Below are 143,143 nucleotides of genomic sequence, written 5' to 3' on the forward strand. Positions count from 1 at the left end.
GATAAATAGAAAGAAAGATAGATAGATAGGTCGATAAACAGATAGATGATAGATAGATAGATAGACAGGTAGGTAGATAGATAGACAGATAGACACACCGACAGATAGATAGATCGATAGACAGACAGATATATAGAGAGATAGATATATAGCCAGATAGATAGATAGATGTATGGACAGATAGATATATAGACAGACAGATAGGTCGATCGAAAGGTAGATAGACAGATAGATGGATATATAGAACGATCGACAGATAGATAGATATATAGATAGACTGATAGATAGAACGATTGAGAGACACATAGACAGATAGACAGATGGACATATAGAACGATTAACAGACAGACAGACAAATAAACGGTTGTGAATATATGGAAGTCATATATTTCAACTGCGGCTAAAGACGTGAATATGAAAGCGATCTTCGCTGTAGTGAACACTACTTAAGTAGTAGCGAAAAGAAGGCCTGAAAAAAATTCAGGCCTGTACGGAATTTGAACCCATGACCTCCGCGATACCGGTGCAGTGCTCTACCCACTGAGCTAACAAGCCAACTGAGAGCTGGTCACTGTGTTGTTTCCAAATAAACCCGTGAAGTGGTGAATAAACGGTTGTGAATATATGAAAGTCGTATATTTGAACTGCGGTTAATTGCTTGAATATGAAAGCGATCTTCGTAGTAATGAACACTACTTAAGTAGTAGTAAAAACAAAAAAAAAGGAGAAAAAAGAAAAAAGAGAACGAAGTGAGCAAAATATGGTCAAGTACAATTGAACCACGATAAATTGGAGCTGACATCAAAATATTTTGTATGCTTCGGGAACTTTGTATCCGAAAACATAAACTCTTGAAAAACCATCGACCTAAACGTTACCTAACTGTCTGTTTTTGAACCACCTTTTTTTGATAAAAAATTAAAAGACACCAAATGTGAATGGCATGACCGTCAAGTTTAAACGTTGTCTTTCAAGTCCTCCTTAAAAAGTACTATACGCTAGAAAGCCTTTTTCTGTGGCTTTTTTTAAAAGTAGTCAGCAACTTCAAGTCTCTATTTTTTACTTTTTCGATGATCTATTTTTGTTACATAAACGATTATGTAAAATATGACTTGATTAAAATGACTGGGACTTTAAAAGTGCCTATTAATTATGCGAGTCTGATGAGCGTTTACTTTTTGCATTTTAATTATATTTACCTTTAAAAGCCTTCCTTGGTTGTTTCGGACTCTATTGAAAGGTAGAGGAACACAAGAAAAAAAATCTCCCTAATTGCCTTCATATCCATTTTGGTTCCTAGAAGAAAGAGGAAAAAGACATCATAACTTATGCGCGATTGTGTAAAATGCACAAATAACACGTTTAATTATAACAGGTCATTTCATCATCTTTTATCTTTTAGGTCATTTAACTTAGTGATGGTTAAAATAAAATTGTTCTTCACTTTAAATTTCAACATAACACGTTAGGCCAAATTTTCGTCTATTTATTTTCAAAAAAGAACTGTATTTTCTTTTAATTCAGATTCAAATTCATGGTTAAACAGTCTTGCTTCTAAATGCAAGGCTAAACGGCTCGTTTTGATAATTGGGCACTCCTACCAGCGAGTCTCCTTGTCTACCAACGAGATAATTCAGGTCTAGGTTTAAAGGTAAATATATTTCTGCTATCTTCAGCTTTTCATATTAAAGCTCGATTTCGCAAATGCATCAGATTATGATTGACAAATATCAAGCTTCAAGTGGCTAGAGAATGACGAAAACGGTAAGAAAATTGTCGTAAATGTGCTTACAATTTGGCATCTACAATTACTTTTCGTTCCTTGCATTGTTTAAATATAATTACGGACATTTGTGTAGGGAAGGCCCTACTCTTCAAGTTCAATAATAAATACCGGCGTGACATAATTGTTACACAATTGTTATAATTTTTTTTTTTTGTAATTACACCAACAAAGGCCTAATAACACTAAACTTTTTATGAAGAAACCATTCTTAAAGTAACATTTTATTTTGAGACATACTGCTCCTTAAGACTTTTATCTTCCTTCATGATTTGGTTAGAGAATACGTCTTAAAATTAAAACGTTTAGTAGCTCGCTATTTTTCTGCATTTTAGATATTTATTGCTGAACTTTATACCATTATACTCCAACGTCGCGGCGAGGATTTGATTATCATTCCCATAGAGTATAAGCAAAAGCTATAACCCTTCCATGGTGAAAGTGCAGCACTGAAATTATATTATCTTGAGGCTTCCATCGTAATATATCAGCACTTATCCAAAAGAAAATTATTTTTGACAACTGTAACGAGAGCTTCGTGGGAGCCTCAGGAAAACAACTTAGGCATACTATCCTTCAATAAGGTCGTTGCTTTGGAAACTTCTTCAACAATCGCCGATGCATTAGTCTTTCTTGGAGGCAAGCTCATTTGCTTTCCGTTTGCCACATTAATAACCAATAGTGGAGTGATCATGCAACCATCAGCCAATAGAGAGCAACCTTCATTAATGTTTTTATAAAAAGTTGACGTACGTCTTATTTGAGGCATTTCCTCTTTGAGAAGTGCGAGCGTCTGCTAAGGTGAGTCTGAGAATAGCTTTCTAAATTGGACTTATTAAAAATACGTGAACTGTCTCCATGTGCATCTTTTGCAGGTTTAAATAAGGCGATAGCCGAGAGGATAACGAGTTCTGTCATAAAATTAATATAGGAACATGATGTCTTTGTTACCTACAGAAGTAACTTATTTTTGACACTTGTTAGAGGAGTGAACGTTCTGAAGTAAATCCGACTTAAGAACATGGACCTGCGTGGTGGGAGTGCCCAGTTATCAAGACGAACTGTTCGGCTTTGCATTTTGAAACAAGAGCATTTTGAGTACACATTCGAGTCTGAAATAATGGCAGACACATGGAATTTTTTCAGAAATAAATGTGTTATCTGGAAATTAAAAATAACCGAACGGGTTGTTGGCATTTTCACCTTTATGCATCACCTTTGTCTTTTTCTTCTTTTTTCCCAGAATCGAGATGGGTATGAAGGAAATTATTGTAATTCTTTGTCTTATGCTCCTCTCCCTCTCAATGGAGGCGATACAACCCGGGGAGGCTGACGAAGGTAAACATAATTACATTCTAAAACCAAACTCGCATGGTAGGCGCTTTTCAAGCCTCAATCACCTCAAAAATTTGTTTTTTACATTTCGTTTTACAAACAAATAAGTCATCGACAAATAAATGAGACTTGAAGTTATTGTCCGCATTAAAAAAAGAGGCCTTATGGGATAAAGTAATTTGTTAGAAGGACTTGAAAGAGAATGGTCTAGAGATGAAGTGGACTGAACTTGACAATTATCACTTTCCGCTTCTGCGGCTTTTAATTTGTTAATTAAGAAAGAAAACATGGCTCAAGCACGGGCTTAAAGAACATTTACGTCCATGCTCCCTCGAGACTGTATATGTTTTAGGATACAAGGGTCCGCAACCATATAACTAAAATATTTTGCAATCGGCTCCCATTTACTATAACTCAGTTGTATTTGACCTTTTTTTTTACCTCGTTTTTCTTTCTGCTCATAAAGGAAAAAAAAATTAGACTTTCAATATTTGCCATCGAGAAAAGGCTGCTAAGAAAACATCTTCCTTCCTAATTCATTCAAACACATATTTTACCTTTAGTGATATGTGGACGTAGCACCATAAGCTCGTTAATGCTCTTTTTCTTGAAACCACAGTTTATTTCTTCAATATTGCGAAGCCAGGGCTTTTGGAAAAATTGTTTTGAAGAGTGTTACATACACAAATTAAACACTGAATTTATGATCACCTCTGTGACATAGAAAGTAACCATAACAACAATTTTACAAAATATATTCTTAATTTTTTTTTTGCAAAAATATTCTTTATACGTTATTCTATATATTTCAATGCTGAATGTTATCCTAAGTTTATAGAAATACCTTTCTGTCTCTGAAAAAGTGACAATAACGATAATTAATAATAATATTCTTTATTTCTCTATACATTATTACGTATATTTCATTCCTGAATGTTATCTTGAGTCTATAGAGAGAGCCCTTTATTAATGTATGACCATTAGCCTTAACAAAATATTATTTTAAAATTATTCTATGGGTGTTTTTTGTGTGTGAGTTGGCTGTAACCAGTCTCGTATCCAATAAGCACGAATGGAATAATTGCTTTATTGACTATAACAGTTTTTGGTAATGTTGTGGGAGCTTACTAAATTTTTCTTAACTCTCTATTTTTTTTGAAAAAAAGAAATTAATTCAGAATAACTTGAGTCACATGACATTCGCAACGGTCTACGACCGAAGCTGAATGAAAACTTAATGTTTAACAATTTTCACAATACTTACGAGACAAGCTTTCGAGTGTGAATTGTGCAATTTATTTAAGTATTTGTTTAACTGAAACGGATAAAAAGAGGGAACGAAGACAGCTTTCGTTTTAATTTTAAAGCAAAATTTGCGAGTTGCCCTAAAATTCTGAAGGCACCTGGGTTTTCTAACTATTGTGGCAATGTTATACTTTTTCTGGACCATAACATGCCAATGTCAAGTGAAGATTCAATAGTGCTATATCGTACTTTGTGGCTTTTTCCTTTGTCATCGAGGTGAAAATTGACTAGGATTTGTTTTACTTTCTTTTCAATGCACGGGAGAAATTTTTACTTACATCCAAAAATAAGTTCAGCTTAACAACACTTGGCTGAGTCATTCGGTGTACGAGCTGATAACTGGAGTTGAGCATACCCAATCAGAACACACTTTAATAGCAAATGATATTCATAACATTCCATCTAATTCAAAACCAAGCTTCGTTATTTTTGTGAACAACTTTCCTAATTTAGTCCTCCCTTATTCTTGGCATGAAGCAATACACGCAATTAAAACTTCTCATGAAAGTTACTCTGCTATTCACGGTCAAACAGGCCTCTACTTTTAAAGTTTCAATACCAACAGTCGCATGATTTTTTTGCTCACTTCTTTTTAATCCAAGCAATGGTAGCGACCAAATTTGTTTGGTCATGTCATCAGAGAACATCACAACCTTAAATAGCTCGGCTATTCCTTTTCTTTGCAGAGGAACTGCAAACAATGTTAACAACTACCAGCGTAAACGATTCAGACGATGAAAACAATGTGGAGGAAGAGATGGAGACAATCTTGGGTAAAATCCAAACCCAGATTGAGAAGAAAAAGTTTGGAAAGAGGCAAAAAAAGAAGGTTTTAAAACTTCTCGATAAATTGTCGGCCATCGCTGACAATTGCGGGGGTAAGTAATTGCCAGATATTATGATATCTTGTAAATGCCACACTGACCACAAAAAATGGAACTTAAAATGAAGATAAACCCTAGGAACGAAAATAAGAACGAAAAGAACACTACCGCAGCAAAGTGAGCCTCCTTATGAGTTATTTTACGGCGATGAGTCAGAAGCCATTTGTCTCTTCCTGCGGGAGCACTCTGTTGATTGATAATTTGAATAAGCAATAACGTTTTCTAAAGCATTTGCGCAAGCTATGAAAACCATATGCTACTGATAAAGTAGACATTTTTAGGCGTGAAGGATCCCAGTTTTGCCTCTTTTCCTTATTTGCAGATGTCCAGTCCGAAGTGAAAGAAGATATCAAACGTATCAAAGAGTTGCTTCAGTTAAAGAAGTTCGGAAAAAACAAAGAAGCCAGGGCAGAGGTTTTGGAGACGCTTAAGAATTTATACACAAAAGCTGGCATGTGCGGTGGTAGGTCGATCAGTTTTAATTTTCCATGCCTTACTAAATCAGCAGAAGTGCTAGTTCTACGGATTATTCCATGAAAAAGCTGTATCTTAACAAACAAATTACTTGACATATTTCAGTCGTGCAAGGCGGTTACAGCACTTGGTCTAGCTGGGGAGGATGCAGTGCTACATGCGGTGGAGGAACCCAGAAGCGCACAAGAACCTGCACAAACCCACCACCATCGAACGGTGGAAAGACATGCCTGGAGCAAGGCCTGGGGCCGTCAGAAGAAGAACAGGAATGCAACACGGAGAACTGTCGTAAGGAGTGTTATAATAAGAGCCCAGTCTTAAAGACGAGCTTTACATTACCTTTTTTGTAGAAAGTCATCATTCTATCCTAATTTAATCTAGAATTAGGACTTATAAACGTGAATGCAGCCTCTTCATAAGAGCCTGGTAAACGGCTGATAAGTAATTTCAGCTTAATTAGGGAGCGAGGATTCCATTTCCTTTTGTTGTAAGTGAAAAGAAATACAGGCTACTTCAACGTTAGCGAGCGCAACGAGTAAATAAAAATAGTGCAAGCGAACTAACCAAGTAGTGATTTGCTTATTTTATACCTGTTGAGGTTTAGAACAAAATATGATTATGTGATTATGAATCAGGTCTAGCGAATCCAACTCACCACACCAACATGCAAAATGGACACCTCGATAAATAATTTTTCAAATGATACGAAAATAGCACGAAATGGAAATTCAATTTGGAAGCTGTTGTAAGTTCAGATAATGATTAGTTTAATTTTGCAATGCCTGTTTTCTGAACTCGAATCGCCCATTGAAATACGAATCGAAATGCTTTTTAATCAGAGTCAGAATTTAGAGATTTAGGTTTTTTTTTAAAGTTGCTCTTCGGATACTACGAAATAATTGGCTATGTGATGAAAATTTTTATTATCAGACAATTGTTTGATATCTGTCGCTGGGATGTTGTTGTATGTCAAAGTTTGAATCATAGTTTTACGACAAAACATTTTCTCAGTAAAGCGACGTTCTATTCAGTTCTCTTTCTGGTATTTTCATTTCCATGCTTTTGTATCAAGTCCTCTACCGAAGTTATCACTGCAAACCTTGAATTTTTCAGAGAAGAAGCAAAAGAGCAAGCCATAGCTTATCTTTTGATGTATGAGCCGTCAGTGAAGGTGCTAAAAGTCAAATGACTAGCGAAAAATTTCGTCCGCGGCCTGCGATTGGTCAAAATATTTATTTTTCACTTGAAAAAAATACCTTCCAAATAGTTAGAGTTCGCGCAGTTTATTACAAATCACTTTTATTCGAAAAATTTCCTCGGAGCAAATCTCTGTATGTATATGTAATAATATGCAATCCTTTACATTTCATCCGATAACAAAAATAATGCAATCATATGGGAATATTTATGCTCAGTCGGATGTCAGAACTGTCTCGGAAGTCTCGGAGGCGAAAACCGAGAACCCCGCAATGTGTTCTGGCCCGTCATCCCATATGAACACATCGAAACTTTTTATAAAGAAAGGAATGATCAGAGAAGTCTTAAAATTATTTCTACTTGTTTTTAGCCGTAAATGGTGGATATAGCACTTGGTCCAATTGGGGACAGTGCACTGCCACCTGCGGCGGAGGAACTCAGAAGCGGACAAGAACCTGCACAAACCCGCCACCATCCAACGGTGGAAAGACTTGCCTGGAGCTAAACCTAGGACCAGCAGAAGAGGAGCAGGAATGCAACACTCAGAACTGCGGTAAGGAGTGTTCGTATAAATATGGGGTACTTTATGTATAACAATATAAGTATGTGGTTCAATGTAAATGTAAAAATTAGCTCCAAGATGAACTCAATTTTGTTTTTCACCTCCCATGAAACTCTGAATTTAGTCAAGATGAATCAGAGGACTACTTTTGTTAAGAGGGGCTAATTGTATTCCTTATACGAGTTTCTTAACATGAGTTAATCCATAAAGTACAGCGTTAAGCCGTGTAAGACTTCATCATTATAGACCTTATCAGTAAGAAGCCCGGAAAAAGAGTATATCTGAACTGACTCATTTGCATAAGGACAGTTAGTATTTTTACTAACTTTTTTTTTTTTTAAACCCATTATATTTGCAAGATTAGCCGACTTGGGTAGTGATCATTTTAATTAGCCTTGTATTTCATATCATTTCACCTTAATCAATCTTACATAAATATATATTTTCCATTTTCTTAGATATCTCCCATACGGGCCTTATTTTTGCGAAGGAAAAATAATTTTGATTCATTCGAAAGAAATATATCAATATACCTGATATTTGTAAAACATTTTAAACGCTCAAGCAACATTTCACCTTACTCAAAGTCAATTACGAATCTGAGGGATGGGTCAAACTAAATAGAAATGGTAACAGGTTTTATGACACTTTGGCCTCAATAGGAGAAATTTAGAGGCTATTTTCTCTTCAGAAAACATCTTTTTTTTGCTGCTGCTGTCTGACTTTTCTCAGAATAGTCATTTCTGCAGGATCAAATGACTCTTCAGACTTAATTTCCGTTCGTGTATTTTTAATTGCGCTGTTTTATTGCAGCCTGTCCTTCCGGTTGGTCTACAAATGGAGTATCATGTTTTTACATCGACCCAAGCCGAACCCCAGACAGGTCCACTGCTCAGCAGAAATGCCTTAGCATGGGAGCAAACTTACCCACCATTAAATCCGCTGGGGAGAGAGACTTCATTTTCAACCTGTTAAAAAACAACCCAGGGATATCTAACGAGGGAGTGTGGCTGGGGCTTAATCGAAGAGGCTCTAGCTTTTACTGGATTGACAATAGCTATGCTGGTTATCAGGTGTGGGGTCACGGAGAGCCGAACAACTTTGGAGGGCACGAAAATTGTGCCCAAATGTATAAAGGCGGGGGGAATGCAGGAAAGTGGAATGATAATCCATGCAGCGGCTATGGAGCAGCTCCCTCTATTCTTTGTCAAAAACCCGTGGCACACTGATGAGAGAGCTGATTTTCTTTTACCAACCGTAGAAATCAAAAAGTAATAGTATACATTTGCAACTGATTGGTTGTTGGGAATTGACTGCCAACTAATGCTTGTATAATTACTATATTAATTCAATACAAAAGCTAAATTAAAGCTGAAATAGTTTACCGATGGTTTTAGACATCATTCTGTGGAAATAAAGTAAATGAATACTTTTGAAGGAGGTAAAAGTAATCTAGCTTGTTCTTGGGCTTTCTGGCCGGTGGGGAAGATACTAACTGGGTACTTCAACCATTCTACCCGCAGTTGCTCGTTGGGGATCGACAAAGCTTGGAAATGTGAATTATGCTTGGAACAATGATTAAAAAGTTCAACTATGGGTGGAAAACCGATACACACTCTGGGAAGAAATTGGTTTTTATCATTACCTGCCGACCACGGAAGGTCTAACCTGACCGCAACGTTCCACCATTCCAGATACTTAATCAGTAATATACCTTTCTCACTATCCATGAAAAAGCTTTGTTTAAAAAAAATCCCTTTCTTCCAGTAAAGAGTGGATAGCTTCCATGATAAGGTGATAAGGTCGAATTCAAATGCAAAAATTACCTCCACTGTGGCTCAATACCCTTGTCCTTGTCCCTGTCCTTGTCCTCATCCTTATCCCTGTCCTTGTCTTTGTCCCGGTCCCTGTCCTCTTCCTTATCCTTGTCATTATCATTATCCTTGTCCTTGACCTTGTCCTTGTCCTTTTTCCTTTGCCCTGTCCCTGTCCCTGTCCCTGTCCCTGTCCCTGTCCCTGTCCCTGTCCCTGTCCCTGTCCCTGTTCTTGTCCCTGTCCTTGTCATTGCCATTGTCATTTTCCTTGTCATTGCCATTGTCGTTTTCCTTGTCCTTGTTCTTCTCCTTGTCCTTGCCCTTCTCCTTGTTTCTTTTCCTTGTCTTTGTCGTGGTTCTTACCCTTCTCCTTGCCCCTGTCATTGTCCTTTTTATTGACCTTGTCTTTGTTCTTTTCATTATCCTTGTCATTTTCCTTGTCCTTGTCCTTGTCCTTGTCCTTTTCCTTGTCCTTATCCTTGTTTTTGTCCTTGTCTTTGTTCTTGTTTTTGTCCTGTTCCTTGTTCTTGTTCTAATCCTTGTCCTTGTTCTTGCCCTTTTCCTTGTTTTTGTCCTTGCCCATGTTCTTGTCCTTGTAATAGTTCTGGTCCTTGTCCTTATTCTTGTTATTCTCCTTGTTCTTGTCCTTTTTACTTGTCGTTGTTAATGTTATTGTCCTTGTGCCTTTCCTTGCCCTTGTCCTTGTTATGGTCCTTGTTCTTGTCCCTGTCCTTTTCATTGTCCTTGTGCTTTTCCTTGGCCATGTCCTTTTCATGGTCATTGGCATGGTCTTTGCCCTTGTCATTGTCCTTGTTCTTTTTATTGTCATGCTCCTTGTCATTGGCCTCGTCTTTGTCTCTGCCATTTTCCTTGTCCTTGACCTTGTCCTTTTCTTAGTCTTTTTTCTTATCCTTGTTTTTTTCCTTTTCCTTGTCCTTGTCCTTGTCATTGTCCTTTTCCCTGTCCTTCTCGTTGTCCTTGTTCTTGTTCATGTCCTTGTCATTGTCATTGCCATTATTCTTGTCCTTGTCATTGTCATTATCCTGTTCCTTGTCCTTTTCCTTGTCCTTGACCTTTCCTTTGTATTTTTCCTTTTCCTAGTCCTTGTCTTTGTCCTTGTTCTTGTCCTTTTCCTCGTCCTCGTCCTCGCCTTCGTCGTCCTTCTCGTCCTTGTTCTCGTCCTCGTCCTCGTCCTCGTCCTCGTCCTCGTCCTCTTCCTCGTCCTCGTTCTCGTCCTTGTCCTCGTCCTCTTCCTCGTCCTCGTCCTCGTCCTCTTCCTCGTCTTCGTCCTTGTCTTCGTCCTCTTCCTCTTCCTCTTCCCTTTCCTCTTCCTCTTCCCCTTCCTCTTCCTCTTCCCCTTCCTCTACCTCTACCTCTTCCTCTTCCTCTTCCTCTTCCTCTTCCTCTTCCTCCTCCTCTTCCTCTTCCTCTTCCTCCTCCTCTTCCTCTTCCTCTTCCTCTTCATTTGACGGTTCATTCGTAAACAACAATTTTTGAAAAAACTGATTAATTAAACCAAATTAGTTTCTTTTTTCAATCAAATTCAGGAGTCAAGTAATAATATAGGAATAATTTATCCTATGTTGTAAAAATTTGCCAGACTGAACCAAATTAGTTTCTTTTCTTTCAAAAAAAACAATTAGGTTTCATTTGATTGTTCAGTCATTGAAATATGGTTGATTTCTTTTAAGAAAGGAAATTATTTTTTTTGATGAAATAGCTGCATTTGTTTTTGAAATAAAAATGCCAACAACTGTTATAAAGTGCAAAATGAAAACTAATGGAAGTAAAAACCCCATATGTAAGTTTTGAAGAAATTAATGTCATCATTCCTTCTTCAGAAGAAAATGATTATATGTACCCTCTTTGTATAATATTTACCGTAGTTCATTAGTTATTTTATCTTCAACACAAAAGGCCTCTTGAACATGTCGCCAGGGCAGCACTGTGCACTACTTTTTGAGGCCATATGTAAAATTTATACGTTACGCTTTCCACTTGTTACTTCTGTCACCTAGGTGAAACTCAATAGATATCAGAGAAACATTGAAAAAGGGAAAGAAATCTTCATTGTGTTGTTGTAAAACAGGTGGAACATTTCAATATTATTCTATCCGGACACAAAATTGTTGGTCATAAAATGGAGGTGATTGAAATTAATTAACAGTGGGAATTGAATGTATGATTTTCACTCAATCAAATTCAGGAGTCAAGTAATGATATGAAAATGATTCATACTATGCTGTAAAAATTTGCCAGATTGACGAGGACTCCGTTGATCCAAAGATGAAACATCAGCCTCGATAACTTCGGAAATTGAGGAATTGTAATTCTGATTACAGTCTGTAAGTACTCGTAATATCAAGATATCTTTTTCCTTTTGTATACCACACTTTAGACGTTTAAACAGCATGAAATCCCTTAGAACCTGAAAACGGCACCATCAACATTTCTCCGGCACGAATTCACCAGCATATTCCTCTTTCTAGATATATTGCTGATAAATGGTGAGGAGCCACGAAGAGCTTCCCACCAAGACATATTCGTGGGAGATGTTTTTACCTGAAGCTTGAAATTGCTTTGCTGTATGAATGCACGGAATATTAGATTGTCCATCATTCTTTAACAGGCTTTTTTCTTTCCAAAGTGAGAACTGGTTGTACCTCTCTTTGAGACACTTTCCTCAAAAGCTAAACGGGTGAATAACCTATTATTTTGAAAAAGGTCCATCTCTAATGAAAGAAATATGCCATGCCTTTGCAGCAGGGTCCCTGTCGCAACACGAATTTTATTAATTTCCATCGTTCGGTCGGTATAAAAGGCTGTGGAGTCCTTAGAGAATTACACAATTAAGACTTGATTTTAATCGAGAATGTTCTAGTTCTCTGAAGTTAGTTTTATTGTTTGTCTTGATTTTGAATCACATTTGGGAAATATGCCAATATTTCATGACGAATGTTCTGAATCAACTCACGTAAGGATAACAAGTCACTCTCACTCACTGTTCGGCTTACGATGATGAAGTATCGATATTCATTTGGAAGATTTACCGCATCATTTTTAGTGCAACTTGGTTTAGAGAAGAACGACTGCATTTTTCAAACTAACAAAATGGTACGAGCCCGTGTGGCAATTCGTAGTCTAAAAAATTAGGCGCTTCCTCCCACGAGTTATTATGTGATCACTTATTAACAATATAATCTATGAAAGAAGGAAAGAAAGAAAATCAAAACAGGTGAGGTTTTAAAGCATGCGCTTTAATTTTGCATATAAAGCTTATTCCAATGATTGATTGAAAGAAGTCACAATATTTTTCCAATATAAACTTTTGCAAGACCATCATTAAAAAGTGATTCAAGAGTAAACTTGGGCGTAAAGGGATACATTTCTACAGAAACTGTGGTGCTGCGTCGGTGGAAGAGTATAACAGGGTAATTTAGTATTATCCACTGAGTTGATAACGTAAATTGGCCACCGTAAAGAGTTTCAAAGCCGACGTCTCGAGCGTCAGCCTTTCGCTCTGACGAAGGGCCAACGCTCGAAACGGCAGCTAAACTCTTAAAGGCAGCCAATTTACATTATCATTTCAGTTTATAATGCTTAATTAACCTGTAAACTTGGGAGGCCTGCTTGTAATCTACCCTCATGCTACAAATTTGCATCCGTTTCACATGAGAAATACTTTCATTTCTAGCCAATCAGAACTTTGAACAGCTTCAATACGCACTGAAGAATTGCTCGAATGAAGTAATTGGAATTTTTTACTGATATAATCATCAACTGATTCTGAAAAGAATACTTTGGTAGAAATTGTTTGTCTCTTCTAAATAACCCTGTTACTGGACTCGGCTCTTTCTGTTGTACTACTTTTCCTTTTTAAATCATGGCTTTGGCAGGGACAACATAAATGCAAAGTAGGAGACAAGCACTCCGACAATCTGGAACAAGAAATATGTCATTAGCAAAGAGAAAAACGAAATGGCTCGTAATTAGAACAGAATACCAAAAAATGTTATGGAATTAAATGCATCATCTGTAGTTAAAAATCTTCTTTAACTGTTCTGTTCAGTGAGAAGAGTAAAAGGACCGTCAAGTAAGATAGCAGAGAACTTACTGTTAGAGACATTGATTTGTTGATCACCGCCAGTCCACCAATAGAAAGACCCTTTGATTCACCTTGCAGTTCCAGCATAAACATCACCAACTAAAATATAAGTCCAGAAAGTTTGTCCCTTGAAAGATTCCGGTCTTACTTATCTAATTTACTTACTTTATTATTTCTTATATTTGGCTGGGATAGATCACACCTATAATGAACAGGTCGGTTATGAAACTACAGGCAAACAGAGGCGTACAGAGAGACACAGAGAAAGCTGAGCGGAGATCCATCGACATCGTATTTATATGTGAAAGCATTGGGGAAAAGTTATTGTAGGCGTAAATCACCTTTACTCCCTCGTCTTTTGATACTGGAAATGCATCTAGATCCTTTTGAAAGCCGTGAATCTGGAGTGATTGGATAAACAAATAGGTAAAGAAAGAAGAGAAACAATTAAAAGATTATAGAGCTGAATTCAGTCTTAAGGCAAGATATAGGATAAGCATTAATAAGAAATTTTGGTCAATTTTTGGTGAAGCTAAATAACATATTTACGCAAACTTTAGAAATAATATTAATAGGGCTACTAGCTACCACTCTATCTTCACTATGGCTAAAATCTCCTAAAGAAATTTCTTTTACCTGTTCATTGACCTTTGACCCAAATACTATGATGATTGCCAGGGAACACGCAGCAAACAGCAGAAAAAAGAGGGTACTGATAAGGGAGATATATTTATCTCCAGGAGGTAAGTTGACCACTTGATAAAAGTTGAAGCAAATTAGAGGAAGATACACAGAAACCATCACAAACACAGGAAGGCGAAGCATTTTGTCCACAAAGCTAACCACCTCACAAAGCTTCTGATGCTCCATCTTAAAAGCTATTAGATCCAAAGTAATTGGATGTAGGGGCGATATTCTTTGGTGTAAGTCTTCAAACAATGCTTCCAGAATCCAGCAAGTTATGCAGTAAAAAAGAACTGGCAGTAACCACGCTCCACAGCCAACAATGAGGAAAACGACGGAGACTATTTCAAATCCAAACCACTGACTCCAGGGCTTACCGTGAGCCATGTTTATTCCCAGCAGAAGGTATACCATCAAGGTTCCAGCCGTGGAGTAAAAGAAGACGAATCCAAACACAATGATGCCTCTGATTGACTTGGTTTTTACCTTTTCTAAACTGGCAGTGGTCTTAATAGGACATAACTTCATGAGGAAATAGCCAAATCTGGACTTTCTTGTGTCGGTGAAGGGAACACAAAGTACAAGTAGACAAAGTGTTGCGTTGAGTGCTATTAATAAGCACCATAAGCCTAACAAGATGAAAGTGTACATATCATCTCCACAAGAAATAGCAACAAAGGCCATCACAACATTGAACCAGAACCCAACAACCATAACACAACAATTAATACTCGCAAGAATGCTTGGTTGTCTGTAATAACTAGAGGTATGAGCCAAACGTTTCAAACTTGTATCTCCAAGATACAAGCCGAACAGCCTCATAAGTTTTAACACCGGACTGTATATTTCATCGATAACTTTCAGCAGTGGTTTGCTGAAATCTTTTGGGTCTTCACTTGGATCCTCCGCCAAAACATCGGCAGGTTGTATTGAATGCGGGGCAATCATGTCGTCGAACGCAACGACAAATTAAAGCTGCTATGAGGTTTCCTCTGAAAGTCACGCTTCCGAGCTGCTTTGACACAATTTAAACCTAACTTCTATGCTGATTCACATCTGTCACCTAATTATTCTTATTAAGTTTTGCAGGCTTTGGAAAAATTAATAGCTTCATTTGAATGCATTTGCGTTTTTACACTGTTGGAGATCGTTATGGATTCCTTTGATTGGTGAACTTTTTACTGGCGTTCAAGTGCAAATTTATTAAAACATTCATTTAAAACAAATAATGACATGTGAATAATGATTTTTTTGTCAAGCAAACTCAATTGTTGACGAAAATAGAGATAAGAGTGATAAGAGAATAAGAACAATTAAACGACGCTCGTGTTTATTTTCGGTTCCAAAACTATGTCATATGAACACAACGGGGTTTCTTAAATTGCAAATTACACTTTATATTTATTCAATTGAGCTGTTAATTTGGTTACAAAACTGAGAATTAATCTTATCAAAGTATTTTGATCAAATGACTGCTGTTAATCAAGTTTTTAAAAAGAACAAACAAAATTGGGAAATGCATGAAAAGTCTTATTCAAGGAAGCGTTAGCTCTGCGGTAAATGTTTATGCGTCGATTCCTACATACTAAATGACCACGCATTTTTTATTTCTGAACATTATTAAACTTTTCTTTAAAATAATAACAGTGACGATAAAGATCATAAAAGTAATGATGAAAATAACTTTAAAAAAAACGGGGACGAAGACGAAGACGAGGACGAGGATAAGGACAAGGACGAGGACAAGGACAGGAAAAAGGACAAGGAAAAGGTCAACGACAAGGACAAGGTCGGGAACAAGGATAGAGACAAGGACAAGGACAAGGACAAGGACAAGGACAAGGACAAGGACAAGGACAAGGAAAAGAACAAGGACAGGGACAAGAATAAGGACAATAACAAGGACAAGACCAAGGTCAAGGAAAAGGACAAGGGCAAGGACAACAACACGAATGAAGACCAGGAAAGGACAAAAACGAGGACAAGGACAAGAGCAAGGACATGGACAACAACACGGATGAGAACAAGGACAAGGACAACAACACGAATGAGGAGAAGGAAAGGACAAGGACAAGAAGGACGAGGACAAGGACAAGGGCAAAAACACGGATGAGGACAAGGACAAGGACAAGTACAAGTACATGTACAAGTACAAGTACAAGTACAAGGACAAGGACAAGGACAAGGACAAGGACAAGGACAAGGACAAGGACAAGGACAAGGACAAAGACAAGTACAAGGACAAGTACAAGGACAAGAACATGGACAAAGACAAGGACAAGGACAAGTACAAGGACAAGGACAAGAACAGGGACAAAGACAAGGACAAGGACAAGGACAAGGACATGGACAAGGACAAGGACAAGGACAAGGACAAGGACAAGGACAAGGACAAGGACAAGGACAAGAACCTGGACAAGTACAAGGACGAGGACAATGACAAGAGCAAGGACAAGGACAAGGACAAGGACAAGAACAAGAACAAGGACAAGAACAAGGACAAGAAAAAGGAGGGAGACAAAGTCAAGGACAAGGAGAAAGACAGGGATAAGAAAAAGGAAAAACAGAAGCAGAAGCACAAGGATATGGACAAGGACAAGAACAGGGACAAAGACAAGGACAAGGACAGGTACAAGGACAAGGACAAGAACAAGGAAAAAGACAAAGACAAGGACAAGGACAAGTACAAGGACAAAGACAAGGACAAGGACAAGGACAAGGACAAGGACAAGGACAAGAACAAGGACAAGGACAAGGATAAGTACAAGTACAAGGACAAGGACAAGAACAGGGACAAAGACAAGGACAAGGACAGGTACAAGGACAAGGACAAGAACAAGGAAAAAGACAAAGACAAGGACAAGGACAAGGACAAGGACAAAGACAAGGACAAGGACAAGGACAAGGACAAGGACAAGAACAAGGACAAGGACAAGGATAAGTACAAGTACAAGGACAAGGACAAGAACAGGGACAAAGACAAGGACAAGGACAAGGACAAGAACAGGGACAAAGACAAGGACAAGGACAAAGACAAAGACAAGGACAAGGACAAGGACAAGGACAAAGACAAGTACAAGGACAAAGACAAGGACAAGGACAAGGACAAGGACAAGGATAGGGACAAGGACAAGGATAAGGACAAGGACATGGACAAGGACAAGGACAAGGACAAGGACAAGAACAGGGACAAAGACAAGGACAAGGACAAAGACAAGGACAAGGACAAGAACAAAGACAAGGACAAGGACAAAGACAAGGACAAGGACAAGGACAAGGACAAGGACAAGGACATGGACAAGGACAAAGACAAGGACAAGGACAGGGACAGGGACAGGGATAGGGACAAGGGCAAGGACGAGGACAATGACAAGAGCAAGGACAAGGACAAGGACAAGAACAAGAACAATGACAAGAACAAGAACAAGGACAAGAAAAAGGAGGGAGACAAAGTCAAAGACAAGGAGACGGAGAAAGAGAAGTTAAAGGACATGGAGAAGAACAAAGAGACGGACAAGGTCAAGGTCCAGGAGCAGGATGTGGACAAGGAAAAGGAAAAGGAAAAGGACAAGGAGAAAGACAGGGATAAGAAAAAGGAAAAACAGAAGCAGAAGCACAAGGATATAGACAAGGACAAGAACAGGGACAAAGACAAGGACAAGGACAAGTACAAGGACAAGGACAAGGACAAGAACAGGGACAAAGACAAGGACAAGGACAAGGACAAGGACAAGGACAAGGACAAGGACAAGGACATGGACAAGGACAAGGACAAGGACAAGTACAAGGACAAGGACAAGGACAAGTACAAGGACAAGGACAAGGACAAGGACAAGAGCCTGGACAAGCACAAGGATAAGAACAGGGACAAAGACAAGGACAGGGACAAGTACAAGTACAAGGACAAGGACAAGGACAAGGACAAGGACATGAACCTGGACAAGTACAAGGACAAGTACAAGGACAAGAACAGGGACAAAGACAAGGACAAGGATAAGGACAAGTACAAGTACAAGTACAAGTACAAGGACAAGGACAAGGACAAGGACAATAACAAGAACAGGAACCTGGACAAGTACAAGGACAAGTACAAGGACAAGAACAGGGACAAAGACAAGGACAAGGACAAGTACAAGTACAAGTACAAGTACAAGGACAAGGACAAGGACAAGGACAAGAACAAGAACAGGAACCTGGACAAGTACAAGGACAAGTACAAGGACAAGTACAGGGACAAGTACAAGGACAAGTACAAGGACAAGGAAAAGGAAAAAGACTGGGACAAGGACAAGTACAAGTACAAGTACAAGGACAAGGACAAGTACAAGTACAAGTACAAGTACAAGGACTTGGACAAAGACAAGGACAAGGACAAGGACAAGGACAAGGACAAGGACAAGGACAAGGACAAGGACAAGGACAAGGACAAGGACAAGGACAAGGACAAAGACAGGAACCTGGACAAGTACAAGGACAAGTACAAGTACAAGTACAAGTACAAGTACAAGTACAAGGACAAGTACAAGGACAAGGACAAGGACAAGGACAAAGACAAGGACAAGGACAGGGACGGGGACAAGGACAAGGAAAGGGACGGGGACAAGGACAAGGACAAGAACAAGGACAAGGACAAGGACAAGGACAAGGACAAGGACAAGGACAAGGACAGGGACAGGGACAGGGACAGGGATAGGGACAAGGGCAAGGACGAGGACAATGACAAGAGCAAGGACAAGGACAAGGACAAGGACAAGGACAAGGACAAGGACAAGGACAAGAACAAGAACAATGACAAGAAAAAGGAGGGAGACAAAGTCAAAGACAAGGAGACGGAGAAAGAGAAGTTTAAGGACATGGAGAAGAACAAAGAGACGGACAAGGTCAAGGTCCAGGATCAGGATGTGGACAAGGAAAAGGAAAAGGAAAAGGACAAGGAGAAGGACAGGGATAAGAAAAAGGAAAAACAGAAGCAGAAGCACAAGGATATAGACAAGGACAAGAACAGGGACAAAGACAAGGACAAGGACAAGTACAAGGACAAGGACAAGAACAGGGACAAAGACAAGGACAAGGACAAGGACAAGGACAAGGACATGGACAAGGACAAGGACAAGTACAAGGACAAGGACAAGGACAAGGACAAGGACAAGAACCTGGACAAGCACAAGGACAAGAACAGGGACAAAGACAAGGACAGGGACAAGTACAAGTACAAGGACAAGGACAAGGACAAAGACAAGGACAAGGACATGAACCTGGACAAGTACAAGGACAAGTACAAGGACAAGAACAGGGACAAAGACAAGGACAAGGACAAGTACAAGTACAAGTACAAGTACAAGTACAAGTACAAGTACAAGGACAAGGACAAGGACAAGGACAAGGACAAGAACAGGAACCTGGACAAGTACAAGGACAAGTACAAGGACAAGTACAGGGAAAGGAAAAGTACAGTACAAGGAAAAGGAAAAAGACTGGGACAAGGACAAGTACAAGGACAAGTACAAGGACAAGGACAAGGACAAGGACAAGGACAAGGACAAGGACAAGGACAAGGACAAGGACAAGGACAAGGACAAGGACAAGGACAAGGACAAGGACAAGGACAAGGACAAGGACAAAGACAGGAACCTGGACAAGTACAAGTACAAGTACAAGGACAAGTACAAGGACAAGGACAAGGACAAAGACAAGGACAAGGACAAGGACAAGGACAAAGACAGGAACCTGGACAAGTACAAGTACAAGTACAAGGACAAGTACAAGGACAAGGACAAGGACAAAGACAAGGACAAGGACAAGGACAAGGACAAGGACAAGGACAAGGACAAGGACAAGGACAAGGACAAAGACAGGAACCTGGACAAGTACAAGTACAAGTACAAGTACAAGTACAAGTACAAGTACAAGTACAAGTACAAGTGCAAGTACACGTACAAGTACAAGTACAAGTACAAGTACAAGGACAAGTACAAGGACAAGGACAAGGACAAGGACAAGGACAAGGACAAGGACAAGGAAAAGGACAAGGACAAGGACAAGGACAAGGACAAAGACAGGAACCTGGACAAGTACAAGTACAAGTACAAGGACAAGTACAAGGACAAGGACAAGGACAAGGACAAAGACAAGGACAAGGACAAGGACAAGGACAAAGACAGGAACCTGGACAAGTACAAGTACAAGTACAAGTAGAAGTACAAGTACAAGTACAAGTGCAAGTACACGTACAAGTACAAGTACAAGTACAAGGACAAGTACAAGGACAAGGACAAGGACAAGGACAAGGACAAGGACAAGGACAGGAACCTGGACAAGTACAAGGACAAGTACAAGGACAAGTACAAGAAATAGGAAAAGGAAAAAGACTGGGACAAGTACAAGGACAAGGACAAGTACAAGTACAAGTACAAAGACAAGGACAAGGACAGGGACAGGGACAGGGACAGGGACAGGGACAGGGACAAGACAAGGACAAGGACAGGGATAGGGACAGGGACAGGGACAGGGACAGGGACAGGGACAGGGATAGGGACAGGGACAGGGAAAAGGACAAGGACAGGGATAGGGACAGGGACAGTGACAAGGACAAGGACAAGGACAAGGACAGGGACAGGTACAGGTACAGGGATAGGGACAAGGACGAGGACGAGGACAATGACAAGGGCAAGGGCAAGGACAAGGACAGGGACAAAGACAAGGACAAGGACAAGGACAAGGACAAGGACAAGGACAAGGACAAGGACAAGGACAAGGACAAGGACAAGGACAAGGACATGGACAAGGACAAGGACAAGTACAAGTACAAGGACAAGTACAAGGACAAGTACAAGGACAAGTACAAGGACAAGTACAAGGACAAGTACAAGGACAAGTACAAGGACAAGTACAAGGACAAGGACAGGAACCTGGACAAGCACAAGGACAAGTACAAGGAAAAGAACAGGGACAAAGACAAGGACAAGGACAAGTACAAGGACAAGGACAAGGACAAGGACAAGGACAAGGACAAGAGAAAGGAAAAGGAAAAGGACAGGGACAAGGACAAGTACAAGGACAAGGACAGGAACCTGGACAAGGACAGGAACCTGGACAAGTACAAGAACAAGTACATGGACAAGAACAGGGACAAAGACAAGGACAAGGACAAATTCAAGTACAAGTACAAGTACAAGGACAAGGACAAGGACAAGGACAAGGACAAGGACAAGGACAAGGACAAGGACAAGGACAAGGACAAGGACAAGGACAAGGACAAGGACAAGGACAAGGACACGGACACGGACAAGGACAAGGACATGGACAAGGACTTGGACAAGGGAAAGGAAAAGGAAAAGGAAAAGGACAGGAACAGGGACTGGGACAAGGACAAGTACAAGGACAAGAACAGGAACAAGGACAAGAACAAGGACAAGGACAAGTACAAGTACAAAGACAAGGACAAGGACAAGGACAAGGACAAGGACAGGGACAGGGACAAGACAAGGACAAGGACAAGGACAAGGAAAAAGACAAGGACAAGGACATGGACAAGGGAAAGGAAAAGGAAAAGGAAAAGGAAAAGGAAAAGGACAGGGACAAGGACAAGTACAAGGACAAGGACATGAACCTGGACAAGTACAAGGACAAGTACATGGACAAGAACAGGGACAAAGACAAGGACAAGGATCAATTCAAGTACAAGTACAAGGACAAGGACAAGGACAAGGACACGGACAAGGACAAGGACATGGACAAGGACATGGACAAGGGAAAGGGAAAGGAAAAGGAAAAGGAAAAGGACAGGAACAGGGACTGGGACAAGGACAAGTACAAGGACAAGAACAGGGACAAGGACAAGGACAAGGACAAGAACAAGAACAAGGACAAGGACAAGGACAGGGACAGGGACAAGACAAGGACAAGGACAGGGATAGGGACATGGACAGGGACAGGGAAAAGGACAAGGACAGGGATAGGGACAGGGACAGGGACAGTGACAAGGACAAGGACAAGGAGAAGGACAGGGACAGGGACAGGGACAGGGACAGGGATAGGGATAGGGACAAGGACGAGGACGAGGACAATGACAAGGGCAAGGGCAAGGACAAGGACAAGAACAAGGACAAGAAAAAGGAGGGGGACAAAGTCAAAGACAAGACAACAGGAACAAGAACAAGGACAAGGACAGGGACAGGGACAGGGACAGGGACACGAACAAGGACAAGGACAAGGACAAGGACAAGGACAAGGACATGGACAAGGGAAAGGAAAAGGACAAGGACAAGGATAAGTACAAGTACAAGGACAAGAACAAGGACAAGGACAAGAACAAGAACAGGGACAAGGACAAGGACAAGTACAAGGACAAGGACAAGGACAAGGACAAGGACAAGGACAAGGACAAGGACAAAGACAAGGACAAGGACAAGGACAAGGACAAGGACAAAGACAAGGACAAATACAAGGACAAGGACAAGGACAAGGACAAGGACAAGGATAAGTACAAGTACAAGGACAAGAACAAGGACAAGGACAGGGACGGGGACAAGGACAAGGACAAGGACAAGGACAAGGACAAGGACAAGGACAAGGACAAGGACAAGGACAAGGAAAGGAACATGGACAAGGACAGGGACAGGGACAGGGACAGGGACAGGGACAGGGACAGGGACAGGGACAGGGACAGTGACAGGGACAAGGACAAGGACAAGGACAAGGACAAGTACAAAGACAAGGACAAGGAGGGGGACAGGGACAAGACAAGGAAAAGGACAGGGACAGGGACAGGGACAGGGAAAAGGACAAGGACAGGGACAGGGATAGGGATAGGGACAGGGACAAGGACATGGACAAGGACAAGGACAAGGACAAGGACAAGGACAAGGACAAGGACAAGGACAAGGACAAGGACAAGGACAAGGACAAGGACATGGACAAGGACAAGGACAAGGACAGGGACAGGGACAGGGACAGGGACAGGGACAAGGGCAAGGACGAGGACAATGACAAGAGCAAGGACAAGGACAAGGACAAGAACAAGAACAAGGACAAGAACAAGAACAAGGACAAGAAAAAGGAGGGAGACAAAGTCAAAGACAATTAGACGGAGAAAGAGAAGTTTAAGGACATGGAGAAGAACAAAGAGATGGACAAGGTCAAGGACCAGGAGCAGGATGTGGACAAGGAAAAGGAAAAGGAAAAGGACAAGGAGAAATACAGGGATAAGAAAAAAGAAAAACAGAAGCAGAAGCACAAGGATATGGAAAAGGACAAGGACAAGGACAAGGACAAGGGCAAGGACGAGGACGAGGACGAGGACTAGGACGAGGACGAGGACGAGGACTAGGACGAGGACAAGGTGGAGATCGAGGGCGAGGGCGAGGACAAGGACTAGGAGAAGAACAGCGATTTAGAGATCGAACAAAATCTTGGATTATCACTGATTTATTTTATTACTTGCAGCAATCATTCCTAAAATTGTCACCACTATTCTCGAGAAAGGCGTCAATAGAATTTTCATCGCAGGGATCACTGAAGATGTCATTGAAGGTTTGCTTTTCGATGTCTACAAGACAAAAGGTTATAAATTAAGATCAAATGTAACTCCAATCACTCCGACAAAATAAGTAGCGATCTCTGTAAGAGCGGTCCAGGCAATTTCACGATGAAAAGCATTTTTGCCTTAAACTTTGACCATTGAACTATCTTTGGTAGTAAGTAAATAAAGCCACATTAATTTCTTTATTAAAAAATTTTGACAGCTCTCAATAATCAAAGCTGCAAAAGGCCCTTTTTTGACCTCTTGCGACATCGAAAATTTCAAGTTGCAAGCTCGCTCCTCTTAACACAGTGCATGCAGCAAGAATTGTTTGTTTTCCTTAATTTTGTGATATCTAAGGAATTTTAAAAGGATTTCAATTTTGGTACGTGTTTATTCAGAGCTTCGCCATAATTTATTTAAAAACACCCGTTAGACAGCTTTCTGGAATTGGTCAAAAGTACTTGGGTGACATTTCTCAAGTCCAGACTGGAAAATGAAAAAATCCGGTTGACTTTTTCTGATAAGATGATCAAAAGCATAGAAATGTAAAAACATATTGTAATTATTGATTTCCTTTGCCGTAGTGACTTCAAACTTTTGGTTATTTTGCTAACGTGACAGCAGAATTATGCAAACTAGTCTGTTGAGCAAATTCCGACCGTTCTATATTGGTGGCTTCATAAATCCTAGATTTTAACCATTTTTAAAAGAAAAGATCATAAGGTAGAGCTTTTAGAACACACTGATTGACACTGATTGATACTCTAAACATTTTAAACGGTTAAAATCTGGCAAATGATTCTGTCTCGTATCTAATATCATATTGATCAGCGTTCGGTCAACGTTTTAGTGAGAAAGTCTTTTTGAAGAATTGGTTTATGTTTTTTCATATTTGAGTTTAGAGAACTTAAGCTATTCAAGCCTGAATGAACATTTCAGAACCAAACTACCAGATTTTGTTCAGCATGACCGACGATAACAGTATTAGACTCAACAAGCAGTTCCTCCTTTTCGGCGAAGTGCGTTACGCGAGTCGAAAAATTCACGGAAGAAAAAGTTAATGTTAGTGCCTCACTTCAAGAGCTTTGTTTTTTATTGTTTTTCTGACTCGCGAGACGGATTTCACCGAAAAGGAGGGACTGCTCGTAATCTATAACGGCACAACCTGAAATTCACTTTGACCAGTGACTTAGTCACATAATTCAATTGTGTACTTCTCCCACCTGAATGGTGGTAGCAATAACGTCATTGTTTGCTCGCAATTCTACCCTAGTTCTTCCACGCTAGCAGCCTGTTTGCACTTAATGGGAGCAGAGAAATACAGGACTTAAGATCAGCGAGAAGGAATGTCCAAGATCCAGTGCAAGTTTTCACTGCATGCATTGACAGCATCGCCGACACCTTTTGCAGCTTTGATCATTGAGAACTCTCGAAGTTTTTTCTTAACGCATTTCTAAAAACCAATGAAGTTTTATTTACTTACTACCAAAGATAGTGTAATGGGTAAAGTTTGAGGCAAAACTTTTTTCCTATGCGAAATGCCCTCGGCCGCCCTTTTATAGAGATCGCCACTGAACTGTATTAAGTTAAACCTAACAAGATATCGAATGTGGCTTCCATTCCAATTTATGACAAGGAGGCAGTGGACAGTTTATTCTAGCTTGAATGTTGTCAAAATAAGCTTACATCTGTAAGCGTAAATGATAATGGTAGAGTAAAAAAATAAAATAGATAGAAACGTTAACTAAGTAAAAATATCTTCAAATTATCAAAAATTGTCAAATACAAAGTGACCCGGAATTGTCCAAGTAACAGATTACAGTTATTCTTTGCTTCATTAGTCAGACATCTTTAATTTTCTGTACAGCTTTGCCATGACAATAACCCTCTCAAGCCCAACTAGGTGACTATTCAAGCAGGCATTTCTTCCATACTGGTTGATGCACCCAGTTTTGCTGAAGAGCTTCAGAAAATCACTGAAAAATATCTTATCTAATCTATTGTGTCCAAAATGTCACCAAAGCCACGAAGAAGCCTTGAGCAGGATTACCTTTCCCCAAACTTAAAAGCCAATCAATGCACCCTTATTTAAATGAAAGGGAAGAGATTTCTTGGAAAGAAAAGAGAGGAAATTACGAGGCGTTGTAAATTTTGGTATAGCAACTCAACGGCGATTTATTTAATCACCCAGAGGGAGTGGCTTTCAATAAATATTCAATGAAGAATGAAATGAAAAATAACCGATGAACGCTTCAACACCATAATTCGATAAAATAAACCTGAATTTATGCATTTTCAAACTATTTTTTACCGATCTAGCCCTAGTATTGGGGTGAACTTAAACTCCTAACCGATGTATCAACTATTCGCTCAGTGTGATAAAAATCATTGCCGTTGAGGCTACTATACAACGACTTGTAACTTAATATATTTTCTCTCCACGAAATCTCATCTTTGAGGCTGGATTGCTTGAAGACTTGGGGAAGGAAAGTTATGCTTCAGGGCTTCTTCAAAGATTTGGTGACAACTTGGACATCTTAGTGTAGAAAAGCTATTTTCAGAGATTTTCTTGGAAGCTCTTAAGCAAAATTAGGTTCATCAACCAGTGGAAAAGAAATGCCAGCTTGAATAGTCACCTAATTGGATTTGAGAGGGTTATTATTATGGCAAAGTTGTATAGAAAATTAAAGATGTCTGATCCTACCAAGACTAATGAAGCACAGAATAACGGTAATTTGTTACCTGGGTAACACTCGATCATTCAGTATGAGACAATTTTTGATAATTTTTAGATATTTTTACTTAGTTAACGTTTCTATCTATTTTATTTTTCGACTCTACCATAATCACTTACGCTTAGAGTTTTAACTCTCGACCATAAGTTCACATGAAACGTTTAACGAAAGTTGATAACGTCAAAAATTCATCTCGTTCCAGCCAATGCTTATCATTCTATGAATTTAACTAATGACTCTTATCGTCAGACTTCACCTGCGCGAGCCAATTAAAACTCAGCCCATTGGCTTGAATCAAACACGCGGTTCGGGAAGTGATCTTATCAAAACAGTTTATTTAAGCGTCAGCCTTTCTCACGCCCAGCTAAGATAGAAAACTAGCTGTCCGACGACAAATTGGTGTTTGGAGCTTGTAAAAAAACTTTGCATAAGGTGGGTCCATAACCTGAGCTTGTCCATAATCCATGTGCGCGTGTGTATTATGTCGGTTGATACATCGGTTAGGAGTTTAAGTTCACCTCAATACTCTGTCTTGATATTTTCTTTTATTCCTCTTTTAACAGATTTTAGTGAACGACGCACTGACGCCGTTTGATTGCGTGCGAATCTTTTCCCATGCTGCTTGCTTCGCCTTCTTCGTCACTGGCGACGAAAATGGCGCCAAAACTATCATTATGTGTTCCCTCGCGATCTGAGCCAAGAGCAGCTTCTGCTATTTGGATAACTTGCTCAATGATTCTTTCAAAAATAAAAGTGAGAAATGAAGCAAAGCCGCAGATATTGAAAGGACAACAGCGATTTTTAATTGCATATGTAAAAAATAGACTTAAATTCAAACGGACAGTAAAAGAGGCTCTCAATTGGGTTAACCATTAACTGTAAAATGGCAAAACAAAAATTAGCCGTCAGGGGGAAGAATTGACAAATTTTAACAGTCATAAAACGCTGAAATAAAACGTGAAAATTATTTCTTTTAAAATTAACAGAAATAAATCAACCGTTTGCCGTAAAATCCTATGATCACCCTATTGAGATCCCTCTCTGAAGTCCACGATTGTAATTTACACATGTATACTGACTCGAGATACACGCGTAAATTCTAGTGTGGAATATTGTTTTACTAAATCCTTGCATTTACAAGTCCGGGTTTACCCATGTAAATGACTCATGTACAAACTACAAGAGTATTTTCTTCATCAAATTGACTGGATTTACCATGAAAAGCGTCGATTGCGTGAACACTCTATGCATTTATCGTCAACTTTTCATATTCTTTGCCTAAATACCCTTTCATCGTTTCTATCGCTCTCTAGCAAACGCGATAATAAAATTTTAGTGAAACAGTCGCATCTGTATCAATGAAAGTGTACTAAAGTTGTGGTAAAATAATCTGCTCTCTTTATTTGCTTCCAATTTGTTAATTGGTAGGTGATTCAAGATGTTGTTCCATTACGGGTTCCTCGTTTTGCCATTTTTCTACATGATGGTCGCTGAACCGCACCGCAGCACAACGGGAGAAAACGACTTGAATCAAGAGGAGCGGACGAAAATAGAGAAAAGACTTGAAGGCTTGATGACCACTGTACAGGACGAAGCAGAACAAAAAGATTCCGTTGAAGAGGCACCATTGCCTGACACAGATGATAACGCTCTTCAAGAGCATGGTTTTGTTGAAGCAAGTTTTCTAGATGGAGGTGCACAAAGCAAAACATTAATAAGGCAGAATACCAAAATACTTAGGGGGCGCCGGAGAAGAAGACGAAGAAGATCTAGAAAACCACAAATCCCTGTATGGAAAAGACTCTCTGTCCGGCGAAGAAGATCTTTTAGTGATAACGGTCATTTTAAAAGAGTGGTTGAAATAATCCAAAAAGACAAAGAGAACAACGATGAAGAAATAGAAGACAAACAAACACCCCAAGATGGACAAATGGAAGAAGAAGAAATACAAAACGACCGAGAAAACAACCATGAAAATATACAGCAAAAAGGTGTATACGAGGACGGAGACATGGAGGATGGAAAATACAGCAAGATATAAAAAACCAAGACGAACAGCAAAAGAAAAAGTAAACAAAGACGGAGAAAACCAAGATAGAGACAACGAATGGATGACCAAAGAATACAGCAATATCGAGAAAACGATGACAAAGAAACACAGAAAAATGAAGAAAACAAAGAATACGAATGACAAACTCAGTTAGACAAATCAGAATATCGTAGGGTTTAAAATGGAAGAACTGCGACTCATTTAGCGTTATACAATCAAACTTTTAATGCATTAAGCGATCAACATGTACTGAGCGGTCACACACGGGGAATGGCGGGATGACCACTTGATAAAGGTTGACTGTTTATTACAGGTTCCACAGAATAGCGGTAATAAAGAGTCATTTTATGCTATAATTGACGACTAAAATTGGTTTTAGGAGAGAAACGTGGATTGAAATTTACTTGAAATATTATTTTGAGTTTTTATTTAAGAGGTTCCGCTTTTACCGATCGTTCAATACAGGTGGAAGACAAAACAGATTGGCCGTTGGGACTCAATCAAAGAAGACCAGGACCTCTTAATAGAGGTGACCGTTTAATAGAGGCGAAAATTAAAGTGATTAAGGGGGAAAAAACTCGAGACTTTGACAACCGACCGCTTACTACATGCAGTGAGTGATTTACCGCTTGATAAAGTGCCGCTTAATACAGGTTCGAATGTATAAGCTTTACAATGGTATAAAGCCTAAAAGTCTCACGAAGTAAAATGTTGTATTGTTAAGATAACAAATGCACAAACAAAGCTTCATCAAATTTCTTTGTAACCCATAACACTAAGCGGTCCAAGTAAGAGAGCTCTCGGGCCGCCAACCTTCATATTATTTACATATGAATGGCGTAATGTGCATTAAAAGCTCACTTGAATTTTAATTCTTACATCTGTTTTTGCCTTTCCTGTTTCTCTTTCTACCCTAACTACCTGAAGCGATGGAAAGCAAATCTTCCCAGAATTGATCTCGGAACGTGCCCCTTTGGGGCGCAGATGGGAGGTCAGTAGAAAATCCGTATAATATCTCAACCGGTTCGAAACGTTATCCCTAATGTTGGGCAATCATTTTTGTATGGTAAGAAAAACTAATGCGCAAACTTTCAAAACTTCATATCTGTTAAAAAAGGTTTCACTTCACTACCAAACCAACTAATCCGTAAGACTGACAGCGAATCTTGATTTTACAACAAGCTGGATATTCGTTAAATCCAGAATTTTACCGAGATAAAATTATGACTAATTAGTTTGTTTATCCACTTCCTTTTCTATTGTAAAAAGCAAGGCAGTAGTCTTGGCAAAGTTATAAGTGTGAAGCATAATTGACTGCGCCTGATATTATCAAAATCCAATATTATTCTGAAAAAAGAATGATATTTGATAAGCACGATGAGCAATCAACTATTTCGGCATGCCTCACATATAACTCAGTCTAGGAAAATCTTTGCGTTGTTAGAGGTGTTTGTCATCCCATAAACGGGGATTTACGAATTAAGCTTCATGAAACCGATCGATGGGTTTAAAATTTTATCATACCGTGATTCCCTTATTTGCCATCGTTTGCCGAACGTGACTTCTTACCTGTTAATTTAAATACTGCGTCATTCATTGCAACTGCTGAATAAATAGGTGTTGTTAGAATATGGGTATCTAAAAAGTAATATTGATTATTGTATTGAGAAAGTTGTCTTTGTCGCAGTTGATTCCACATAATCTCGATCACTGGAGAAAAGAACGTGTAAGAAAACAAATTTTACAATGGTGAATGTTAGCTTGAATGGGATCTACGAGGTAACACTGTCGGTGACCTGCGCCGCCTCAACCAAAGGAAACCAATTCTTGTTTTTTCTAACAGCTTTAAACTTTCTCCTCGCCATTTCAGCGTCTCTGGGAAATGCTGTAATCTTTTTTGCCTTGCGAAAGATTTCTTCTCTTCAGCCAGCATCCAAACTCATGTTTCAATGCCTGGCAGTTACTGATTTTTGTGTTGGCGTTTTTTCTCAACCTTTGTTTGCCGTCCAGTTGTTGTCGATAGCAAATCAGCGATTGCAGCTTTGTTACATTCTTGTGAGCATCAATAACGTTGCTGGGAAAGCTCTAAGTGGAGTGTCGTTGTTCATTTTAACTGCAATAAGTTTAGACAGACTTTGTGCTCTTTGTTTGGGATTGACTTACAAGAGTGTCATAACTTTCAGGCGAACACGCACGATGATTATTTGGATTTGGCTTTTGAACATTTCCCTCGCCAGCCTGAGACGGTTTTGGAAGTATCTTTTGATAACTGAAGTAATGTCTGCTTTCATATATTCCGCACTAATAACCTCAGCTATCTCCTACTTGACGATCTACCTTAAACTACACAAATATTGCAATACGCTGCGAGCCTCTGATCAAGATGACCAATCGAACGTGCGAAGGAGTGCTTTCAACATTGCCAAGTACAGGAGGACAGTGTGCACTGGGTTGTACGTACAGGTAGCATTAGTGACCTGCTACCTTCCATTTGGAATAGTAATGGCTTTAGCGAGCACTCGCGGTTACAACTCATCGTTTAACGTTGCTGCTCGACTGACAATCACTCTTGCTTTACTTAATTCATCATTAAATCCCATTCTCTACTGCTGGAGACTAAGAGGAGTTCGACAAGCAGTGAGGGAGATTATAAGACGCCCAAGTCAGTTATCTTAGTAGATCTGCATTTAGCAATTTTTATAAAGTTAAACTGTTTTGGGTGCAGTTCAGCGAACGCTATAATTACATAGCTTTTTTCGTAGTTGACGTTTCAGAAAAGAGAAAATTAAGGGCATAGATAATAGAATGTTCAACTTAAATAATTAATAACGTTACACTTTTGCCCCAAAATGGCGACCTCGGGTTTCGAAAACAGTACATCGGTAAGTTAAGGTTTCTTTCTTGGGAAAAATTTAGGAGTCAACAGAGCCAAAACTCAAAGCTGATAATTATAAAAGAGTGGCATAATCACTTTAAGATTCAGCTGAATCGTTTAATTTCAAAACAGAGCTGATAATATAAACTGTTTTCCAGTTTTTATTAAAGTACATTACAATAAAATAGTCGTAATGAGGTTGAGGTGGGGTCAAATCAAAAAAACGTCGTAAAAAATGATGAAGCATTTTTGGCGCGCGCTGCACGGCTCCAAGTGCTATATAATGGAAAAGTTTTAATATATTCTTTGGGGAAATGTAATGATAAAATCGCAAAAAGATCATTAGAGTATATTAAGGAATGACGGACAGTATCAGATATCATCAAGTAGATATATATATATAAAAAAGCCTTCGTTAGATGATTTAGATTTGGTGAAGTTTAATGATAGAATCGCAAAAAGATCATTAGAGTATATTAGGGGATGACGGACAGTACCAGGTATCATCAAATTGATGTAAAAAAAAATCCCTTCGTTAAATGATTAAGATTGACATGGCAACGAAAGATTTTTGGTAAGTGACGCGCACGTCTCAAACATCAATTTTTTTCTTAGTTCAGCCAACCACAAATGGAATTGATTAGTCGACAGATTTTCCTCAAAGCTGGAAATTTCAGGGATCAAGCAACATTAAAACACAAAAACTCCTTCAATTTTTTATGATGAAAACCTTCCGAAGAAGAGTAATTTAAAAGCCCCAACGGAACCTATATTTTTCTCGAAGGAGCAAACACAGATGGATGTGGAAGATAAACAAGTCTGTGAAAACCTTGTTTCGCCATCTAATCAAAACATGTCTAGAAATTTCAATGGACGATCAATCTCTATGTATGATTTGTTTAACATCGCTCCTTCGAATGACGAGACAAAATTTTGTTATCAGAGACACCATTATAGAGGGTACTTATCTTTTTCAAAATCAAATGGGCTTAGAATACAAATGACGCAAGTACCGGTAAGAATATACCATACAGGTCAATAGAGCTTATCGCACACACTGTTTGGCTTGTTCGGAAGTGATTAGCAAGTGCTATTAACTTCCGAACAACCGCAGAGACAAAATAGCTCGTCAAGAGTTTAATTTCCGACCAATTCTTCGGTCTATTGAAGAGGTAAGCTAAATTTTGGTTTCGGTGTGGTATATTAAACTCTGATAATACACATGAAAAACACGCTTTTCTGATTGGCCGAAAACGAGTGCATTGTTCATGTAACGCGAGTGCAAAGTGCGCTTTGTCCAAATTTCGTCTGTATTAACTCTCTGTGATGCTTTTTCATGTTAATTATTAATAAGTGATTACATTATTTCTCGTGTAACCTGGTGTAAATAAGCACTTTTAAATTTTTCGTAGGTCAAAATTGCACTTGCTTTACGGATTTGTTCAATTTTGTCGTCATTGAAAAACTCTCTCGTGCTTATTATTAACACACCATCTTGCACTCGAAATCATGTTATTTCCTTTACAAACAATACACTTCAGAGTCGGTGAAAGTATAAGTTGTGACTATCAACCTCCACTATGGTGAATAACTGTTTTTAAATGACCCAGTTAAGGTAGCCGGTCCCGGAAAAAGCTGACGGGCCCTAACACTCACACAGCTCTGTTGAAAAAACTTTAAAAAAAAATGAAAGTGTTAAAATGAGGCGCATTTTTGATGAATTGTACATTTCTTGTTCTGAAGCGTAAAAAGTTAAGGGAGTACAAATTAACATTCTTTTAATTCAAAACCTGTAAAGAAAATTAAATTGAAATGGAGGGTGGCTGGATCTTCCATATCGTTCATAGCACAACAACAGAAGCGCCCGAGACGCCGTCGGCAAACAACAGTGGTATTATAAATGAAAGTCCCCCGTTTTTCATTCTGATCCACCCAGGCTCCCAGTACAAAATTCGTTAAGTTTTAGCAACTTTTAAGAACAAGTTTCAAAATACTTTTTTTTCTGGGGATGCCTTGATTTTTTTCTTTTTTGTTTTCGTTTTCATTATTCCCCATCTTATTCCTTTTTTCCCTTGCTCTTAGATGTGAATTATTGAGTCTGTTTTTCGGTTGAAAAGAGATGTTACCAAGTTAACCAGAATTTATCTTTTATATATCCGTGTCAGCAGTTTTATGATGGCTAAGTTACGTCATTCAAGACAGTTGCTTTATCATCATCCAGTAAAGTCCATCTTAAATGTTTCGCCAGGAACTTAGAAATCACAGAGACTGTGGTTTGAGGAGTGCTTAGACTTCATCGGAAGAAACAAAATGTCATCAATCACCTCTTTATCTTTTGAACCTTCTCGGTCCACTATAAGAAAATACAAAATCAATGTTTTCATTTGTCAGTCGACTACCGCGCGCGCAGCATAGAAATCTAATTAATTAGCGGTCATGAAGCAAAATGACGCTTACAATTAAAACTTGTTGCATCATAAATAAAACAAACTATTGCGCGCAAGAATTGAGCAATTGAGCTCTCAAAATGGCGCCTGTCGGGTTGCCGTTCAGAAGGCGGCGAAAGACAACCACGCTTATACACCACGGCCAAGTAAAAACCAAACCACGTGACCTACAGGCACGTGTTTTGTCTCCTACAAGACGTCACAATCCACAGCCGTTAGGTCTTGCTTATCAGAGCCCTCTTCAATCGAATGCTCAGGTATGGAGCACATTTTAAAACCCTACTCCACGCTCTTTGTTAGTTTCTTTTATCATTTCTCCTGATTTATTGTAGGCACTAAGTTTACAAAAAGAGGCTTACCTTTTGCTGTTGCGATAAACTTACATGTGTTTGTTGTCAGATTCAAAATCACAAGAAAAACGAAAATGATCTAAGGAAGACTTGTAAAAGTGAAGGAAAAATAGGTTCGTAAGGCGTACATGACTACTATGACAACAACAAAGAAAACGGAAATCGACAATCAGCGATAAACGAATTAAATGTTCGATGGGTCAGTATTTTATCCCAGAATAGTCTCATTAACTGCCAAAATTCATTTCAAGAGCCAAAAGAAGAGTAATGAAAATGATCTAAGGAAGTCATTGAATTTGAGTGATTCCCGTGAGGTTGATATGATCTCCAGTGAAGAGTGTAAGCTGTAAAACGTTCAGTCAATCTGTTAAGGTGTCCTGTTTTTGTATGTTTTATAAAAAAACTTCAGTTGCTTCCTTGCATGCTCAAAATAAGCTTTTTAAATGCGTCGTAATAAAATGACCACAGTTTCAATGATAGTGTGGAAAACTTATATACGCCAGTACGAAGATATATATAGCAAAAGAGATCGATATCGGAGAAGATCTTTCTGCTCTCTGTATCTGTAGAGCTCTGTTGGATAGCGGAGCAAACTTCAATTTTTATTTCTATTTTGCTCTGATGTTAAAAGTTTAAATGTTTGTCATGTGAAAAAGCTATTATTGAAACACGTTCTCTCATAAATATTGGTATGCTTACTCCCTTATTTTTTACCACAGGAATGTGCATAATGACGCTATCATTTGTTTACTTGTTTGTTTTTAGCTTAATCATAGGAGTGCTTAATTAACTTATAGCAGACTGCCTTTCGAAGAACATTTTTGCAGTTTACGCCAGAATAGCCAATTTTAGTTTCAAGCCTCGCCTTTAAGATGCGGACTGGCGAAACATCGATGTGGAAGTAGTTCCGAGACGCTGAGATAAAAAGGATGTAAAGTGAAAAAAACAACAAGGTGGCAGAGATACACGAAAAATGCAGTACAATCGAGGCTTGGCAGCGAATTTTCACCAAACAAGGAAATCATACTCAGCAGTGATTTTTAGTGACTATGAAAGCGATCTTCGCGGTAATGAACACTACTTGAGCAGTAGTGTTCATTACTGTACGGGATTTGAACCCATGACCTCTGTGATACCGATGCAGTGCTCTACCAACTAAGCTAACAAGCCAACTGGTAGCTGGTGCTTTTGTTGGTTCCAAATAAAGCCGTGAGGTGACAAATAAGCGACTCTGAATAAATGAAAATTATGTATGTTAATTGCGGACACAACAACAACCTCTTTTATATTAGTCGCATTTGTGAAAATGTCAAGCCACCTAATCCAAAATGAAGATAATTGTTGTTTTTTTTAAACTGACTTGCTGACGTGTGATTTTACCTGTTCAGCCCTATGCTATCTGGAATCCAGACTTTCGCCACACACGCTCGAGATACCCAACTCTTTTGGGACACTTGGGTGAGTTTGAAAGAAGTTAAGTTCTTGCAAAGATTTTAAGGAATTTATTAAAATTGCTTCTTTTTTGGCAGCACATACCCATATTAGCTACTCATGTGGAATAGTTATAATTTCTTGTATGTACTTTTTTTAAAACATTTACCTTGTGTCAATTCTTGGCATTTTGAGCCCTTATATGTTTTATTTTGCAAAAATCCTATCTCGCATAGCCATCACCAGAGTGACGCATTTGTTTTTAATGGATTACATTAAAGTTCTAACAAGGGATCGATCCCTACCCTTAAAAGACGCTCTAATACAAGAGTTACTTTATTGAATTTACATCCCACCAGCCACCACTACCATGTTTTAAGGAAAAAGGTTACGAATTGATCTTCACAGGTTGACTTCAATAACGCATTTCTTCCCTACAGATCAAAACATGATTTTTTTTTACATTTACTGTATATATAATACTTCCGTAACATTGTGATAACAATATAAATAAAATAAATTTCAAATTAACGAGGAAAATTTTCAGAGACATGTTTCAGCATCTTTAATGCCATCATAAGTTTAATGTGTTGAACGGTTATTTTTGTTTGTACACATTACATGGATATACGTTATAAGCTTGAATCGATTTCTATATTTGAAATTAATACCGTTCTAATGGTTGAAGTAATTGTGCTCGATAGGGTAACACTTGCAAAGAAATTTATGTGATCAAAATAACTGACAAATATAAGAGACAAGAAACGCTTAATTATAATAACAGTCAAATACTCTTCCTTAATTTCGTGGTGTTACAACACTGTTGAATTCCTATTAGGGACCTTATTTCATTTATTTAAGGGTGGCCTTGTCTGATATTGGCTGTATTCTTATTTGTTTTCATTAAGTTATCACTGAATTATCATAATCCTTTAACAGATTTGATCAACTTCTCCTGTGGGCCTGCATCACACGTCTCGCCTCACGATGTCAACCGAGGTATCTGTTTTTCCTGGTAAATATTTGTCATAACCACAAGGAATCTATGCTAGATATTTTGATTTGTTTTTCTAACGAGCTGACTCTCATAATTATTGTAAAAATATTTAACAATTCATGGATAAAAGTGAAACCAAGCACTTGCAGGCTTGCAAAAGGGTCAAGAAGCGCGGAATTGTTTGAACATAGCACCAGTTGTAATTCATATTTTGATACGTCTGATGTAAAACCAAAACATCAAGAACGATGCTACGGTTCATTTGGCCTGTTTCATCAAATGCATTTGAAAAGAAGTTAGGCTTAGCTGCCGTACTAAGGGTATCCTAAGCTGTGAATCACTTTAGTTCTTTCTATAATGTATCCGACAAACATGCTGGGTTAAAATTGTCAGTTGCAGTCGTACTTAAAAGTCTTCGAAGAATAGGCTGATAAAGAAACGTGGATGGGGAAATCTTCCTATCGACTGCAACTTGAATAGATCTTCTTCCTCGTCAACTTTGCAATAGCCTTACTGTAACGTAAAACCTTCCGTATTCCCTGCGCCTGCTAAATCCCGTGAAATTAATATTGAAGAGGCGAGTTAGTAATAGTAACAATGATGGGACGCGATAGTCTCGATACACCATCAGTGTAAGCGGCATTATGCTCATAGCAATCTCTTAAAAAAGAGAAACTACTCCTTTTATTCATTAAATCCCGCAATATATTTTCTTACTACAGGAGGCCCGCCAACGATACATTATAGCCTCCAATCCACTTCACGGTTTAGTTACCAGGACCCGTCCCAGTATGTACTGGGACAGGAAAAGAAGAAGCCGCCCCATCATCCCTGTCGACCCGGACCAGACGGACCGGCTGTTGGCATAAGTGAGTACCTATACGTTTTTCACACTTTTTAAGCCAACGATAACGGTTTCCTTCCCACAGCGGCAAATATTAGTCATCAAGCCGTAGAATCTCTTCTGGGGTACATTCTATGCAGTGGGGTGTAACGGACACTTCCTTTAACTGGAAGAGCCGAAAACAATAGCGCCCGGTCCCAAACCACTTGATGGACTAGACAAAATTGAAACTTAGTTTTAAAACAAATTGTATATGAAAATCAAAGTCGTTCTCGTGTACCTTTACGCTGAAAAGGGAAAAATAATCTGAGGGTGAAACTTAGCGTATGACCAATTTATTTCTCGTAATTTAGTGTTAAAAACTGAGTTTAAAACGTAAATTTGCCACCGTAAAGAGTTTAAAGGCCGACTTTCGAGCGTTAGCCCTTCGTCAGAGCTATTGACGAAGGGCTAACGCTCAAAACGTCAGCCTTTAAACTCTTTACGGTAGCTAATTTACGTTTTAAACTCAGTTGTTAACACTAAATTACCTGTTATACTCTCCCACTGACGAAACACCATAGTTTATTTAGAAACTTACCCCCTTTTATCAATTTATTTTTCGTTACATTCAAACTGCCTCCTTTAGTTAAGTTAATTTATGTTGTGATTTTCAGTTCCTCCAGGTCTTCCTCGTCTATCAGAGATAAACGTGGTGAACGTGCGTCAGGGAGATGACAGTGACAAGGTAGCTCAGCATTATCAATCATTAATACCCAAGATTGTCGCCATGTTTCTCCCAGCTCGTTCAAGCTTCGAACGAGATAAAGAAAGAACTCTCTCCCCAACCTTTTTCCAAAAAGCACGTCAACGGCACATGAACTTTAGTGAAGGATGCGCCAAGCAATTCTACAGACTAGCCTTGGCAATAAAGACTTAACGTAGCGCGCGCGGAAAAAAGTCCTTACAGTCACTCCTACTTCAACCCCTCTACGGCGGCCACTTGCCACAACAGCAGTGTTTATGTTTTGTGTTTTTTAAAACATCAATTTGGTGAATATAATTTCAGTTGTGTTGAGTTTTTATATCTTTCCCCTGTCACTTTTTCGTGAAAAACACTGTTCTTTCTCTCGCAAAAATTGGCACCGTATGATGCCTTTGAGCCCCTTCAACGACTACCTCTCTACAACTTCCGCATTCCCTTGTTCCCTAAGTGATCATTGTAGTCAGACCCGACCTCCTGTTGACCCGCAGATCTAAAAACGGGTGGGCTCTTTGATCTTTGCCATTAAGTTACCTTGCAATTTCTTTTTATTAACGAACCGCTCTGATCGGCCAGGTCTGGCTAATAGAGATTACAAGACACCAAATTGTGCTAACATGTCACCATCTTCTTTTCTTTCAGAAATATGATAAAAGCAGTTGGAACAATGCAGCACTTAGAGAAGTCTGGAGAAGCACAGGGCACCCAAACGCGTTTGGTTGCACTCCATAACCTAATCCTTCCACTTTGATCATTATCAAGTTATTTCAGTTATTTTTCAGTTTAATAAACTTTACATCTCTTTTCCTGACTTAGTGATTATTCTGTTTGTAATTCTTATTTAGATTTTGGAGAGGGATTCTTTTCCATTAATTTTGGACTGAAATCAATCAATTAATCTTTTGAAGGTGTGCAAGTGCAGAAATATGTTGATATATGAAGAATGTAATTTTAAACTACATTTTCACAATGTAAGTGGGAAAAGGTCTCCAAATTTCATTTTGTTTGTACTTCATTAAATCCTTGATACATTTAAAAAGGGACAAGTAATAAAAATCCAAGAAAATCATTATACAGGTGCCATGATCAAAAGAACTGAATCACTGATACTATGGCAGATTTACTGAAACCAAAGCCCCTGACAATCCAACTCAGAGACTATTTAAACCTCAGTAGTCCTAATGACTTGCCTTGGGAGCAAGGTTTTTTTTTTTTTAAATTTCATCTTACCCTGAATCTAGTGTGACAGTTCTGCTCTGTGATTGGTTTTCAATGTCAAGGGGGCATGGCTTCAATAAATGCATTATAAATGTGCACAATTGAAGAATAATAATCAAGTGGGAAAAAAAAGATGTGTTCAAATTCTCATGTTACAGAATTCTCCTTTCAAAAAGATGGTCAGTAACACTAAATGTGCTTTTGCTCCAACAGTCTGTCAAATTTCTTTTCAAACCAATATGGACGTTGGTAAGATCCTTTACTTAGTTTTAAGTTCTGTCCAGTTCTTTCTCCGATCTATGTCTACAAGGTTTCTTGCCCATCCATGTCACTAGTGAATTAAACTTGTCGAGCAAATTTGTCCAGCTCCTGCGTTTAAGAATGCTAGCTGATGGGTCTTCTAAACAACAACACATGTGGCTCTGCGAGCAAAAGAGAAAACAACATGATAAGCCAAGAAAATAACAATAAAAGGAAAATCTTATCAGAACAAAACTAAACTATAGCTTCTTTCAAGATGTACCGCAAATTTCACAGGGTCGCCTTTCAGTTTGAGAAGGCTTTGTCTTAAAGTTTCACAGTCAATCTATAGGGTATCTACTGTGCTAAATTAAACCAATCATTGAAGTTCACTGGCTGCCAGCCATACAAAGTGTACAACCTTGTCTTACATGCAACTGATTCATACATTGATTCAAGTACTTTTTACCATAGCCAGATACATTTTCTCTAAATATGAGAAAGAGACAGTCTTAAGTAGATAACCTTCACTAAATAATGTCAACCTTAATTTTTTTTAATTTTTGACCCAAAGTCAAGATAGGAGTGTATCAACAACAACAACAACAACAACAACAATGTCATGTTGGTTTTAGGACGATGAATAGTAGCATTATTTTTTTCCAAGGTGTCCTTATCTTCTGCAGTGATGTTAGCATTAGAAGATCTGTTTTGCTCTTTAAAATCAATTTCTTCATTGAAGGAAAGGGGCCCTCAAATGCAATAACAGTATTTCCTTGAATAAATGCTAGAGTACTTATTTAAAATTTCTGCTAAAAGGAGGTGTGCTCATTGGAGGGAGGGTGCTTAACTGAGGACTAAAGGGGGGAGGGGGGCTTGTTAAGTTAATGCAGCAATAGGATAAAAATCAAAAGAACAGGTAATGCACACACAGGAATTCTGCAAACACACAAGGATGGAAATAACTGAGGGTGACTAAAAGGAAAAGAAACTATTCGCCTGAAATGATTCCGCTTAAGTTGACACTTAAAAGGTTATAGATAAAGTGGCAATAGAAAAAGGTTTTCATTGCATCCCTACTAGTTAGGAGAGTGAGGGAGGAGCGAGGTGCTTGTTTGACATTATAGCCTTGGGGGAGGGAGCTTATTAGAATGTGGGCACTTATTCAATGAAATACAGTATCACCAGATTATTTCAGTTTTGCTCCAATGATGTGTTTCTGACCTGGTTCTGTTTAGACAAGAAAACTGAGTTGTCATGACAGCTTGGAAAATACTTACCAGGTTCATGAATAAGATAGTGAATCCACCCTGGAGACTGTTGTACCCCAAGGTTTCGCCATTCACTCTCTGTCATTAAGTGGGTTTTGGGAACAAACTCCGCAAGATCTTTTGGAAGGATGACATGTCTAGTAGAAAAAATACTTCATATGCAACCATGTGTTGTTCATAAAGTAATAATATAATAAAAAGATGCATGCTTCTGATTGGCATAAAAACAGGTGCATTTTTCATTTGACATGAGTGCAATGTTGTGATACAGGAGCAAATTACAAATGAGTAATGAACCCTAACCCTAACAAGGTTTTAAAGGGTTTTTCACAATTAATGATAAGTGCTCACAAATAAAAGATATCAGCAGGACTGTATACCTTGTCATCAGGCAAATGTTTTAAGATCTGTTTAAAACTATTGTTGGGAAATTTTTTAAGGGTGTTGCTCAGGCTTCATCCATTGGCATGCTAACAGTATGGCAGTGCTAAAAGCCCCTCTATAACTCAGTTTTTGAAAGATATCTCAAAAACCAAGTCCATGACGTAGAGTCCTTTGGTAGAGTTTGTTAGAGTCCTTTAGCGTGCACCATTGGTTTTGCACTCCTAATGTCTCCTTTGCCTGAGTTATTTGTGAGTCGAATTTTCACTTCTCTCTACTTTTTCTTTGTATTACAGAAATAGCCTCATTCAGCTTTTAAAAACAAAAACGCCGGCCAATTTTCATTTGATTTGCGGCCGCCATTGCTGTTTACAACTCGCGCCAAGCAATTTTCGTGGGAAATCGCGCGTACGATGCATTCATTAAGATCCAATCTCCTCCAGCATAAAACCCTACTGTATCACTCACTTTATTAAACTAGCGCTGCATGCAAATTGAACTCTGCATTAACGAGATTGCAATAAATGCGGATCTTTTCTATCATTAACACCTTGAATGGTGACTAACCATCTGATAGTCGAAGGCAATTCGAATTCATTCCGAATGGCTAAGATGCTAAAAGGCTTGCTCGTCAAGCAAATACTAAGTGCCACATCTCCATGCGCTTGAGATGATGTAGCAGATAAGCTCAAACAACTGAGTGCATTTATTCTCTTAACTAATTCACCTTCCAAAGTCTCTTTAGATTCTTAGGGTGAGTTGTAGTGATCTACGTGGCATCAAAGCTGTGATGCTAGCGCTCTGCGGGTCCGCGCTAGCGCGCCCGTGTCGAATTGGAGACAATAGTACCATGATCATGAAATTGTGCTCACCTGTACTCGTAATGGTCGTCTAAGTACTTGTCTGAATAACAAATTTGCGTAACAGGCATTTTTCCGCTCAGATATCGAGCAAATATGCCCGGAAGATGTTATTTGTCCGCAAATTTGAAAAAACCCTCGATCTTCCTGTGACTGGCGGTCAACTCTGAGTTTACTTTGAAAGCGCGGTTCCCAAGCATCCAATATAAGAATTAAAATCAACATCAATAACATTTGTAGTAAGCTTGAATATTTCGCTCACTTTTGTGTGATAAATTATATTTTTCTGACCCCAAAAAACTACTTCATAGAGAAATCGTCATACTTACGTGGTTGTACCCCTAAAAGGTTGTCGTAATCTTTTCGTAAATTGGCTACAATTGCTGATCCCAGTATCAATTCTCTTTAATTAAAGGATGGCGGGAAACATGAGGTTGGGAAACGTTTGGACCATCTTGACCTTGAAAGGAACAGGAAATTGACCTTCACTTGTCCATTTCTTCCCCGTCCTAAATTGATTGAAATAGTGAGGCCACAAATCTAAAATTAAGGTACTTGAACGCGATTTCTGGAGGTGAAAGAAAGAGCGAGTTATTGGATCCTGAATATGTAAGAATCTTGCAATCTTTTACTAGGAGGCATATAGAGGACGCCAAAGTCATCAGAACAGAAGGTGCCATAATTGTTACATTGAGAATATTGAGGTAAGTAATTTTTAAGGTCATTCATACCCAGCACAAATTGAAATCGTTTATCACTGTAGACTTCGTAGAGGAAAGACACTCAGGGCAAGCCTCTCGGTTGGAAAGACTCGATCAATCGGAATTTTACATATAAGCTTACGTCACTTAATGGCGATTAGTTATGAGCTGAACAAAAGGCCACCAACTTACGCCACGAGAGTGAAATGAAAATTTGTCTTTAAAATAAAATATTTTTTCCATTGCTTTTGTACTACAAAAATTTAAGGAAAGGCGCAACCTGCTTTGGTCTACCAAATAGTCACCAAAACCACGAAGTCTGAGGTTAGCTTCAATTTCTCCCATATTTCCACATTATCTTGAAAAGTGGCCTCGCAAACAAGCGATTGCGGAGAAAATGAAGATAAGAAACCTTTAATGGGGCTTACCATAGATGTCAAGGTCGGAAAGTAGAAAGGGAAAGGGAAACCTTTCACGATCTGGAAATTTCATGTTAACTCGGCGAAATCGAGATTTTATAAAGGGCAGACATAATATTATCGGTTGCCTTGATTTGAAAGAGGTTTTTCCTTCACCGGGTGGCGGGTTGACCTGGAGACCGCCACTGAATGTTACATTTTGTTCATGACAAGTCAGGCAGATGTTATTTATTGTCACGGAAAATTAGAGAAAATTCCTGTGGCCGTCATGGTCAATGGAAAGAGATGGGGATGTAACAGAATCTAAGAAAATGAATGACACTTTTAAAAACATGTTATAAGAGTTCTTCTGTCAACTACAGTTCTGAATAATACAAAGACAAAGTTGAATTTAAAGTGTGTAACAAAATGCTGATTGGACAAAACAAGCAATAATAACAAAACAATGTATGCATTTACAAGGAAAGTTTTGAATTAACATGGTAAAGTTGATGATTAAGTGTAGGTTTCTCCCGTTGAATGTGGATAGCTTCTTTGATTTTAAGTTGAAAAGTTGTGGAAGTAATTGACCCAAGATGTTAAAACACTGCTATGTTGGTGAAACCTCTCAGCATTTATCCACACGTGCATGTGAGCACTTGGTCAGTGATAGGACCTCTCACACTTTCAGACATCTACATAATTCTTCATAACGTTGCACTCTTTGTTCTGATGAGTGTTTTTACATCTTGTAACAGAAATATTACAGTTTGAATCTTACCCGATTTACTTACTATGGTTAAACAAAAACCAGCAAAGTAAATGACAATTTCTTTGAAATTTTTAAATCTCTTTATTACTTAGTAGTTTAAGTAAAATTTTTTGGCTACAAAAATTGATTCCATGATTGCAGTAACATATTTACAATTTGATATTTCTGAGACATAGCTGAAACATGAGAAGTACAAGAAACTTTATCACTATAAATAACTTCTGCTCTCAACATCTACCCATCATCCTATGTCTTAGGTTCTTAGATCTTCATTGTGGTTTTTCAGGAAACAAACGTGCCATGTGCCAACACATCAGTCTTATTATCTTCTATATGAAGATATCTAACAAACAAACAAACACTGTAACCTGTGAACGCTTTAGAGAAAATTCATACTTACAAGCCTATTAAAAAATTCAAGTGCCAAAGTATTTTGTATAAGGTGTATAAAAACAAGGCTATTTTCTTTATCCTTTCCTGCTAATCCAAAGTTTAATTGAAATGTTTACATAAGCTTTTCACCCTTTGGGGTTCCATTAACTTTAAGTCTTAATACACAATAAGTCACATTCAGTTCATTTGTATCCTTTGGGGCCTTGGCATAACTGTGTTAAGTCACCTTGTCAATTCTAAAATAGGCTTTTGGTGTTTTTTAAAAATATATTTTTCTAATTATGATTCTAAGCTTTAAGAGCAGTGAATATTTGCAATTAAATTTTCATATTGTAGGTTTTTTAAGTGAGAGACTTCAAACCAACAGAATATATGTAAAGACCAGCCTGGCAAATTTACTTGTGTTGCATTACCTTAACTGTTTTTAAGATGGACACCCCAGTCTCTAGGACAGCTTAAGTTGGTCCTAACAGTATTTCTCTTAACAGACTTGAACAGAACTATTTGCTGGAGGCAAACTTTGCCCTCAGTATAATGATTTGTCAAAAAAAATTTGCACTTTCAACCTGCCTTTGCATTGCAGGGTAACTTGCCAAAAACTGATCAATTGGAATACAGAAAAACTTGCAATACATTGCACCTAAATAAATTAATTGCTGTTTCCTAATCATCAATTGACCTAAATGAATACTGTCAGAATTAAATGTTTACTGTTTTGTACAGCATGATTGGTTTAATTTTGTTGAACTCTTTAACTCCAATGAGTTACCAAAGACAGATTTCATCCCAAACAATTATCCATATAATTTCAAGCAGACAGTGATGAGAATAAAGAGAAATATAAATTATGGGGGATTACCAGTTGATCCAGTAACAAATTCTTAGAACTAAAATCATAAAGAATTGTACAGCAGTCAGTAAGGAGAAATTACCAATGAGATCTTGGAAGGTGAAAGGGTTAAGTAACCCAGGTAAAAGTGGTGGCAATGGAATAACACTCGTTTGTGAGTTTGGTTTCCTTTGCATGATCATGTATCTACCAAATTTCAAGAGTTTGCAAAGTAGATTGTCAAAAATTCCCAACCCCAAAGGATTTAATCTAGAAAGTAACACAGGGCAGTCTTCCATGCAAGTAAAAAGAATTAGGAAATTAATGAAGAATTGGAATTCTCTCTTTCTATCAGAACTTATCTTTGAATTTTGTGTCTGGACAGCAACAATTTACATCAACAGCTGAAAATTAAATTTTGTTTTATATATTATCATTTGAGCAATTAGTGTTTTTGGAGTCAATGTTGCTGGAAAAGTACAATAATTACATACCTTACACATGCTGCACTTGATGAGTGTAAGAACAAGTTAGTAAATAAACTAGTGAATTTATCGGGATTCAGCTGGAACTCCTATCTACAGTGTGGAATAAAAAAATTAGTTTTATTATAAAAGCCAAACTTTAAGTTACTTTACTATGTACACAAAATGTGGAAATTGTTCACCTAGTTAACTTCCAAGAAGTTAAACTATTACATGCTAAGTGAATTCTCTTGTTGTCTGCTATTTAAATTACGTTAACTTGCAAAGCAATTCACAATAATTAAGAGGAACAATTATTATAACATTTTGTAATGCCCTATAAACATTTTTAAACACAACAAGAAATTTTGAAATTGATGCATATCAATGCAAAATTGAATAGTTCTTCTTGTGTCTACCACACAGTCAGGTGAAATATTGTTTTTTTGCACTTGCACTTGGCTAGTTCAAAAAGTGATAAACCAGTGCCTATTCACCTCTGAGCACCCGAAGAAACAAGATAACATATCAAGAGTTTAATTTTTAACCCTTGTATAATGACAGAAATAAACAAATGATTTTGTTCTGTATGGCATGTACTAAAACAATTATTCACCTCAGTGTTGATGAAAGCCCTAGATATATACCTTGCTGCCTTGCAGCTTGGTGAATATCAACTACAATTCACCTTCACTTTGGTGAATTAGTTTTTAAAGTAAAAATTCAAGAACTTCCCTCATAAATTATAGCCTACAGTCCAGCTGGGATACATTTTGTGGCTATGTACCACATATTCCTCTCTCCTTCCTTTTGACAGTCACTCACTTCCTTGGTACAAATTTCTTTCTCTACCCAGCCTTCTGCTACCATCATAATAGCTATAATTTTCACCAAGAAAATACTGAGCACTCCCTTGCCAAAATTATGCTTGCTCTGCAGGCTAACTATCATGGTGAGGTTAGACTTGAATACCATTTTGCATGCTTTATATTTACTTATTACCATATTGCAACTGTGGAAGTCTGCAAAGTTTTACTCTTTGCTTTAAATTTAGCCATCACAACATTTTGAAAAGTAAATGAATGTTACTTTATGACTACCAGGAAAACATGAAAATTGTATGTAGTAATTTATGAACTATGAAATAATTGCGACAAGTGACAATGTGGAATTCAGATTGATTAAAATACAATTTATCCCCTACCATTGAACAGGTTTGAGTACTAGAGGACTTTAAAATCAATGGAAAACCAGTTTTAACTTCTGGAAGGGCCTACTTCTGCTTATTAGTGGGTTCTTTTCAAGGAAGTGTGCAAATAAAGAGTTGTAATGGTAGTTCAAAGTGTAGTGAAAATGGTTCTACATGTGGGAAAAGCCACCAAGTTGTAAGAGTACTTGCCACAAAAGCTTCCACTGCAAATTTACAAAAGATTAACTAAACATAGTTTACTTGTAGGGAAAAAGATAAGCACAAAAAATAAATCATATAAACAAACAACATTTAACTTACAGACAACATTTCACTTATAAACAACAAATAACAAACCAAAACAGTTTATAAATTCTTGGCATGTGTCATGAATGACTAGGCACATGTATGAGTCTAAAACACTAAGTATGAATATTAGAAAGTCATAGAAAAACAATTTTATACAAGACAAATCTACAATATTCAGTCTATGATGAGCAGACACTGATCAGTTGGGGCTTGTCGTCATCATTGGTATTCCATTCATTCCACCATTTTGTGTTCCATTCATGGGTGGATAAGGATTCTGCAAACCATTCGAAGAATTTGCAGGTGGATATGGCAGCTGCAAAGTAGATACAGAGAAATGTTATATCTCTAAGTAATTAACACCGAGCATATTATATAATGCTGATACAGTATTCCAGATTTCCATCCACAGAAGAGTAACCTTTAAAAATTATAATAATTTCACAACTGGTAAAAAAGGAGCACCCAAATGGATTTTATTATTAAACAAGGGAGGAGTACTTTGGATTCTTATATTCATGACATGGTAGTCTTAGAGCCTGAAAATCACTATTTCGTAGGACATTTCTGTTCCCTAAAGCCAGCAAATGCATTGTTCTGAAGTGGAATAAAACTGCTAGAGTTAAAAGCCTTGGTGAATAAGTTTTGCTAGTTTTCTATTCAAACACTGCTAATCACTGATGCTACTCAAAAATGGAATTTTTGCTGATCTATATGTATTCTTACTGATCTAAGCCAGCTCATTTTATTTTTAGCTGAAGCTGCGATTTCAGCTATTTTGCAATAGGTTAGAGTTTTCTTTATGCTTTCCTGCAGGGCATATATGGTTAAGGAGTAGACAGCCTTGTGTATCACATTTTACAGTCAACCTGTGCTATGTTATCTGCTGAAGTAGCTATTATAGCTTGAACCTGATTAAGTCCATTGGCAAACATGCAAACCCAGCTCTGATATCTGAAAGACTGTAAACTAAAGCAACTTAAATTTTACCAATGCTGAGATGTTCTTTGATTTAGATGATGCAGTTCCAGCTAGAAAAATTGCTTATAAGCCCTAATCTTTTGCACAGTGAGTGCCAACTGCAAAGTGCAAATTGGCCACTTGGCTGGTGACAAAATTGCTGCAAAAGACCTAGTTTTCAAGCAGCAATTCCCATTAAAAGATTCTGATATTTTTACCTTGCCATTGGCCCCTCCACCAACTGAAAACATTGATGTGATGTCTGTGAAGCGACCTGGTTGCTGAGAGTAGTAAGGAGGGGGTGCAGTTGGCAGGGGAGGAGTGTAGTATGCAATTCCATTCTCTGAAGGTCTGGAGGGAGCAGCTTCTTGAATGCCAATCTAGAAAATAATTTCATTTTTTGAATAAGTGATGTAGCACCATAATTTTGTCTTTTTCAAAGCATGAAATAGTTATTCTAAGGAAGATAACAAGTTTTCTAAACAAATTTAACAATTCACTGTTAACAATATATGTACCAGTACACTTATACCTGAACAGATAGACAGAGTGTCTGAAAAATCATGAATGATTAGATAGACAGAGTGTCTGAAAAATCATGAATGATTAGTTAGACAGCAATATCTTCATTTATAACTGATGAGATTCAAGGCTAGAAGCTAATGGAGTTGTGTCCATTTATTTCAAGATTTAAAATGCCATAAAGAAACACTTTGCAAACTAATACATCCAAGAATTCATTACATTATTCCAAAATTATATCTACAAAGAAATAGCCTGCAGTAAACAAAGTCATGCTCATAAAATTTTACTAACAATAACATGCAGAGTAATGATAACTCTATCAATTGTACACTTTTAAAAGTCTCCCTTTTTGGAATGGCACATTGCCATTTAGGCTGCAAATACAAATGCTAATGAATAAAATGCTGTGTGCTTAAGTAATTCTAGAAGAATATAGAAAATAAGCTGACAAAAATAAAAAGTGAAACCTTACTGGAACTGAATTATACTTGAACCAACTTTATCAAATATGTGTATGTAATACAAATGTGTAGTCAGTATGCCCATGGGCAAGAGTTGGAGTCTTTTTGTGTAGTTCAATGGTAGAATCAAGCAGAAATTAAGTACCACATACTGGTAAACCCACAAACCCACACAGGCCTTGGTTGTTTGAAGGTTAGATTATGCTATCCACTGGATAAATCTCTATCCAGTGGATAGTGCAATACATTTTGTTAGCACTTATCCACTGGATAGCGATTTACCTGTGGGATAGCATTATCTGCCCTTTGAACAACTGGGGCCGGGAGTGCTAGCTTCATGGTATCTTCCAAAGTGACTCAATTAATTACATCAGTAACAAGCCAGTCTTACCTGATTGGTTCTTAGGTGAAATGGGAAATTGGAATTTGCTGCATTAGGTCTGGTAATGACCTGTGAACATGAAAATGTAGTTTAAGAGGGAGCATGTAGAAGTAATATCTTCCTCTTTAAACCCTTTAGGATAACAACTAACTAATTTTTTCCTTACAATGTAACCCCTGAAGCACACATCAAGGTCACAACAATAAAAGAATTGATCACCATCTAAAGAAGCTCTTAATTATTAAAAAAAATGCTCCTTGTCAGCACCTTAGGAAATGTATAGAGAACAGTAAGGAGAACATGGTAGGGTGTAAAAGATTCAACAAATTGTGGGCAACAGCCTTTGGCTGGAATGTTTATCTGAACCAAAAAAATAAATCCTTAATATTTGGGAAAACTTAATTAGCTTTATACTTTTACTTTATTTAATTTTTAATCAGTTATCTGAGATATTTCAAACACTGTTCATATATAGAAATTAACAGGTATCTAGGACCATTCAAAACAGTTTGGACTGATTCCTTACCAAGAAAACACCATGTGCCAGAATAGAGATGCACCAATCAATTCCGTTAACAATTTGAGCTCTGAATAAAAAAATAGTACCATGAAACCTCATCACCAAGTAAATAGCAAACTCAAACAAGAAGAAAAAAGACATTTTTTTTCACTGCAAGGACACTTTTACATTTTTTCAGTTATTGACCAATGCTTTACATTTTACCTCTCATATGAAAAAAAGAGAATCCATTACACACACAACTACTGGTACATCTATCTCAATAAGGATTAGTTTTTTAATACCAGTAAGTTTAAATTATGATTGAGATCTAAGAGTCATTCAGAAATATGTAAGAAGACAAAGGAGATGATAGTGATATGATCCAACACTGTCTCCTCACCTTTCCCATTTTTGTATTCTATACGCTGAAATAACAACCATGATTGGCCCAGCAAGGAACCTGAGAGAGATGAATTTTTTAATGGATGAAGAAACAAATTTTATTCTGAAAGGGGAAGAAGGATTTAAAAGCAGGTGCAAGTGGTGGAAGCTTGTATAAAATGCAAGGCAAGCTAATTTTGTAATATCAACTGAGTTGACAACATAAATTTGCCACCAGAAAGATTTTAAAACCTGATGTTTTGAGCATTAGCCTTCATCACTGGCCCTGACTGAGGACTAATGCTCAAAATGTCAGCTTTTAAAATCTTTACAATGGCAAACTCAGTTAATGATACCAAATTACCTTGTTATACTCCCCCACCAACACAGCAGCACGGTTTCTTAAGAAACTTACCCTCTTTATTAACATATAGGGCAGATGGGACATGCTGCCTATTAGTAAGAAGATCTGATTCAATTTGCATGATATTAAGGGGTGCTACAACAACCATGCTCCTACTTTTATCACATTAGGTAGGCCCATGTCAGATTTCAAATGACCCAAACTTAACATGAGACCTACTACCACAATTATTGTTTTTTTGTTGTAGTTGTTGTTATAACAAACAAGCAAACAATAATAATAATAAAAAACAAGTAAAAGAACAAAGGAGAACAAAATTACTCAATCTCAAAATACATCAGAGGATATGCATCTCTTGGTCATTGAACACTCTATCCAACTTACCATCCTGTGTAGATTATCCAGAATGGGTAATAAAAATTGCTTTTGTTTGGATAGTGCTTCAGTGTAAAGAAAGTCCCATAACAGAACCACAACCAAGCCTGAAAGTTATTAGTAATAATCAGCTTCATCACAATAAACAAACCAGGAAAGTTTAACATAAGCACCCAGTAACAGTTACAATAAGGTTAACAACTTAAGCTGTATGAAAGTCATCAATATCTCAGTTTCTGAGAATCCTTGGAAATAAATTTAAAATTTAAACCTTAATTTTATAATTCACAACTTAAGTTTGTTTCTCATTTCATTGATTATTTATACCAATTATCTCTCCTGGACTGATAATCATGCCAGATTCTTGACCCTATTAATTACTAGTAATTTCTTTTATGCATATTAAATGCAAGCAAGTGCATATTAATTTCAATCAATTGCCATGATCTAGAGGAAATTGCACTAAACCTAACCCAAAAGTTCTCTCTCCAAACATTACATGAATTATATGTTAATGAGGAGTAAGAATTGGTTCTTTGAGGCTAGCCTGTAACAAAGTGTAACACATATACTTACTATGACTCTCAGAACACAGATTCCAATACCAGCAGGGCTCTCATAGATGTAAAGGACCTTGCCAGGATCAAACACCTTAAATTCCAACACAAATTTATTATTAAAATTATTTTTTTATCTAATTGTAACCTTACAAGTATTTCATCAAATCTTTCATTGATCATTTCTCACCCTGTGCAAAGATATTGAGCTGTAATATGAAGCTGAAATCAAAATCTCTCTTTCTTAACTCTTTAACCCCTAACAGTGATTAGCACCTAATTTCTCCTATCAATATCATCCTCGAACCACACATTTAGGTAATGAGAATAAAGGAAATGATTATAAAACAAATTCTCCTTATCAGCACCTTAGGAAATGTATAGACAGTATAGATTATGCATATTGATGTTAGGGTGTAAGGGCTTAAGAATGATGCATTCTATTTCTCTTCTAGAAGGGTTGGTGGTGGGGTGGGTTGGGTGAGATGAGCAATCCCCTAGGGAAATTGATAAAGGGGAACTACATTTGTAAATATTTCAGCTCCGTCAGACATCAAATCTCTCCTGCCAAATCCATGCAACATCTTTCTCTAATGATCTCGAGTGTGTAACAACAACTTCATGAACACTCTTCCTTTTTGCAATACAGGCTCATGTCTATTGAGCTTTGGTTCCTCCCACTCCCCATAGGAAAGTTTTAGCAGGGAAAATAACAAATAATGGTACTTCTGATACTAGAATACAGCTGTGATAAGTATTGGACTTTTATGCAATTCTAGCTTGCACTTTGATACTTTTTTTTTATCACAACTGTTACCTGTACCATTTGATAGACCACTGGGTACTTTTAGGTCCTAAAAGCAGAATTTAGAGGGACATGTTGCCACTTATTTCATCATATTCCACTTACAGCAACTTCATAGAAGAAAAGGATGGCAAAACACACTGTGTACACTGTGCCAAAGATACTGAGCTTGATCTGACCAGAAGAACTGATACGTCCTCTGCAAACAAATGATTCAGTCCAGTGAGGTCAGTTACATTCTCTTTCTAAGAAAGATGTCTGCCAACTCATGTATCTATGATACAATGCAAATCTCCCGGTCTCCCTTACAGTTTGCTTAATCTCTCACATTAAAGTAAATTTAAATTTCATGTTAGATAGGGAAACCAAGTAAGTCTTGTCACCTTTTCAATGCTTTCATAAGGATCTGGCACCTACTGGAGCTCTGGGAGGTATTATGTTGTGAAATGCCAGGTATACTTTGGAAGCTTAAAACCTAAAACACTTGAAATTCTTCTAGAGTTTCTTCAGTTCTTTTTCCTTTGCAGAAAAGTTTTGATAAAAATTATTGATACTGTCTTATCATATATTCCAGCATACATTTCAAACATTTCCGGCAAAAAAAAAGTTGTTGAGTTTTCAAGAACATACTGACCCAACATTTCTATAACCAATAACCATATGTCCTCTCAGAGGACTTTTTGTGTGAAACTCAGGAAGCAGTTTGCATGTAAGCAAATGTAAGATTTATTTAGAGTTAAAATGATTAGTTATACAACTGTTACAAAGGAGACAAATGTGAAATGATCATCTATGGAGGTTTAACACAGCAAACTTCATCTGAAGCCAGTTTATTCTGAATAGAAGGAATGGAATAAAAAGAGGGAAATTGTATTTCATGTTATTATCTGGGGGGTGATTTACCAAGGCAGCCACCTTCTTCCAATATTGTTGAAAGCACTGCCTTTTCGTCCATTTTAATTTCAAGGGTGGTTGTCACTATCAACAAGGCTATCTGAAAATTTACCTATTCTAAGTGACTAAATTGGTTGCCAAATGGTCACCTGACAGCAATTTAAATTTAGGTTACTCAATTTGACACCAACTTTTTTTAAGGTAAATGTACTTCAGCAATACCTTGTCACTGTCCATCCTTTGGCCATCAAAATAAGCATTATTAGGAATACAACATGAGAAGTGAAATGAAAGGCACGCCCTGTGATTAAAAAAAAAAGTATATGTAAATATCTCATCAAATCAATATGTCAAAAATTTTTAATCCTCAGTAAATCTAATCCAGCACTGCCCATTTTAGATTCCTTTTTCCTAGTCAAGATGAAAGTGTTGCAGCATAGTTATTCTAGGGTTTGAATAAAGTAGAAGAGGATCATATTGCCTGCATATATCAAGTACTCAAACAGTTGTTTTGTTAATTAACATTTACAGTTTGAGCAAATTTACCAACATTTTCAAGGATTCTCTCTTCTTTGAATTACACCAAGCAAATGTTCAAATGTTTCCACAAACACAACTTACTTACCTACTACTGAAATTCCATATTTTTCAATTCCTTTTTTTCCATACTCAATGTAATATATTAGGTAGAATATCAAGCTAAGCACTGTACATAAGAAAATAAGAAATTTAAGTCAGTTAAATTATAAATTCTAATCAACTTATGTATACTACTAAATTGTGGAATACATGAACCATCTCCACTTTCAAAATGTGTTAGCATCCATCCTATGGTTGCCCACTTTCAAAATGTGTTAGCATCCATCCTAAGGTTGCCCACTCTCAAAATGTGTTTGCATTCATCCTAAGGTTGTGTCATGTTATGTCACTGCTCTGGTGTTTTTCCTTTTTTTTTTTTTTTAATAATTACCAGCCTATTGCTAATAGAGCAAACTTTTTGAAAATTTGTGTCATTGAAGACCTCCCATGATGAAACACAACCTTGAATATACATTTAAATTATAGATTCTCTTGAGAATTACTGATTGGTGAGAAGAGAGTTAACTATTAATAAAAGTCAATGACAATGTTTTTTAAGTCAACTTACAAAACTTTAATTACCTTCAAATGTCAGGGAACACAAATATAATTTGTATGAGAAGTGAAATAATCTTCGAGAAGTTAGTTGACCTGCAGTACAAAAGAATTATTACCAATTGCAATTACATCATTTCTGTCATTGTTATCATTAAGTCATAATATCTTTTATATCCAGTATAATCCACAACTGCACTGGTTTTGCTTTCCTATAATTTGTGATTGCCCCTGAAAACTTGCCCAAATCAGATATACTAAAGTTCACAGGGCACCCAGGTAGACAATCAGACATGGTTTGATGCTACTCTGGTTTAAAGATTTAATGAATGTAACCAAGAAGTTACAATTCAAAGAGCCAACGTTTCGACACTCCTGTACCACAACAGGTTCTTTTATATGCTCACTAATTAGCTACCCTTTTCTCTGACGAGGTGTAAATAGATGTCAGGTAGTAAGCTGCCATCATCACAATTTAAGGGAGTGAGGTCAGCATTGATAATAATAAAAAAAAAGACGAGAAAGCTCCCCAAAGCCATGCCAATTAAATGCAATACAAGAGTTCTTTAGAACAAAAAAGGAAAATATAACCAGTATATAACCATCAGTAACAGAAATATTTCATAATATAAATCTCACACATACTTGAAAGTAATGATTTGAGGTACTGATTACATGGTCAAAAAAGAGTAAACTAATAAGTTAATTAAAGTTTCTTACATGCTATATAGATGCCAAGAAACCACAAACTGGTAAATATAATAAAAAATGCTATGTCCATTGGAAGAATGACTGGAAAAGAAATGGAAAGGAAACAATTTAAAAATGTTAAACTGTCAATAAGTTGGTTACCATGCAAAATACTTAATATAATTACTAATTGTTACTGTAAGTGATCATTAATATCTGTTGTTTGATTCCTTTAGTCTAATAAAAAATTATCAATTTTAATTGTAACATAGTGCATGCACAAGGCCTACCTACAACTTGTGTCTGTACACTATGTTAAAACAAAATTGGTTCATGCTTTAGCTGTGTGAATATTGAGTTATGGATACACTTGGGAAGTTTGGAGCACTCAAGAGGCTTCTCCTGTGTTTGTGCAACCATAACTTGACATATATATGCATGCTAAGCATGGACCAATTTTCATAATTTAATTGATAAATTTTTAACATGGAAATTATTGAATGATTGTCTATTGTACATGTACATACATCTTTCGTCTGCAGAGAAATGCTTTTTCCAAAACGTATCTCCATTTGTCATTTCTAATCTGTACTTCAACAGCAGTCCCTAAAAAGAAGTCAAAATTTAATCAGTCTCATGACTTTAAGATCATCAAAGTTTTGATGAAAAAGTTATCTTTTAGAATTCAGTTACAATAGGTCCCAGTTAACTCAAACTCCCAAGGGCAACAAAATTCTCCATTTCACAAGGACAATCATTTTTATTTTAAATTACAACAATTCTACATTCCAATCAAAACAACAAAATACTGTGCACTGTGACTCCTCTTAAAGCAATACAATGTGTACCTATTTGTATCTCTAAAAGCACAAAACATCATCCACAAAGCTATATTTTGAAAGCCTGTAAAGAGGCTTTGATAAATGCAAACGATAAAAAATGCCTACCTTAGTAGACTTGCAGTTGCTTACAGCTAAATACCACCATCTCTCACGAGAAGATACAAAACGCCTATCTCCTGCAATAAAAAAGTTTAAAAAGTGATATGTAGAGTGTTCTTAAAAATCCAAACCAGTCTTAAATAGCCAAGTTGCAGTTGGTTTATGGATTTGGTCACTTATAATAATGAACTGGCACATATTCACAAGGGACTTTTTTCAATTTTGTGGTTTTTGGTATGAAAAGAAACTGACCCAATACATGCTCTAGTTAATCCACATTTTGCTAGTTTAATCCTTTTTACACCCTAACATCAGTATGTATTTTCTCCATGCTCTTCTCTATACATTCCCTAAGGAACTGACAAGAAGAATTTCTTTAGAAATCCAGAGCTTCTTTTGTTAGTGGTGATGTGGTCATTTCCTTTATTCTTGTGACCTTTATGTGTAATACAGCAGTGATAATGTGAGGAGAAATTAAATGCTAGTCACTCTTAGAGGTTTAAAAAGTCAAGTAGGAAATTTTCATCATCGTTAGAACTGATCCAAGTGGTGTTACCAAGTATTTCGTGTTTTTTCCTAAGAACTGTTTTTGTTTAGATCTACAACAAAAACTGTTGATACACTGCCACTGATATCACAATACTTTGGAATACCTCACCAATTTTATCCCTGAGACCAATCCTTTAACCCACCCTTCCTTTTAACCCTTTACACCCAAATAACGGCATGCATATTCTCCATAGTGTTCTCTACACATCTCCTGAGGTGCTGGCAAGGAGAATTTGTTTAACAATCAAAAACAATGTATCACTGTGTTTGCTATGAAAATCTAACAGTGAATAGGGCAAAGGAGGTGTTGCAGTGAAATGTAGTTCTTCTGAAACTCCACCACCACTCAAAGTGGTAAATGCAGATTTGATAAGTAAACTAATGTTGTTGCATATCCCTTTACACCCTAACATCAGTATGTGTATTCTCTTTACTTTCTCTGTGTATTTCTAAAGGTTATGAAAGAGAGAATTTGTTTAACAATCAAGAGCTTCTTTAGTTGCTGATAATTTGCCTTAGTCTCATGACCTTGATGTTTTTTTGTCAGGAGAAATTAGATGCCAGGCCCTTTTAGGAGTTAAAGAGATATCATAGCTTTCACTGTGTTATTCTTACCAGTGCACTCTAAGTAAGATTCATTATCCAAATCTCTCTTTTTACATCCAGACCACACATAACTGGTCGTAAGGTTTATAACTTGGTTATTCCCTCTGTACACCTTGTCTTCTTTATCTAAACAAGACTGTTGAACAAACATTTATTGTCAGTGATGAGCAAAATTTAATTATTTTTTCATATCTCCCTAAAACTTTCTTAAAGATTGAAACACCCAAAGGTCAAAAAGCCTGGAATCCATACCATAACTCATAAAATAAATAAATCTGAGATATGGCTGAAAATAAGTACATGCAAAGTTATATTTAGGCACAATTAAAAGTTTACATTGGCCTTATTCAAAGTGATTCAAGCATAATCTGGGAAAAGGAAGTTTAATAAAAATTTCACAATTTACCCCACCACCCAAAAAATGCTGAAGATTCATATGATAACAATAATCTAATAATAATAATAATAATAATAACAATAATATCAATAATACATCAATTATTTAATAATTGTGAAAATTATTGAGCTCAAGTCCACAGGCCTAAGACAAGGTTAAAATGCTTAACTAACTACAAATAATAACTTTTGAGGATCAAAACACTCTCTACTATGTTACTCACAGGTTAATACCAGTAATAATGTCAAAAGCCCTCAAAATTAAAGACCTACCAATCTTGTTAAAGGCAGTGGACTGAAGTTAAATGGTAAATACTAACTTATTGAATTAATTTGTTACTTGATGTCTGGAGTAATTGTTGTTGCATATCAAAATGCATTAAACACAGAAAGAACTGCTGTGTCACATTTTTATGCCTAATTAATTTGTGGAAAGAGAGGAAAAAGTTCCTAAATTAACCAAGCTGACATGGATTTCAGAAAGGCATCAAAAGTTATATTAAGTGTTGATATTCATTGTGGTGTTATAGGTGAATGAAATCTCACAATGTAAGAGCCAGGCTAATCAATCATGTATTGCTTGCAAGGTTTTGACTGCTATACTGCTTGTCTTTCATCAGGGAACAAGCTGGAATATTTATGTTTTGCTATTTTAGCACCTTTGTTTGACATTATTACTGGGTTATGGCCTGCTGTCATTGGTGCATTTGGGTCCTCATTACTATTCTGAGTATAAGATCCTGTTCCCTCAAAGGAGCACTTTGTGACTTATTGACTGTTATGGTTCAAAAGTTATTGTCTCAGACATGTAGATCTATTCCATATTCTTAATTTTCTGGTTCTGGGAAAAGAGTAAATTCCTGAATACTAGTATCCAAAAAGTAGTAAATCTAAGCCACTATTTTCCCATCCCTTAATATATGATATGTAAAAACTCCAAAACAGTTCAGCAAAAAAACACCTGTTTCCTAATTGCTGATAGCACAGAGCACTGCATTTACAAAACAATACTGTTTGGCAGGTTGTAAATATTGGTTTCACACATGAAATAAATAAGTAGATGACAGAGGTTCCTCATTTAACTGAACTAAGACTTTACCTTTTTTAAAATTAAATCCATTTCAATTTAAGATAGGTTTGTTTTTAAATATATTTTTCATGAGCAAGCTTGCAATTTAATTGATTCTAATGAACTTGAAGACCTAACACCTTGGTTGAAAGGTTGTAGTCATGGGTTTGAATTTACATAATTCAATTTAACAGCCACAAGTGAAAATCTCATTTAGGTATATAACTTTGTACTTTTTTCAAAGAACTGACAGAATCCCACATAACTTAAGGGAAAAAAGGAAAGTTATTTTTAATACCCTAAATTTTCCAAAAAATGTCTTTCATTGTATTCTAATATTTTTTAAGTCAGAGGAGTCTCTATTTGAATGCCTTGCAATGAAGGTTGCTTTTCATTAATCAACAACTGCTGAAATTTGTCAACAGTCTTGAGAAAAGAAAAATAAATTAAAATTGTGTTCCACAGCCTAAAAGCTTTCCTATCAATTGCACTTTTTGCAAAAGGAGGTCACTGAATGATAATTGAGGATTTTAATAAAAAACAAAATTACTCTTAGCTATGATACTTCAAGATTTATTAAAATACAGAGAACTATCTTAAATTTCCAATTTCAAAGCTATTAGAAAGATAGCAATTACCACATGCTGTTTATTACCCTAATTACATATACAAACTTTTGTACTAGAAGCTCAACTTTATTCTAGGTCTCAATGTTTCTAGAATGAAACAAATTGGGCTAATACTTTTAAATCAAGTTCAAGCATGTCCCTTTTCAAGTACCAGTAATAATGTCAAAAGCCCTCAAAATTAAAGACCTACCAATCTTGTTAAAGGCAGTGGACTGAAGTTAAATGGTAAATACTAACTTATTGAATTAATTTGTTACTTGATGTCTGGAGTAATTGTTGTTGCATATCAAAATGCATTAAACACAGAAAGAACTGCTGTGTCACATTTTTATGCCTAATTAATTTGTGGAAAGAGAGGAAAAAGTTCCTAAATTAACCAAGCTGACATGGATTTCAGAAAGGCATCAAAAGTTATATTAAGTGTTGATATTCATTGTGGTGTTATAGGTGAATGAAATCTCACAATGTAAGAGCCAGGCTAATCAATCATGTATTGCTTGCAAGGTTTTGACTGCTATACTGCTTGTCTTTCATCAGGGAACAAGCTGGAATATTTATGTTTTGCTATTTTAGCACCTTTGTTTGACATTATTACTGGGTTATGGCCTGCTGTCATTGGTGCATTTGGGTCCTCATTACTATTCTGAGTATAAGATCCTGTTCCCTCAAAGGAGCACTTTGTGACTTATTGACTGTTATGGTTCAAAAGTTATTGTCTCAGACATGTAGATCTATTCCATATTCTTAATTTTCTGGTTCTGGGAAAAGAGTAAATTCCTGAATACTAGTATCCAAAAAGTAGTAAATCTAAGCCACTATTTTCCCATCCCTTAATATATGATATGTAAAAACTCCAAAACAGTTCAGCAAAAAAACACCTGTTTCCTAATTGCTGATAGCACAGAGCACTGCATTTACAAAACAATACTGTTTGGCAGGTTGTAAATATTGGTTTCACACATGAAATAAATAAGTAGATGACAGAGGTTCCTCATTTAACTGAACTAAGACTTTACCTTTTTTAAAATTAAATCCATTTCAATTTAAGATAGGTTTGTTTTTAAATATATTTTTCATGAGCAAGCTTGCAATTTAATTGATTCTAATGAACTTGAAGACCTAACACCTTGGTTGAAAGGTTGTAGTCATGGGTTTGAATTTACATAATTCAATTTAACAGCCACAAGTGAAAATCTCATTTAGGTATATAACTTTGTACTTTTTTCAAAGAACTGACAGAATCCCACATAACTTAAGGGAAAAAAGGAAAGTTATTTTTAATACCCTAAATTTTCCAAAAAATGTCTTTCATTGTATTCTAATATTTTTTAAGTCAGAGGAGTCTCTATTTGAATGCCTTGCAATGAAGGTTGCTTTTCATTAATCAACAACTGCTGAAATTTGTCAACAGTCTTGAGAAAAGAAAAATAAATTAAAATTGTGTTCCACAGCCTAAAAGCTTTCCTATCAATTGCACTTTTTGCAAAAGGAGGTCACTGAATGATAATTGAGGATTTTAATAAAAAACAAAATTACTCTTAGCTATGATACTTCAAGATTTATTAAAATACAGAGAACTATCTTAAATTTCCAATTTCAAAGCTATTAGAAAGATAGCAATTACCACATGCTGTTTATTACCCTAATTACATATACAAACTTTTGTACTAGAAGCTCAACTTTATTCTAGGTCTCAATGTTTCTAGAATGAAACAAATTGGGCTAATACTTTTAAATCAAGTTCAAGCATGTCCCTTTTCAAGTACTGCTAAGACTTTGCATTTCTTTGGCAATTTTCATTTTTTTTGATATTTTCTATCAATATTTGTATGCAGCTCCTTCAAGACTATATTATCAAAAGATAAGCCTTGCATACTTTTGCTTACGTTTTGATTCTGTTTAATGTGGCAAGGGGAGAACATGATTACTAAACATGTTTTTTGTTTTGCTCCCAGCTTCAAAACAAGAAGAAAAAAAGGAAAATGTCAATAAGTTGAATACAATCTCTATTTCAGGCATTAAATAGAGCCCAGAAGTGCACTTAAACCATGACTGAGTATTTTGAAATATTTTTCTCCTCACCCAGCTCACTTTGTGACAACCATCCGAAGATGAAATAGACTTTTTATGATTAAATGTTGTGTCTGATCTTTAAAGTAAGGAAAAACACCTGTATGTTCAGGAGAACACAATTTCAAAACCTTTCTTCCATTTACTTAAAATACATTTACCACTCTGAACTCTGCTCTACTAATACCATTTTATGCATTGTCTGTTTAGGACCCTGCAGCTTTGAATTTTCTGATCAGTTGAAATTTTTTTTAACTTTTCAAGTTTTTGGAGAAAGAAAAGTGCAATAGAACTTTTCAACTTAATTTTTAAAAAAAAAGGCTCATCAGCATGATAGAACTTTTCCATATAATTTTGAAAAAGGTTCATCAAAAGAGTCCTTTAAGAAAAAATAAAATGAATTACAACATTGTACAACTGTCAACAGATTCTCAATATTCATGGTCAGTTGCCCTTAATTCATGAGGAGTTATTGAAATTGGTGAAAGTATGTGCCTGGAAGGTTCCTTTTGCATGAAAATGATTCAATGGCAGGGGATAAAACTGTCATTAACAGTCCAAGTTTTGAACGAAAAAAAAGAATTTTGAGGTTCCATGCATGAGACTGCAACCGGTTACCTCAAGGTTTATTAGAATTACAAGTATATTGGTCCACTAGCTCTACTCAAAATATTCATATACCAGATTGTTGTTATATCTTCAACTGCTATAAGTGACAAAGAAATAATTTCTCCCTACAATACCAAAGCAACTTCAAGCAGACAATTGATGAGAATAAAGAAAATATCAATGAGGGATTATCAGTTATCCAATACCACATTCTCAGATCTAACATCACAAGAATTGTGTAGCAGACAGTGAGTAAAATTAGTAAACAGATCTTAGGAAAAAAAAGAGTTAACATCCTTTACAAAGCTTGTAGAGGCACCTGGCATATTATTCTGAGTTTTTTTTTTGCTTTAAACCACAAATTGTCTTCCCTATGTCAGGACTCCTCTGTTTCACAGACACAAATTAAGAAAGCTACAGAATACAGTATCACATTTGTTTTTTCCAGAGGAAATGATAAGATCAAGATTCTTTTAGCAAAAAGAGAAGTGTCCTGGTCCTGGGAAAAAAAAGGATCTTGAGGTTATAAGCATGAGGCTGTAACTAATTACCTCATGGTTTATTAGATTTACAAGTACATTAGTCCACTATCTCTACTCAAAATATTTGTAAATACCAGATTATTGTTATATCTTGAACTCCTGTGAGTGACCAATACAGAATTTCTCCTTACAATACCAAAACAACATTAAGTGAACAAGTGATGAGAATAAAGAAAAATATCCATGAGAGATTATCAGTTGATCCAATACCACATTCTCAGAGTAATAAGGGTTTCCTATCATTCTGTGCAAACTGCAAACTGAGTACTTGAAAGGTCCATGAAGTTAATGCAATGTACACTAAGTGTTCTGTTGACAGAGCACCTTTAAAGGTTCCACGAAAATTTTCAGCTGTATTATACCATAAAAGTAGAAAAGAAAGTACTTTCCTGAAATTTTATTTGATCCAGTGAGTCAGCAAAGCATGTTCTTTATATTTGGCCACTTTTATTGGGCCTGTTTTCAAGATGAAAACAAACACCTGTTTATGAAACCAAACAGCCGCGATAGTGATTCTACCAATTTTGGTTGATTTTAGCAGTTTTCTTCAATGTGTATCAAAATACTTTGGCACCTAAGAGTCAATACATACAGTTTTCATTATTTTTGTTTTTGCCGCAACAACATGAAATACAGCTTTCTATTTTCGCTTCCTGTTTTGAATGAGGAAATATGGTATTGCTGTCAAATACAAAGGAAAGAAATCGTGCTTTTCACCATAAAAATACATAAGGGAACTGTCATAATTATACATGATTTGTCCTGTTGTCTATCTTATAAAGAATTGTCCTCGCAAATTCTAACATTATTAGAATCAAGGCATTCAAAATACCCTTCCAATATTCTAACTGCATGTAACGTAATAAATTTGCTGAGTAATGACCAACAAATGTAATGATCTGCGATTGACGTGAAACTAGTTGTGAAAATAATTACCTGTTTTATTACTCACTCCCGTAGATATAAAAATTACCCTTTCTCGTGACTTATAAAAACAACAAAATGAATAGATCACCAGTTTTCGACTACATACAATGAGTTAAATTTGAGAAAGGAGGAGAAATTGCGTCACTAGCTAGCGTATGTTTTCAGGTAAATACTAGAAAAAGCTTACCATTTCAGGTTTGGGGTACACTCTAGGCCACTGAGAGTCGAAGTAAAGAAAAATATTCTGTGTAGCATAAGACTGCAAGAAAAAAAACATATAAGCTGGAGCATGAACAAACAGGTCTCACTACACTCGCAATATAAGGAGAAGCAGCATGCGACTTCAAACGACAATACTTCGACGATATTTGTGGTATAACGACAACATTAAAACAATTCATCCATCGAGAACTTACCTCTGGGTATTCAAAACGATATCTAATTTCTCCAATTGAATCTTTGTAACAAAATCTCGTCAAAAAACTCCAATCCTAGAAAAATTCAAAGGAAAACGGAGCAATTAGCGAAACCCCACGATCGCTCGAACGCGCGCGTTCCAATCTTGAATTTAATTTGAGGTTCCACAATACACCAATCTTGTCATTGAGTGGACTTACTTCTTTCGTGTCTATAGTTCCTTCTACTATTTTAGGACACGTTCTTTTGACGTAGATTAACGTTATACAGAACGTTATAAGCCAAGGTCGTGGTCCCGTCGCCATCTTTTTTCTTTCCAATAACATATGCAAATTGACATGGTTGCTTTGAATTGCTCGTGACAATCTGTGTGTGAGTTGCTAGGTAACCATTTAAATGCAAACACTCACAAGGACCTTCTTCACACCAGAAACTGGGTTTTCCGCGCCAATACATTGTTTATATAAAATCAGGAATCGACCTATTCATACAACTATGACTGTAATATACAATAAAATAAATCACGAAATTTACTCTAGTTTCTCTTGTTAGTTTTACTATTTACTCATTCATTCAAGTATCGTATACGTAATTCGTTCCAGGGTAACGAACAACTACAATAGTTATTGACGCAGAAAGTTCTAAATACTTGGTTGCAGTCAAAATTGAAAATGGTGAAATTTTTTCATTTAGTTCTCGGAAAAAAATTAAAAAGAGGAAGTGAGTGCTAATATGCGTTACACCCGATGAAATATCACTTTAAAATTTTCGCGGTAATTCACGGTTTCTATTTCTCAGCGCCCCACATTTCTGTCAAGCCTGACATTTTGGATTGTCTGTTGCTTTTAAAACAGCCATGGCAAGGCATTTTGAGAAATTTGACAGACTTTGAATGAAGCTATCGCAAAAAATTTCATTTTTTTTACTTTGTCTTTCCACTCCCGTTTCTCTATTAACTTCGATCTTAGCTGGCTGACACCTGCTGACCAATTTCCCACGCCAAACCTGAAAAGTTACACTCAATACAGCGCAATTATTGCCACATTACCAAAACGATTCGCTCAGCAAAACTCATACACATATTACTGGAAGAAATAAAAGAAAAAAATCAAAGTACATTCAAAATTCACATGACATGAAGGTTTGTGTGCAACAGAAGTTCAGCCTGTGGGAAGTGAAGCTTAATGAAAAACAAGGATAAACGGCAATAAGACAAGAGAAATTCTCGTACCACCAGTGGAATAAGAACTTCTTAGAATAAAATCGGGTTCCAGAGCCTTATAACCCATCAAAAGCAAACAGTATAGCTAAAGTTTTCTGATATCCACTGGCTTATCATCTCATATCACACTACCGTGTGGCCTAGTTAAAAGCCCAATTCACGGAGTGCTTTGGAGCGCTCACCTTCTATGCATAAATTATTTTTTATTAAGGAAATATGAAGAAATTATCGTTTTCCAAAGGAAACTTTTCAGAGAAAAGAAAAACCGTTAGGGCTATTCCTTTATTGAAAAGTCACTTAAGTATTTGTTTCGTTCCACCGTTGCTATGCGTAAAAATGTTAGTCTGATCTAAAAAAGTAGCTATTTCGCTTGAAACAGGAAAACACAAGTTCTCTTTTGTGATCTACTTAACTTTTCATACTGAGGCTTCTCTCCGAATTGACTCGATTAAAAACTTCAGTTTTGCTTTCATTAACTCATTTTTTTCTGTAGCTTAATACGGGTTAGCTTCAGTTGTTTCTACGGGTAAGCGAGATACAAATCAACAAAATTAAGCCGTGTTTTCTTTTGACACTGACTGACTGACTGACCGAAGCAAAGTCTAGTTTACCGAATGAATACATGAAAACAAAGTAGAACCGCAACGTCCCCAGGTGTCAATCAATATTCTTGCACTTTTAAGATTATCTCAGGATTATTATTCATCAACGGGCACTGCCAGTACCATTCTCCACGATAAAGAACGCGATTTTTGCCACCTGAGTTTACTGCGCAAAATGTAGGACCCAGGTTCCCAAAGGGGAGCCACCGATTTGTTTCAGCAGTAGGTCTTGATTTGGACAGCGGAGATCACTTCCCATTACGTTATATTCTCAAATTAGTTCAATTCCAAGCGAACGAAATACGAGCGAACTGCGAGCTTGACACATTTATGGAATCATTATTACATAACAAGTAAATTTGTGTGGTTTTCTGAGTATATCCGACAACTATATGATTCTTAGGAATCAGCCAGGTTTTATAGAACATCAGTGTAAAAAAGTAATAGCGTTTAACGTTTAAATGATATCATCACAAGATTGAACTCGCATATTAAACAGAGCTGTATTAATTATTGATGACGTGTTGTTTTCACTTTGCTTTTAAAAATTAAAATAACATCGACCTATGCTACTAACAAAATTACTTTTTGAAAGAATGGAGCTTATGAGACGAAGCCAAAACGAATACCTTTATTACTAAATCCCGAAATTTGTTTTAAAAGAGGAAACATTACGGGGCAACTAGCAAATCAGTAAGCAATTCTACTTTAAATAACAGAATTTATTCATGTCATTTCGGGCGAGGACAGCTGAAAGCCATTCATTTACTGGCTTCGTAGGTCAAGGTAAGCATTAATATATTCGATTTTCCTTTTCTCCTATTCCCTTGGAATAGATATCACTGACAACAGTCTGTAGCTTGAATGAAATAAGGAAAGGGATATTTCCGAAGCAGGAGGGTGGCTGAGACATAGGGAGACTCATACAACCCTTACGAGGTATTTCTTTTTACCATTATTGTTATTTTGTAGTTTATGTTTAGGTTTAAATGTTCTTTGCTGTGTAAACAAACAGTTGGTCGACGTGATTTTTATCCAGAAACATCTTTTTCCTTTGGGTTTTGCACAGTAGTTCAGTAAGGGTTATTTTCGAGAATAACCCAAAATATGCCTTACTTTGTTTTACCTCTGGAGAAGACAAAAGTGAGGGTTTTCCCGGGCTTCTCCTTCAAAACACGTAAACGCAAGTGCTTTCAACTACGCTGTTGAAATTCCGTGCATAGATATGCTTCTTACGGTTTATCAAAAGCACGTTCACAATAAAATAAAATGCAAATAAACAAGCTGTACAAAAACTAATCATTTTCGCTCAACGCACGTCACTTTCGTCATCTCTAATTTTAACCAGAGCTTGCTGTCTCATCGCTGTATGACCAGTAATCAGTAGTGATTTGAACAACATTCAATTTCAGATCTCAAGCATCTATTCAATCAAGGTAGGGAGCTGACGGTTCAAGAGCCAAAACGAAATACTGCTCATGTGATTTAGGTCAATGTCTGAAGTTTAGATGTTCGTCATCCATCTTGTGATCGCCGTGTGATCCAGTGGAAAGGAACTGGATAGTCACCCACAAGTCATGCCCTTGTTAGTATATTTTTGTCAGTTTTTATCTATGTCTAATATTTTTTTAACCTTCCGCAACATTAAGAAATAAAGGGGGTGACAATTGTCGAACAAGTTAGGATTTTGTTGAAAAACAACGTAATTTATAGACTTTGATAAACACCGATCCACTTTTTCCGTCTCATACATGGCTGTTTTGTTTCCGAAAATGCGAATCTGTTTTATGGTAATATTGCTGTAAACAGAATTATTTATTATCGTTGTAAAGTTGTAACAAAACACGATGTCCTTGTAACCTGTTCGACTGAACTTTCGCCTTTTCTAATCCCGGATATGTTCTTTGTGTACCGAAGATATTTCTAGAAAAATTGTAGTATTCAACTTCACACAATTCTCGACGGGAAATACGACATGCTCTTTCAATTTTCGTTTTGTTTCAAATATTCACAGCGTGCAAATAGTGCTAAAACCACTACAAGCACACGCAATGCCGTGGAAAAGGAAAAGCTTCTTCATGTATATTTTAAGTTCTGTTTTCTGTGTAGGGAAACTATAAATGGAACCGGAGGGGGCGAATTAATTTAATTGTTACTGTCACGAAAAGGTGAATTGTGTACGTGAATATGAGAGAAAATGTTTGCTGGGATGATTCATAAAATAGAAATAACGAAGACACCTTTCTGGTTGACAGGCTTGCTATATGATAATTTTCTGCCTTTTGGCTCCGAGAATAATTCATGATTTTCAACTAGACAACTGTGCTTATTTGCCAAAATGCTTTATGTTAGTTCGCGCAGACGTGTAATAGCCATACCAAATTTTTGATGCCTTTTTGGATAGGTTGTTTTTTGTTTTGTTAAAATTAGTTTTCTCGTGAGTGATTTTACATGTCATCACGTAGCGATCTGGATTCTCTGGACTTTCGCGCAGAAAGATGCTCTATGCGTTTATTCGTTGCCCAGCGTTTATTGGCCAGAAGCTTTGTTTAGATTTTTACAATTGTCACACATGTGAATGAGTTTACCAAGTGGCCAATCAGCGTCGAGAACGGCTCCATTCACAGAAAGACAAGCAAATTCACGGTTTATTTTCGAAATGTTTCTGTACGAGAGCGATCGTTCGCCTCTAGCGGGGCCACTTTCCTTCGAATTGAATTCTCTCCATTCTGTATTGTGACTCCAGGTTTGTATTACAGAGATATGACCTTGTTTTCCACAATCGATTCTCCGTAATGTTGTTTTGATGTTATATTGTATCTGACCGCTACTCCAGTGCGCTACGAGCAAATTTTTTCCCTCTACGACCTTGTAACTCGAGCTATCTACACGTATTCGATTTGTAGATTTTTCTCGGTTCCTTTTTCATTTCGATATTTTCTAACACAACTATTTCCTTATTTGGCAGGAACGTGGATGAGGATCTGAGCGCCAAAGGTAAATTCGAAATTTTTACTACACACCACTTGATAATTCTACGTCGAGCGGACAAGTCTGGGCTTATTGAGCGACATTTTTTTGTTCCATTCATGATTGCAACTTTATTGTGTTGCGAACCGTAAAAAACCGGACGGCCAAGGTTATGTACCGATCGAAATTATCAGCTTAAAATCAAGGTAAAGGACCTGTTTAAAGATTTTTTTTGAGCAAATTCATCTCCAAATCGAAATCCGGCCAAAATCCTATTTATGGCTCCTTCAAAAGAAGCTTGTCAGCTGGTTCGTTAGAAAATCGCAGCTGATCTTAGCCGTTGTTCTTCACATCTTTCAGCGTTCGGTGCAACTTCGATGTTTAAAGAGATCTTAGTCTAAGTAGTAGTACTTTTCCACAAGATCTTATGGTTGACTTTACGGTTCGATCCTATGAAGAGTAGCATCGCGGATATTCATGCTAAACGCAATATTCAGATGTATCCTGTGTCACCTTGTTTTTAGCTGTCATACCGTTAAAATCGCAGCTTCGTTTAAAACCTTTATTCTGGCCGTCCTTTTGCTCGATTCTTCAAGAAATTTATCCACTCGAATAAAATCCTGCTGATTTTGGCGACAATCGAGCGAAAGCAAATCTTTTTTCGTAGTACACGTCCTGTGATGTCGTGTACGTCAATTTTAGTTTCCTTGAATTTGTAATTAGTATACAACCGAGACCTATCCACATTTTGAAACATTCTGCTTTAAAAATGGCAGTTTCTCCGTTCACCCAAGATGGTTTTATTCAATCGTTCAATTTCCGATACGCCAAAATAGCTAATGTGACTATCTATGGAACCTTGTAGGAAAAAAACACCTAAATGTATATTCATGAATTCGAACAAAATTGACTTTGTTTTATGCAAAATCTATTTAGCGATGCCGTTAATTTTCTCGCTTTCATCGTTAATACTTACGAAATGTTTTGTCCTGCAGAGAACATGAATCGGAAAGCGAGAGTTCGGCGTGGAAATCCTGGAAAAAAATCAAATGAATACAGTTTTGCCTCAGAAGATACAAAGATCGCTCCATGTGATAATCAAGATATTTCCAATGTCAACAATCAACTGTCAAGAAATTCGGCCAAACGAAATCTATCGAAAGAAATTGACCAAGAATCGCACAGTGAAACACACGAGTTGTATGCACGAGATGAAAAGGGAAACAGAAACGGAAATATGGACGGACGTCCCTTTGTTCCTGCCAAGTGCACCTCCACGCCAGCTGTTTTGCCACAAGATTCAGATTTTAAACCGAAATCTCCACAGAAGAGGAAAAAGGCTTGTGAGGAAGGAAATTCTCTAAAGAGGATTCCAAGTGGAAGCAATCTTTCTGAAGGAAACATTAATCATGCAACATCTTCAACTGTTGTCAGGCATTTGGCTTTTCCAGAAAACAACAATGTTGCAAACAATGATTTGCTTGAAGAGGAAAATACAGACAGTGCCATTTCTGATGAGGAAATAGAGAGTGGATTTGAAAAATTTAATAACCGACAGAAAACTCCAAGACGGCCTGTAAGTGTAAACCGTGCAGAAAACATTGTCTCTCGCACGCCAACTCCCACACAACAGAAATACAAGAAGGGGGACATTGTTCAAACAGAGAATGGTGTGCGCAAAAAATTTAATGGGAAACAGTGGAGACGGCTTTGTTCTCGGGAAGGATGCAACAAGGAATCTCAGCGAAGAGGTTATTGTTCTCGTCATTTGTCATTAAAGGGCAAGTCATTGACAAAAGGAGTTGGGATTCCAGGACAGAAAAAAGGAAAATTACATGGGAAAGAGCTCACATGGGAATCTGGAAATGAAAGTGAGGGAAGTGTGGAAGGAGAAGTATCCAGCAAAGGAAATGACCATTACAGAGACTTGAATAATAAAGAAGCAGAAGCGGCTTTTTCATTGGTGTCGCTGAGTAATTCCAGGTGTGCAACGCCATTTTCTAACCCAGCCACACCTTTACCCATTTCACCAGTTCCGGGTCAGTCCCCATCTCCATCACCATATGGTAACTGCTATAACCGCAGCTTAACACCAGGCCAGCATCGTTCTGTAACACCAGTGAAAACCTGGGCTACAACCACACCACGATCAGGAAGGTCTTCAAGTGCAGAGCTTCGTTCACCATTCTTCTCAAATGGTGTGTCATTATCAAATGCAGTTAGTCCAGATTCTGGTATTCTCTGTCGTGAAGAGTCTGGAAGTCGTGCTAGTAACACATCATCCCTCATGTCTCCTTTACCATTGCTCTCACCCATTACTCCAACAAAGAGAACATTCTCTCCTATTTCTCCTCCAGCAGGTACATGTCGCTCATTTTCCCCCATTCCCCGTATCCCTCCAGCAATTACAGGCAAAAGGACAGTGTCATTACCTGCACCATCAGCAATTACACCACCCAGAGATAAAGCAGGAAGAGTGATGTACTCTCCAATACCTGCCCAGCCACTGCCATTGACTTCAAACAGTACATTTGTCCCTTTTTCACAAGATACTAACAAGAGAGGTCAATCTGATCAGGAGAAAACAATGGAAAGTGAAGATGGCAAAAATTCTCCATCAGAAACTGTGGAAGATGGTACTGAAGTAAAATTGGAAGAGAATTTGCAACCAAAGGAGGATCAAGATGTATACACAAAAGATAGACAAACTGAACCAACAGAGTTAACTCCTAAAGTGATATTACCTCCAGTTCAACTGAATACAATTCAGATTTCTGTCTATCCCTGGCAGTGTTTGTTACCGCAACTCTACCATGTGCCTGTGAACAGCTCGCATCAGAAGGAAACATACGATGTTAATGTCTCATCACATGGAGGACAAAGCACCACTAATGAGCTGACTAAAATGGACAGAAATGAAAACCCAGGAAGTATGTCACTGGTAGAAGGTGAAGGTGCTAATCATGGTATAGGAGGGGACAGGAAGTTAGAAAACAAAACATCTGTCACTAGTGGACCAAACACAAGGAAAAGAGCACGGTCCACCTCCTTTAGTTCTCAGGATGAAGGAAAACCTCCTGCCAAGATACCGGTAAGTAGCATGGCAAGAATATAATAAAATAATGGAATAAAACGTAAAATTTTAAGAAATCAGTATGTAATTTTTAAAAAATCACCATAATTTTATGGGGATGATACTTAATTTCTGTAAACTCAGTGGTATACAATTACCCTTTCTTCACTCTTTTAATTATGGAATTCTCAAAGATGCAACATTTATTATTTGAAGGGTCAAGTGAAACATTAGACCCTAAGTGTCCTCTTGACTGAATTCTCAATAGACTTCAAAAAGTAATTTGGTTGTGTAAACAATTGTGGTCTAAAATCTCCTCTAACTATTACAGAATGTTGCAACCTACTCTAATTTGATAGCTGGCCATCATACATAATTCCTTAGGTCTGTTTATTTGCTTGAACATGGTTACAACTAGCTGCAATGTAAAACCCCCTTTCTTTTTCTGGATTTGCTTGTTTCAGCAACTGAAGTAATCATCTCTCAACCATAAGTCTTGTTTGATATTAGTAAAACCTTGATTAAAATAGAACAAAAATTTGTTGCAGTTTTAATTTTTTGCCACTTTCTTTAAAAGTTCATAAAATCTTCTAAGTTGGTTACTCTCCAAAACCCTTCATTTTATGTGAAATATGGAGAATTCTGTGCATAATGTTAAGTGAATTGTATGTAACCATTTGAATAAAGCAATATTGATATGCTTGGTTGCATCAGGTATTGTAATAATTTGATAGTTGGCAAAATTTTTTCTCTGAAACAATTTTACTTTGGTAATTTGACATTTGTCCTTTTTTAATTGTAAGGCACCTAGTTATCAAGCCAAGCAGGAGAAGGAACATATTCGCCGTCCAATGAATGCCTTTATGATCTTTAGCAAGCGTCACAGGGCTCTTGTTCATCAGAAACACCCTCACCAAGATAACAGGACTGTGAGTAAGATTCTGGGTGAATGGTGGTACAACCTTCCTGCTAAAGACAAACAGAAATATGTGGACCTTGCAGCCCAGGTGAGTCTGATGACTGAGTCATGCTGAATTGTACCTGATTGCATGTTGCATGCCTTTTTTTTTTTTAGTTTGTTTGTTTGTTTTTTCAAATTTGCCACTAAAGCATTAAACTGTATTTTCTCATAGTCTACAGGCATATTGACCCATGCAAGATGTTAAGAGAGCACTAGAACTTTTTCTTAAAATCATTTGCCTACAGCTCATGACTTAAATTTTTTAGTGTTTTCCCAACATCCCAAGTGGGTGATTACATTGGTAAAACTATGAAAAGTGTGGTTTATTGCTTTAATAAACTAAATTAAAACAAAAAAATTTCCCATGGATGTAGTCCTGCAATACACTATGGGTTTTTGATCAATGAGGGTGCTGGTAATAGTTTTTTTATGATGCTAAATGTGACTCAGTATTCATTAAAACTGGGCTTTGTTAAAAAAAGATGGTAATAACTTGAAGTTTGGTTCTTGAGCTGAGAAACTCCTTCCCACCACAACCCTCAGCTCCAAATCAAGAGATCTCCCCAAAGGCTTTATTACAGCAATAACAGTGTGATTTTATTTGTTCTATTGCCAATGTAATATTAACAATAATAGTCTATTTTGTAGTTGCATGCTTAGTTTCCAAGCCTTTGAACTGGAATGAGGCTAAGGGTGACCTTGTTATGATACAAACCTTGCTGCCTTTCAAAGGTAAATTACTTTGTTATCATGCTAACTAGATACTGGTCTCTATCACAACATTGTCAACTTCAGCCTCACTCTAAATCAAAGGCTTGGCAACTAAGTACACAACTGAAAAACAAGGCATATTAGTTATTATCAATATTTATATTAATTGTTGTAAGGTCAAAGAAGCTCATTTTAGGGCTTACCCACACTGGAAGTGGTGTACAAAGGACAGAAAGAAGTCTCCTCGCAAAGTCTCTGACAGAACAGAGTCAAGTGATTCAGTGGGTAAGTACAGATCTGTACCCAGCATCAACACTCTTTCCAGATAATGGTACTTTTATCTACTAATTTATGAGAGATTATGGCAATAAACTCAATTGCTATTTTTAAATGATGCATTATGAGAACTTGAATAGCTTATTGGGGTGTATAATAGGACATTAAAGGGACAGTTTACACATCATGCCTGTGTAAGTAGACAGAATGCATCACAAGCATGCACTGTTGACTTGCTTTTCACCAAGTCAACTGTTCTTTTTTTTTTATGAAAACATGTAACCAATGTCTAGTTTCTTTCTCAAATGTTGTCATGGTTTTGATTAATTGGTAATGGGACTTTGTGTTGTCCAATTCTGTCTGTAATCACACTCATGATTAACAAATCGGACTTCTGCTTTGTAGCTGTCGGATTTTGTCAATCACTCATATGATTACAGACCAAATTGAGCTCCACTCTGTCCTATTACCACTATTAAGAATTGAATGTTATATCTGACAATGAGGTAATTTGAAGCAGCGAGTGACCTTCATTGATTTTGCTAGGCCTTGAGAATTTAATTTCCTTGTGCAGTGGCATTTAATCACCAGACAAATGATGTCCATTGTCTCCTTAAAATTTGATTTTGTACAATGCAGTGTAAGTTATTTTTGACATGGTCTGCATATTTTCCACTTTCTGACTTTAGGGGGAGATGGAGTGGAATTAAACAATAATGAAGAACAAGAGGTAAGAACAAATATCTCTGTCATTTACAGTACATTACATCAAGGGTGGTGATAGTGATTTTTTTTGGTCACTTTTGTTATCTTTGACTTTATTTCTGAGTTTTAAACAGATTTGATAATCAATAATTGCTTTTACAGGGCGTTTTTGACAATGAGAATGACGAAACAATGGATGCTAAACCAAGGCTCAGAAGTAAACGTTCATTGAGCACACCAGCACATGAACAGGATCCATGTCTGAAGGAAGCTGTACACAGGCCCTACACCCCACAGCCAGTCCCAACAACACAGCATTCACTCTTTGAGCTTGCACAGGTAGTCTATACTGTTACACCTGGATGAACACGAGTTCTTTACTTCAGATGTCACTCCCATGAGTGACTAACATGTAGTTTCTCCTTACAATATCCATACATTATCCATCTTACAGGTCATGAGAATACTCAAAATGATCAGGTAGAAGTCCCTATCTTGGTCTAACACCAAATAATTTAATAATTATTATTGTAACTATTTTACAAGGAAATTCTAAGCAGCTAGAGGGGAGAATTAACAATCAGATCTTGGGAGTTACAGGTTTTGCTCAAATTTTTGTTTCTTGTTGTGGTATTTGAAATATATCAACCAAATCAGGCTTGGCTAGGAAGAAAAACATACCTTGAAATTGTTTAATATTTGATATTAAATAACTGTAATTTCCTTAAGTTTTTGACTGGTTTTTAATACAACAAACATCAGTAAAACATCATGCTAAATAGCGTTTTCTTAAACTAATGTTCTTTCGATTCATTTCAGATGTGTTCCGAGTTAGATGATAAGACCAACCCACCAACGAAGCCCTCAGTGTCAAACAATAAACACATCACATTTGAACAAGGGACCAATGATGGGATGAGTGAATCAGAGGATGATGATATTGGCTCCGAGGAACTGATGTGCAATGAGAACATTGATGTTAATGACAAAGAGTCGGATGACTCCGATGAGGAGGAGCTGACCAACAGGGTGTTTCCACAGCAGAGGTTCTCTCCAGTACCTTTTACGGCAAGACGAAGCCAGACACCAGACCTTGGCAAGATCAGGTATTCCCCTATTGAATTCCCTGCCAAGAGAGCCGTGACCCCGAACATCTATGAACAAATGATCTCTAAAAATCACTCACAGGACATTTCTGGCAAAACGGCGTCCAAAGTGGTGGACTTTAGTTTCAGGGCACCAAAAGGGCTACCTCATTCAAATAAAAGTATGGACAGAACCACTGAAACTGCACCATCGCAGAGCAGTCAGTTCGTACGCCCAAAGCTGCCGATGGCAAAGACGTCCTCTCCAGGACTAAAAGTCAGTGGCTATTTTCAGCCAACTGGTTCAGTTTTTAGACCAAGCCAACCGTCCAGTGGTACTGCAAGCTCTAAGAATGCGATGTGTGCCAATGAGAGTGCCCCCAAAGCTGCTGTGAGCACATCTGACGTATCTCATGCGTCATTTTCACAACCGGTGCTATTCCCAAGTAACTTTACCAAATACTCTCCCGCTACAAATTTGTCTTCGACAAGTTATTCCGCACACGGATCACAAGTGAAACCATACAGAGGAACCAGTCATGCTGGGATGGAGCCAAGCAAAAGTCAAACCGTCAAAGTGATGGAAAGTGCGCAAAAGGTTCCAGTCACTGGTCAAAACGAAACAAGGCAATCACAAGGCACGTGCGTATCTACCGCTGTTCCACTGGCCAATCAAGTGGCTTGGGCAGGTGCTTCGGATTCCAGTTTCTTATCTCCCCTAACAGTCTCTGTGGCTACTCACACTGCTCCACCATTTCACAAAAGTAGTAAAACTACACTGGCTCTTTCACCAGTTGCCAAAGGGGTTCAGCTGAAGCCAATTGCACCAATGTTGTCCCCTCCGTTGTTGGCCTCATCTCCCAGTGGGGAAAAAGCATCCCAGAGAGTTCTTCTCGCCAAAAAGCCAACAGGACACCCTTCAGGAAAAATGGAGGCAAATCGAAGTATGCAACAAGGTTTTCTCTCCCATGGAGGGTTGGGTTATTGCAATATAAGCCCCGCTGAACTACATACGGGTACTCCACTTCTACAAAACCCGCCAAAGTCAGCACAAGGCTCCTATCACCGACAAGCTCATGTCGGCAACAGTAACGTGCCACCACGATCCGCCCCGCTGTCTCCGAAGGTGCCGTCAGCCAGTGCGTCCCTCTTGTCCCCAAAAGGGGGTAAAGGTATCCCAGAGACCTTTCCCAAAACTGAGGCTGCTGCGACCTCAACAAGTTATGCACAAGGTCACCCAAGCAGCCACAGACAACCCAGCAAGCCTCAGCCTGATAACTGCAGTGAAGGACAAGCAAATCTTGAGAGAAGTGATATACACACAACCCAGCAAATAGGAAAGCCTATACTCAAGAGGTTTATAGCTGACGGAATGGAGGAGTAAGTTCCCATTTCATGAATAATCTGTTTATTTCAACTGTCATGCTTTACAAAGGTTGGGCAACGCTATCCACTGGATAAAACTCTATACGATGGATAACGCTATACGTTTTGCTATCACTTGTCCATCGGATAGCAATTTATTCGTTGGATAGCGCTGTCCGACCTTTAGACGACTGCGCCCTGATAACTAAACCGTCATCTTGAACACAGGCTGTGGTTGTGGTTGCTTATGGTGAAAGCGTTTGTGGAACTGGCGTTCGGTTCGGTTGTGGGCTATGAGCTTAGTCTCAAAAAGTGATCAAATTCTGCCCGTTCTCAAATCCATCATTTTCGAACCTTTGTTTTATTTTACAGAGTCTTATCTGAGGTGAATTTCGAGAGGCAATTTGCGCAGCTTCCCGAATATTCACCTTACCATCGCCAAGCTCGGGATGGCAGGTCAACAAACAACAAGCGTGGGGTCTTGACAGCAAGTAAACCGAACGCTGACGATTCTGGCAGTCAATCACCTTCTCAGGAAAGGTCGTCTTCTGGTACCGGTTCATCAGAAGAAATCTTCCATGGTGCAGGTCACCGCACAACGAGCATGCCAAGTCTTGACGCGCTGGCAGAGGTCGCCGTCCTGGAACAAGGACTGAAGGATGCTGATAGGGAAGACAAGACAGAACCAGGCAGTCCCACTCTCTCTCCTCATAAGAAGCCAATGGATCAGAGACGTGCCGTGGTTCTTCAGCTGTTTCAGGATCATGGCTACTTCCCTTCTGATGCAGTGACGACTGTCTGTCAGCAGCGGAATGCAGATCTCTTCCAGACGAAGGGAGCGCTGCAACTCAAGATACGAGAAGTGCGACAAAAGATCATGCACAAGAGTGGTGGAGGAAATAGCAAGTAAGCTGTACTTAAAATACTAAATCGTGCTTTGTATTGTTTTTTTTTCTATGTTTAACGTTGCAAAGGTACCGCCTACTCTGATGGTGTAGACATATATGACTTGCATAAATTCAGTGTTAAAGTGTTTGGTTACCTGATCTGATAAACATATTGAGCTTTTTCAGGAGTTTTGCATTAAGAGTACACATAATCATGCACTTTTTTTTGTTTTTTGTGAGACGTCTAATTGGATATTTGAAATACCAGTTGGTAAGAGTGGTGGGAAATTCGAAGTTTAGGACTCAAGGATAACTGACCAATTTTATGGCTTTTCGTTACTTTAAAGGATCTTACCGCAATATTTGCTATTTGTTTCCCGAATATATATTTTTGTCCCTCATGGGAACTTACCCTTTCTCGGAAGAAGTGGGACTTTATCCCCTCTTAGTAGAAGCTTCTCGGTTGATTAACGGGAAGTAGGCTTCGCTAGAATTTGTAAGAGATGTTCCACCATTCCTTCTCCCTTTGACGTCTTTTCCCCCTCCCCCTTCCCCTCCATATAAACCTCTTCGTGGATAAATCATCCACGAAAGTGCAGTTCATTGACAAACGTAAATAGTTTTAAAACTCAGCATAGGTATATTTGCCATGTAGTACTGTCATGTAGAGCTACCAGTAAGTAGTTATAGGTTAATACAGTCAATCGTCCTCTTTTGCAGTACATGGACATGATTGCATAAAATGTTCGTAGTTTGGCCGAACTCTAGTACCCAGTTGACGTGCGTTCAATTTATGTAAGGACAGCTATACAAATGGCAAGAAGTAGGACACATTGACTCTCTATAAAGTATGTTACTTAGTGCCATTTACTTACAGGACTTCCATACGTTGTCCACCCCCTAAAAAGCACTTAACTACTATAGGAAAGTACCGTATTTCCTCGAATAGATGCCTGGGCGCTTATTTACAATTTCGGCTTAAAGGAGGGGCGCTCAATAGAGGAAGGTGCTTAATCAAGGGGTGTGCTGTGTGCTTATCAAGAAATTATTCACCTGTACTGATTCCGTGGCAGGTTTTCCTTGTATCCCTACTATTTAAGAAATAAGGGAAAAGGGTGGGTGCTTATTCTAGAGGGGCGCTTGTTTGACAGAATGACCTCGTGGGTTGACGCTTATTTTGGGAAGGACGCTTATCAGAGCGTTCACATATATTCGAGGAAATACGGTATTCCCATAACTATACATAACGGGTTATTTATCTTCTTTCACCGGTGATTTCTGCTGTGATTCCAGTAAATGGACTTCGTTATAGCATTATATGATAAGCTGAAATATACACGCAATTTGATTGGTTCTTACTTACGATCTCTTTAAGGACAGACGTATAGATGACGTCATCATTAACATTCTGCTTCTTTTATCTTATAAAACAAATAGACTGCATGTTGCCATGGGTCTGTGCAATAACAGATAACAGAAGACGTCAAATGTAGTGAGGATATCAGGGACGCTCTCAGCTGCGCCCCTTTTTTGTTCGTACCACATTTTGATGTCATCTGCGAACTTTTACTGAACAGGCGCTTAGCAACTTGGAATCTGCATGTTTAATATAGTTCAGTTAGTACGTCCCGCAGTGGTGTACTTCTCGTGTTTGTGTTACTGAAAGCTTATGATGTAGTGTTAAATATGTAAATTAACTTCCATTAAGTTGTTGCAGTGGAGACAGGTCTTGCTATGTGTAGGCCAAAAGCAGTTTTAGAACTGTACTTAGCCTAGCTTTCTTACCGTTAAGGTATATTGCTATTTTCAAAGGAGACTTGTGCGAATTGTTGCTTGTTTTGTTATTGGTCACCATAAGGTATTTATTGACTGCGTGTTAGTCGCCATTTTGAATTTTATTGATTTAGTGCTCGGTCCTTCAACGATTGTTTGCGAAGGAGGAACTCGAAACATCTTCGGAAGATTCCATTCAAAATGGCGTCTGACACGTGTTCATTATTGAGTGAACTTGTTGTATGGTGTGTTTTATTTATTGAGTTCAGAGACGTGGTGTGTATAGTTGTAAGATAAATGCGATGGCTTAAGTGATTTGAGGATGGATGTACATATGATGGATTAATTTGTTTTTATCGCCCATAGATAGTTATATAGTATGGAGTCTGTGGTTATGGAATTTTAATGATTAATGAAGTAAGGTATCAGTATGGAGTTAGAAGGACAGATTTTCAGCTAATTATGCTTTTAATGATAGTATTGCGTGATTATGATTAAGGTTGTGTCATTTTTGCCTTTCCACATTCAAAGAACTTTACATTAGTTGCGTGACAGAGAGTGTTTTAAATTTTTTTTATTACATCTGAATGAGCGTGACTTACGTGACTCTTCAGTCACTGGAGGCTATGGCGGCTCTGTGAGATTTAATCGAGTTTTTGCTTCTCTTTGATCGATAAATTCAACTTAGGTGATAAAATGCCCAAATGCATCGGATGAACCGAATAATTTGAGAAGTGGCCACTATCTCATAGTGCTGTCAGTCCGTGGCATTTAACGATGCATGGCAACCAGTAGGGGCGAGAAGTGTAAGCAGCAGGTTGGAAAAGCGCGCTCTTGATTGGTTTCGCATTTTTACTTGACCAATCAACGTCTCGGAAACTCCTGCGCGACAAACTGTACTTCTCACTTCAGTGGTACTAAGGGAAAGATTTTCCTTTTTTTTTTCTTTTTTTTTCGTTTTGTATTATCATTATTATTCATTATGAAGTAAACATTTTTTTTCGTAACCGTACCATCCCTCTTCAAGTGATAGGTCTCAATGAAGTATGGTACAGAATGTTAGACGCATATTTTGCTGGTGACTGTAATTTGGGAGCCGCTCTGAAAACAGTGGTCATTAAATTAGCATTTGGATATGATTACTGCATGGTTTTTTTTTTGTTTAATATGTATTTCTAGCAAAAATGTTTGCATTTGAACACAGCATGTTTTACCACTGTTGGTGACCTTTTTTATGCTTGTGTGTACATTCGTTCGTGCGTGTGCGTGTGCGTGTGCGTGTGCGCGTGCGCGTTCGTGTACGTGCGTGTGTATGCTAGGATAGCCTTAATGTCTTAGTTTGCGGTCGATTTATAACCAGAGCATTTCTGTGATCGTATTTAATTCTTTTACATCGTTGAGAGGCGCTCCTTACGGTGCACAATTTATGCGCTAATTGTGTGAGTTTTGTAATCCCAATCAGGAATGTGCGTTTAACTTTTGTGACTTTGATGTTATTAGTATTCTTGATTTCAGAGACCAAAGTCTTAGGACTGCGCATGACCATAACTCGTCGTCAGTCATGCGCACTAGAATAGAATACTGGATTGGAGTTAAATCAATGGATTCTGTGTAATTTTCCGACCCTAACACGTAGATAATAAGGCACCAGCTGTTTCCTGCCTAATGTAATTATTAAGCTCTAATAATAACAAATTAAGAATACAGAAGTCTTAACTAGACAAAGGTGGGAAACAACTCAGAACATAATTGTTTTGAATGGAGACAAAAATGTCAGGAATTTGCAAAGTTTTCATTTTGATGGACTATATCTATTTACTACCTTTGCGTTCAAAACAACGTTTTCAAGATTCTTTTTGCTCTTTTGTTTTTTTTTTTATATATATATATATATATACAAATAATAACATTTTTATTTCCAGTATGTGATTTTTATTTTCTACATTTTTGAATTTGGTGTGGTTCCATATTTTATCTCCTCCTAATGTTATTGCTCATAACTAGTTGCCTCTGGCAAAAAGACAGAGATTGGGAACGAAAGAAAGACCAAATTTCGATGTTATCCGGCTATTGCTCGGCAAACGTTCGGAAGCTCGCCTCTAGCGTTGCTTTGTTTATTCCATCGCTCGGATGACCGGCGTACATAGGGAAGAAGTGGGCGAAGGTCATTCTACAGCCTAGAGCTGTCTTTTGGAACGTTACAAGTTGAATTTGACTTTCTTTCGTTTCATCTCTTTGTACAGCAGGTACGCAGGTTACCGTCGAGAGTCTAGTAATACTGAAAGTGGATAAATGACAGTGAGGCCAGTGGAAAGAACTAGTTTAATTGCCTTAGCTGTAGTTAGAAGCAGATTGATTCGGGTCTCGATCGTTTGTTATTTATCGTAACCTCTTCTGTTTCATGCTATGAAAAGACAGTTTAGAGTTACTGATTAATTGAAAAACCTTATACTGGAACGAGGTTTGGTCAAGCAATTAAAGAGAGATTTTATGAATGTGGTGTAATTAATTCTGGCTCTATGTGGGCGTCTGAACTGAGCCGCGTTTGCAGGAGTGGCCCTCAGTAGTCGTCAATGGGGTCTTTTGATCCAACCCTTCCTGAGAACACTTTCCCGAAATCCGAACAGTTTTTATTTTGGTACTATTTTAAGTCTCTTACCCCTGCTGGGAAAGATTTCAAACCAGGACATCGCTGATGAATGTAAATACAGGTACAGCATCTTACACAAGAAGAACACTGATGCGTCGCGTCTGTGAAACATCGTGAATGAGTCTCAAAACGCCTTTCGACAACAAAAAAATCAAGCGGGCTATTATTGCTTTTTAACCGGACTACACCCGGGACTCGGTTCTTTGGAGCAATATTTCTTGATCTGCCTTGTACGAACCCACAAAAATAACCAGATCCTGTTTCTTAATGATAATATAACTTCCCAAATCTCGCTATCCCCTTCTCTAAAAATCGCGTATCCAGATAAGTGCATTTAAAACTGTTTGATTTTAGTATCCAAGGCTAACTTACTCGGCTTTCTCACTCAGTGACACCATTATTTAGGTAGCAATTAAAAAAAAGGACCCATATGCCAGATCTCCGTGTTCGCTTCTACACCTCTACGTCGTGCTGCTGTACTTTAAAATAATCCTGTAAACCTCGGGTGAAAATGGAGCAAAAATTAACTCCTTGAAAGTCCTGTGGACTCCTTAGCCATTCACAATCAACTTGAGATTAAAGAGTTAGAAAACTATACTCCTAGACACATATTGGAACACCCAATGCCTTCACTGCCACTCTAAATGTTGCTTTGCAAGATGGCATGGAAACATTGGCGATTCACCCGCGCAACACTGAATGGAGGAGAAGGAGAAGAACTTGTAATGTCTGAGTATAGGTGAAGAATGCAGTAGCTAAAAATCGGTTCGCAGAAAATCAGATAGCACTTTTGTAATTTCTTCTTACATATTTTAGAAGCGAGTTTTTGCATTTTTTTATCATTGCATTTAAACTTGGTAATAGAACTTTGCGAGGTTCAACTCAGTGGAAGTCTTGCTTGCAAAGACAAATTTCCCTCGGCCCACGCGCTCGACCAAATTGTCGCTATACTGTGGTATAGGAAACGGTATAGTTTAACCGACAGAAAGAACTACACTCTGACGAACCCAACTACTTTAATGAGCAACATGTCCTAAGTCAGAATTCCTAAAAATTCCGAAAATTCTCTAAAAACGTACTTGAGCCTACTACAGATATTAACTTAGTTCACCGCGACGCAAAGTCACTGTTGCCTCCAAATCTCCTCGAGATACAGAATCTTTCAAGTATGCCACAATAGCTCTCTATCACTGTAGCTTTCCGGATAGCCCGTCTCTCCTGACAACAGCCTCTCTTATTCCTAGACGACAGTCCTTTTAGAAATTCCCCACGTATTTTAGAACCTTCCGGAGGCCTACAACAAAACTATTCTGGTAGAATTACAAAACCAAATGAATGTTCTAAACAGTTCCATGGTAGGAAATCGAAATCGATAAGCTCCATGACTAAGCATCCCAAAAATTTGCCAGAAACTACTACTTTACAGTCAATACCTATGACCGTTATCATGAACGCGATTTGTCGTTATGAACTGTTAATACAGAATGTACGCACCATGCTTCTATTTCACCCGTCGTGTCTGTGTCATTGGACAGTGCTCGTAATTTGCGCACGCTGTTTTATCCACGACTGGGTTGATTTCCTCGCGGGGAATAACTAACTTCTCTTTAATCAAGACAATGTTTGACAGATGAGTAAACTGACCTTTGGGCAATTTTTTCATGTTTCCGAGGGAAAAAGTAAACAGAAACGTATTTGATGCGAGAATCATATCAGTTATCAGTCTGTAATTGTAATAGGAACGCATAGCGTCCAATTCGGTCTGTAATTATGCAGATGAAACGCCAGCGAAAGTCCGATTTGGCTATCACGGGTATGATTGCTGACCGACTGGATGACAGGAAGTCCTGTTGCTAATCAATTGTAACCGTTACAATTTCCGAGAGTTAAAAAATTTACTCAAGGTAATAATGCCTTTTCACGTCAATCTTCTCACAGTTTGTTGACTGGTTGATACGTAACTGTCCGATTACAGGTGAACGATTACACATCTACAGCAGTGAAGAGGTGAAGAATATGGGTATTTCACCCACCTATCATATTCGAGGAAATTTGCTATGGTTACATGTATCTGTAAACCATTTTACCTCTCAGTTTTAGCAACTGTATTAATCTTATCCCATGAGCGGTTTAACATTTAATGCTATTTTGCGAGATGCATGGTATTTCTCGCCGGGGCTCGGAAAAATACGAAAAATGAGGAAAATGTCCACGAGCAGGAGTTTCCTGTTAGAGCACCAAATGAGGCATTTATTTTGGTTCCTTTTTTTATTTCGTTTTCTAACTGGAAATACACCCTCCGGTATTATATATCTAAGGATTGTAGTGATCTGATAGAAAGTGCGCGAAAGACGAGCACTTTGAAAGTGTCCTTGCTAACAAAAAAAAGAACCTGCTCTCTCCATACGTCGTCGTTGAAAAGTCAAGATTAAAGGATGCAAACAGATGAAAGATTGCGTCGTTGAGCGCGGCCATTCAGTTGGTCCGCTTTCTGTCCGTATTTTAGCCTTGTTTTACAGGATAATACCTTAGTTGCATACTTTGCGCATTCTGTTGCTCTCAGGAGGCAAAATTGCGTCATAACGTAATACCCGGTAACAGTTTCGGTTAATCTCCGCGACCTCTTGGAGATTAATTAACAAATTAGCTTCACCCACTCGGCGGATAATACTTAGAACATTTTCAAGTAATCCGTAATTAAAATGAAGAGAATGTTCAAGAAGATTCGCCTTTGGATCCGTTTACTTCCTAAAGTAATGACCTAAAATTATCCATTATTCTACCGTTCTAGACTTTTCTTGGGAAAGTGTCATTGATTCATCCAAATCGTATGAACCTTGTTTGAAACAAAACCTGTGTCTTGTACAAATTGACATGTTTTTACTTGTATAAAAAATTGTTTTGTTTCACTGTATCAGGAACTTTAGCATAAATGTTCCAAATTTGCTTTGAAAAACATCACTATAAAGTTAAGGAGGGGTGAGGGGAGAGGGCGGCGGGCGAATGAAATGAAAAGAAAGCATCTCAAGAAGATGGTCAACAACCCGTCTGCTTTTTTCGTTTTTGTTTTCTTGTATTTTTTTTCCACAAGGATATATCAGATCATGCGACGGAACATTTTAGCAAAATTCCAAAAACTATGGCTCTGATCGTTTTAAATTCTCGTTGAATAGGATAAGTTTTCAGGTTAATTAGGGTTAATACGTCGCTCAGTCATGAACAAAAAAAAGAAACGGATATCACTTTACCTTTAATGCTGCATTTGATGTCCGTGACGTTTCGTTAATATCTTTGAAACTGCTAAGAAGTTGAAACAATCTCTGACCTTTTAACAACTAGCCGCACGTACATTTACGTATGCTCCGACAAGCGGTCCTATAATGGAAAAAATTTAAACAACGTTTTCGTGCGATTTTTACATTACCTCACAGAAAAACTTCGTATGCATTTTAAAGACAAGTGAGAAACATTTGGAAAGCATGCGCAGTGCATTAGAGCCGAGACGGTAATTTGTGACCGAATTGCCTCCGAATTTTTACGCTCATGGGTACTGGAGCACCACAGATCTTATTAACATGAAACCCCCAACACAAAGTTTTTCGATTGGTCAATATGTTACATTCGCATGTTTTTCAGAGCATATAATTGGATCGGAAACATTTAAAGCGATCATCTCTTGAATCTCACAACTAACATTCCCCGCAAACATTGCTTCACTGGTAATTTAGTTCAATTGACTCTTGCGCGGAATCTCGAGCTTGCATCATATTAAGCAGATATTCTGCGCGCTTGAAATCGAATACATTTGTTGTGTCTGGGAATTTGGTTCTTGGGTTAATCATTTTGTTTTACATACAATGTCTCCTTTCTTCTCGTGGTATTGTGGCAAGTATCAAACTTAACCTTTACTGTTGTTACCGAAAACAGCCTCCTTACATATACTTAGGAACCAAAGCTTTTACCATTACCCTTGACTTTTCCTTAGTAGATCCTTGGTAGATAATTTAAATTTGCTTCTAAAATGCTCATGCAATATTTGAACGAGATGTATTTCCTTCCAAAAATAGGTTTAGAAAGTCTATTTTTGGCTGTGAAGCAAATATTTGATGACAATCATTTCAAATCTTGCTTAATACATGAACGCTCCCTTTACGAACTTAAAAACCTATAGATTATTTCCATTGTACCTTTGGGTACCATTTTTAACAATGTTTGAGTTCCGGTCAGGATCAGGAATTTGATGCAATAATCCGCGCGGAAGGCGATAAGTTTTTTTACCTCCCTTTGTTGGATTGTTACCGTCACCGTTGAAAATGAGCTATGTATCCAATTAGCGAGGAAAGATATTCAGGGTTTCAACATAATTTATCTGCAGCTTTGCATTTTCGGCGTGTTTTATGCTGGCTTCGTTTCTCCTTCCTATGTGTGTGCGTGTCATTCAAGTTTAGACGTAGTGAATGAGCAAATGAATTGGAAACGATTAAAAATTAAAAAAGGATGAACTGACAGAGTCTTGAGGAGCGTATTATGACTGTTATTGAGTTAATTGCAAGATGATGCGTCTGGAGAGGAACAACTCTTCCTCTATCCCCTCCCCCCTAAAAAATAACATTGTGATTACAACCGCTTCATTGTACCCTTCGAGAATAATGGAGATGTAACTTCCTTAATTCAATTTCTATCCTTTATGGTCTTCCATCTGTTTTGTATCCCTGTCCATTAAAACTTGTTTGACAATACGCGCAGACGTAATGTGATTAACGAGTCATTAAATTAGCCGGGCTCTATACTTAATGAGTCGCCGCCTTTGTTTTCTGCCTGATTAAGAACTTCTTGACAAAAAAAAAATAAAAGAAAAACTCAAACAAGATCGACAGATGAGAAAATGATCTCCCGAGATCGTTTGATGGCGAAAGATAAAAACAAGATCAAAGAGCTATTATTTTGCCCAGGAAGCGTGAACTGCATAAGCAAAATAATAAAATTCGTAAAGTAAACGCATGATCGCCCAATAATCTGTACTCTTACCTTCCGTGAGATTCAAATAATCGATTGGAAAGCGTCCAGTCTTTTATCACCTACACGGACGTTAATTATCCAGGATGGTTTTCTGAAAAGAATTGGCAACTGCAGACAAACAATGTATGAAAACAATTTTGTGAGACTTGCGCTCCAAAGAGCAGAAGGTTTTCCGATTTTTTTGTGCATTGCTGTGAAGGAATTACTTCAGACCCATCTCGCCGGCATTCCAGCAAGGAGTTTATTGTTAACGTAACATAATTAGAAGCGTTTGCTCACCAATCAAACGAGGAAAACACTCAAACACTCAAAACAAGTTGGTGAATGTTCATGTTTTATTATGGAAATCATCAGCATACAAAGCACTGAAAATCGTTGACTGAAAAGTGTTCTGACATTCTTAGATACCTTTACCTCTTTACAAAACGTGGTTAGGTTTTTTTCTGCTAAAAAGAGACCTACCTAGCTAACATAACTAGCTAAATAGACCTTAACAAAATTAAGAGTGAATGACTCACAATGCCATGAATATATTGGTATTATATTTGAGGTTTGCTAAGCCATGGAGATTAATGGCGTTCGCAATCTTGCCTATAGGATGAGTAAAAGCCAGGAATCAGTCGTGTAGCTCGCTAACTTGGTAACAAATATGCTCAAATAATTTTCTTTCAAATTCATGAAGATGTGTAAACAAAGTATTTACTGCCGATAAACTAGCCAGCTGAACTTTGAGCCTTAGCTTCGTTGGAACTCAACACAGATTTATCTAGAACATGGTGTTGAGCGCGACAGTGCGTCCCGTAAGTAAACTGTAGAAACTTATACCATGGAACATTAAAATCTAATTCATATTCATTCAATTTAACAAAAGTGTCCTATTGAAAGCTATGACTGCGGTTTAAAGCGCTGTCACTGGAAAACAATGCTAGCTGCACAACGCAACGTGTAATCAATGTAAGACTCAATCTGTGGTTAACTTTCATGGTATGGCAATTGTCTCCTTTGTCTTTCGAACTCTTATTGTCCAGTCTAAACTAACGATGCAACAACCAACAGTTGTTTTACAACGAAGGGAGTTAAGTTTCATTGTAGTAATGCAGTACACGTGGACCATAGACACGAACCTGTGGTGAGAAATTCCCACAAGTTCGGATCTACGGGTTCAGATGAACCGCTGGATCTTTCCGTGACTGTTCTCTTCGTTTATTTGCTTTGCTAACAAAGTGGATGCCAGCCTTTGTTAAGAAAATTAGCGTAGAAATAATAGAGACTTTGACCACGTGCGCTCAAGGCATTTTAAAATGTAATACCTGTCTTTTCACACAGTTAACCGCCTACTGCTCAAGAAAATGTTTGCTCTCTCTCGTCTCTCTCGTGTTCAACGACTGCTGTTACAAAGGTAGTCCATTTTGAAAGCTGACTTTCCTGAAAGGGTCTTCAAAGCGACATTTTAGAAAAGTCGAAAATATAATGCTACAGAAAATGTGGTCAGATAATTTCTCACTAATTCAGTGCTGTCAGTTTTAAGTTATTGCAAGACTAGACGACAAGGATATTGTTTACCGACATGCGAAACATACACATTGCCGCTTCATGAACAATAATAAGTAGTTTGCCTGCCGTTACCAATTAAAAATTATTCTTGATAGATTGATAGGCTTGACTTATTCAAGCGCATTTCCCTCGAAAAATGAGCGAGCGCGATTTCCTATTTTTCGTGAGATCTTCATAACATGCAACACGATCAAATGTCAACATGACTTAGACAGTTCAAACCCTATATACACTGTTTGGCGACTAAAGAAAAGATAGAATCATTTTAAACAATTTTTGCTTTTCTTACATGATTTTCTCTTTTTCAAAATAGTAAACCTTAATAGTTGTGTCTTCAAGGTATTGTATTGTGATATCACGACCCGTAAGGGCGAGGTTTCCGTTCCCCCAAACGCGAAAACAAGGTGGACTTCGGAACCTATGTGTTTGCTTTTGAAAAACCTACAAACCCGCTGAACTTATCAAACGAAGATCCACATCCAGAGTTCAAAATTAAGGTATATTGAAAGAAAAAAATTTTCAGCCGACACACGAAGTTGCTTTCATAATAGAGAGTTCGCTCATTAGTGTCAATTTGAACGATTATTGGGGTAGAATTATTCGTTGACTGTGGATCGATTCAGATTCCGAAAACCTTTGCTGGATTCAATAAAACTGTGATAAGAAGAATCTTGAGACAACGCACCAATAAAATGCCGGAGTAATCAGCCAGTGCCACAGACGTCCTCTTCAAGCTTGAGCATAGAGTTCCAACAGGAATGTATCGCCGAAGTGAACCAATCACTAATGTGGAATAAATATGGCTTGGTAAATATATTAAAATCGAAAAACTGACCATAGTTACATGAACAACATGAGCACTCTGCTGCAAAGATTCTTGATCTATTAACCACATTTTCCATCCTCATATCCTAAAGCTTAGAAGAAATATCTTAAACCTTCCTTATTAGGCAAAAATATTGTGACTTGAATGATTATTATGGTATCTCACAGGGGCGTTTCTCTATGTTACTTCCCACAAAATCTTCCCTTGCTGATAAATTTTCCGGTTTGAAGGGTAACCTTTTTTCAGAGTACTTTTCATTTGTGTATGGTTTAATTTTGCAAGAATTGGATATTTATACGTAACGTGCTCGGCGGTATGGAGTCTCCTTGTTCTGCAGCAACATGCAACTAAACACCGGTGGAGTTCATCGAGGAGCGTCGCAAATCTTCTGTGGGACCAAGGTTAATTGGTGAAACAAATCAAACACCATCCTTCGTTCGAAATTCTAGCATCTCTGAGCCCTGATTCAGAATCTCTTATCTAAGATCCTTCGACAACGCTGAAAACAAAAATGTCAAAAGGCAAGGTTTAGGATGCACGGGTCGTTGCATCAATTCCGCCTGAGGTTATCATGCCACAACTACCTACAACAGTTCGGGAAAAAAAACATTGAATAGTATATCAAGCCTAACTTTCCTTCCAGTGTAATCAAGCCCTAAGCATTGCTACCTGATTATTTTTCAGGGTGAAAGAAAAATTAGATTGCTGCAGTTTCTCTCTCTCGCTCTATCGAAGCCGTATAAGACGACAACATGCCTTCATCATTAAACTTGCTATAAACAGTAATGGATCAAAATTCATCAAGCTACAGCACGATTTGAAGCTCTAAGAAGACAGTTTGAAAGGCTGTTTTCTCTTAGGAAGTAGATACTTTTCGGGTCTTGGCAACTAACCGTTGAAATCAGGTGATATGAAATGTCATTTTCCCGATCGCTTATATTAATCTTGTCAATGTTCTATGGTCTTGTGAAAGATTTGCAATCCACCCTCGGTCGTAAAAATAATAATTAAATCGATATATCTTTTCTTGAATGGCTTTGTCTAAAATAGCTGTGTAGAAAGCCCCCATCGACGAAGAAATCCTAAAACATTTCCAAACGTGTTTACTCCATATCACTGAAGTACATAAGCTCCAAGGTATATATTTGTCAGAACCAGATTTCAATCATATCAGAATAGTAATTTCAAAGGAACGAAAAGAAGCAGTTAAAAGAAAACGAAACAAAAATGTTGTTTCCAGCTTGTTACTATAATGTTTCAGATGTCGTATGAAAGGAGGACTGAATTCTGAACAAGACCTCTCCTCTCCTGGGGAGATACATAGATACAATGATGATTCTAGAATTTGCAATTTCGACTTCTTGTGAAGTCGAAATTGCAAATTCTTCAAACAAAATAATACATGAAAAGAAAAATCAACATGTTCTTTCCCTCAGCTAACTATAATCCAAACAGAAATTGCAAACGATTGTCCCTCAACGACCTTAAAAATGATCTAATTGTTCAGAAAGTTCATTCAATATCAGAAACCCCATTATTCCAAGACATCATTAAAGAGTAAAACAATGTTTTCACTCACAAAAAATGATAGCTCTTTCATTCGAAGGGAAATGCGAAAAAACATCCTGTAACTTTTAAAAACATGCAAAAGAAAATGAAACACCGACATACAATAAGCTATAAGATCGTTTGATGATCATTGTTATATGTCCATTCAACAAAGGAGACAACTCTAACTTTCCTCGCATATATTGTGTTTCATGAATTTGACTCCAATAAACTATAAAAATCTCTGAATTTGTTGCAGGATGCTGTTCTTCTTCTTGGCTCACGATTGATTTTTGCGAAGTAAAAAGATCAAGCAGTGGGAGAAAGGAAAGTCTTCATCATTGCTTTGAAGTTAGCATTAGCAGTTTGCTTTGATTAAATGTCCATCTCCATTGTACCATTGAATCATGAGTGTTCTTTCGAAAAACACTAAAATATGTTTTCCCTGAGACTAATTTTCTTTTCAGTGCTATGTAAACGATCTTTCTCGAGAGAATGGCGTAAAAGGGTATTCGAAAATGAGCTCACCGTATCACCTTACTCGAAACTCGAATCACAAGTGCAATGCATGAGCCTGGAAAAAATAAATAAAGGCTTGATTTAGTCTTGGCCCCTTTGGTGCACATTAGATCGTTCTTGAAGTACATCAAAAGTTTGTTTCCTTTCTTCTTCAAAGAGGTGATATAAAGATATAAAAACATAAAATATTTAGACTCCATACTAATAAGACTTCACATCTGAGCTAAGTTATACAAACCTTAGAAAGTGATGGAAATGTCTAGCAGATCTGTCTGGAACTGTTGTACCTATTCAGAGGAGCAAATATTTCCCATAATTTTTTAACAAGCTAAAAATAATTCGCTACTTAAGAATAAGACCCGAACTAAATATATAATCTAACTGCAGAAATAGTGAATTTCTAGGAAAGGACCCTTCTTTCATTCACTGCACTCGTCAATAAAATTCTCCATTGGACTAGGCTTATGAAGAACCTAATTATGTCAGAGCTTCACCTGTAAGATTTTGTCGATTTCTAAACCGAAATAGTTACAAAAGACAAAATGGAAAAAACTTTGGGAATACAATGCCCCTATTTCGTCATTTTACCACATCTTAGAACCAGCAAAGATTCAGAGAAGTGATTCATTCAAATTGATGTCAAATGTAACTGGGTCTAATTTATCAGTCTGGAATTAGCAAGAAGTATTTAGCAGCTAACACTTTGTCTTATGACAAAAATATATCTATCAAGAACTTTTCCCAAGAGCCGCCAGTAAAAAAATGTGCTTGTAAACAAGGAAATAATACGAATGTAGTATTCATGTCTTTGAAAGTCAATACTTGCTCGAGTTAAGTACTAACCTTCACCGATGTTTTCAAACTTCTATTCAGTCTCCAAGACTTGAGTGTCAACATAAACACGATTTTTCTTGATAACTGTTCTTAGATTTCTTTTTTCACGCGATCAAAAATTAGAAAAGTAAAGATAGTGATATTTTTGGTTGTCGCGTGCGTCTGATGTCGATCTTGAACAAACAATCAGTAAATACACCGAGGATTCAACAGGCTCTTCCGAACACAACACCTCTGCAAGGAGCATCCTTTAAAATCCCCCTAAACCTATAATGTGATCAATTCACATGTCTGGGTATATAACACGAGCCCTCAGAGAAAAACCGGTTCGAAACTGCTACGTGGGTTTATCAGTTGATTGATCCAAACTCTGGGATAAACACTTACCTCGAACACAATAGTCTGGTGGCCTTGTTTTCTAAAGGCTAGAGAACTAAGACTCGACACGAACCCCTTACGATTCAGATTGTGCTCTTTCGCCGAACGTTTTGTTGAAGCATCCGATTCATTTTGCACGCGAAAACTTGCGACGCCACATGGCTTGCAACCTAAATGTGGTCTTGAAACATGCACGAGGAATGTTGACTAAAGGCGAACGAAATTTCTTAGCAAGCAATTTCAGAGATCGTAACAATTCTTTCATCAATCTAACAATAGGAGACATAATTTGGGATAGTTCTTTGCGCAAAGAAGAAGCCAAAAGACTCTTTTTGGGTAGATGGTCGAAACGCATGGCGTGAAAGCTGAGTTTTGAGTTTAACCCACATATAACGGATGTGTAACCACACTTCAGGCTCGAGAACAAACCCCGCCCCGGGTGAGCGGGGTGCTATGCAAATTACAAGAGTTCCCGGCTGTACTCAACGAACGTAAGTCAAACATGTGATTTCCTACACTAATAGAAATTTCCTCATTGTTCATTTGAAAAATGATTAAAAACACCCTGATGATGGACTGTAGCTTCCTACACAAGTTGTTGATGCTTAAGTTAGTGAATCAAGCACGCGTGTTTTTGACAGACTTGCAAAAAGTCGAATGGGTCTAAGAGCAAGACTTACTTCAGCCCTCGAGCTGACCTTAAGGATTTAGTTTCCTGAGTAAATTTGTGCCACTAAAAAGCATAAATCATTTAAGAATTAAGCAATTGGCATGGAGAATTAGTTGATCTATCTACAACTGTAATTGTAGAGACAAAAGAAATAAGGAAGGAATTATAAAAGAAAGGAAGACCATATGTAGTCACCATTGCAGTTTTCCTGATTGCTCTGTCTGTGTTCTTCTTTAAAATTTGTATCTGAAAGAAAGCAGTAAAGGTCTATGAATAAACTCAAGTTGCACACTCAGACTAAAGAACCGAGAAAAATGGAAAAAGACAGAAGTAACAATTATCCAATTTGAATTATTAGCCATTTAAGACATGAAAAAATAGGAGCAGATAGAAATTGTTGCACCACACCATTTTGCCATAACATGATCTCGCCTCTTTGTTGATAAGTGTTTCCTTTCAGTAAGGAAATGATTGCACAGTATCTGTATAAAATTACATACTGTTAACCTATTTTGTAACCACTATTTTCTTCCCAAATGATAAGATTTTGTATGTGGAAACTGCAATTTTGACAATGGAACATCTTCCCTGTCCCTCTCATGCTTCAGCTGCCTCAAATTTTGGAACGAAATGCACCGAGTTTTCGATGTCCTTGAATAAATACCAAACTGTTCCCCCCCCAAAAAAAAAGCCCTCTTTCCTGATATAGTACATAAAAATATTCAAAGTAAGTTCAGAAGAGGAACATATGAGCGTGAGTTAATAAAGTCCCTCTGATCAAACTTGAATGTTTCTGCTAACCTAATTGGCGTTTCATTTCACGAAGCTCTAACGGTTTTTCCTTCAGTTTCCTCTTTCCTCTTACTTTCGCGATAAAAAGATAAAGTGAAACTGAATGAAATTGCGACGAGTTTTACGCAAGTGTTGAAGCGAATCCGAAGTAATCTCTCATGATGACTAGTGTATGAACAGCGTCAACAGTACGCGGTCTGGAAAGCTTTGCATAAAATCTAGACAGTGCGAGACACAACAGCAAATACCTATCAGGAAACGATGAAAAAAAGATGTTTTGTCAAAGTGTCCCTCTATTTTCAAAATAATCAATGTTCAGAAAACAGTGTTTTCCTTGTCTGATGAAACGATTGTCGACGATGGATTCATGTTGTATTGAGGATGACAGTGTAGGTCGACTAAAACCAACTGAGAAAACCTCGTGTTACTCAGACAGGTCGTGTCGGTTCATTTTTGTATGCAAATCGCAATCATCTTGATAGCAACGATTTGGAAAGAGGTAAGGAAATGTTCATTGTAGAAATACTGCAATAACTACATTTGAAACTCACTAGTATAATCCCAAGGAGGATTTTAGAGCGCGTGTACACCTCGTGCTGTAGCGTGTTTAGGAATCGCCTCCACTTGCCGGCTCCCTCTGCTGCTGCTGTTCGTATTGTTTTTCTATAACACAGACAAAAATACATTAGTACATAAATTCAAAATTGAATTATCTAGCAAGAAGGCACGAAATCTTCGGTTTACAAGAAAAAAGTTGAAATACAATGAAGAAGTCACAACTCGATCAGGGCAGCGCGAATACATGTGGTATGATTCAGTCACAAATTACCACGAGTATTGACTGACTCTGGCCCTCTAAGAAAATGACAAAGCATTTTTTATGTTGTTTGTATGAGATTTAGACTTTCAGATCTTTAAAAATCCATCGCTCATTTCTTGCAAACTATCATATGATGCAATTGACAATAACTTGTGGCTTAGTCAGTCTGGCTGTTGCAAACTTACATCCGAAGTACGGCGCTTTCAGCATCTCTCAAATTTTCTCCTTCTTTAAAAACCAGTTCGCATATGTTGCCTGAATATTAACGACGCTGATCTATTTTCTAACAGACTTTTGAATACAATGGTTTTTTCTAGCTGTGAGCTGATAAGGGAATCTCACTCAGACAGCCAGGGTTCAATTTCAATGACTTTCTCCGCCAGTTAATTTAGAGACTAAAGAGGCAAGTAAGATTACATCGTTGTAATAGTTACATGCTACAAAAAACTCAGCCCATCTTCTTTTGCTTTGTTTGACAAAATCTCCAACCAAATCAATTTCCGATCGACGACCTGGTTTGCTCAACTTATCTCACCATCGCTTGTTCGTCACATTAAAGTTGTCCCGTTCTGTAATCGAAAAGAATCCCATCGGATATTTTACCTTCCTTAGGCGCAAGTGCAGAAAATGTTCTATTTGTACATTTCACTCGCTGCTTTCTCTCGAAAATCACGCAAAAGCCAGGACAATGATGCAGTTGGCCGGTCAACATTTGTGTATTCCAATGCAAAGTAAAACATATTTTGACAAAGAGATTTCTCGATATGACACACAACTTCGAGCCAGTCGGTATGTACGTCTGGTGTGAACTCTGTAGGAAATAATTGAAATGTTCATAATTAACAGCGTGAAGTTATGTAGTATGTAGAAGTTTGGTACCTTGATAAATTGTAGTTTCCATTTCTGCGCGAGGTTCGATGGTGTCACACATCGGTGGTCCAAAAAAATCGTTCTTCTCGTCCTTATGTTTTCTAGTACTCAGCGGTCGGACTAAAAACCTCACTGTCTGGGAAAGCACAATTATGCAAATTTCCGTCGGTATGCAATTCAAATATCTCCGTCTAATTATCTTGCTGTTATTACGATATCTGCCGTGCTGAAAAAAAAAAAGCCTGCTTTCTCGAAAAAGTAGCTGTTATCCAGGTGCCGGGGTTGAAAGACCCAGACAAAGAAATTTGATCGTTTTTATCGAGTTTTATTTCGGGTCTCGCATAGCGGCCAAAACTAGACGTGACGGCGAAATTGAAGAGTTTAGTTAAACAACATTGCTAAACGAAGAACAATGACATTTTATTTAGAAACAACTGGATGATTGTGACGCCAGGGTATTCAGCCAATCCATATAACCTTGATTCGTAACAGATAGGGAAATGTTAATACTTTAGAAACAATGACAGCATGTCGGTCGTTGGTCGCTGAGTTCCTGTGATGCTTAAACACAATATAACTTCCGGTGGTGGAAAGCAAACGGTACCAAAACAATAGAATTTCCAGACGAATATATTTCCCCGGTCAAAGGTATCTTTTTGTTGTGAACTGTCATCGAGTAAAGCGAAACCTATATACCTTGACGAGGTCGATTCCACTGCAGATAAGATAAGATGGTGGAAAATCAATCTTCAAGGCTTTTCATTTCATTTAATTACTGATTTCAAACGGCATTTGTTGGCGCGCGTGTTCTCTTCGCGACGCTTTCGTGACATTCTGAAAGATGACACTCTGTAGGCATTCGTTGTATGATAACGAAAACACGCCATCCCGTTTGGCATTCCAATCACGCTATTTTCTAGACATAGCGTGACGTTTGAGTGACAGTCATTACATAACAGATGTGATGGACGCGATAGAGAGCAGGTCCGTAAGGACTCTCGGCTTTGCTAAATCCTAATAAAGAATGGCCCATTCTTTAAAAAGTATTTCATTCAACACAGTTTTCTTCAATACGTGCATTGTCCTTCTTCGCCTCACTTAAGTTTTCGTTGTTATGCTAAGCAAGCTGGTTTACGATTGCAGCGGAAAAAATCAATCTCTCTCACTTTAAAATGACAATAGCATAAACTCTTTTATTCAAATTCTGCTCGCATTCTGACTTATCAGCATGGAGAAGAGACAATACAGGTGTCGAATGTATAAACAGGATTGATTTAAGCCTCAGATCGTGAGTAAACACAGGTGTCTGAAAGGGTTATTAACTTAAAGGTTTAAAACCTCCATTACATTGTAAAGAGAAGTGGTCTATCATCTGAAGAATTCGTCGAAAGGTTGGGACTTTTTAATTTGTACTCTAAAGTCCTCAGATACACAACCATGCAAGGGGTTCCGTTCTGTGCTGCCGAAAATAAACAGAATTTATACCTATAGTAACCAGACGGTTTACGAGTAGTTTGATGTTTACATACCGTTTAATACCTCTCAAAATGACGGTTTCGGAATGAGTCAAAGTGACCCAGACTAACGATCCACAAAAAATTAGTATCAATTACTTAACAATTACGATCTTTAAGTAGGCCATCGTAATTTATGCGCATGCTTTGTAAGCACCACTCTTGCGCAATGACATCAATTCAAACACCTTGCTCATTGTTACGTTCTTCATGCGACCGTTGAAATCTGATCAATATTTCTCTCTCATGGCTGCCTTAAATTCCTCTGTAAATTAGAGTCAAGATAACATCCATAAGTTGATAAATTCGTTTATAATGACTGAGATATTACGAGAGCACTGATTGGTCCAAAACCTTCTATTCATTACACCGGAAAATCCATGGAAAATTAAAGATTATTTTATAAAAGCAATAGAGCGCACTTCCTGTTGGTTTACCAGCGTGGCAACCCTCTTTGGATGTTGGGAGAACACGATAAAAAGTTGGTGAATCACGAGCCGAAGGCGTGTTTCCCCAACATTCCACATGCGTTGTTACGCCGGTCAACTAATAGAAAGTGCTGTCTGATTTAATGCTCTCATGACTCGTGAGATATTGTGTGTTTCGACGTCTTAGTTGAACGGATCAAAAACTATGAAGTAATCGAGGCGCCAGGGCTCTTTCTCCATTCTCTGTTGTAAAATGTTATTTTCTACAGGTTCCAGGTTACAGAGTGTTTAGTCGGCAGCATAAACGCACATGTGTGTGTATACTGAACTTATACACTGGGACCGAAAAACTGCAAAGAAAGCATGTAGTAGGTGTGATTTGCTTTTGATATCTTTCGGGATATTTCGTGATTTTAACTGACTCAGCTTTATTGGATATTTCGTGAGATTTCGCGGGATAACTGTACATACATTGTCCTCCCCCCTTAAGTTACTTCACTTTAGCGCAATTTTCCACTGAGTGTCGAAAGTAATCCGCGATTGTATGTTTTTCTCTACTGCGCTCTGTGATTGGTTCAGAAACTCGCGCCACCTTTTCGACTAACCAGATGCAAAACCAAAGCCAAACGTTGTGGTTGGCGCCTATGATATTTTCCTCTTTTCTAATTGGCTGTTGTGATCACTGTGGTTTTGGTTTCACCAACTCATAGAAATGCGCTGTGCTATGCCATTTAAAGAGTAGAACTTCCACACTTATGTTGGTAGTCATTTATTTAATCCAACAAATGCACTTAGCTTGAAAATCTTAAATACGACGCACTTTATTTATTCATGCTGTATGTACAGAAACATCCAAACGCTTTGAAGAATTGAAACTTTGTACCATGCTATCGTCGTGTTTCATTGAGAGAAATGGACGGAAATGTTAATTGTATTTTTTTTTTGGCTCGAAAAGAGGAGAACGTAGGCGATGTGCTTTGGTGAAGAAGGAAAGGTCTCCCAGAGTTTCGGTTCGTGTTCGGCGCGGCTTCGTTACGTCGTAAAAGCAGTGGGATTAGCGTGTACCAGTTCCATCGCCCGGAAAAATCTATCGCAGAGGTCGCGTGAGCTTGATGGTCGTATAATTGGCGGTGCTTTGATTTCAGAGCAAGATTCACTTGTGACATCAAGAAGCTTTGGAAGGTATTCTTCAAGTTTGACACGATGGCGATCTAAATAAAAAAAAAAAGTGGTGATTTATTCAAACTGTTTCATATTAAATTGTGGTAGGGTTGGTCAAGTAGCTTGAACCAATACAAGGTCTTGTATAATAAAGGCATGTCAATCATTCTAAATTATTCGACCTCCATGTTTAGAGCACTTGGGTTACAGCGACACTTGTGGAATTAATTCTACTCAAACTCATACGAAGTGCTCAATCTCTCAGTTTAGCCCCTTCTCACCAACCCTCCCCTGTATTGCGCTAGAACATTTACTATCAGAAAAATTATAAAGAGGGAGAAGGAAGCGGTTAGTGTCTTTTTCACTGAAAAAATAGGGTGTACTTAAGACTGTCAATGAATGGAATACTAGTGTGCTTTACCATAGCCAAACAGCTTTATACTTTCCATATATGCTCAACTCCAATTCCTAAAAACTGCTCGAATTACGAAAATATCAAATTGATATTTCTCCCAGAACTTGACTTGACCTGACTCGAAATTTTCAGTGATTGTAGACACAAGAACCCATTCATACCAGCAAAACAAGTCTAGTTTAAGGCGGGTTTAACTGAATGAAAATCAGATGGGATGGGATTCAAGTAATTACGAACTTGCATTTTCAATGGGCTTAATTCAAAATTAAAGCAACCTCTATGAATTGTTTAAAAAGGCAGTTTTAAAACATTTTAAACTTTGGTGTGAATGGAGCATGGGACTTGCAAGGGTTTGTCACGTAATCTTGCGTGACGGAACCAGTTGACTCACCATCAAGAGGTAATCCCAAGAAGTTACACCAGCAGCTTCTGACCTGTTCCACAGCGGCGGCATCGTCGGCCTCCTGTGACGCAATGAGTCGAGGTATACATGGCACCACCAGTTCGCTGACTAGCTCCAGACCCGCGCATACCGATTTCCAATCGTTACCCTCAAACATCCCTACTGCCAACTCATTCAAACGGAGAAAGCAAACGCGCCGGTAGTGAGCCAGCAGTTTCTCGTCCATGGCTTGGCCGGGCAAGTCTGGGTTGAAAAGCTTGGAATTCAGTGTACACGCGTGTACCAAATAGGGTAATGCTTCACGAAATCTGCAGACAGAATCATTTTTGAAAACTTAACGTTGGGTGTAGTTCCTCTGACAAGTGAGTTACCAATAATTTAAATGGTAGAAAGGGTTTAAATTTCGAGTTCATTCCACAACCTTAGAACAAAACAGCAAATTAAAACTGGAAAAAGTTTTAAAATAAAAAGGTATGATACACAGAAGGAATTGTTCAGTCTAAGGAGAGTTGACATATCTAAGCCAATGACCATGTAAAATTAACGTTTTAGGTTCCTTAGATTCCAGAAAAGGGGGAGAGAGTGGGTGATCATTTAACGGTCAAGTCACCCAATGAGATTACAGACATTCTAAGAGGGCACACGCTTAAATTTACTAAATGGCATAAATGTCTCCTAAATAAAGCTACTGAGCTCTGCTTCACAAAGAGTGTACTATGATGTTGTATAGGGTGTTACAAACTTTAATTCTTTGGATCAAAAGTGACGAGCTTTGATTGGTGTAGTTAACTTGTACGTACTTCGAATTGTGTAAATGCTCAAGACCCGTCAGGAAACAAGAATTCACTTTTTGGAATTGGCTGTATTTCTCTTTCCAACCCTGAAAAGGAAGTAGATACATGAAACCATGATCCCCTATCGTACCAAGATCGATTACTGTAGCTTTCCCGGTTGCATTTCGGGAGGGCAAATGTTACCCATTAAATTTAAAATGATTGTAACCTGATGGATTTTACGAGAAAATTACCCTAGGAGAAGAGTCTTCCTACAACTGAATGCGCAATTGACAACAGAGTCAAGTCATCGTAACTTTCAATAGGTACAATGGCATATAACAGAAAGGAACAATAAGCACTCAAAACAGAGGTGAACGCGCTTGAGCGCGGGAAAATGGACGTGGCTTAGTCAACGAAGAAGATAGTCAACACTAGCAGGTTTGTGATGAAAAAATGTACCGAAATTTTGCGTAACCTGGAATTCAATATTTGTTCCTTCTCTTTCTGCATTCAATCTGTTGTGTCCCCACTGTTTCACCAGAAGGAGCCTTAATTGAAGATAAATAAAAGACAATCAATTTCATTAACGTGTTTATCTGTATGTCACTGGTGTCACTATCTCGGCTTTGACTGGTCACTGATAAGCAGCTAACACTGTTTTCGTTTCGGTCAAATATTTCATGCCAACAGACCATAGTTTTTACACGAAGGCACGACGTAATACTAACAAACTATTGGCACGTATTGGACACTAAGCTGCACTCCTATCCTCCATAATGTCCTCCCCACCCCACCCCACCCGACTAAATCGCCATCTTGACTCTTCCACCCAATTTTTACTCTCCAACTTCCTTGAATTTCCCATTCCCTCTCTTCTCTCGATTTCTAAACTCACGTATCCTCCTCCTGTGTCTTGATATCATCCACAACTTGTTCCAGTATGGCCAAACTGATTGTCTTTTCTTGAGCTTTACACTTCATTAAATAAATTGCAAAATGCTCTAGGCGCACATCTCCAGGGTGGTCTGGTGAGTACTCTCGCGAGATCTTCTCCAGATTGGTCCTTTGTTCAATGCACCACTTTGTCAGTGCTTCCTCTACGCCCAGGCTCCTTGCAGCCTCGGCCAGTGAGTTCAGATCGGAGGTCTCTTCATTTTCTGGTGTATCGTGTGTCTGCGTACTGGACTCAGATTCAATAACAACGTCTGGTCTGGGAACTATCGCTTTACATTGATTTTCTGTGCGGGAAATACAATCAAGAATTGATCAATCAGTTAGCTAAATAGTCAGTCAGTCAGTCTGTCAGTCTGTCAGCCAGTCAGTAATTCTGTAGATCAGTCCGTCAGTCAGTCAGTCGGTCAAACAGTCACTCAGTCTCTTAGCCAATCAGTCAGTCAGTTTGTCAGTTAGACAGTCAGCGAGCCTAGTCAGTTTATCAGCCAATGGATAACTCTAACTCACACCGTGTGTCGGTCAAACGATCCATCCAAAACAAAAAAGGTCATCGTTGTTTATTACTTGCCTTAATCTGTGCCCTTACGACTCAAAAGAAATATATTGAAGGCATTGTCATTTACCTCTTGCCCCGGTAAAGAAAATCGATAGTTTGGGGGTCGTTAGTTTCGATAGAAAACAACTTCCAGATAACTACAAGTTGCACGGTACGTGGGCGTTTAAAATTACAGAATCATAATGATTTTCTTATTTTTCTCCTCTTCTTTACGAAACTTTTGTTTAGGTTGTACCTTTTGAACGGGTCGCTTTTTTTTTTTATATAATCAAAAAGGACAAATTGAATCCCCGCTCTTACCCGTCTTCGCGAGTTGTTTCTCGTCCCAATCTCTCATCTCGTTTTCAAACTCAGCGTTATCTTTATCAACAAGCTCCTTCAAGTCCAATGGCAACTCATGTATACTACCACCGGCGCCAATGCAACCTTCGCGACGAGCGTCAATATACATGAGGCAGTACGCACTCACGTTACGATAGCTACCCAGAGACTCACGAGATACCTCTTCCCACGTGACTTCACTGACTGTAATGTCGTTGAACTTACACCATCTCTGTTGACTGGGATCTTGAATGTATGCCCAGTAATGGCCGCCTGAAGCTTGACCTTCGTGGACAAGGACTGCGTGAAGACGGTACGGTAACTTAAAGGAAAAAAAGCAAGTAAAACTGAAAAGAGGTTATGTCCCTGTTTGTACATATAGAAAAGCCTAAAGTTTTCAATTTCGTTATTAACAGAGTGAGTTCATTTTCTACAATATTCCATCCTCGCCCCTCTGGCATATCTCTGTTATCGATCTAACGCTTCGTAACCTCTTTCAAGCTGAGAGAGTCAAACTCATCAAGAAGTTACCACACCCATACAACACCGCACCGCACCTATTTCTGACTTTCATTCTGTCATGAATTCTGTATTTGCCTATGAAAAGAGCTGATAATAACTAGGAGGATGATAAAGAACGATTCTTCCAATCTGAAGAAAAAACTAAAGAGTTTCTTCAACTAATTTAAATATTTTTAAATGCTGAATGTGGGTCAGAGACGATGGCTGACCTCTCCACATCACAGCCCATCTTTTTTGTGTGTTCACCTAATTATTCAAAGAACAAAGTTCGACTCACTTTCTTAAGATGTGCATCGTCATAAATATTGGAAATGGCGTCTTCGGTTTCTCGAAGGTGGGAGTTTAGATCTTCCAAACAACAAAATAAAAATCAAGGCTTCAGTCATTATAAATTCTAAGTTAAACACATTACCGCTTCACTACGGCCCACTGTTTGATGAAACAGCTCCATGAAAAATCCATCAAAAATAACAACCCCTTTAGCGATTTAGTCGATTTCTTAACATCACATAGCCACCGTATGGAAAGAGCTACTGTTTTGCGCACGAACATTGTCTTCTTTTTGGGTTTGCAACTGAAGTGAAACAGTACCAAGGATTTTTCACGTTCCTGCAACCAGTTGGAATGAGGTTACGATCTCTCTGGCTACGACTGCATGCTTGAGAGACTATTCTCCATCTGGGCTTCCTCATCCAGGTCAAATAACCTCTGTCAAACCAGCTTGTGAGCAGCTCGATATAAGCGCTGCGCCTTAACGCTGAGGCCTTGACGGGGAAGCAAGCCAGCGGGGGGACTGGCACTAATATTGTCGTGCGGATCTCGCGGGCTAAAACCAAATCTCGAGTGGGCGAAGAAAGGCTCATAGGCTATCATTAGCCTACATACAATGTCTTCTTTTGCTCTTTCAACCAGCATCCCTTATAGCGGAGCTCGCAGAGCGTAGCCCCATAATTATACAAAATAGTAATAACCCATCAAGCCGAAAAAATTTGGATGTACGACCGTACGACCGTACAAGGTGCTACTTTTAACATGCGTGGTCAACTGTACCGCGGGCACGCCAACGCCACGGCTTTGTTCAGTAGTCCAGTGGTTAGTGCACTGGGCTCCGAGTCGGACGACTCGGGTTCTAGTCCTAGCCGGGGCAAGGCGTTTTGCCATTGAAACGTGCGGGAAAAAAAATGCGAGCTCCGCTTTTAGGCTTGGCTAAATCTATATATTATTGCATTATTAACGAGTATATGAAGTTAAATCACAGCAATATTTCACCTTTAGCATCCTGTTCCATCTCTTGCTTCCACCGCCTTAGGCAGCCCTCCAGCACAGCCACTTCCGTTTCTGTTACGTGACGAGGCGCTGGGGTCCACCGTACATCGGACAAAGGGCACGGAGAAGGGGTAGGTGAGTGTGCATCTGTCACCATTCCCATGGTGCTCATGGGTGTGGGTGAGCCTGACAGAGGAGTTTTCATATCTACATCTACATCAGAATCGAGTTCATCGCTTGATGGAGGAGTGCTTTGAACGAACGATAGAGCACTGTCTAGAACTTCTTGGATAGGACAACGTCTGGAACCTTGACCGTACTTAAGGTACCTAAAATATGATAAGGAGGTAACGCGTAAAGAAAACTTTGTACCATGGGACGAGAGTCTTTTTCTTACAAAACCAACGCCGTGCTGCAATGATAAGTTCTAGTAAGCTTTGTTAAGAATCTATCCGTGTCACATCAATTTTTTTTCCGCTTTGTATAGCCTTTCGGATCGATTTCAAGTACTGTCAATTGGCAAATCGCGTGATTTCAAGCAAATCTATCGGTTGTAGTCACAGGTTCCCTTAGATTGTCAATTACACTGGTCAAGCCCCTCTGTCAGAGCTCTGCAACGAAAAACGTAATCAATATTGCAAATAATCAACCAAAGAACGGATTGGTGAATCGAGAGATGATGTTAATGTTTCAACGATCACCATCACAACTTTTTTCTTGACATGACGCAACTGGAAACACGTGACATCGACTCATTAACCATACACAAACGTCACTCAATGACAATAGAGTTTGAATTCTCACTTTTCAAGGCTGCCTTTAAGCTTGGCTCTTCGTTCTTTTAATTTCTTCACCTCTTCTCTGTACGTTCTCGTTATTTCCTTGTTAGGCTCCATGTACCTGTGCCAAGCACAACAAATTATAGAAATATCAGACTCAAACGTAATTACTCACGAACACGCACTACTCAGCATAGAATCAGCATGTCCCAGGCGTCCATTTAGTAAAAACGGGTCGTTCATCACGAGACCCGACCCAGACCTCTCTCGCTTTTTCGGCACTCGTGCATTACTATCACGCTGTTTACTATTTCGCTCTATTTTACAAACTGAACGCCTTCAATCAGAAAAAGTAATCAGTTAAACTACGTTACATCAATTGAAGGGAGTAAATCATCTCAGAATGTCGCAGACTTTGTAATTAAACGTTTGGTTTGGTTACATTCGAACAAATCCCTACCGGTCCATGAAGATAACTCGGTCGAACAAAAATCTCTCATGTATTTTTTCTGCTCTGCCTGTGGATTGATTGAACAGGAATCTAGAGAGCATGAACTTGAGTACAACTGGAAGACGGGTGAACCAGTGCTAAAAGAAAGGAGAAATCTTCAGGTTAAGCAAGCAATAGAATCCAAAACGACCCAACTTAAAATGTTGGTATGAAAGTAGCTAAAACAGCCAGGCTACGCTGTAAAACATTGTCAGAAAAAGTCCTTCGGGTGCTGAACAATGCCACACGATAACATGTTCTCCCATCTGATTTTTAGTCACAAAGTCGCTTATGAAGGGATCAGTGCCTTGTGCAGAAGCTCCGCATCGTCTGTGAATCAACCACTCTGACGTTAAGACCAATGTAAAACGTCTGTTGCATTAAGACATATTAAGAAAGCTACGTTCGCTTTGCATTTTTAGAGTTTGCTGGTGAAATGTGAGTGGTTTTAAAAAAACTATTTTTGGACGATTTTGCTGGTGGCCGGTTTTACTCAAGGCTGGAAAAAGGACCACCACGGTAATGAACCCATTTTCAGGCTTGTACCCAAACTGACTCTGTTGGAGTTCATCACCTTGAAATCAAGGCTTCTCAAGCGAAGGTTACAGATTACAGCCGATATACCCCACCTCCTGTCCAGACTTTTGTGATCCTTCGGGACCTACTGGTTCAATCTCTACTTGAGCCATAGCTCCTTCTAAGCTGTCATGAAGGTCACCATAGCCTTGAACTTGCAGGGGAAACGCTCCAAATGTTTCCTTCTTGCTGAAGGTCTTACCTACAGTAAAGCATATGGAGCACACATGTAGTGAAACTATACGATCCAGTTTACCTGTATACTTAGTATTACCTTTGATTCCGACAAAATCATTTAAGAGTGAGATGAACGTGGAACACAGAAAATGTCTGAATCCCCACAAGGAATCGAACCTTCCTTTGCATAATTCCTTTGCATAATCCCCTCCCCCCCCTCCATCCTCCGAAAGAAAAAGAAAAAAATCGCCCGGGCGCATCACTTCCCAGAGTACACGCAGAACTAGGATTTTTTTTCTGTCGCCGACAGTTGATGATTGACGCAAGTTATTTCGCTGCGAGAGACGGAATACTAGAGCCACACAGCGGCCTTTAAGTAAATGTCTCTCGAACAGATAAATGATTCTTTTTCGTCATCAAGTAGTTTCCATCTTAAGAGCAGGGATTCCTTGAGAAGATCTTTGGTAAAATTTGAAAGTGTTCCGTTACCGAATCAAATGAAACAAAACAATTCCTCAAACCGCATATAACATTCTCTATCATATGGCAAAGTAGTTCTGAGGTAAATCCGAGCGTTCTAATTGGTTCTTAAATGGTCTGTCTTTTGCCACAAGGACCGTTTCCACGGAAACGGTTAAAAGCCGCGTCGTGTATTTTAGTTCGCGAAAGAAAACAAATTCAAATACACAAGTTTGGTTCGAGTGCCTTATAGCAAACTACCTATAAATCTGGCTTGCTTTAGCCGTACAGGTGAATACTGGCCCTCGGTCCTTTTTGTACGGACCTCGCGTAATGCCACCACCACGGACCATTAATGTGTCCCAGCGCGCCCCTCGCGCTCAGTCAGTAAGAAGTAATCATTCGACATAACTAAACTGCACACTCAGGTAACGCAAATAAACTCACCTTCGTAGACACCTTCCACGTTAGACTCGCCAAAAAACAATTCGACCACAGGATTTAGGTCTTTGCCGCTGCGAAAAAAATTAATGGTGTTCTTTGTGTCTACACAAAACACGTTAAGTTTTTTAAATGCTGATATTTTTACAAACCAAGTGAAAAACACATTCTTGATTTTCCATCCAAACCAAACAACCACGAGCTGGTCATTCAAAGAAAGTTTAGCTGTTATCTAGCAAAGCTTTATTCAGGGTTCGTACCCTTTTTCAGAAAAAAATTTCAAGGAATTTTCCAGGAATTTTCTTATTGCTTTTGTTAAGCAGATTTCCAGGGCATTTCAGGACCTGTAGTCTTTTTCGAGGACTTTCCAGTCCTGGAAAATGTCAAAATAAAATTCCAGGACTTTCCAGGTTTTTCAGGACCCGTACGAACCCTGTTTATTCTAAATCATCTTCATTTGGCCAAACGTTTATTCTCAAGGCTGACTAGTGTGACGAGTGTCAACACAGGAAAAACCTATATTTATATTAAAAGGCTAACTCTTGAAGAAATATATAACACCAAGACGATACATTTCATTCAATTAACCGGCCCTCGGTGGAAGAGTTGTTCTAACTAGGAAACACAATCACGCTACATTCAAGAGTTGATTACAACTAAATTACATCAAATCCAACCCGAGGCTTCCAATCCAAAAGACAACCTGTTCAAGGCACTTGATAGTGAAATTATGTACCCTTTATAGAACTCAAGACCCGCAAAATCATACCCTGATTGGCGGCTCATATCATTTCGAGCCAAATAACGAGGTGTTGTCATGGCAAGACGCTTACCATAACGGTACGATCAGTTCCTTAGCATAAAGAAACCTTTGTTTTCTTCTTCGGCAAACACCAATAATACTCATGTTTCTTTCAAGAATTAGATGTCAGACATTGTGATCATTACTTACTTCCTAATTGGACTGCCGTCAATGCCGTTGTTGTGGTTGACTTTAAATGAGTCTTCCAGCCATTCCAGCAACTTATGAGTGAATTCACTGACATCCTAAAAATAAAAGAAATGCAGCAATCAACCTTCAATATGAGCGCTGAAAGACGCGCGTTTCTCCGCCCGCGGACAAATTTGAGGCGAGTCGGGGAGAGGTTTACCAAGGGTCTGGTACTGATTATGAAGTTTCCTTATTAGCAAGGCTTGCGTTGCTCAAAGCCTCATACTTCCCCGAAGACGAAGAAACGCTTATGCCAAGCGCTAATAATGAGGGCAAGTCTGCAAACTAGGCAAAAATCGATAGGGACATTGTCAACAATGATTGCAAGACCCTTGGGCCAAAAAAAAAAGAGAAGAGAAAACACAATCAATTATCACTAGAATGTGAACACTGAAGGAAAAGGAGTAAATACAGTCATTAGACTTTCATTTTGTATTCTGTGATTTTGATCACGCCGCATTTGTTTTCCAAATTACATTTCCTACAAGGGTCCTTAAATGTATATACCTGTTGGTTTCCAGGATTACTTTCACTCCCATTATACTTCAGAGCTTCCTTTAATATCTGCAAGCAAAAAATTTTAAAGGAAGATGTGGTTTCCAACAAAACCCCACTAAAATCTACTCTATCAACAAGTGCAAACGTGATAATCTAATTCAGAGAACACATGCCAGCTCTAGTGAACTAAGATGACATCCTGAGGCAGGACCAAGTTATGGAAAAAAAACCTGCATTGGGAAAGAATTGTTTGGGCTAATTAGAGAGTAAGTACTAGTCATAGACCCAATACAGGTCACTGCCATTGACAATCAATTGAAGGAAGAAATTTCATTCCCCTTCCAAAAAAAAAAATTAAAATTTCTGTTATTTTCTCCACTGGCTTAGCTAAGGAAGGCCCCCAATTGGTTGCTCACACCCATTTGTTTGTTATTGTGCTTTAGAGTTCAAGTAAAGACACACACCTGTACAGCTTTGGTTGGATCCACATATTTTCTTTTACTACCAAGCATTAAGGCAAATAAGAATCGCAGCTCTGTCATGAAAGACACACGATAACCATCCTGTGAAACACAATAAAAAGGACAGCAAGTGAAACAGGGAAAATCCCCACACAAAATTAGCTGATGTTGTCACATTTACTTTATCACAAAAAAGGAAACAAAAAGCTGAATTTCATCCCTAAATAAAAATTTGTTCACATAACACCCAATGCTTCTAATAGCCCATTCACACCCTTTACCAACCCAAGCATAATTTCTCATGCCAATATCAACACAATATAACTGAAAGTAAATAAGTACTAAGATCTCAGCACTAACAATATAATAATTATATGGCAGAGGATGAGGAGAATTACGATTGAAATCTCCAGCATAGAAAGTTCACCATAATTTCAGTTATAGATCAAGAGTTGACCAGACAGCCCAGTGGAAAAGTATCTGACCTCTTGACAAATGTACATAAGAATATTAGCCTTACAAAGTCTTTTGAATCTCATCTGCAACAACAGGATTCAACTAAACACTGTACATGTAAATACCACAGACACATACAGATTCAGAGTCAACCAACCAACAGTTAAATGACACTAGAAAAGATCATCACTCACCTCAGGTTTTTCCTGAGGATCCAGTGGAGGAGTATAGTTGAGAACCAGTCGTCGGAAAACAGGAAGATGAAATAATGACTGTTGAGTAGGAAGGAAAAAGAAAAGGGCATTTCCAGGAAACACTGATAAGAAATTTACTGGGTAAAATGATTTATATTCTAAAGTCAGGACTAGTATTTTTTAGCCACAATAATAATAATAGTAATAATACTAAGTTTATTGCAAAAAGGCAGAGAAAGAGTTTCATCAGTATGATAGCTTCATGTGAGTAACCAGGGCAGAAATTCTCCTTACAATAACAATACAATATCAAAAAGACAAGCGATGAGAATAAAGAAAAATATCAATGAGGGGATTAGTGGTTGATCCAATGTCAAATTCTCTGGACTAACATCATAGCATTTGTAAGGCAGACAGTAAGGAGAAATACTGGCAAGATCTTGAAAGTAAAATTAAAACAAGAAATGGACAACAGATGAGGCCCTGGTCAAACTGCTGTTAGTATTTGACTAGTGACAGATGTTTCATTGTTCCATGCAAAGCAGTTCAAAGGTTTGTCTTTATACAAATCTTTTGTCTGCTTCATATGTGGATTTCTTTAGCATCCCTGTTTACTAACACCAGCCATGAAATATGATTATGTTAACTGGAGTAGTGATTGGGAATGCAGTATACCTACTCTTTCCTTTCTGTGAAAATATAGCTAGAACAAGTGGGTAAGAATTTCATATCAAACATCTGTGGCAAGCTTTTTCTTACACAAAAACCTGTATGGTGTAAGTTGGTGCTCAATATCAATTTTTTTGGGTTGATTTTTTTTTTTACTTATGGGTCTTCCTCAAAAAGGAGGGACTAGTCCTAAACTACTATTATGGCATCTCAGTCCTAATTTCTGTTATACTAGAATACAACTTGCAAGGGTTACCTAAATCTTTGAAATCTCAAATTGTTGCAAGAAGAGTACAATTCATACTTCACATTTGAGATAAAAAATCAGATATGTTCTGGAATTTAGTGTGCCTCTTGTTTAGTGGGAAATTTGCTAGCAAGAGAAATGCATGAACTGATGAGTCTTCAAAAAATACACCAAAGTATAGAATTCTTTAGAAATGCACCAAAATGATGACACTGATGAGTCTCCAAGTTGTCAACATGTCTGTAGTAACAGATATACAAACCTGAATGACAGCACTAAACCAGCATGTGTTCCCTACATTCTTCAGGCCCACAGGGCACCCATCTAGGCGCTGACGCTCATAAGGATTCACAGGATCCACAAATCTCACCCAAGGATCACCTCTCTTCCGCTTTAGACCAGATTTATTTTCTGCTAAACTGGCTTCTAAAACCCTTCAAAAGAACACAAATGCCAAAATGAGTTTTCTTCAGTGGCTCATGAAGAAATTGCATATGAAAACCTGGTTTTGGAAAAAATGTCACTGACCACTAAATGTAACAAGACAGCATGATTATAGAAGTGAAACACTTATCTAAAAGTTTTATTCTTTTGACACACCAATTCTTTGATGGATAAATATGACCACAAGATTTCATGCTTTTTCCTTGACAATGGCACCAACAGCTTATGACCATTTAATTAGGAAGAGCAATTATAGTTATGCATTCATCAGTTGGAGGTTTAGTACTTAATGAATATTCAAACCATTTTCAATAACTTAGGAAATGAAAATCATGTAATGAATGATTAGAAGAAAGTAAAAAGACCCATAAATGGTGAACAAACCTAACCCTTTAACCCCTAAGAGTGACCAGCATCTAATTTCTCCCAACAGTATCACCCCTGAATCACACATTAAGGTCATGAGAATAAAAGAAATGATCCCAAACTCAAGAAGCTCTTGATTGTTAAACAGATTCTCCTTGACAGCATCTTAGGAAATGTGTACAGATCAGTATGGAGAACTTTCATTCTGAAGCTAAGGTGTAAAGGGTGGGTTAAACATGATCTTGAAGTTTGAAAAATATTGTACCTGCTTATATCTTGTTCTTCTACAGTTATACCCTAAGATCAAAAGAAAATAAACTTAAGAATGTAAGTTGCACCAACAGTTCATAAATTTTTTAACTTGTTAATTGAAACATGCTGTGGCTCAATTTTATTTCTTAGATTAACAGATTTCAACCAGGTTTGATGTTATTTTGAATTCTTTTGCCAAAGGAAAATTAGAGTTAAACTGTCTTGATTGATTCTAGAAGAAGGGAAGAATTCTTCTTGCATTGTGTTGCACATCACTGTAAATTTTGGTTCCTAAATGTAAATAACTAGGTGCATCTTTTCTAAATTAGTTATTTTATTGGTATCCTAGTCTAGTATCTAAATAATGCCAAAATAAGTTAAACCAGCAATTTTAATTGTCTCCAGCATTCTCCCAACAAATTTTAATATAACAAAGTGTATACCACACCTGTGCCTCTCGTAAACTAAGAGCAATTGCATATTCCAAGTCTTCTGTCTCTTTAGTTAGGTCAATTACATCAGCTAAAATGATTAAAAATTATATTAAGAAGAAAAATGGTTAGTAAGCATGTACAGTCCTGTTATTTTATTCAACATGGGTGTCACTTATATCTGATCAATGGAAATTCGGTACAAAGTGTTCAATTTAAAGAGGCATGAAAATACCATATGGGTCAACACAATGACCTCGTTTGAAAGTTTCAAAGCATGCTGTAGTAAAACCCTGTTTAAACACAAAACACACAAACTGCAATAAGCATGCTTTGCTGTGCTTAGAAGAGTAAAACTAACCCTAGATTGATAATGAAAATTGCTTTCACTACATATAACTGTAATTGATAATAATCAACAAAATCTTACTTTGTGGTCTGCCAGGAGCATTTTGCGGTCCTATAAAGGTCTGTGTTCCTGTTCCTATTGAAAATTGAATTGAATTTGGTATCAATCATAAATGGTGGCACTTGGTTATCAAAAGTTTACACCTTACCATAAAGGTGACTTTAGATGGGCTGAGATCAACATATTAAGATTAATTTTCTGTCTTTAAATAAGACATATATTAGTTCCTTGGAATTTCTATTTGGATATTTGGATGTCATTGAAACAAAACAGTCAATAAGCTGGTTTCACTCTAGAAAAAATTCTCAACATCGGGGCAGTTTATAAACTTGTTTTTCAATCAATTTTGTCCTCTAAAACCTACTTTCTAACCTAATCTAGTGCAGTTTTTTAAAGCCACTGGTAACCAATGTTTTCTGGAAATCTGCCGACTTGTGGAATAAAGAATTTGTGTATTTTCATGAATCTGTGTGATAAGCACACATGAATGTACTGTTAGAGATCTTAAAACAACTCACCTGTTTGGTTTGCAACACCCTGTTGGAGACAAAAAGACAGTTGTTTTCTTTTCTCATTTATCTATCCCATATACCCATTGAACAAGCCCACAGTAGGAGATAAGCTAGCCTAAAGCTCACCTGACATGAGAGATAGAAAGTCATAAACCTTAAAACCAAATATCTATCTTACAAATCAGCACTTTGCTTCCCTTTACAATAAGCAAATGTACGTTTTGTTTCATGAATTGATTATGTGATGAATCATGCATTACCATGTTATCTCCCATGGCATTAACTCTAATATACAATTACACAAACACACACATATCCACAACCCCCAATTTTCTGACTGACAAAGGGAACACTAAAATCATCAGCTTTTCCAAATTTCCTGTGGTGCTTTGACAGACCTCATCTGGTTCAGGGTTGTAACTAAAGAAATTGTCTGTCATTTAATATAAGAACTGAGAAGGCTCAAAGGGAGATCTGGAAACAAGAGTTGTGCCCAATCTTTCTCAGCTACTGAACTATGCCAGTGGCCAGCACTTAGAAAAAACTTACAGCTCATAATCAGCCAATAGGTTTACAAGCTACTAAGTCAATCCATGCATACCTAGAAGTATGAAGTACAACCACATCCAAGAAACAGAAACACACCATTAACAAGATTGTTGATGAGAAATTTAGGCTACCAACTGAAATTTCAAGTGAGGGGGCTCAATTATGGTGCATCCAAGAAGGTGCTTTGTGTGCAATAAAAAACTGGACCTTAGGGTTAGTGAAAACACTTGTTTCCCAGCCATTTGCAAAACTAATACTAAAGTTTGTAAGACTTATATTTAAATATTTTCAATTAGATGACAATCTTCTATGTGCTTTAGTGAGTTAATGCAAGTCAAAGCTACTTTTTCCTGCTGAAAATTTCACTGGCAGCCAGTGCCCAACAACAACCCTGCCAAATACCAGAAACATGACATCAAAATGTGAAAAGCACCTTCAATGAGGCATTAGGATTCTGAGTGTCTGTCAACATTGCTATTGCTCTTTGAAGGTCATTGCCACTGGCCTGAAGATACAGCAACAAAAGGAATTCAGAATTATAAAATCAATTCCAGTATCAAATTTAACCTTTTAATCTAAATTCTCCTTAAAGTGACTCTACAGAATCATTCATTAAGATCATAAGAATAAAGAAAATGAATGTCAACTAAAGATACTTTGATTTTTAAATGAATTCTCCTTGTCAGTTCCAAAAGAAATGCATAGAAAAGATTATAGAGAATATGGATACTGATTTTAGGGTGTGAAGGGTCTAAATATAGAAAGGAAGAAGACATGACCAATTGGTTATTGCTGCAGAGTCTGAATTGAGTGGTCTAATGGGTTATGCAAAGAGTTTTAAGGGTGGTCCTGAGAAGGACTGTTATAGGTAGTACTGACTGACAATTGAATAGTAACCTCAGTGGAAGTAGTCATTGAAGGCAAGTTGGCTCCAATGATGACATCCTCTACCAAGAATGTAAGTCATTGCTACCAACAGTAGTCTATCTCATTACTGATCTAACCCAGATGATCAAACTTCACAATCAAAATAATGTTACTCTCCTATTCAGAATATTCACTACCTGATACTTAAACTGTTCTGTTTTTAAGAAGAAAATCAGTGTCTGCTGATTGACTTACAATGTAGGCTTGATTGGCTTGATCATAGGAAGCACCCGTGGCCTCTACAATCTGATTTAGCTCATCAGTATTAACAATAACCTGAATTCATGGACCATAAATAAGAAAAAACAAACCATCAAAATATTTACAAAATCAACATTGAATCACATACTAAATGTGACACTGGTGAAGTTTTTATTGACATCATTTGATATTTACTTGTACCCATTTCTTGTAAATACTTTGATAATTTATATCCCAAAATTCATTTTCTAAAAATCTAATCCTCAACTGACCTCCTTGAATACATCCTTTCTCTTGCTCATTTCTACTCAATTGGTCTCAAGACCCTCCCCCCCCCCCCAAATCCTTGATGGAATACAGTCACACCTGTTTTAAGTGGTCACCCACAGGGTATGGTGGAGTGACCAGCAAATGAGTGAGTGTTTTTTGGCATGTAATATTTGTCCTGACAGTCCAAAGAAGAGAGAGACATGTTATCTGTTATGCACTGATAACAACTTAATTCAAAGTAATAATATTGACTCTAGGAGATAAACATGGAGTAAACTTTACTTAAGAGAGTATGATTAGTTTATTTAAGTGGTTCTGCCTTACGTCACCCTTTGATACAAGCAGAACAAAATACAAACTGGCCACTGGGATGTCTAATAGAGATGAAAATTACAGTACCTAAGGGGAAACAATTTGGTTACTTTGACAACCAACTGCACAATATAGGATGACCATTTAATATTGTGCCGCATAATACAGGTTCAACTGTACTTCTCTCTGAGAAGAAGAAGAAGAAGGCCAAAAAGGACACCACCAAATAGAAGCACTGTTAACTCTTAAATCTAAACTGAACAAACCTCTAAAGAGCAACTCAACCAAAAAGAAAAAAAAAACTGAAAAACTCACACAAAATTTGTACACATGAAAACAATTCTGTTCTGTCTGAAAGATTTGATAACTGATCTGCTGAGAAGTTCAAACAGTGATAGACCTTCTCAACTGATAAATACAATGGCTTTTTTTCTTATTGCTGTGTTGGCAACTTGTTGTTAAATTCTCTCTGCCCTAGTTTTCTGAGACAAGAGTACTTGGACACCCAGCCCTTCTTGTAATACACAGCTTAGCAGATAAAGTGAAATCAATTTTTAACTTGAAACCTTTTTTTGGTCATTACTGTTGTGGGGTGAGTAACTTCTTTAACTACAAATATTGGTCCCTTTTAAAAGCACAGCAGAACCATGCAATTAAAACTTGTATCTGATCATTTTGCTATGGAAGTCACAAGAAAAAATTTTTCGACTATTTCAAAAGTTGAGGATCAAGTTAAATTTCCATGTACAGTTGAAGACACCATGACAAGTAAAGCCACGATCATACACCTGGATCATGTGGCACAGAGGTAAACATAACAACATTTAATCTAGTACTCAGACTAAGATGTTAAAATATAGCAAATTTTACAATATCAATGTCCAGTGGAGTTTGATTCGTTCGTTTCATTAACGTCTCTTTATATTGAGATCCTTCAAAATTTAAGATTTTTCGTCAATTTTTTCGATCGTACATTGGCTGGCCTTTCTTAACACTGTTTTACCTTTTGGATGCCGGATTTCCTTAACAAAAATCCCAATAGTATCTTTCCAGTTCGATCAACCATGTCTTACTCACTAGAATCAGGTCTACATACATTAACTACTAGACTGGTGAACAGTACGTAGCCTACTATGAATCAAATACCAAATCTTCATCAAATACACGCTATCGAGAAGAAAGGAACTGAATTTAGCAGTAGAAAATCTTACCTTATTAGCGGTTGATGGGTGTTCAACTGTCATTACTGTCAAAGCTATCTGGCAGCAAAACGCTGCCGTAATCTACTCACATGTTGACAAAACATAATTACATGCTATCTTTCTGAATCGAACGGGTCGAGGTCGGCGCCATTTTGTGATTACCCACAATACATTGTATCACACTCGACCCAGTCTCTATTATCGCCCAATTTCGGTCTTAAACGCATGCACAGTTTAGTTAAGAATGTATTATTAGAAGACTACGTGGTTGTTTTAAAAACATATTGAGTGCAATTTTTAGGAGTAAAACAGTAAAATGTCTGGGTACTTGATAATATCTATGAAATTTAAGCGTTGTTCTAGAAAGACGTTATGTTTATCAAATTACACTTTAGCGCAGCCGACAGCACAGTCAGACCAGTCAAAGTCATGTAAGAAGTAAGGTAATCTCATTGTCATGTTAGAAGTAAAGTAATCTAATTGTCATATTAGAAGTGAGGTAATCTTATTGTCAAATATATATGACTGCACGTCGAATAAGAGCTATTATAGACGAATCATAATTCTTCTTAATTTTGGTAAAAAAGGATGTAAACGTAAGTTTGTACTGTGTTGCCGCATCGGTGGGAGGTAAATTACGAGATTACTTGGTGTAATCAATTGAGTTTCTAATGTAATTTGACCACCGTAAAAATTTTCTAACGCTGACGTTCTAGCGTTAGCCCTGTCTTGTCGCTTTCTCATTTTAACAAATTTACACATCGCAACCGTTTGTGCATGCAAGCCAACCTCGTTTCCAGGGCTTTTCAGAACGAAGTTTGATACGTACGTGGTCTTTTTCTGAAGTGTTGGCTGTCCCCTGGGGGTCATTACAGACTTGTCCGTTCACAGACCTTAGGTCATCGTCTGAAAGGGGATCGAAGTATTTAAAATGGCTATGAGCAGCTTATTTTTACGGCATCGTTCAGTCCTTAGTTGCCAATACTTGGATTAGTCTTGACCTTTCTGTAGCTAAATTATTCAGGCTGGAGCTTTCTAGAATCGAACACAAACAACTTGAGACTTTTTGGCGCAAAAGAATTAAACTAATGGATTTTCACGATTAAACAGACAAACAAACAAAATCACGCGCGTTTCATTTAGACATACTCAAATCCTATCTTAATTTTAATTTACATTGATTTCACGGGCCACTTCAATAACCCTTGGTTCCTTTTTGCGGTTAACTCTAAGCGTGCAAGTTAGGGTTGTGGAGGAGACGATCGGGAATTTGAGATTTGGCGTGGCTACCAAGCAGCTGCGTAACCAAGCTTACAGCTGTTATAGTGGTCATTTCATCTGATCTGGGCAAGGCATTTTCCCTTCGCGCACCGAACTTAACTACTGTAGCCATGCTCTTTTGGTTATCGGCTCGAAAGTCTTGAAATCCAGCGGTTAGAAACTTAAATTTGAGAAGGAAATTGTCTACATTTGACATGGAAAACGGGTTTCCGTCGCGGTTCGACCTTCAAGAACAAATCGGAAAGTTAGTATTCTTGCTGATATCTGAAAGGTCGTTCGAGAACCAAATGTAACAGGCAGTTGCAATTGCGAATCACCAATGTTTGCGTGTTTGCCTAATCTTGGTTTTATGACTTCTTATCTTCTTGTATTACCTTGTCGATATCTTAAAAATGTGTAGTTTGTATTACCGTCGAATGTTGTGAAGTGTAAAGCGTACCTATTAATTTGTTTGCAGAGGTACTTTCAGTGTTATTCGAAGATGTTTCGACAAAAGAAGCGATCGAGTGTGTGCGGCGAAAATTGTAGATATTGCAAAAATGTCCTCCTCGAGTGGTCTGACAGAAGAAGGTAATATGCCGCTATCTTGCTGATTTTATGCATAATATTCAGGTGCAAGAGGATTTTGGTTGTTATCCGGTTTGCTAATGTTTAAATCTAATGTAATGAAAGCATCTTGATATTGCATGTGCTTAAAGTTTGAAGAACACCGAACTGAACGTGAATTTAACGTTCGATTTTTTATTGACTTCTTGCCGATGCAATACTTAAGGTTCGATTGCCTTAAATCTGCTCTTCTAATATGTGTTTTTCCATATAGACCTCTAAATGAAAGCAATAAAAATGTTCCTTAGGCAAACGAACGAAGACTACATGCACGTCAGGGTGAATTGAAATATTTTTCCTCGCGCTATTTATCAGATACTGGGAACAGTAAACGATGCGAGAAATGTCCTCTTATGTTATTAGATATCCAGTGAAGGGGTTATTAATTCTGGACACGCGGTTTGTATTTCTCAAACCTTCTTTCCGGTGGTTTCGCATCTTTCTGTTTCAGGGTGGTTGAGCCTTCTAGTGCCCACAAGGCGTTCTCTTTACGCGTTAAAAATTTTCATCAGAAAGTAACCTATCCATTCTACGTTGAAAAGATATTTAAACTTTTTTTTTAATTCACCGTTCGCAGATTTACAGAGGGAGGCCCGTATCTGCCAGAAATTGCGGCATCCTCATATAGGTACAGTATAAACGGATATGAATAAGGAAAACTTCTGTCATGTAAATTTTCCGCTCGTTTGGCGACATGCTTTTGAGGTGTCCGCTGTTGTTGTTTGGGCATTATACCATTTAAACAAGTATCAATTACTCGTAGAGTTTTCCTGCTGTAGATACAATGTATATTCCACCGCTGATTTGATTGAAGTCGTAATCCGTGGGATCTAATTTTATTTCTTATTTCACAATTCGTTTAGATTTAGTTAAAATATTCAATTTGAATCCTATGAGTGAAGTGAGACTCAAGAGTTTGCTTTTCTGAAGAACAAAAAAAAATAATAAGAAATACAGACATTTCTAAATGGATTAAGTCTTTCCATCTATAGTTTAAAAATTTTTGATTGGTCTTTTGGAAAAGCACTAAAATTTCAAATTTAAAATGAGATTTTCTTTTTCCAAGTAAAGAATGCATTTATTTCATTTTTTCCTCCAAGTAAATAAATAAGAGTTGTGCATTAGATGTCAGCTGGTCCCTGTGATTGTCAGAATTTAATTTTGGTACAGGTACATGCAAATGTTGTAGAATATTGAATTTGCATTAAAGTGGCCATTGAACTAATAGAATGGTAAACAGCAAAATTAATGGTCAGATACAGATGATAAAAGAGTGTTTTGTTGCTGAACTCATAGTGACAAAAATTTTATGGGAAATAAATGCACATACTGTTGGGTAGAAAATGCACATGGAAGATTTTAAAACTCTGGTATCGACATCATCAAGTCGATTCAATGCAGATTACTAGATTCACAAAGGTTGTAGTGCTGCAGTACTGAGGATCACAGCTCTGTGGAATAATAAAAATACATTCCATGTGAAATTCTTTAAGATAGAGCATGATTTTCTGACTTCAGAATATTTTTAAGTGGTAAATGAATGTAAATATATTAACCCTTTAACTCCCAGAAGTGATTAACATAAAACTTCTCCCTACAATATCCATACATTCTTCAGCAAACAGTTAATGAGAATATTCAAACTTATCAAGTAGAAGCTGCTACCTTGATCTTGCATTAAGTTTTCATAACCAATTTACATAGAAATGTGTAGCAGCTACAGGAGAGAATTAACAATTAGATCTTGGGAGTTTAAGGGTTAAATGAACCATAAAAATACAATGGCTGTGTCATCACTTCGTAAATCATAACGATGAAGAACTGTTTTTAGTGTAGATTGATGTCATCAGCTTACTTCTTTCATGCGAACAGCTCTGACCATTTATATCGTGATGGACATAAAAATGTCTTCATGTAGTTTAGTATCTACTCTATTCCTCTTCATATTGTTATTATCAATTACTATTAGTGTCTCATTATTTTGATTACCACTTTATAAGCATTGTTTAAATTCAAGAATGATATATATCAAATATTTCATTTTTTAAATTTTTTATTTAAAAGTCAGAATGATAAAGGAACAAAAAAGTGATACATACTGTGTTCTTGCAGCTTTAATTCAAGTATTCCCTTTTTCTGGGCTATAATGCATGATTATACAATACAGAATTTCTGCAATGAGTAGGAAAAACATTATATTTGTGAACATGTTACAATGCCCATGCTATTTTGCTTCATTTTTTATTTTTTTTCCTTTAGACGTTTTAAAATTCTATCATTTATTGAAAAATTACTTCATATGATGTCTTTTCATGATGACAAAATTTTGGTAGACTTTCATGGCTGTACTCTAAGAAAAATTAAAGGGGAACCCAGTGCTTAAAGCCCAATGTGAAACCAAAGGTGCCCAGCACATGCTTAACATGTACATGGGAAAAGAAAGAAAGATTCCTTAGAGCAAAAGTAGGGCACTAGGGACCTCTGGGTACTGCTAGAGTACAGCTGTGCACTTTTAAGGGGAAAATGTTTTTATTTCATATATCTAATGTTCCACAGTATTGAGAAATGTTGCAATGTTTTACAATATTGAGAGCTGCAGCTGTATTTTGACTTTGTATTTTTATTTCTGCAGTTGAAATCATAGGAGCATACTCTGTGAGTGGATATATATACATGGTTTTTGAATAGTGAGTATTTTTAAAGCCACATACAGAAATTAATTATTGCAATCAAAGTATTTAGTCATGCTGCTTCTCACTAGTTGATGTTACTTTTGATGTACTTAGATGTTGGCAAATAGTAATTTTCCTTTTTTGGTTTGATTCAAAATGCTGGGAAACACTTCTTGAGTTGAGATGAAGTGAGACTGAAATTTTGTAACATTCAAGAGGCTGAATTAGTTATAATTATATGCCCAGATATTTGTATTACATAATGAAAACAAATTGTTCAGAGCTGTTTCTTACCTTGAAGCTTTATGCGTGTTTGTGTAGAGGGCAAAATATCAAACATGCTTATTTTAATTACAGCATTTTATATCATTTTTCATTTTTCAAATGCAGTGTTTTACATTTAACTTTGCAGTTTGGATGGTGCTGATTTGTGTTTTGAAATAGTGAATCGTGTCCATGCGGGTTTTGTTTACAGTGAAGCTGTAGCAAGGTGAGAAGATAAATTCATCTTGATAATAGAAGTGGGTGATAATGATGATGACGATGGTGGTAATGATGATGCTGATAGTGACAAAGATAATTAATGGTAATAATGATGATGATGATAACTATATGAATTTATTGTGGAAATCGGAAATTATTGAATCTCACTCCATGTTGCAAATTTATTCAAGAAAAAAGTATGCCTTGGAGTATGGAAGTGAAGGCAGTGCAGCAAGGTTGGCAAGGGTGCAGGGCTTGTAATTTGGCTTCAGTTGTTCGAAGGGTGGATAACACTATCCACTGAATAAATCTCTATCTGGTGGATTTCACAGTATGTTTTATTACAATTATCTACTGGATAGTGACATATCCTTTGGAAAGTGCACCACCATTGGAACAACCAGGCCCAGGTGGTACCAGGTTCAAGCCCTTCACAACTGAATGGACTTGTTCTAGTCTGTCTTCACTTCAACCCCTTGGCTGCACTTCTTACATGTACATTATATAGCCAAATGGTCTGCATCCTGCTGATTAGGATTTTTAAACACCATGTTAACTTAAAATGTTTGTTTCCAATTTGTTTTTATTGGCTCTAAAAAGTCCCTTTGGGAGAGTGGTCAATGAAGTATGCATTGCTTTACATTTGGAGTAAGTGCTATCTATAATTTTGAATCAACAGTCACTATCTCAGACAAGTTTTGGAGGCAGTGTCATTTTGTCATGAAAATGAAATCATACATCGAGATCTTAAGGTAAGATATGGATTAACTTGCTGATTATTTGAGAGTGTATTCTGACTCGTGATTGTTATTACAGTAAAACTCCAACAAGTATGGTGACCATAGGGGCATGTGCAAAACCATCACACAGATCTTACAGCCTGTGGCCCTTTACACATCAACATTAGTTTGCATATAACCAATAACTGCTATAACGTTTATGAACTAAACAACAGACAAGGTAGTTTACAAGATCCATTGCCCTGCCTGACAACCCTCTCATCCTATTTTTGAGGGACTGATGGGAACCTCTGTACAAGTCTCACTAAACACCACAAAGGGACAACCATCTCAACTTCATCAACGTTTTCATCCCTGGGAATGACTCAAGATAAATACATGTTTTTCTGTACAATATAAATTCATTTTCAAGCTGACTGGGATGAGACAAAAAAATACCAATAAATAGATATTTTGGATTCAATACCACATTCCTAGAGTTAAAAATGAGGAAAACTGATTTTTAGATCCTGTAAGACACTAGGTTAGTAGAGCTTTACAGTACTATTATAATGTAGAAAATCAAATGGAAAATCTTGCAGAAACTCACCAGATTTTACCCACATACTAAATATAAGTGTATCTTAACTATGATAAAAGTATCACTTGTCTGGATTTTGACTGAATGTCACAATATTTTTATTCCTGGCAGCCTCACAACATTCTGTTGGCAAGTAAAGAGAATTCAGCACCAATCAAGATTGCTGACTTTGGGGTGGCTGTAGAAATTGGAGAGGAAGGCTATGTCACAAGTGGTGAGAGAAAATATCATGGCATTTTACTTTTATCATTTGAAACCCTTATCAAAAGATTACTGATGAATGTGATAACTTGCTTTGAAAAATTTATGTTACTGCCACATTTAGTTATAGTACACAAATTATTGTCAGTGGCATAGTAAAATTTACTCATATTCTCATAGACAAGTAAATTAATTGTGCAGGGTTTATAAATGGTTGATTTCCCCAACTTCTCTTTTCCCTTCCTCTGAGTATGAAATTGAAACCATGTCAACTCTATAAATGGAGATCTCTATCACTTTGGAAATCTTTAAGTGACAAACCCATGAAGGTTTGCCCTGACAATTTTATTCTACAGAGAGTGATAACTGGTTTATTTGTTTCTTTTTCCTGGTTTGATTCAATAAAGGACGCATAGGCACCCCACATTTTATGTCTCCAGAGGTGATAAACAGGGAACAGTATGGTAAACCAGTAGACATTTGGGGATGTGGTAAGTAGATGTAATACTCATTTTTAAGTATTTTGGAAGAAATGATACTGAAAAATAAATCGTTACAATGGTGATACAGTATTTCTTCTACTTAGTGGTAACGGTAATAAGTCAAAATTCTGAAGCAGCATCAAAAAAATTATGTAATTGGGTCAGTTGAGCAAGAAATCATTGTTAGCACTTTTAAGATAGTGCAAATATCTGTGTCATTTTTGTATTGAGCATTTCAGTTCACTTTTGTAATCATTGTCCCAGCCTTTTTTACCAAGAACAATTCTTCCATGATAAGAGTAAATCTTTAAATTTTTGCCTAGTAGATTACCCTCATTACTAAGTAGATATACTAACAATTATAGTAAATCTTTATGTGACTTTGGAAACCTTTAAATGGAATAATCCTCATTAGTCAGCCCTTCTTTGTTGAAACATTTATCCAGGATCTCCTCTTGCTTTGATGCACTTTCAGTGTCAATTTTGATATGGCTCTAGAGTCAGCTTTCAGTCTCTTCTTAACCTAAATGTATTAGAAACTTAGATTATCAGTTTATGTGATAAATCTATCAAGAGTAACTTAGACAGCCATGTTACTGTACCTTTTGAGAACATGGGAATTGTATGGTTCATGATGCTTTCAGTCACTATTAAAGATAACATCCATCCAGATTTTAGAAAGAAACAATTGGATTACAATTCTCTAAATGAAAATGCAGAAACATTACCTTTGCAACTCTATTAAACAGCATTGTTTCTCTGGGAGTTCAGCTGCATGATTGATGGCAGCATTAAAAGCATTATGTGTTAAAGCCTGTACAACTCCATTCAGTCTTGTTTCATGTTAATTAATGAAGAATACAGTAATCCACAGTTTTGCAACATAAATGAAAATTTGAAAACAGTGGATTATCCCTTAAAAGAACAGTAAGTTGTACCTTGTTAGAACAAACTTTTGAAATTAAATACCTTCTAATGTATGACTGCCTCTCATTCCTGTGTTAGGTGTTGTACTCTTTATTCTTCTGAGTGGATCATACCCCTTCCAAGGAACTGGAGAAAAAGTATATGAGTCCATCAAGAAGGGCATACCCATGGTATGTTAATAATAAAAGATGTGTCAAAATTAAGGCCTATTTTTACTTCCTGTTGTTGGACAAAAAGCTGACTAGCAATAATTCATTGAACAAGAAGAACTGAATTTCATTGACTCCACTAGGGGAAGTAAAGGTGCTAATTTATGGGATGAATTTGATTCAAGTTATGTTTTAAACATTTGTATGGTGACAGTTGTGTCTGGGCATCTTGTAGATGAGACCAAAAATTTGGGACAGCATATCTGATGAGGCAAAAGATTTAGTGAAGAAGATGTTAGCCCAGGATCAGAATGATAGACTGACAGCAAGGGAAGCACTGCAACATCCTTGGCTTAATGTATGTACTAACTCTAAGGTTTACCATTGCAAGTTGACAAGTTGTTTCTATATAACAGCACACTTCATGAAATTTGAGTCTGTCTCTTTTCATTGCCAATGAAATATTGGAATTGCACCAAAGCAGTTCTAACTATATTTTTAAAACACAAGTATACAAGGGGTGGCACAGCTGATGGAGATTTTCATCTAAACTGCATAAACGTTATAGCAGTTATTGGTTATATGCAAACTAATGTTGATGTGTAAAGGGCCACAGGCTGTAAGATCTGTGTGATGGTTTTGCACATGTGTAAAGGGCCACAGGCTGTAAGATCTGTGTGATGGTTTTGCACATGCCCCTATGGTCACCATACTTGTTGGAGTTTTACTGTAATAACAATCACGAGTCAGAATCCATATCTTACCTTAAGATCTCGATGTATGATTGGATGTAAAAATTTGCAATTCTCAAATAGCATGTGAAGGTACTCGCTGAATGATGAGGGTAATTATTTTGGAATTTTACAGTAACTTTTAAGGGGTTAGAACTGTACATTGTACATTCACACCCAAGTGTTTAGCACGAAAAGTGTGTTGTCCTTTGTATTACTTTGCAGCCAGTGGTTAGTTAGAAGCCATTCTCTAAGAAGATTAAGTCCCAAATTATTCATTCCTTTAATGATAACACCCTTGTAAATATACGAAAACTTGAAAACAACCACAACTAGGGTTAAGTGTTTTGTATTATTGAACAGTGATTTATATATTTTTTTTCTTCTCTAGAATCGCAATGTACCACAGAGAATTCACCTTCAGGATTCAGTAGATGAAATGAAAAAGTTTAATGCAAGAAGAAAGTTAAAGGTGATGAGAATACAGTCATTTTGTACAAGTAATTTATGTATACAAATTTACTGCTGTGGGAAACATAATTCCACTCTTCCAGTAGACCAAATAACTCACTCAACCAACAGGGTTAATCCGTGTATCATGCTGTTTACATCTCACGCGGTCTTGAAGCGGAAAAGGTATCCAGCTCATTCTTTTGTTCTTAAACTGTTAAGAGCTTTTCCAGCTCATAACAATTTCAAACGAGGCTATCAAACGAATGCGACTTAATGTCACGCAAGATTTTGTCACGTTATCAAAATTCTTCTCGACACTGCTTTGTTTAGCCTTTGAGTCGTCTAGGTTTCAAAATTTGGAATAAAGAAAACAGAAGCCGATAAACAACTGCTGGTTTACCATACTTAGTCAACAAGCAATGGACTGCTCGGAACATTTGTTGAGACGTAAATGAAATAATTAATCAGCAATTTTTAACAGGAAGTGTGCTTATAACGACTCTAACGTCACACTATGAATTTAAAGTGCATCTGCCTTGAACCGTGATAGGAAGTTTATGCAAGAAGATGACATTTACTGTTTTAGAATAGCTCTTTTCATTTCTGAGGGATATGTAGGTTTTTATTAAGTAAAGTAGTAAAGTGATGACGCCATAGACTCCATCAAATTTTTTTTTGCAAACATTAAGGGAGAAAAAGCTCAGGCAATTCTTATCAGAAATGCGTGATTTTAAGTTATACACAAATGTAAGACTAGTGATGTGGATGTGTTCCACAGCTGTATGAGCTTGACATTCCCAGGTCAGGATCAGTAATGGACTGCTCGGAACATTTGTTGAAGCGTAAATGAAATAATTAATCAGCAATTTTTAGGTATATTTTATATAATATTTATGTCAGTTTCCACCAGTTGTCTGCATGTAAAAAACAGGCAAATTGTAGAGTTAGAGGAAATTAATCTGTGTGTCTCTCTTTTATAGGGAGCCATCCTAGCTGCTGTTGCCAGCAGAAAGTTTCCAGGTAAGATGCCCTTATTGACTGAGCCGTGTTTTTTAAGTTCTAGTTATGATAAGTTGCCTAAAAGTGTTGTGCCCTTTTTCTTTAACATATCTGTTACTTTTTTCTTCATCTCTTAGTGGCAAACGGAGACGTCATCGGATCTCAGGTATTGAAATTTCTCCTTTCACCTCAATATATAGTTTCAGTAGATTGTTGTGATTTGTGCAGAAAGAAAGAAAAACAATGGTAGATACCATTGATATGATTGCACAGCAGCGATCTCGTCGTTGTGACTGTTGTGGTTTAGAGATCGTATCTCGTACAAAGTTACTTAAGAATTCATAGGATAAATGAAGTATTCATATCATCGCATGATCAACCTTTAACTTTTTACAGGATGATGTTTTTGATTACGAAGACGATGATCTGTCTGCATCAGGTGTGACTCGCTACCTTTTCCTTTTTTTTCCCTTTCGTTCTGTTAACTCTCAGCCATCCATATGAATTCCCAACATCGAAATACATGTATGCTATCGATCGAACTTCCCGATAAATTAGTCCATTTTTGTGTTCATTTACGAGAAGTAACTATCTTCCTCTCTTAGGAGGCTATTTGTAAATGTGTGTGTGCCATTTATGCGTGAAAATTATGTGCAAAAAGGATGTGCGATGCAATAACGGAATAACTTTTGATCGAATTTGTTTTCAATCGACTCATCTCCGTCACACCTCTCTCCATCCGTAGGGGCTATCGGTCAGCTTCTTGACTCGTTAGAAGAGATTCAAGTTCTCGCCGGAGCAAGCGAAGATGATGTGAACTTTTTACAGAACTTCTTTGAACATCAGACGTTGCAAGCCTTACTAGAGGTGAGAATGCAATTTGTGAAGTCACTCTAACCCAACTTCATTCTACACTCGTGTCCCAAGAGTGCTCGGCACAAAGGGTGTAACAAGGCTGAAATGAAATACCAGTTACTGCCCGTGTGCTCTGTTAAGATCGGTAAACTATTAAATAAATAATGGGAAGAACCCGTAAAGAAACGGTTGAAGATACTGCAGCGAATTAGAAATCTCTCCCTTTTTTTCCTCTTGTCATTCGCCTTGATGCTCCTCCGGGGATTAGGTACGAGTAGCGTCTAACACTTCAGATACAAGTCGGATTAGCATAGGGGAGTGTGCTCCTTTTATTTTTGGTTAGCCATGCGCGCTTGACATTCTGAAACCTCTCAGACGAACGAGGCCACGTTGAGATCAGTTCTTTAATCGCTTCCTTACTTGGTATCAAAGTGTTTTTAATTTAGTGCTGTTTATTATCAATCTAAAACCAATAACACTTAATTTTTCCTCCACAATCTTCCAATCTGGAAGTGTGTGCTTTCAGCATAATTTGAAAGCAAATTCTGATTGTAGCCGGTTCTCGCGCATCCATTTTCCCGCGCCATAGGGGTCTCAGCTGGAACAGAGACAAAATGTACGGGTATATACGATTTACATGTAGCGTTGTTCGCGCAATTTTATGCAGATCCGTGACGCCAAATGGTTTGGAATTCGTTTGTGAGGTTTTAATTTTTTTTAATTATGATTTGAAAAAAGTGTAAAGCTGGAGAAAAAGAAGAAATAAAACAATGAAAAAAAAACCGGAAAGCAAATTAATCAGAATAAATTCCTCGTACACTAAATGTCGTTATTTGTAATTTTATAAACTTGAAATTTATTTTCTTTTTGGTTTATAAAGAATTTTGATTATACGAGGTTGGCATAATCTTGACAAGTCATTTATAATCCATTAATTCGTTGCATTTCAAACAAGAAACAAAGCTTTTTTCAAAACCTCTGTGTACAGATAAAATGTTAATTAGCTGTCCTATGAAGTTGGTGGTTCAAGTTTTTCTATCAAATAAACAAATTAAATCAAATTGGTTTGCAGCATGTCCGTGTCATATTCATAGGATAAAATATATAAGTGGGTCGACGAATAATCATTAAATGCAGATTGAAAACATTTTCCTCAAAGCCGCCTCACATGCACTTGAATCCCAGTCGTATTCTGTGATTATTGTCAAAAGCGAAGATTTGGTTCTGAATTCTCGTCGGAAGTAAATTTATCATTTTGTGTTTGCGAAATTTATCCTACGAAATCTTAATGAAAATATAGTTTTACTAGTTCGTAGAGTAGTGGAAATTGTGGCTTTGATATTCAAATGCTTATCTTTTTTTGGTTAATAATTGATTCCGTCCAAGCCCACAAACTGGCCCTGACGCTGTCGATAGGAAAAAGAAAAAGATATCCATTATTTCCCGGTCATGTTGCAGGTTTACGACAGAAGCCAGGAATGGACGAATGAGAATCGTTCGTGTCCATCGACATGTTCTCCTAACGCGGTAGAAGACGCTAAAGAGGTGAGGAAAATCGTCTCAAAATTACATTTGAAATTATTCGATCAAGCGCGCTTCACACTTCAAAATCTTCTTGATATGTTTCCGCCTCATGAGATGCACTTTGTGTTCTGTACAAGTTTCGCTTGTGAAGTCGTTTTTTTTTGAAGACCGGAGCTGCTTATGTAACAAACCAGCAAAGAGGAAACCTTTTTAAATAGGAAAATTCGTTATTATCGTGTTAACATCTTGGTGTCACTTTTCAAGGTTTATTTCTGAACTGAGTATGTCTTCACTGTTTGTAATGTCGAACATTAAATTTTGCAAAACATGAATTGAAGCGTATTGTATCGTGTTACCGCTTGTTCTCCGTATCTTTTAAGTCTGTCGTTAGCGAATTGTAATAATATACGTTTTGGTCTCTGAACTGCTTCAGGTTAGTCTGTGTGCTTTTTTTTCTCAGATTTCTTGTCGGTCACTAGTGAGAATCTATCAAATCATCAACTAGTATTTACTTTGCTGTTCTTAATAATTATTTGTTAGCCATTTCGACCCAAGTACGGCGGTTCCAGAATGTGTTATTTGTGAAAAGAGTGAAGATTTCAGTGGGGTTGAAGACCTTCCTGAAATTTAAGGATTAGGAGAAAAAATGGATGCCTGAGCCTTTTAAATCGTTTCTCGTTATCATAATTACTTATTCTCTGGTCGTAGTATTTTTTCTTTTGGAAATTTATTTAACTTACTAATAATTAGCTCATCCATTTAAAGGTACATAAGCACTGCTTCACGGAAAGCACTCAGTAGAAGAAAAGTCATATCTGCAAAGCTGCCCACTCCCTCATAAATGAGCGGAATTTTTTACTCTTTACTTTAAGCCTTTGTTTTCGTTTCCTTTCGGGTGTCCAAATAACTTAAACTGAATGGCTGAAAATCATAGTCGATTGGTGGGAAGCTAAAGGAAGCTCTCTCATTGGCCGAGGGGCATGCAAAGACTGTTAGAAAGACGTCAGAAATTGATACAAATTTGACAGTGATTGGGTTAATTAGTGATTTCACATACGTGGGTTTTTGACGTTTTCATTGATGTCACATTATGAACTGTTGCTGAAAGTACGGTAATATTGATGTGATGTCGAGGTGAATTGAGGGGTCTGGATTCGAGCCCTAGGCTGATCATAGTTGATGATAGGCATTGATTTCTCCCCACGGGGTATAGACAAAATATTGTTGTAACTTCACAATGTACCGTGTCACTTCCTGTTAAAACAACTGGGATAAGTTCCATTAGTTTGGCCCTCAATGGATGTGTACATCCTTTGTTCGTTATCCGTACATCCTTCAAGTTACCCAATACTTGAGACCATTTCAATTTTTTTTTTCCTTTGACACCTTGCTCAATGTTTCCAGTGGTTTCTGCCCATGTTTATCGGATTTTAGCCTTTCACTACGAGTGGTGTCCAAAAAGTAATATCTCTAAACTACTCCGGCAATGTGGCAATGTGAATCCCTTTTCCAAGCGGACAAGTCTTCGAATAAAAAAAAGTTAGCATTAAGGGGAAATATGGAATGGAATACAAATTATTCGGAACTCACACAATGAGAGATGTAAGGCAGAGAGTAATGAAAAATTAAGCTCGAGTGTTGCCTTCGTCAAAGACTACTTTTATCTCTCAACTGCACCTGATAAAGCAGGTCAGATCAAATTAAAGGGGGACGCTCCCTCTGTGCATCTAATATGTTATACACAAGGAAAGAATTTCCAACGTTTACATCAAGTTTTTTTCTGACGATTCCTATTTCCGTAAAAGACTCAAGCACGAAGACTAACAATCTTTAAGTCGTCCATTTGTCTTGGGCCGATTATTTGAAATCTACAATAAATATGTACTCAAAATTACAATTTTCTAGGATAATAGAGCGTCCTTTGTTTTGTTTTTTTGGTTTGCATCCAAATGTTTCCTTTTCTATTGATCAAAAGACAATCGAAAGATTTCAATGACAGTCAGGGATAATCTCTTAGTAAGCCGCCCAGTCATGCATGAAATAACTAAGGTGTGGTCGTACAATTTTTCGCGTGCGATTCGATGCTACCCACGTCTTTTCGTCGCGTGTATTGGAAAGAAGGTTTAGCTCATCCGGTGAATTTTTCTTTTCGATCAAAGCCTCATTATTATATCTTAAATATTTTCCTTTTTTAGCTGTTACCTTTGCTTACTGTGTAATCAGCACTATTCTGTATCCTGCTCTGGTGATATTGCATGAGTAGGTTCTCTTTCATTTTTCGTCGTTCTTACATCGCCCGATGTATTCCCTTTTCCACAGGTTATTGACCTGGTCGAGTTCAGGGCCGAAGACGACGACGACTGTTACGAGTTGCAAAACATCTTGTCAGACCCGCATGTGATGGTAAGCCATGAAATAAATGTACTATCTTAATGGAATCCACCGCATATCAATTTCCATTTGACGCGTGATGTAAGTGTTTTCTTTTGTGATACTTAAAAGCGTTTGATATGCAAATTTACTTTTCAATCGAAGAGTATCTTGAAACAGTTTACGGAAGGAGAATGATAGCAAAAGAGGTTTTTTTTCTCAATTAGCGAAACAGATGCGGGGATCATTAAGTCAGTTATTATTGAACAAGGGTCAAAAACGACACGCTCTGTATCTCTCGAAACTTCTGTCCTCTATGTCACGCATTAGCGGAAAGGTTTGATTATAAAGAAATTCTTTAGTGTCTTATGTCATAATGTGTAACTACGAGAGATGAGCCATAATTTGCGATGTTGACGGATAAATGCATGGAAAAGAATCCACGGTTTCATTTTATAGCTTAGTGTTTCAAAAATTTATAAGAAACAACTATCCTGACTGAATGCTGTTTTCATCTGGTTATCCCCAGAAGTCTCTAGGCATTCCTGGGTGGTTTTTTACAATCGGTAAATTACTGTATGATCGGATTATAAACTTAGCGGCTGTGTGAGATCAGATTATGTGATAACGTGATCCTTCAACTTTTTGCAGAAAGCAGTTTTTTCACTTTGGTCAGATGGTACCACGATCCAAGTAATAACTTGTTGGTGATCATTAGTCCAAAACAACTGTGATTTGACGTCAGAAAAGTCCCTCTCTGCCCTCCCTGAATTTGTTTCCATGTTTTGTTTTCATTACGTTTAAACTTAACATGGATTATGGAATTGAAGATACGACCTCTGGAACAATAGTGTTCCTCATTATGAAATTTACTTTACCTTTCTCTAAAACGGCAGCTAAATAAGGGGCTCATTATCCCAGCAACTTAAATGCACTTTTTATTTGGTAATCTTACCAATTTTCATCCAGCCAGTTGTTGTTTCAGTTGAAAAAGTATATTTGTGTGTCCTGGAGTTTATGATAAACCCATAGTCATTTTAAAATTTGTAACTATGAAAAAATTAAGTCATCGGCTGGACAATGCCAATGTGTTTTATGAAGACTATATTCTTCGTATCTGTGAGATTTATTATGATTTCTGTTGCAACTTTGAAGAAGTATCTTTTTTCTGAAGTGATCTGAATTGTGTTGGTGAAACTTTTGTCACCCTCCAGGCGATGCTTCAGTCTCACGATGAAGTGTTGAAAATCTCAACGGGTGAGGAAGTAAACCAGTATCATGCTGATACCAGCACTGGATATAATGGCAGAATAGAGGAATCTATGAGCGAAAGACCGGAAAAACTCACCCGTGTTCGACTCGTTCAGTTTCATAAAAATCTCAACGAACCCATGGTAAGGATGCAAGTGCACGCGTTGCGGCCTTATCGTTAACTGCTAGTTGATGGGTTTGAGAATTTCCTTTGAGTACAAGGAAACCCAAAATATAAAAGTTTGTTCATGTACTAGAACATGACAGAGGTAAAAGCAAACTAAAAGCGAACCAGAATAGTATAGAATGGCAAAGATTGATGTGAATGGTAAATGAGACACATCTTGCGGAAAATTTTTCATGATGCACAAACGGAAGCGTAGCTTCTTCAACAATGACCAATTTTTTTCGTTGTATGTAAGTAGGAGCTAACTGGCGCAAATGTACTCTCTAGCCAGACTTTTTGAGTGAAATTTTCAAGGCTTCAGCTATTCTTAGCTCAGAGAGTTGTCTGGCGACTGAACTGAGAGATAGAATCTCGTTTCCAACTGAAATGTTTTTTTTTTAAATCTGTTTGTGTTGTGGTCGAGTAAATTCAAATTGCATGGTGTAGATACTTATGTGTTCATTCCCTGATTGTATGATTTTCTTCTTCAGGGAATTACTCTCAAACTGAACGAAGAAGGAAGGTGTATTGTCGCCAGAATCATGCACGGAGGAATGATCCACAGACAAGGTTTGTGTTTTTTTGAAGTCTACAGCAAATTGCAGCAAAGCTGTAAACAACGCGTTCAAACCGAACCAAAGTAACTCTTGTTATCATTGTCGTTAAAGTTTTCATATGACCGCCGTGATTTATTTGCCCCCTGCGATAAGATTCTTTTTTTTTTTTTAGATTGTGACTGTAATAAACGTGTTCTAGATTAAAATTTAAAACGCAAAGGCCTGTAGCCTACGTGTAGCTGTACCCTCCCTCGCGAGGTGAAACCTTCCGTTTCACCTTGGTGGGGGGCGGGTATGGCTACACGCAGGTTAAAAGTCCAGTGATATATAGCTCAACAAAGCGTTCGCTAAAACTTGACTTTTCGTATGCCAGGCAATGTAGACATCCGAAATAAACCGTTACGTTAACTAATATTTCATTCTATATTTTCGTCTGGTTGTCGAAAGTTTGAAACACTTTTTACCGTTTGGCGTAAATGAACAGGTACAGCCACAGTTGATGATATTTCCTTTTAATTTTGAAGGCTCAATGCGCATGCGCGAAATGATTTGCTTCTCTAACGTTAGGAAAATAACAATCTGGGTGACACTAGATCTTTTTCCTAGTGTCAGGTTAATAATATGAATGGGATTACGGGCTGCCCTCGGGTCACCCGCTTACTTCTGCGGGAAGCCTGTGTTGTAGGAAGCAGCCTCCTCCAAAATCCTTCCCCTCAAATTGGAAACAAGACAATCACTTAAGTGTACGAGACTTGCTTCAACCATCTGGAGAGTGAACCGTTGTTTATTAGACACATTTTCTACTGTCCTTCATCGATAAATTTACTCGCAAAACAGGTCTTTTTAATGGCGAATTCTTTGTTTCCCTATGTAGGCACACTTCACCCAGGAGATGAAATTCGCGAAATCAATGGAGTCAACGTGGCAGAGAAGTCAGTCGAAAACCTACAAGCTATTTTGGTGAGTTATACAATAATCACCATACCCCACAGTGCTTTTGACTCTTCACACCCAGAGATCTGGATGCATTTTCTCCTCACATTACTTGTAGAACTTACAGGGAGAATTTATTGCACAATCTAGCGATCATTTCTTTATTCTCGTGACCATGACGTTTGATTCAGCAATACCACTATAAGGAGAACTTAGCTGTTGATCGATGTAAGGGTTTAGGGACCAAAGCTTTACTGTGAAACTAACAAAAGACGATTTTCTTTCGTCTTCATCTCTCAGCGTCAAGCGAGTGGAAATGTCACGTTCAAGATTGTGCCAAGCTCAAGGAATTTAAACCAAGTCTCTGAAGTAAGTGTGCAGTGGAAAAGATCTATGAAGAATGGAACAAAATATTTTTAGTCTGTTGTAAATGTATAATGTTTATGTCACTAGAACAGTGCCTTTCATGCGACGTTGATCGTCTCACGTAAACTCAGTAAAACTCAGTATTTTTCAGTAAAAACCATACAAAATGATGGAAAATAAAAAAAAGAAGCAAATACTTCAATGCGATGAACCTTTATTACGCTAGCTGAAAATTAACTACAGAGGTTTAGTTGTGAAGCATAATAAGTTCTCGACTTTGCTTGATATGCGGCTTACTTACATACCGCTGCTGTTTGCAGGTGTTTGTGCGGGCGCTGTTTGATTACGACCCTCGTGGGGATGACCTGATTCCGTGCCAACAGGCCGGGTTAACCTTTGCTTGTGGGGATATTATCCAAGTCGTTAGTAAAACTGACCCCTACTGGTGGCAGGCAGTCAAGGCTGACGATAAGACCGGATTCGCAGGACTCGCTCCGTCGCCCGAGCTACAAGAGTGGTTAGTATTTCGGGAGATTTGAGTGGTTTGTCCAAGAGTTAGTTACCGTCGTATGATGATCCCATTATCACGTCTGTGATGTTATTATATGACCAATGAGGCTCTGCACGTTTTTGTGTTCCCGTATGAGGAGCGTATGCGATGGCGTGAGCAGCACCATACAACGCCTTACGGCCCTGCGAGCTAAAAGAAGAAAGGAAGAAAAAGAGGAAACGATGGTCATATGATAAATGCCTGTACTGGCTGAGTTAGGTCGGGTGAAAAGTGAAAATATTTTGCTCTCGGTCATGACTCAGACCACGTGTTGCTCGGTACGTATGTCGAGCCAAGTATTTTCCCTTCCGGCCCTCCCGGCCCTCCCACTCAGTCAGTAGGATATACTACCAAATAATTGAAAGCCGTATAACTTAATATCGCTTGAAATTGAACTGAAATCACTTAAGAAGCTAATGCAAGATAGAAAGAAAATAATGAAGAACAGGTGGCGTAGGCAGTATTCTCTACAGGGCATCTTACACAAGCGGATGTCAGAAAACCCACAGTATATTTGAAAGAAATAGGGTATGCTTGTGAACATTTCAAGAAATAGAAAAAAAAAAAGAGTAAAACATAGGAACAAACTTTTCGGAGTAGTTTCTTTGAAGTGTTCTTTAGAAAAAAATAAGTTTTGAAACTTACTTGCGGGAAGGATGAACAAGGTGAAACCTGCGTCTAAACCGTAGTGCCTCATGTTGATCTTCCATTTAATTTTTGGCAGGAGAGTGTCGAGTTTAGCAGCGGAGAAAGCCAGGAAGCAGAATGGCGGTAAGAATGTGTTTTTTGGATTCATTCAATTAACGGCCTGTCTCACGATCTGAAATTAATACCTCAGAAGTGGGAAAGGGTATAATGAAGGAAAGATGTCATAGTTAATTCATAGCGCTGCAAATTATAGCTCAGGTGTAGTTATAATTTGAAGAGTGAGGAGTTCGCCCGGCGCTCCTTGCGATTACTGTATTGTTTTTGCCAAACTTAGACCGTTTTCTTTCATCCAGTCTCTCTCTTGGGTTTTGTCGTTGTTGCTCTTGATTTTCTTGCTTTTTCTCAGCTATTATTATTATTTTTGATATTCATATTATTTGTATAATTTGTCTTAATCGTTATGATGGAGAGTATCATCATTATTGTTGATGCTTTTTTTGTTATTATAATTATAATTATCTTTATCTTTGAATGACATATGTTTTTCTTTCCTTCAGCAACTTGTATATGGTTTAACAAGAAAAAGAAAAGCAGTCGTGATAAGTATGTGGCTAAACACAATGCAGGTGAGCGCTAGTGTGCGTTTTACTGGCATGAATTGATTTATTTTTAGGATTGAACAATCAGTGATGCAATTACTTTTCTCTTTTCTCTTAGTTTTCGATCAGCTTGATCTTGTTACTTATGAGGAAGTTATCAGGCTGGATTACTTTAAACGAAAGGCACTTGTACTTCTCGGTAAGAATAGATAAACCATTTCCGAGATCTTCACTGCATCTTCTTCCAAACGACCTAGAAAGCAAAACCTCTGATCTGAAAATGATATTTCACCCTCGCGCAAATGCGACCCATTTCACAACAAAGGTTTTGCAAGTAGCTTCATTTTCTAAGTGAGGGTTTTTGGAACTTGGAAATGACCGATTGAATTCCCAAGATAGCTTTAATCATTTCTTCGCGCTGTGGTCCAATTGAAAAGCCCGGGTATTGGGTTACTAGCAAAACACGAGAGTAAGGATGAGCATATTGCTCATGAATGGTCTTGGGCGTGCAGGAAGATCCCTCCATATCATTCCGAAATCCTGCTTTCAGGCGTGTGGTATGGTGTTTTTTCCTTCACATGTTCTGATTTCGTGAAGAAATAAGCAAAATTTGAAGTGCAGAGTTTACGTTTAGAGCAAACGCCTCTACCCGCTCTGGAGAAGCTGCTCACCAAATACTGCCATTAATAGCTTTATCTCGAACCCAGTGTAATTTTGGCTCCATGTTACCGGTGCCGTTGCCAAGAGACGCCTTCAAAGATAATTGAAAATGTCTCATGCGACTAAGGCTTCTGTGTAGTCATTGACAAAACAGTGCTGAATGCGTGATATGGCTAAGAAGCGTGCTTGATCCAGCGGTGATGATCGCTGGCTCTTATCCTTTAGTTTAGTGGAACTGATACTATTTACTCTGTTAATGATTACTCTGTTCACACAATGGCCTTTTTTTTCAGGGGCTCATGGCGTTGGAAGGAGACATATTAAAAATACATTGATCAATAAATTTCCCGAAAGATTTTCTTATCCTATTCCACGTAAGTAAACGGTTATTGTCTTCGCCATTGGTGGATCATATTAACTTCACTAAAATTCCGTTTTTAGTATGAAGCTGAAAAAATTTTAGGGACAAAGTTTTTTTTACAAATCCGCAAACAAGGCATGAGTAAACTTCATTCGCATACATTCAGGTTCCCGAAAAAGTAAACGTTGTGATCGAGACGAGGAACTATGAAGCTTGTGAGACTCGGTGAAATAATTTCTGCTGTTTCTTTTAAAGATACGACAAGAGAGCCAAAAGAAGGAGAAGAGGATGGAAAAAATTACTTCTTTGTTTCTGCCGAGGATATGTTAATGGACATAGAGGCCAACAAATACCTGGAATACGGGACGCACCAAGGCGCCATGTACGGCACCAAGCTCGACACGATAAGGGACAACCTTAATCAGGGTCTCACAGCAATTCTCGACGTGGAACCTCAGGTAAATCAGGGCCCTTTTAGACAGGCCGTTAAGATTATGTCCTTCAGCGCTGAGGCATATGAACTGTAATCATCTTGGTGTTACTTGGGGAAGTAAACTGAATTAGATCTACATCATCCAAACAATACCGCTTTTTTTTCACCCCTTTCAAGTCCGTTTTCCGATAAATGCAGTTTACGTGACATTTTAAGTGTCTACATTCGCACGACCAGCCTTCTCATTTTTGTCACTAGGTAGTTCCGAGAATTAGATGCCACATGAACCGCTTTGTTACCACGGCTTTCTAATTTTGCTTTTTTCTATCAGGCGCTTAAGGTTCTTCGGACCGCAGAATTCTCTCCTTACGTCGTGTTCATCTCCGCACCAACCATCATTGGAAACGACAATACGAGAAACCCTCCCATGCCAAACGGAGATGTTGCTGTAAGTCTGTATAGTGAAGTTTATCGTGCCTCTTCTGATATTTTCAAGTGATTCTGAAAGATTTTGATAATATAATTCATTTTTATTCTCAAGTTTTTAGTATTATATTCGCAATCGAAAAATCTTGTCGGTAGCAATTCGGTGATAGTTTGGTTCTAACAACTGAGTGGGTAACGTATTTGGCCACCGTAAAGAGAACCAAATTTTTCAAAAACTTGCGTTGACCAGCACTGTTTGCTTAATTTAATATTTATAATTTTGTTTAATTATTATTTTTTTCCTCCCTCGATAGGACGAAAGTCTTCAGAGGCTTGCCAAAGAGTCGGACGCACTTCGCCTGACGTACGGGCACTTGTTTGACCTTACAATCGTTAATAATGATATCGACGACACGATTCGCCTCCTGGAGGACGCCCTCGAGCGATTGCACAAAACGTCACAGTGGGTGCCAGTGTCGTGGGTGTATTAACTCCATCCTACCCCTCGCAAGGATCACGAACGACATGAGTCAAGCCATGGTCAGGCTCTAACGAAATGTACCCAGCCCTTTTCTTTCCAGTACTTGGACCCATTCCTACCTCGCCAGTCGTTAGTTAACGTAACCTACTCAGTCATTCATAGTATTCATACCGTATACATCTCTTAGTAAGGGAATGGAGCTTTTGGTGTTCGATGCCTAGTTTCCCTATAATCCATTCAGAATCAATTCTTAAGTCATCAGGAAACGCCAATATCACTCGGAGTTTTGCGAGAGAGAAAAGGCGGGAAAATTTCTACACCATCGTGCAGGATTGGTTCCGTAAGAAATGATTAAAATTAGATTTAGTCTAGGCATAATTGCAGGGGTAGGTAGGCCTCAGAGAGTGTGGTTTACTATGCACAATTAGGAAGAAACAATTGTCCCAAAGCTTGGGATTTTTCTACCAATTTTTACAACTTTCAAGCTCGTTTCTTAATAGTTGCTCTGTAGAATTTTACGTTAATGCACGTGCTACCTTTATTACGCGGAATCGGATAATGATCATCTCAACCTTCGAGGCTCGTTTGAACGCCACTAAGTGTTTGGTGTCCAGGGGGTTGCCTTAGGAAATGAGTCTGTTTCTTGTTCCCAAACTTTGGTTGTGAGCAGCGGTGTTTCGTTTCAGTGCGCCTGAGTATTGGGTCAGTTTGATTAACCTTTAAATAAAAAACCTTTTGTTTGGTTGCATGTGGCTTAACCCGTGAAAAGCAGCCCTTTTGACCTATGGAAGTTAAATGCAACGGAAAAAAAGTAATATAAATAGTAATGAGAGCCTTTTGAAAGGGGCTGCAGTTACTTACTTTTAAACGTAATGAAATTTTCTTTTCTGTATAACTACTCAAGGTAAATTGTTTATTGATATCTTAAAGAAATCCGAGTTTTCGAAGAATGGAAGTGGAATGTACGTGGAATCCAGGCTGTAGATTGGCGCGATCTTCCTTGTATATTCGATGTCAAAGGCAATGCAGATCGGTATAACTTTTGAATGTGCTTGAGCCCTTTTTGATTGCAAAGACCAAAGATATCAAGTTTAGTTTTATTCTTTCTAATATATGGTGGAAAGTGAATTTTGAAATCGATTCAATAACTGATTGTTTGCGCCTCGTTTTAAAAGTACTCTTTTGCTTTGAGAACGACAACTCAATGATTTTGTTTTGTTTTGTTTTTGTTATTTTAATTCCCATAAATATATATATATTTAAGAGAGAAATGTCTCTATGTTATGTATTCATAGCTTGTTTTCCATTTTTTAATTTCAATCGGTATGTAAAATGCAATCCCTAATTTATTTATCACAATAACTTAATTAATGCTCCCCAGTAACCGCTCAAATAAATCAGACGCAAACATGCAGGTTATTGTGAAGAATTCAGAAGTAATCTTAAATTTTAAATTAAACTGAAGTAGCTCATATAGTGATATTATCGGCTTTTTGCATTTTGTTGTATGTGGCTTGATGTTGAGGCTTGAAAAAGCAATTGGGGGGCTCCTCATTTGAACTGATCATGTAGGTTGATACAGGGATACAATTTGACTGAAAAGATTAAGACTACAGCTCGAGATAATTTTCCATCAAGGCATATGTCACGTAATTGAGGGTATAACGAATCTTTGTTGTTTGTTGAAAGCTCAATTTCCGACTTTTCAGTCGTCGAGGTATTATCTTCATTGTAGATGTGAATTATGAAAATTTGTACAAAGATTTGCCTTAAGACAGTGGAATGGGATAATTTCATGCCTTATGTTTTACTGTCGAAATACACAAGCGGCTAAGGTGTGTATAACGTCAAAAATGTAAAATTGAAAGAAACTGAATCGTGATGGAAGATGAGCACACGTATTTGTAATGCATTCTCGTTTTATATGTAAAGAGATCGCTGTACATTAAAGTATGTGAAACTTGAGGAGTGTGGTAGTTTTTTTTCCTCTTTGAATTTCTCTTTTGCCTTAAGCCTTCCCCCCCCCCCCCTAACATCAGTATCCATATTCTCCATACTCACTATACATATATATAAGGTGCTGACAAAGAGAATTTGTTTATTAATCAAGAGTTGTTTTAGTTGTGAACAATTTCTCTATTCTTATGACCTTCATGTTTGAATCAGGGGTGATATTGTAAAGAGAAATTAGATGCTAGTCGCTCTTAGGGGTTGAAGGGTTAAAAATCTAAGTGGGGATTGTTTATAGCGAAGACGAGAATTTCTTAAAAACTTTGTGAATGCATCAGTTGTATCCTTTGATTTTTGTCACGCAACTGGCTCTCTCCCCCACAAATGTGAAAACGCCGAGTAAATTCACGCGGGGAACCTACGTGTCTAACATTGTATGGGTACGCGATTGGCTCTAGAAAACAAACGGCGAGGTCTGATTTGTGCAGTGCCTCATTATTAGGTAAGACCACCATGCACTCAAAACAAAGGGAGAGTAATGTCGTTCCGATAGAAGCAGCTGATGGCAAGGGAACGTGTGTTTCGGGACAAGATCAAACACTGGCTGCGAAGGAACTATGTAACAGGCGGTAAACCTTTTGACCCCAAGAGTGACTGACATCTAATTTCTCCTTGCAATTTCACCTCTGAATCACACTTAAAGACACCAACCTCTAGAGAATATATATCTTGATTGTTAAACAAATTCCCCTTGTCAGCACCTCTAAAAAGGTATAGAGAACAGTGTGGAGAATATGCGTACCTATGTTAAGGCGTAAAGGGTTAAGGAGTTGAATTGGTGCGGTAGATCACATGACCTAAACCTGTTCTTAAAACTCTCAGTTTCCTTTTCGTGCTTACTGCGGTAGTAAATTGGAAGTGTATATCAGTATTGTTTTGTTGCCCGTCTGTTTACAGTAGAAAACGAGCTTTTAATAGATCACAGTGCCTTTAATATCTTATCTAGATAAATGACTCCATTTATAATTGTTACTAACAGTCAACCTTTCTTTTTTGAGACAGCAGAGAAATTTTATTTCATCCTTCGGCATACGAACCTATAACATCAAAGGACTTAAGGGGCGAGGAAAAAAACGCTGAGAATTCTGCGTAAGACTTGGGTAAATTCTAATATCATACCTTTTGTGCTGACTAAATTGCAATTCCCTTTCTCTTAAGGTAAAATAAAGGTGCAGCGTGACCTTGAAGTCGCCCTTTCTGATCGAGTGAACTATACCCGCGCGCTTTTACTTGAGATTGCCAAAGACGCGCAAACGCATTACAATTGTCGAACATAGCTATAGAATCTATGGAATCTGAAACAGACAGGACAAAAACAATAATATGGAAGGATGTCATTATTTCTGTGCAAAACTCAGCATCTTGATTACACAAGTGCCTTGAAATTTGCAATGACGAAATTTCCTTCCGTGGTCTTTTAAGCATTAATTCAGAGATTGTAAAGTCGATACATACGATAGCCAATGAAATCGTTTGTCAGATTGGAAGGTCATTAGTATATAAAGGACAGTGCAAACTGAACCTAACCGTCCAAGGTATATTCAGCCGTGTAACCATGACAACGCGCGCTTGAAAAAGAGCGTAAACTATCTGAAACGATATGCTTGTTTCCCTGCAAGGATCATAATTATGCAACAGCATGTCAACAGACGGTATAAAAGGCCATTTTTGGCGCATAAGGTTCGATTGCTGAAGCCCTGAGAGCGGTTAAGTCTGTGGAGCATTACTCCTCTGGGGTCACGATACGCTAACTTACAATGGTAGGGCTACTTCGCTGATTTTTTCCCAAGACCATCAGAAACAAAATAGCACGTTTTGTTTTCGCGACAAGGTAACTTTTAAAATGACTTAGTCGACCCTCTAAAGGTTTTTTTATGTAGAGAATGATAAAATTGGGTTCGATCGGTTCGAAGGAGAATTTCCTATAAGTATTTATTTTCTTGTAGGATTTCCGTTGGGGACC

At 37.7% G+C, this 143,143-nt stretch overlaps 10 protein-coding genes and 2 long non-coding RNA genes across 15 annotated transcripts; 8 read left to right on the forward strand and 4 right to left on the reverse strand.

The window, feature by feature from the left end:
• Nucleotides 1-2,571: 2,571 nt before the first annotated feature.
• On the forward strand, nt 2,572-8,929 carry LOC131770221 (uncharacterized). The gene is made up of 7 exons (XM_059085938.2): nt 2,572-2,584; nt 3,027-3,121; nt 5,110-5,301; nt 5,630-5,770; nt 5,887-6,069; nt 7,349-7,531; nt 8,354-8,929. Exons 2-7 carry the CDS (start codon nt 3,034-3,036, stop codon nt 8,767-8,769), a joined length of 1,203 nt encoding a protein of 400 aa, XP_058941921.2. The 5' UTR covers nt 2,572-2,584; nt 3,027-3,033; the 3' UTR covers nt 8,770-8,929.
• An 8,213-nt stretch (nt 8,930-17,142) lies between these two features.
• Nucleotides 17,143-20,338, forward strand: LOC136281907 (S-antigen protein-like; the record flags this gene model as incomplete). The annotated part of the gene is made up of 5 exons (XM_066168941.1): nt 17,143-17,810; nt 18,009-18,284; nt 18,597-19,172; nt 19,323-19,644; nt 19,700-20,338. Coding segments are annotated over 5 exons (2,481 nt in total), but the record flags the coding sequence as incomplete, so codon positions are not given.
• Nucleotides 20,339-20,947: 609 nt separating this feature from the next.
• Nucleotides 20,948-23,228, forward strand: LOC136281908 (nipped-B-like protein B; the record flags this gene model as incomplete). The annotated part of the gene is made up of 4 exons (XM_066168942.1): nt 20,948-21,311; nt 21,678-22,270; nt 22,432-22,847; nt 22,907-23,228. Coding segments are annotated over 4 exons (1,695 nt in total), but the record flags the coding sequence as incomplete, so codon positions are not given.
• A 6,141-nt stretch (nt 23,229-29,369) lies between these two features.
• LOC131770223 (histamine H2 receptor-like) lies at nt 29,370-31,565 on the forward strand. Its single transcript, XM_059085939.2, has 2 exons — nt 29,370-29,442; nt 30,139-31,565. Exon 2 carries the CDS (start codon nt 30,198-30,200, stop codon nt 31,125-31,127), a length of 930 nt encoding a protein of 309 aa, XP_058941922.1. The 5' UTR covers nt 29,370-29,442; nt 30,139-30,197; the 3' UTR covers nt 31,128-31,565.
• Nucleotides 31,566-33,853: 2,288 nt separating this feature from the next.
• On the forward strand, nt 33,854-38,314 carry LOC131770200 (uncharacterized). Its single transcript, XM_066168943.1, has 5 exons — nt 33,854-34,030; nt 35,512-35,581; nt 36,494-36,553; nt 37,274-37,420; nt 38,052-38,314. Exons 1-5 carry the CDS (start codon nt 33,854-33,856, stop codon nt 38,312-38,314), a joined length of 717 nt encoding a protein of 238 aa, XP_066025040.1.
• Nucleotides 38,315-39,316: 1,002 nt separating this feature from the next.
• LOC136281719 (cyclin-dependent kinases regulatory subunit 1-like) lies at nt 39,317-42,266 on the reverse strand. Its single transcript, XM_066168529.1, has 3 exons — nt 42,120-42,266; nt 40,876-41,003; nt 39,317-39,777 (listed from the first exon to the last, which is right to left on the reverse strand). Exons 1-3 carry the CDS (start codon nt 42,176-42,178, stop codon nt 39,740-39,742), a joined length of 225 nt encoding a protein of 74 aa, XP_066024626.1. The 5' UTR covers nt 42,179-42,266; the 3' UTR covers nt 39,317-39,739.
• Nucleotides 42,267-46,442: 4,176 nt separating this feature from the next.
• Nucleotides 46,443-64,275, reverse strand: LOC131770215 (transmembrane protein 145). The gene is made up of 18 exons (XM_059085928.2): nt 64,148-64,275; nt 63,947-64,021; nt 63,718-63,789; nt 57,298-57,424; nt 56,140-56,210; nt 55,720-55,798; nt 55,223-55,294; nt 54,530-54,598; nt 53,994-54,074; nt 53,591-53,669; nt 52,580-52,673; nt 51,689-51,763; nt 51,122-51,219; nt 50,393-50,452; nt 50,017-50,077; nt 49,500-49,559; nt 48,341-48,502; nt 46,443-47,478 (listed from the first exon to the last, which is right to left on the reverse strand). The coding sequence occupies exons 1-18, from the start codon at nt 64,271-64,273 to the stop codon at nt 47,362-47,364; spliced, it is 1,578 nt and encodes a 525-aa protein (XP_058941911.2). The 5' UTR covers nt 64,274-64,275; the 3' UTR covers nt 46,443-47,361.
• A 2,171-nt stretch (nt 64,276-66,446) lies between these two features.
• Nucleotides 66,447-82,072, forward strand: LOC131770211 (protein capicua homolog). 4 transcript variants are annotated; one of them, XM_066168857.1, is made up of 12 exons: nt 66,447-66,464; nt 66,608-66,710; nt 67,184-67,356; nt 68,740-68,768; nt 69,737-71,832; nt 72,618-72,821; nt 73,663-73,771; nt 74,452-74,492; nt 74,630-74,806; nt 75,287-76,932; nt 77,290-77,823; nt 78,525-82,072. In XM_066168857.1, the coding sequence occupies exons 3-12, from the start codon at nt 67,349-67,351 to the stop codon at nt 78,535-78,537; spliced, it is 4,857 nt and encodes a 1,618-aa protein (XP_066024954.1). In that variant the 5' UTR covers nt 66,447-66,464; nt 66,608-66,710; nt 67,184-67,348; the 3' UTR covers nt 78,538-82,072. The 4 variants fall into 4 exon arrangements, with proteins under 4 accessions (XP_066024954.1, XP_058941906.2, XP_058941907.2 ...); XM_059085923.2 differs by lacking the exon at nt 66,447-66,464 and having other exon boundaries at nt 66,575-66,710; XM_059085924.2 differs by lacking the exons at nt 66,447-66,464; nt 66,608-66,710; nt 67,184-67,356 and adding an exon at nt 68,391-68,517.
• Nucleotides 82,073-87,563: 5,491 nt separating this feature from the next.
• LOC131770225 (uncharacterized) lies at nt 87,564-96,253 on the reverse strand. Its single transcript, XR_009339108.2, has 6 exons — nt 96,067-96,253; nt 94,919-95,030; nt 93,771-93,821; nt 91,932-91,980; nt 91,703-91,748; nt 87,564-90,125 (listed from the first exon to the last, which is right to left on the reverse strand). It is a non-coding gene; the product is annotated as an uncharacterized lncRNA (long non-coding RNA).
• On the forward strand, nt 90,112-91,571 carry LOC131770224 (uncharacterized). Its single transcript, XR_009339107.2, has 2 exons — nt 90,112-90,531; nt 91,434-91,571. It is a non-coding gene; the product is annotated as an uncharacterized lncRNA (long non-coding RNA).
• Nucleotides 96,254-98,859: 2,606 nt separating the features above from the next.
• LOC131770210 (ubiquitin carboxyl-terminal hydrolase 25) lies at nt 98,860-116,839 on the reverse strand. Its single transcript, XM_059085922.2, has 24 exons — nt 116,696-116,839; nt 114,897-114,977; nt 114,208-114,279; nt 113,232-113,250; nt 112,735-112,788; nt 112,322-112,395; nt 111,887-111,918; nt 111,074-111,245; nt 109,896-109,973; nt 109,249-109,347; nt 108,794-108,850; nt 108,248-108,342; nt 107,302-107,369; nt 106,272-106,420; nt 105,613-105,740; nt 105,178-105,273; nt 104,377-104,702; nt 103,385-103,455; nt 102,565-102,907; nt 101,650-101,992; nt 101,230-101,302; nt 100,779-100,858; nt 99,967-100,286; nt 98,860-99,210 (listed from the first exon to the last, which is right to left on the reverse strand). Exons 1-24 carry the CDS (start codon nt 116,726-116,728, stop codon nt 99,032-99,034), a joined length of 3,042 nt encoding a protein of 1,013 aa, XP_058941905.1. The 5' UTR covers nt 116,729-116,839; the 3' UTR covers nt 98,860-99,031.
• Nucleotides 116,840-118,010: 1,171 nt separating this feature from the next.
• On the forward strand, nt 118,011-141,135 carry LOC131770207 (peripheral plasma membrane protein CASK-like). The gene is made up of 29 exons (XM_059085919.2): nt 118,011-118,211; nt 118,425-118,537; nt 119,151-119,201; nt 121,206-121,260; nt 121,658-121,735; nt 122,408-122,480; nt 123,160-123,262; nt 123,657-123,740; nt 124,737-124,828; nt 125,043-125,165; nt 125,930-126,010; nt 126,972-127,011; nt 127,128-127,156; nt 127,387-127,429; nt 127,736-127,857; nt 129,304-129,390; nt 131,689-131,772; nt 132,954-133,133; nt 133,648-133,726; nt 134,588-134,673; nt 134,947-135,015; nt 135,333-135,529; nt 136,287-136,333; nt 136,768-136,836; nt 136,928-137,008; nt 137,763-137,843; nt 138,086-138,288; nt 138,595-138,711; nt 139,004-141,135. The coding sequence occupies exons 1-29, from the start codon at nt 118,162-118,164 to the stop codon at nt 139,178-139,180; spliced, it is 2,694 nt and encodes an 897-aa protein (XP_058941902.2). The 5' UTR covers nt 118,011-118,161; the 3' UTR covers nt 139,181-141,135.
• Nucleotides 141,136-143,143: the final 2,008 nt, after the last annotated feature.

The sequence above is a fragment of the Pocillopora verrucosa genome, chromosome 6 (assembly GCF_036669915.1).
Source record: "Pocillopora verrucosa isolate sample1 chromosome 6, ASM3666991v2, whole genome shotgun sequence".
Taxonomy (NCBI): Eukaryota; Metazoa; Cnidaria; class Anthozoa; order Scleractinia; family Pocilloporidae; genus Pocillopora; species Pocillopora verrucosa.

What these genes read in the sequence shown, in the direction of transcription:
- LOC131770200 (XM_066168943.1), top strand. Translation starts at nt 33,854, where the DNA reads ATGGCGCCTGTCGGGTTGCCGTTCAGAAGGCGGCGAAAGACAACCACG. An exon ending in GCCTCACGATGTCAACCGAG is followed by an intron (nt 36,554 to 37,273) that starts GTATCTGTTTTT and finishes TTCTTACTACAG; the next exon opens with GAGGCCCGCCAACGATACAT. An exon ending in CGGACCGGCTGTTGGCATAA is followed by an intron (nt 37,421 to 38,051) that starts GTGAGTACCTAT and finishes TGTGATTTTCAG; the next exon opens with TTCCTCCAGGTCTTCCTCGT.
- LOC131770210 (XM_059085922.2), bottom strand. Translation starts at nt 116,728, where the DNA reads ATGACAGTTGAACACCCATCAACCGCTAATAAG. An exon ending in AAGCCAATCAAGCCTACATT is followed by an intron (nt 114,280 to 114,896) that starts GTAAGTCAATCA and finishes CTGTATCTTCAG; the next exon opens with GCCAGTGGCAATGACCTTCA. An exon ending in TTAGTTTACGAGAGGCACAG is followed by an intron (nt 111,919 to 112,321) that starts GTGTGGTATACA and finishes TTTTGATCTTAG; the next exon opens with GGTATAACTGTAGAAGAACA.
- LOC136281719 (XM_066168529.1), bottom strand. Translation starts at nt 42,178, where the DNA reads ATGCCTGTTACGCAAATTTGTTATTCAGACAAGTACTTAGACGACCAT. An exon ending in GACGACCATTACGAGTACAG is followed by an intron (nt 41,004 to 42,119) that starts GTGAGCACAATT and finishes TTTTTCTACTAG; the next exon opens with ACATGTCATCCTTCCAAAAG. An exon ending in CTATCTTATTCATGAACCTG is followed by an intron (nt 39,778 to 40,875) that starts GTAAGTATTTTC and finishes TTTTGCTCGCAG; the next exon opens with AGCCACATGTGTTGTTGTTT.
- LOC131770215 (XM_059085928.2), bottom strand. Translation starts at nt 64,273, where the DNA reads ATGTTATTGGAAAGAAAAAAGATGGCGACGGGACCACGACCTTGGCTT. An exon ending in TGGCACATGGTGTTTTCTTG is followed by an intron (nt 49,560 to 50,016) that starts GTAAGGAATCAG and finishes TCATGTTCACAG; the next exon opens with GTCATTACCAGACCTAATGC. An exon ending in GTGGAGGGGCCAATGGCAAG is followed by an intron (nt 47,479 to 48,340) that starts GTAAAAATATCA and finishes TCTACTTTGCAG; the next exon opens with CTGCCATATCCACCTGCAAA.
- LOC131770207 (XM_059085919.2), top strand. Translation starts at nt 118,162, where the DNA reads ATGGAAAACGGGTTTCCGTCGCGGTTCGACCTTCAAGAACAAATCGGA. An exon ending in AAAACCTACAAGCTATTTTG is followed by an intron (nt 134,674 to 134,946) that starts GTGAGTTATACA and finishes TTCATCTCTCAG; the next exon opens with CGTCAAGCGAGTGGAAATGT. An exon ending in TCGCCCGAGCTACAAGAGTG is followed by an intron (nt 135,530 to 136,286) that starts GTTAGTATTTCG and finishes AATTTTTGGCAG; the next exon opens with GAGAGTGTCGAGTTTAGCAG.
- LOC131770223 (XM_059085939.2), top strand. Translation starts at nt 30,198, where the DNA reads ATGGTGAATGTTAGCTTGAATGGGATCTACGAGGTAACACTGTCGGTG.
- LOC131770211 (XM_066168857.1), top strand. An exon ending in AGAGTCAAGTGATTCAGTGG is followed by an intron (nt 73,772 to 74,451) that starts GTAAGTACAGAT and finishes TTCTGACTTTAG; the next exon opens with GGGGAGATGGAGTGGAATTA. An exon ending in CACTCTTTGAGCTTGCACAG is followed by an intron (nt 74,807 to 75,286) that starts GTAGTCTATACT and finishes GATTCATTTCAG; the next exon opens with ATGTGTTCCGAGTTAGATGA.
- LOC131770221 (XM_059085938.2), top strand. Translation starts at nt 3,034, where the DNA reads ATGGGTATGAAGGAAATTATTGTAATTCTTTGTCTTATGCTCCTCTCC. An exon ending in CATCGCTGACAATTGCGGGG is followed by an intron (nt 5,302 to 5,629) that starts GTAAGTAATTGC and finishes CCTTATTTGCAG; the next exon opens with ATGTCCAGTCCGAAGTGAAA. An exon ending in ATGCAACACTCAGAACTGCG is followed by an intron (nt 7,532 to 8,353) that starts GTAAGGAGTGTT and finishes GTTTTATTGCAG; the next exon opens with CCTGTCCTTCCGGTTGGTCT.